The sequence below is a fragment of the Phycodurus eques genome, chromosome 9 (genome assembly GCF_024500275.1).
Source record: "Phycodurus eques isolate BA_2022a chromosome 9, UOR_Pequ_1.1, whole genome shotgun sequence".
NCBI classification, from domain to species: domain Eukaryota; kingdom Metazoa; phylum Chordata; class Actinopteri; order Syngnathiformes; family Syngnathidae; genus Phycodurus; species Phycodurus eques.
The window spans coordinates 24,085,280-24,206,191 of record NC_084533.1 but is presented as its reverse complement, the minus strand read 5'-3'; the positions used below and the strand labels follow the sequence as shown (position 1 = coordinate 24,206,191).

Sequence of the window (120,912 nt, the reverse complement as noted above, 5' to 3'; positions counted from 1 at the left end):
AAATATGTAATATTAGTCAACTCTGCCCGCAATGTCACTTTTAATGCATCCATTTGTATCTCTTGTACATAACGACATCATCACAATACTTTTAAAGGCTCCTTCGACATCTACAAGCCCTTTAAAAAAAAAAAAAATCACATTTTGACATGAATACAAACAAGTTTACAATGATTAACACAACTATAATAGTGTAAAAGTGTGTTTGATTGAATAGTTTTGCTTGTGTTTTGAGAGCAGTATTGTGGCACATTGCTATTATTATTTCTGTTACTGGATGGTACGTTTTGCGCTTACATTAGAATAGCAACAATATAGTTGCAATGGGACATCAATTAATATGAAATGGGTTTTTTTCTAGCTTTAAAAAAATAATAAAAATAAAAAAAAAATATATATATATATATAAAAATATATATTTTATTTATAAAATATAAAATATATAGCCATATATATATATATATAGGGCTATATATTTTATATATATTTATATTTTTTATATATATATTTTTTTATATTTTTTATATATATATATATATATATTGTGGTCACTAATTACAAAATGTTTTCACCTCGATGTGCAACATTTGATCATTTAAATGTTTTTTTTCCCTCCATGGCACCGTTTGGCCGCTAGATGGCACTCCGTACCCAAATTTAAAAGGGTCCCATCGCCATGTAAACTGAAGTTTAATTTTGGTTTTTTAAGTGCGGACAATGACTTTTGTCAAATTTACGTTTAATAAAGCACCCTTCGATAAACAAATACATATAAGTTAAATCATTTATTTTTCAGTGAATGATATTGCAGCTTTTACACATAATATACATGAGCCAACCATTTTTTTTTGTTTTTTCATAGGACATCATTTGTCCTATGAAAAAAAAAAAAAATTTTTAATTCCAATGATTGATTACATGATTTTAACAGTTCGATTCCCCCCCTTCTCCCTCCCCAACTTTTGGTCATGTAAAATGTTATTGTTTTACTCTCTTTTTAGGGCCGTTTTCAACACTTACACTTACTGACATATTAAACTTAACGAGTTGTATGAGGGGTATAATTACCTGCGTGCAACATGGCCGACGGCTCCTGTAGCAGCGGCAACAATGTGCGCGCGCGCGCGCGTGACAATGGAAAGTGACGGAGGCGGTGCGAGCGCGCTCGGCGCCGTCCAATGGGATCGCCGCTGGGAGGGAGTTTGCCCCGGCTGCAGCTTTGTTCTAACTTTTTTTTTTTTTTTTGGTGGAACTTTGCCAAGTAGCGGCGCAATGTTGAGTGCGAGTGCGAGAGGACCGTTATTCTTCTCCCTCCACGGTTGCGCGCTGCTCGGAGCACTTTTTACGCACGGATACTTTGAGTGACATTTGGACGAGCCCTTTTTGGAATAAAAGTGAGGGGGAGGGAAGACACACACACACTCACACACACACACACACACACACACACACACCCCCCCCCCCCCCCCAAGGTTTCTTGTATGTTGCAGGAATGCTTTTCACCTTCCCGTGGATGTTTCATTGATGAGGAGCGCGCGTCGCTGCCGGAGTGAAGCGAGCAAAGGAAGATCACCGTTGCAAAGTGAAGTTTCCAAGTTCCTCCGGGTTTGGATTATGATGCTGTAGCGCGGATGCATCAAGCTGCACCGACCATGGCGCGGCTTCACTCGCTCCTGCTGCTGCTGCTGCTGTGGACCCTGTCGCGCTACTCGGAGTCCACGCAAGTCCGCCAAGAGTTCCGCGTGCTGGAGGAGCAGCCTGCGGGGACCTACGTGGGTCAGATAGAGACCCGCGCCGGCTTCACGTACCGCTTCAGCGAGAGCCACAGACTTTTCGCCATCAACGGGAGCACGGGGGTGATCTCCACCTCCACCGTGGTGGACAGGGAGCTGCTGCAGAGCGATGTCATCAACGTGGTGGTGCTGTCCAGCCAGCCCACCTACCCCACGGAGGTCAGGATCATCGTCTTGGATATTAACGACAATGCGCCGGTGTTCCCGGACGCGTCCATCGTGGTGTCTTTCAAGGAGGACGCCAGCAGCGGCCGGCAGGTCATCCTGGACACGGCCACCGATTCTGACATCGGGAGCAACGGCGTTGACCACACCACCTACAGAATCGTCAAGGGCGACCGGCAGAGGAAGTTCCGCTTGGATATTACTGTCAATCCCAGCGGTGAGGGCGCATTCCTGCATCTGGTCTCAACAGGGGGCCTGGACCGGGAGTTTACGCCCTTTTACCAGCTCCTGGTGGAAGTGGAGGACAAGGGGGACCCGAAAAAGTTTGGCTACATGCAGGTGAACGTCACCATCCAGGACATCAACGACAACCCGCCCGTGTTCGAGGGCGAACAGTACCGGGCGAGCGTGTTTGAGGACGCCGCAGTGGGCTCCAGCGTCCTCCAGATCACGGCGTCCGATCAGGACGATGGGACCAACGCCGAGATCAGGTATTTCCTAGACGAGGGCACCCCCTTCCAAATCGATCCTAAAGACGGTACTGTTATCATAAAGCAAAGTTTGGATTATGAAAGTAAGAAGGAGTACTCGCTGACGATCCACGCGGTGGACAACGGGGCACCGTCATTGTCCGGTAGGACAGAGGCGACCGTCAAACTGTTGGATGTAAACGACAACGACCCCGTGGTGAAGTTCAGGTACTTCCCCACCACGTCCAAGTTTGCATCCGTCGACGAAAATGCACAAATTGGCACCGTGGTGGCCCTGCTCACAGTCTCCGATTCTGACTCCCCCACTGCTAACGGTAACATCTCAGTGTCCATTTTAGGCGGTAATGAGCAAAGACATTTTGAGGTGCACACGTCCCCGGTGCCCAATTTGAGTTTGATTAAAGTGGCCAGCGTATTGGACAGGGAGCGAATTTCCTCGTACAACCTAACGGTGTCGGTGTCGGACAACGGCAAGCCAGTGGCACGCTCGTCTTACGCTAGTCTTGTAATATTCGTAAACGACATCAATGACCACCCCCCAGTATTCCAGGAGGCGCTGTACAGGGTCGATATCAGCGAAGATGTCCCTAAAGGCAGCTACATAAAAGGGGTTTCTGCAACAGATGGCGACTCCGGGCAGAACGCCAACCTGCGCTACTCGCTGGTGTCTGGAAACGCTTTGGGCTGGTTCTCCATCAGCGAAAACAGCGGCCTGGTTACCAGCGCTGCTTTGTTGGACAGGGAGGTGGCATCCCAAGTTGTGCTCAACATTAGCGCTAAAGACCAGGGGCTGCAGCCCAAGATTTCTTACACTAAACTCATCGTGAGCATCACTGATGTGAATGACCAAGTGCCCACGTTTACACAGAGCACGTATCACGTTTCCCCGGTGGAGCACGGCCCTGCCGGCTCCGAGCTGCTTGTGCTTACGGCCTCTGATGACGACCTGGGCGAGAACGGGACGGTCCGTTTCTCGTTTGATGCCGAGACGGCGCCCGGTGTCCGAGAGCTGTTCCGCCTGGACGCAGCGTCGGGGCGATTGAGCACAGCTGGTGAGCTTGACAGAGAGCATCAGGCATCTTACTTGCTCCACATCCAGGCGAGAGACACAGGCACGCCCCCGTTGCACTCTGTTGGAAAAGTCAACATCACCCTGAGGGATATCAATGACAACAGGCCCATCTTTTATCCCGTGCAGTATTTTGCAAACGTGAAAGAGAACGAGCCCCCGGGCACTTACGCCGCCAGCGTTTCCGCCACAGACCCCGACTTGGGTCGCAACGGCACAGTTAAATACATCATCACGGCGGGCGACACTTCTAAATTTCACGTTAACAGCAACACAGGTAAAATCACCACCTTGGCATCATTGGACAGAGAAGTGAAAACCACTTATCAGCTGCAGGTGACAGCTGCAGATGGCGGCGGCCTGCGCTCGCACACCCACGCCATTGTCACTGTGACTGTAATAGACACACAAGATAACCCCCCCATCTTCAGCCAGAGAGTTTACAGCTTTGTCATGTTTGAGAACGTGGGCACGGGAACGGTCATCGGGACAGTTTTGGCCACCACTGTGGATTTGAACTCCAATATTTCCTATCTGATCACCTCAGGGGACCAGAGGGGGCTTTTTGCGGTCAATGCAGCAGGTCAGATCACGGCGTCCAGTCAGATAGATCGAGAAGAGCAGGGCTTCTATCACCTGAAGGTTGTGGCCAGAGCAGGCGAAATCACAGGAGAGGCCTTTGTCAACATCACAGTGAAGGACTTGAACGATAATGCGCCACACTTTATTCACCCTGTGGCACACGTGAGCGCTGTAGAGAACTGGAGCACGGGTCACGTGATCTTCCAAGCCAAGGCCTCGGATCCCGACGAGGGCGCCAACGGCGTAGTAGTCTACAGCCTCAAGCAAAACCCCAGGGGTCTGTTTCACGTTCACGAGAAGCGCGGCCTCATCACACTGACTGGGCCTCTGGAGGTCACCACTACATCATATGAGATCGAAGTCTTGGCCTCAGACACCGGGGTCCCCCGACATAGCTCAAGCTTGGTCCTCATCGTCAGCGTTTATGACGTCAACGACAACTCGCCCGTGTTCGGCCAGCTCTCCTACGAGGTCGCCATCCTGGAGTCAGAGCCAGTCAACAGCCGCTTTTTCATGGTGGAGGCCACCGACAAAGACTCTGGCCTCAACGGAGAGATCATGTACGACATCGTTGGCGGCAACACAGGGGACATCTTTGGAATTTTCCCAGATGGTCAACTGTACATTAAAGCAGAGCTGGACCGGGAGCTGCAGGACAGGTATAACTTAGTGGTGGTGGCTACCGACCGCGCCGTGGAACCGCTAAGTGCCACCGTCAATGTCAGTGTGATTCTTGACGACGTCAACGACAACCGTCCCCTGTTTAACAGCACCAATTACGTCTTTCACTTTGAGGAGGAGCAGACGAGGGGCTCGCCGGTCGGCTTGGTCCACGCTGAGGATAAGGACTTTGGGCCAAACAGCGACGTCAGATACTCGTTTGAGACTCCGCAGTCCAACTTTGAGCTGAACGCCATCACGGGGGAGTTGACGAGCACGCAGCGATTGGACCGCGAGTCGCTCGTGAGACAAAGAGGCACCGCTGCCTTCAGCTTTGTTGTCATCTCAGCCGACCAGGGACTCCTTAAACCCCTAAGAGACCAGGCCAAAGTGCAAGTTTACATACAAGACATCAATGACAATGCGCCCAAGTTCACCAAAGACATTTACCAGGCCTCCATCTTTGAGTCCGCGCAGAATATGACCCAGCTGCTGCGCGTCTCCGCCTCCGATGTCGACGAAAACAACAATGGACTGGTTCATTATCACATCACTAAGGGCAATGAGGAGGGACAGTTCGCCATCGACGGCGGCTCTGGACAAGTCACGTTGGTTGGCAAACTGGATTATGAATCGACAGCCTCCTATTCTCTGAAAATAATCGCCGTTGATGCAGGCGTCGTGCCCTTATCCTCCTCGTGTGTGCTTAGCATTACCGTACTGGACGAGAATGACAACTCCCCGACCTTCCCCAAATCTTCACTGTCTGTGGACGTGCAGGAAAACATGAGGATAGGCGAGCTGGTGGCCTCCGTGACAGCGAGTGACGCCGACTCGGGCACGAATGCCGACATAACGTACAGCATCACCGCCGCAAACAGCCATGGCACGTTCAGCATCAGTCCCAACACGGGCAGTATCTTCTTATTCAAGAAGTTGGACTACGAAACGCAGTCGTTTTACAAGCTCAACGTCACCGCGAGGGACAACGGGCGACCCCAGCGCTCCTCGTCCGTTCCCGTGATCATACACGTGAGGGATTTCAACGACAACCCCCCCATCTTCACCCCCGGGGACATCTTCAAATCCATCCCGGAGAATCTGCCTATCTCGGCCTCGGTCATGACCATCACGGCTCACGACACGGACGCGGATATCAATGGGCAGCTGGAGTACTCCATTGTTCAGCAGGTCCCTAGAGGAGGCCACTTCAGCATTGACCCGAGCTCCGGCCTCATCTACACCACCAAGGAGGTGGACAGGGAGTTTTCCAACCTGTTTGAATTGACGGTGAAGGCCACTGACCAGGCTGTGCCGTTTGAATTCCGACGTTTTGCCCTTAAAAACGTCACAATATGGGTCACGGACGTCAATGACAACGTCCCCGCTTTTGTGTCACAGAATGCCCTCGTGGCTGAGCCCAACATTGTCATCGGCTCCATCCTGACAACGGTGGTGGCGTCCGACCCCGACGAGGGAGAAAACGGGGAAGTGGAGTACGAGCTTGTGGAAGGCGACTCTGACACGTTCATCATGGATCGCTACAGCGGCGACATCCGCCTCGCCTCACAGCTGGTGCCCTCCCGCCTCGTGTACACGCTCACCGTGTCGGCCACCGACCACGGCAGCGAGCGGAAGACCTCCAGGACGGACATGACCATCATCCTACGGGGCTTGGACGGCCCTGTATTTACGCAGCCAAAGTACATCACCATCCTCAAGGAGGGCCAGCCGCCGGGTACCAACGTCATCTCCCTGGATGCCTCCAGCCCACGAGGCTCCGGCGGGAAAGTGGAGTACTTCATCGTGGCAGTGCGTAGCGGTGGGAAAGCCGCCGGGCGCCTCTTTACCATCGGACGCCACACCGGAGTCTTACAGACAGCGGCGGAGCTAGACAGGGAGAAGGGCTCCGACCTCTACCTGGTGGACGTGTACGCCATCGAGACGGATGCCAGCCATCCCAGGACGCAGCGTGCCGAGGTGAGTACACTGCAGGCTTTTTTTTATTCCAGTAATGCACTTTTTTGGCTCGTTTTGGCATTGGCTCTGTTTATTTTGGGAGTTCATGAACTCATGCGCTGGCATTTGTCTGAGATATTAATGAGATCAAGATCCACGCTAGAATCGGAGGAGGGTGACACGCACAGTCCAAGTCACACACACAATAGAGCCACTTCATGCATTTGTCCGCTCACTATTTCAGTTTTACGCACAGCTCTGCGTTTTATTAAACCATCATTTTGTTAAACCCTGAGGAAGAAAGCCTCATTCTAAGGCATTATTACTTCCAGTATCATCTTATCTATAATGTGAATATGACAGATTAAAAACAGATCCCTGTAGAAGAGGGGTGGGCAAGGTTTTTTCAAGGGCCATATTTGATCCTTTAAAAAGGGTCAGATGGGCCAGGTCATTCGTAGATGAGGTAAAAAGCAAAAATGTGTATGTAATAATAATAACAATATTTAATCATAATAAATATTAAATAGATCAAATGTGTATGTAAAATGTGTAAAATAAAATAGTATAATAACAAAATGATTCATTGTCTAAATTGTATTATTTACAGTATAATAATTTGTTATAATAAAATAAATAAAGAATAGTAACATGAATATTAATATATATGTACGTGTGTGTGCGTAGTATATGTTATACATACGTTGTGTGTAATTGTTATATTTTACAAATTATATTTAAATTCTACTACTTCCTAAGCATACATTTATCAATTATATATTATATATGTATATATATATATATATATATATATATATATATAAAAATGTAAACTAGTTACATTTTATTATTTAAAAAAATATTTATAATATATATAAATAGATATGATACCGTACAATATAGCCATTTACCAATTGTTTAATGAGATAGATATTTTAATTGTATTATTCATGAATTATTGAATTACGATAAAGTGTAATGAACTTTAATAACAAATTATTTAACAAAATAATTTTTTTTTAAAATGAAATGTTTGTAGATGTATTTGTAAAATGTTACATTTTACAAATTATATTTAAATTCTACTAATTCCTAAGCATACATTTATCAATTATATATATATATATATTTTAAAAATTATATATATATATATATATATAAATGTAAATTCGTTTCATTTTATTATTTAATAAAATATTTATAATATATATAAATATATACAATACCGTACAATATAGCCATTTACGGCATAGATGTTTTAACTGTATTATTTCTATTTAACTACAATTAACCAGTCATTGAAATGAATTGATGAAATAAATATACAACAAAATGAAATCTATATTTTAAATGTATTTGTCTGATCATCACATTTTACTAATATTTTTTCATATGAATATTTACAATAAATTCACAAATACTAAATAAATAAATAAATAAATAAATAAATAAATAGGCAACCAATGTTACAGAAAATGGCCAAATTGGCAACATTTTTATTAAAGGACTGTTGAAAATGTAAATGTCTAGTGGGCCAGATTTTGTCACTGGATCATACTTTGTCCAACCCTGCTGGAGAAAGGTCAATGCACTGCATAGCTTTCCAAAGTGTCTAAGATTAAGTCAGTTATGTGTGTGTGTGTGTGTGTGTGTGTGTGTGTGGTGCGGGGGGGGGGGGGGTATATGTGTGTGCCAGTACTACTTTTGGGCCCAGGGGCTGTTTTTGCACCAGCGGTGGTCCCAGCCGGTTCCATTATATGACGGAGAAGTTCTCCACAGGCAATAAGTGACCATTAAAATGGGACGACTCTTAAGCCTCGCTGAGACACGACGATGCTGAGGGCAAAAGAGGTTGAAATCGAAGCTTTGAGCCGCTGTTTGTGTTGGTGACGCACCGTTCCGAGGCTATTGTTTAATCCTCCCGTCGAATGAAAAGCAAATGTGTGCGCAAAATTAGGTAGACCTACATGATCTAATCAGAGGCGATATGAGAATTCTCACTTTCCTGTTGTTGTAATGCTCTGGTTTGAATCATTTGTGATCAATATAACAATGTGTTTATTATTGCGGTTGCAGTGTGACAGCCGGTTCTAATATTTAATGTATTTAGTGATATGAAGGGAGTCAAAATATTAGACACAGCTGTGGGTTAATGCAGACCTATTGTTAATCAAGAATTGCACAGTGGTAGACGACCACTATGTACCTCACCGGGCATACTAACACTTGTATGGCGTACCGTAATATCTTTAAACATTACACATTGAAGAGGGCTATAACATTTTTGGCCCATGTTGCGATCCCAATGGCATATAAAAATGACCACAACAATAAGTGCTGCAACAATAAAAATATAGTTATACTATACTTTTTTCACCATTAACATGACTTTTAACCTGTTTTCTTTTAATCTGTTTGAGAGTGGAAGTAAAAATAACTAAAATAATGTAGTTGCACATGTGTACACATCCTCTTATAACTGGGACGTGGCTGTGGTCAGAATTAACCAATCACATATTTTTTTTTCCAATTTAGATGTACAGGTTATAGGTCACATTAATGGTGAAAAAGTGTTTAAATGATTTACTTTGCTCTCCTTTTTTTACATAAAACAAAAACCTTGCTGTGTAACCTTTAACCCTTTGTGCTATGCTGGCCATTTGTGTGCACCTTTCGTCCCCTTTTTTTTTTGGAACCATTTTCGCTGTGTTCATGCAAATGAAATGAAATGAAACTTTATTGTTTTTACCAAATAATCATCACCACTAAGTGTTTTCAGGGTTCCTTCCCCCTGCCCCCCACAAAAAAAGAAAAAAAATCGGACAAAAATGGTAAGGAAATTGAAACAAAATAATTGCGAGTATGCACGGGGTCCACTGTACTACTGATGAGCTTTATGTGAAGATGGTTTGTGTGTCACTTGAAATGCACAATCGGTATCGATATCGTCGGATATAAGTATTTCTTTGGAATTAGGCACTGGGACCTGAAGTGTAAATCAGGCCTAATTTTGCTGAATATTTTGCTCCGGTCAGTTCAGAATATCAGCTGTTCCTTCCTTCCCACTTCGCACACTATCACTGCCTTAATGAGACTTCATTCCCAGACTTTCAAACTGGAGATGCTTGAACTTTGTCACCCCCCGAGATGACTTTACCTTACCCCCGGCTCATCTGACCGCATTACGAGAAGCGTGAGATCCAATAAAAACTCAGAGCAGTTCACATGTGGAAATGCGCTTCAAACTTTTATTTATTTTTTTGATCGCAATTTTGATTTTTTTCGCAATGTAAACCTTTCGGACTTAGACTAATGTTTTTCCAGCGCAGTGTTTATACGCCAGATACCCGGTAGCAACTCGAGAGAGCGGTGGAGGTGAGTGGAATAGTATTGGAATATTATCATCCTCTGGGGGTTACGACCCTGTCGCATTTCCCTCCATTGATGGTTCGCACGAGGGGAAGTTGGCTTCTTTGTTTTCTTATTGTGTGTGTGTGTGTGTGTGTGCGTTAGAATTTGTCCTTGCAGATCGAGTACATGACGTGCTGTATGGATTGAAAGAAAGTTGGATGTAATAAGCACTTGATTTACTTCGGCCGTTTTTCCGAAGAATGGGATCCCTTGTTGAATCTGAGTCTTTGTGCTGCTTCCTGGCAGGGATGATGCATCCTTGGCTGCAAATTTGCCCATTGTCGTGGAATGCATTGTCATAGTGTTACTGAGGATGTTTTTATTTATTTATTTATTTATTTATGTAACATTTCGATCCGAGTCGACATTCATTACATCCTGAAACGTTGGGGTGGAAGGAATCTTGTTCCCTTGATTTATTTGGATTTTGAAACACATTTAGCCATTCGAATGAATGCAAATCATTCATGCCAGTTGCAATCTTAAAAAACATTATTTAAATGCACAGGCAGTGTTTTGAAGGGGACATATTAACTTTTAAATGGCATTGAGTGTGAAATTAAACAACCAAGTAATTCTTTTGTTTGCTACCTCCTTTTGAAAATGGTTACATTAGTCAGCAGTGGCGGTGTTTGATTGACGAAGAAGGCAAAGAAGAAGAAAGTGAAATAACGTTTTGGGTAGAATTTCGAATTAGCGTTGCAACAAGAAACAAGTGGAATAACCCTAACTTGAAATTCTCCCCAAACTTTGGGGCAAAAAAATGGCCCTGCGAAGTCGCATGAAGCGTTTGGACTACTGTCATCATACATGATGTTTGCTGAGAACTCCAGTCCAGTAGAAAGAAGGATTACGAATAACAGTAAGTATTTGACTTTCTTCTGCTTCTTCTTCTTTCTCTTTTGGCGTAAAGAAGAAACAGAAGTGAGTGAAGTCTTTGAAATTCTACCCCGAATTTGGGGGAAATTCAACTTTTAGCGTTGCACAAGGCCAAAGATAAAGCAAAACACCCACAGCTAATCGTTTGTGGTGGCTGAACTGAGGTGTCGTTTGGTGAATTGGACTCGGTGGACAAGTGTTCAAACTGCCCTTAAAAATGTGTGTAACTGTAAATCTGACTGTTTCTGCTGTTGATGATTGGGGAGTATACTTTCATATCATTGCATTCAGGTCTTCCTGACGTCACTGCTACTTTTTTATTTTTTTATTTTATTGCCCCCAAACTGAATCCCAATCAAGCAGCACATCAGCTCGTGTCCCTCTTGCTCTGTAAGTCATTGTTCGCCTCCAAAGTAAACACAGCCAGCCTTTCCTTTTTTTTTTTTTTTTTTTGCACTACGCCTGTAGATAAACAATCCAGCAGCAGCAGAAACTTTTTTTTTTTTTGTTATGTTTTGGTCCGTGCCAGCGGTGTCTTGACTTGGCAGATTTACGAGTTAAAAGAACATAGATGGACGAGGACCTTTTGGATGGACGCTCGGGCCCGGGCTGGAGCTGTCAGAATGAAGAGGCAAAGAAAAGACAATTAGAGTTATGGGTATGAAGGGAAAAGGGTGTGTGGGGGAAATAAGAGGGGGGGGGGGGGGGCATGGAAACATTTTAGTGCCAGATGCAAGCTGTGTTGCAAGGAATTAAGGGAAAGAAAAAAACAAGGAAGCCTGCCCTTTTTGTTACATGATGGTTATTCTGTGGCTCTTGCATTAGCTTTGTTGCTACAAGTCAAGTGTAAAGGGAAAAGAAATTTGACGCAGTACAGGGAAGAATGTTAACATGAGTGAACATAAAGTGAATGAAACATCACCACGCATATAAAATGAGGCTTCAAATTCATGAAAAATGAAGCCGATGTCGCCGCTTTCGAACGCTGTGGGTGTGCCCGCTAAATTCGTGAAATCATGCCCAGCTGAAACATTTTAAAACTGTATATCGTTATTACTAATCCCGAAAGAGTTGGCGGGTCCAGTGAACGCAACTTAAAAAACCAAACGAAAAAAAACCAACTTGTTTCGTCCCGCAAAACCGAAAATTGTCATAAGTCATATTTCAACATTTTTTGGAAAACAAGAAAAACATTTTTTTTAGCAAGTACATTGCTATTTTTTTACTGATACTGTAACAGTAAGTATGCATGCACATAAGTTCAAAATTTTACCTAAGTAAACGTTTGAAAACAGTTTGAAAAGGTGGAATGTGGTTCTACTGTACTTAAAAGTTAAATGCAACTGAAGTGTATTTAACAGATATACAGTACTGGATTGAAAAGAGCACGAGTTGTACTTCTACCACACTTTGAGAATCACGAACTAAGATATTATGTTATGAGATTAACGAAATGATAATGAAACGTCACATCAACGCTTTATTACAGAAGAGCACTTTATCAGAGAAATGTCATCATACTCTTGACACTGATTTATGCGCATCATCCAAAATCCTACCTGCACGTTCCCATTCCTGACTTCTCTTAATCAAGCCGGCCGCGCTCGAGTGAAAGCGAAGCTCGTAAACGTAAGATCACTCTTCTCATTCTGATTGCACAAAAGAAATAAATAAATGGCGCCGTTTTTTGTCCACAGTGCAGACCACAAAAGAACGAAAGAAAAAAAAAACAGGATTCCCAGCGGAGGCAGAAACTTGCAGACTCCTTTACGGCCACTAAATGACGCGTGACAATCAAGTCACACAGGGAGAAAAATACAGTGCAGAGCTTGCGTGTGTGTTATTTTAACCCCAGTTTGCCTCACGTCGACTTTGCATTTGGAGCAGAGAGGCAAGGAATTCAGCGTCACCTCTAATTCCACTCGAGGATTGCTAGCCGTGTGATTGTTAGCTTAGCGTAGGTTAGCGCAGCCAAACTTGACAATTAAGTTATGTTTCTGTCTGACGAAAAGTCTCCATTTTTTTTGTTTTAATCCAAAAAAAGATAAAAAGAGACAAAGATTTTTTGTTTCGATAAAAAGGTTCTAAAAATTATGTGTTTTCAGAAAGATGAATAAACAAAAAAGAAAAAAAAAATATATATATATATTTTGCATAGCTTTTTAATTCATGTGTACAAAATAAAACAATGAGTGAGAGTTTTTTATTTTAAATTTAAAAATGAAATCCTTATCTAAAAAAAATAATAAATTCCCTTTTTGGGGGGTTATAGCTTTTTTGTAAGTTAAGTTTAATTTTAGTTTTAAGGATTTAAAAAACTGTCATAAATACATTTTCGTCAAGATTTTAGTGAGAACCATGAAAGTGGACACAAATGATTCGCTTTTGCAGGCCGCATAAAATGATGTGGCGGGCCGCATTTGGCCCCCGGGCATTGAGTTTGACACCAGTGCTCTAAATTGTCCGTAGCTGTGAATGTGAGTGTGAATGCTCGTTTGTCTTCATGTGCCCTGCGATTGGCTGGTGACGAGTCCAGGGTGGGATAGGCTCCAGCTCACCTGTGGCTACAGAAAACGCACAAATGTTTATTTTCACACTTGATGGGTGGGCAGCCCCTCCAAAGACCCAACTATTTGTATACAAGCCATTAAAAAGTAATTTTGCCATAATAAGTTCTCTTTCATATCAAGAAGTCATGTACTTGTTTTTGCACGAGTTCAACTGGTGGTCAAACGTGAGTGTCTCCCTGGCAGCGGACGAGCGCGTGTTTATCCACATTTTACAGCCATTGTCTCATAAAATGGACGACGAGCGCCACTCCCTTTTACCACGTTCATCCAACGCGACCACCTACGGGGACGCCACATGCTTCACCTCGGCTGGTGGCGACATCCGCGTCCAGATTAACACGTGAATTACATTCTGCACACCCACGCAAAAAGGACACTCCCAATACTGCAATGAGACCCTGAATTACAGCACGGGCCTGCACAGTTTGTTCTGCATCAGTCCTCCTTATACGAGCCTTCTGAGGGACAGTTTAAATTTAAACTGCACTTCCATTGGACAAAGAACACAAAAACGCTCCACTTAGTTTGCCGTCAGCACTTTCCACGGAGAAAGGTCAAACAGTCATTTTTGAAGTCGTAAAAATAAGTTATCCACAAACCTATCATCAATAACTTTACTTGACATGCTTTTTATTGCCCACCCCCCGCGTCATCTGACGCTGGTTGATTGATACTATCGTGACATTTGGACCAAAGAAATGCAGTAAAAATAAATAAATAAATAAATAACACGCCAATGCTGCGTTCCAAACAGCAGGGAAATCGGACATCGCCAGGTCTGACGTCAAAGCGCTTCGGTCAAACTCCCAAATGTCGAACCCAATTCGTTCCGTGATGTCGGTTGACTTGAGTTGTTCGAATTACAAAATAGGAAATCTAGTCAAATTATGACTCTGCAGGTAATATTTTATTTTTTAAATATTATATTATATGATATTAATATGAATGTATTTTAATAACAGTTTTAAATTCAATTATTTAGATTTAAATTAATTTAAAATATAATATCAAATTATTATTCTTTTTCTGTTTTGTTTTTAAATTAACACCAAATTAATTGCATTTCCCATATTGTTTCAAGGAGCCAGAACTAGAGTTCTAAGTTGTTAGAAATTATATATTTTTAATTGATTTTATTTTTTACATTTATTTACTTAAAACATAATACATTATCTAAATAAACAAAGAAATACAACAAATACTGTAGCTATTGTTTCAATTTTATTTTTTAATAGATTCTGAATGAATTGCCCATATTGTACCAATTATTTTTAAATAATTGAATATATAAAAATATACAAAAATTGATATAAAAAAAACAAGGCCTAAAAACAATTAAAGGTAGAATATACTGCAAAGGAATAAACTGTTTAAAATGGTTATTGTTCTTTAAATTAATACTAAATAAAATGAATTTCCGCTAATGCAATGTGTAGTCAGAGTTCAATGAAGTTTTCAATGAAGTATTCTTCAACATTTCCATTTTTTTTGGTTTTTTTTTTGTTTTTAACACTTGTGTAGCTCATCTCCTCAGGCGGGGAAGGAATGATGGGGGGAGGGAGGGCGGGGCTTATGAGGGGGGCTCTCCTGCAGCCTGGACGGATTATTTAGCAGCCAGTAGGGAGATGGAAGGCCACATAGCACGGGAGAAGATAGACTGGCACCACGAGAGTGAGAGTCCATGTTATTGTATCGCCCTCCCTCCCACCCATGCTCTTATTTTATGAGTTCTCCAAGAGGAGCCCCCCAAAAAGCCCCCCTCACGAGCAAAACTCTCGCTGTCTTATGATTTAGCATGCATATGTAACTTGTGCTTTGTTTTCTCCTCTGTTGTTGTCATGGTTTTCCTCCCCCCCCCCCCCTCCTCTTCTCCCAGCTGTTTTCAATTTAAAAAAAAATGGGGAGTACAACTGTACAGACAAAAGTATTGGGACACCTACAGCAAGGAGAGAGATCGCGAGGCGAACTAGCGTTTGTTCAGAGTAAGGAGCTACGATAGATACGTGTGGCTATGAGACGTATACATTATCTTACCATAACACACTTTTCCACATGCGTTTGGGAGATTTTATTAAGGTCTGATGAAACCAAGGTTGATTTTTTTTGCCCATGAGTCCACTGCATGAAAATGATTCCATGAAAAGCCTACTTGAACATCTGAACTTTATTTGGAGTTAATCATAACTGGGATGTGGCTGTATTGAGAATTAATACACACATTCAATCTCCTGTTAAATGGGAGTCAGCGCACACCTGCCAACATTTTAAAGTGCTTTTGATTAATTTCATTTTTTGGTGAACAAAAGGTGCATTTTTTTTCAAGAATATCTTAATTTTTAGGGAATAAAGTTGTCTTTGTCAGAATAAAAGGACGAATATTATGACACTAAAGGTGTATTTTTGAAAGTCATAAATAAAAATTCAATATCTATCTATCTATCTATCTATCTATCTATCTATCTATCTATCTATCTATCTATCTATCTATCTATCTATCTGTCTGTCTGCCTGTCTACATAGCTATGGTAGCCACAGTAGCTAGCTACAGTATCTCTCTCTCTCTCTCTCTCTCTCTCTCTCTCTCTCTCTCTCTCTCTCTCTGTCTGTCTCTCTGTCTGTCTCTCTGTCTGTCAAGATCGCTATGAGGTAGCAACGGTATCTATCTATCGAGCCGTCTAGTCCGTTGATTCATTCCAAAAATTAAATGGTAAGTCATATTTGGAAAAGTAAAAAGAGAATCTGTGAAATTTGAACAAACGTCACAGGTTGTCTTTAGGCTATAAGCAGTTTACATTGGTCATGATATAGCGGAACATTTGCGTGGGCCTGCCAGTGTGGAAACTGTAGAACCATTTAAGCTGAAATCAAAGAAGCTGCTTTGTGTTATGTTTTTATTAAAATTTTTTTTTTTAATGTGGCTTCCAAGTCGGCCGCATTGAGATCAATCAGTACAATCAGACGTGTGTGAAATTTGAGCTCCCCCTCCTTGAACTTTTCCACGCGACACCCGCCGTCCACTTTGCACGAGGAGGCGGCCGCGATGCGCCTCAGGCTTCAGCCGTGCCAGCTGCGCTCATATGGAACCGGTTTCATTTCACCCCAGCCCTCGAACCCCCCCTGTCTGTCAAAAGTCCCGTCTGCCTCCCCCCCCCCAGCCCCGCGCTATCTTGCGGTCTCGCAGCACACTTTGGATTGTCGATCTCCCTGCTCGTTGCCCCCGTGAGGCGCGGGTGATTAAGGGGGCAAGCGTTGAAATATGAAGTGGGGCTGACGCTCCTAAAGCTCAGCGCACATCTGCAAATGTTTGGTGGCTTCGGCGCAACAATCCCAAGAATTTACACGCAATCGTTGACACTTTGTTGGAAATACTTGCAATGTGCTCCTCTTCGCAGGGCAGGGGGTAACGGTAGCCGTCTTTCACGGTGCCTGTCAAAGGGTTTTCCGACTTAAGGCCACAATGAAATAATAATAATTTAAAAAAAAAATTACACAAGATTGAAGTTGGATATTTTGCTAGATATCCACCTTTTGTATTTTCAAGTAAAAAAAAAAAAAGTCTCATTATTACATAAATTTCCAGGACAAAGGTTGTTAGATGAGAAGTCATATTTTAGAGAATAAAAAGGTAATATTACCAGAATAAAGTTGTATAATTTTCAAGAGAATTGTTGTAATCTGACAAAAATGAAGCTGTATATTTTCAAGAAAAAAAGTTCACTGCGTTCGAAATCATCTCGAATTATTATCTTATAGAATTTTGTTTTTGTAAGTATATTCATGGGAAACAAAGTCATATTTTCTGCCTAAATTAAGTCATATATTTTCAAGAAAAAAAATCAGCTTTTTGAGAATAAATAATAAAATGTGTATGTTTGATGAAAAGGTTTTAAGAGAAAAATAATTGTATATCCGAACAATATTTTTTGGAGAAATTCTTTTACACATTTGTACGCAATGGTTTCCATAAAAACCTAAAAACTGCACTTAAAAATGTTAAAATTAACAAAACATTTTTCGAGAAAAGTGTAGATTTATGTATTGCTGTATATGTTCGAGATGAAAACAGTAGTTTTTCGAGCAAAACAAATTTGGGTATAAAAAGTTGTATATAAGGGCAAAAGTTAAGTACAAATGTGTATCTAAGGTGTAAGGGTGATAATATTAAAGCATTTGAAAAATATTTTCTCGATAAAAAGGTGCATACTATTGAGAAGAAAATATATATATATATATATATATATATATATATATATATATATTTATGAGACGGAAAGTTGCCAAGGGAAAAATGTTAATGATTTAGTTGACAAGAGAGGACAAGCACTTTCAGAATAACGAGATAATTTAATGAAAACTTGCCTGCAAAAGTGGCTGATGGCTCTAAGAAGCGTCTGCCTATTTCTCCTGGGACGAGGTCATAAATACATGAACAGGCAGTTATCATCCAGCCTCCCACCACCGACATCTTGCTTTGTCTCACAGCAAAGTGATAATACAATATCAGAGCGAGAGAGAGAGAAACGATTATCGGAGGTTATAATTAATATAGAATACAAGTGCAAAGGTATATTTTCCGACAGGTGTGCATTTTTTCAAAATTTTTCAGCATCCATTCATCATTGAGGACAGATGAAATGATGTCATAGTTCATATTGGCTGCTTTTTCATTTTGTTTTATTTCAAAGACCGTCTTAAAGGAAAATATTATGAGAAAATAACAATATTAGAAACATGCCAAGAGGATGAAATGAGTTCCTGGGGTACCACTTAACGATCATAAAAATAAATAACCTCTCCTCTTCCACATCATATATTTGCTTCCCCTCATTAATGTTGCTTATTTGGCTCAATCAGATTCATATCACGAGGACTCATTCATTAGGCCATTGTTGATATTGGTGTTTGTTTGTTGTTGCTTTGCATTTATCACTTTGAGCCGCCTTTGATTCATTCTCGCAGCCGAATTAGCAGATTGGGCAATTCCCGGGATGCTTCATTTGGGATGTGTATGATTAGGACCCGCCTGGAAGATCAGAGGCTGTGTGGCCCACCCCCTCCTCCAACCTCACTTGCCCTCCTTCTCCCATCTTTTTTTTTTTTTGCTTTTTGACTGTTATTATTTCCCATCATAAGACCCACCCCCTTCGTGGACTTTGTGGAAATGAGGTCTCTCCGAGTCTTTAGGGACAGACGGGGCAGAGAGAGGTGTTGGACACCCCCTTCTCCGGGACTCAATTTATCAGAGATTACATCGTTGGTGGGTTGGCGGCTGTAAAATTCTCCGCGGAGGGCTCAAAAGGGGTCTTTTCAAACCTCGCCATTGTGTGCCAGGGATTATTCCTTGGGTTGTTATCCCATTATGCCGGAATGGTGGCGATTTTCTGCTGGAGAACCGCATGCCAGAATGATTTGGAAAGGCTAGTTAGTTAGCGACAAGCTAACGTAGCAGGATGCGTCTTCACTCAGTTGCGGCTTCTTGTTCAACAAAATGTTGATGCGCATCGCCTGCCACGGAATATCCTTGGTCAATACTGGCTCAGGCTGTTCAAGAAAAAAAAAAGGCATATTTTCAAGATAAAAAGTTGTGTATTTTCCTGAAAACGGCAGTATATTTTCCAGATAACAGTTGTGTCATTTAAAGAAAAAGAGTGCCAAACCTGCTGAAAAAGGCACATATTTTATTTTATTAAGATAAAAAGTAGTACGTGTTCAAGGAAAAAAGTTTTATATTTTTTAGACAAAAGTAGGATATTTTGAAGAGTAAAATCATAACCCTGCTAGATTAAAGTCACATTTTCAAGAAAAACATTCCATACTTTTATAAGAAATTGTTGTATATTCTCAAGAAAAATGACAAAGTTGCAACAATGAAGCTGTATAGTTTCGAGAAACAAGTAGTTTCTTTAAAAGATACGGTATTGCATACTTATTAGATGAAAAGTCATATTTTAAAAAAGAAACAATGTCATATTCTGAGAAAAAGTTTCTATATATTTTAAGAAAAAAGTTGAGTATTTTCCACAAAAGGTCTTTATCTAAAGAGAATAATGTCATATTTTTCAAAAGAAAAAAGTAGTATGTTTAATAAGGAAAGTCAAATATTTTTGTGAAAAGTTGTAATCTTACAAGAATAAAGACATCTTTTTTTGTATAGTTTCAAGAAAAAGTCCAATATTTTCGTGAAAAAGTTGTTGTTTTATGAAAAAAAAAACAAAGTTCATTTTACAAGAATAAAGTTGCATTTGTTTGAGGAAAAAGTCGTATATTTTCAAGAAGAAAATTCTGTCTGATGAGAATAAAGCCTTATATTTTGGCATGAAGAAGGGAATTATTATTATTTTTATTTTTTGGTGCTTTTAAACTGCAGCCAGGAATTCAAGCATTACTGTATTATGAGATATTGCCACAGTGCAATGTAAAATTCTCGGAATATTTCTGGTATTAATTTCTTTCCCGACGTCTCGCTCCTTTCTCATTGTGCAACGGTGGACATCAACAAGGCTTTTCAAAGTAATGCTCTTAACAGGTCATGTAGTGGTTTTTTTTTCTTTTTTCTTTTTCTTCCCTGTGCATTTTGCCCAAACACTAAGACCTTGTGTCTTTCACTTCTGATTAGTGACACTTTAATAAAGTCGTTTAAAGTTCAGTCAAGTGAATTTTCTACCTTTTGGAGTGTTTCTATGGACACGGGGGGGGAAACGACCTGCATTCAGGCCTGCGCGCTATCTTTTAAATGCAAATGCTTTAAAAGTAACTGTGTAATTCCGTCTATGGGGGGCTCTCCCGATTTGGCGTGGCGAGAGAGTGTTTTCCTTTTTAAATATAAAAGGCGAGCGCGGCTGTTTTTCTTTTCTTGCCGTCTTGATCTGACAGCAATTGACTGAGGCAGTCCTCGAGGTGTGACAAAAGCTTGGCAAAATCTTTACATTGCCTTTCCCGTTCCCGGACTTTTTCTTTCGATGGGCCAAGATGGACAAAGCCTGTCTTTTCTTCCACTTGATTTGGTCAGAAGGCTGGAGTTAAATGTTTAGTCCCAGCATTCCCAGCGTCATGTTTTTTTTCTTTTTGTTTCACCACCCCCACTCCACCCCTCACGCTGTCTCCTCTTCGTGCCGTTCAGGAGAGCCCGGAAAAGCTACGTCGAACTGACCACAATCGAATCATTGGCGATGGAATTTTAGACGAGGATGTGGCGAACTGAGTTCTCCATTACCTTCCTTCCCATAGTTGACGTCATGTTGGGCTTTTCGCGACAGTCAACTCAATGAAACGGAGCCTCTGCTAGCTGCAATCAAGTAGTACAAATCATTCCAATCTATTACGCGCAATTGACAGAATTTTTAACGCTCGGTTACCTGATTATTATGCCATGCCAGAAAAAATGCCAGAAAAATTTTAAATGAAGCAAATCCGGTCGAGTTCCCACTAGGCCTAGGCTGGTATCAGATTTTGACTCTATGATAACTGTCAACGAAAATATTGCGGTTTCATGGAATCAAGGTATTGCAATTACAGCTCCAAAATGTATTATTTTCAAATGTTTGGGTAGAAAACAACAGCTTTTTTTTCTATTGAATGCGCTCCGTAGGTACATTAGCAAACGTAAAAGGAAAATAAGCAATTGAATTTTTCTAAATAAAGTCTAAATTTAGTCCAACAATAAAAGTACTTATTTCCAAGAAAATGAGTAGCTACTTCTCTGATCTTGTCCGCTTTGTGAAGTAATGTCAGAGGAGAAATGAACTGACTGAACTGAACATCTAAGTCACGGTAATCAGCAAAGGTTGACTCGCGGCAACTGGACTCTTCTTGGTTAATAAGACGTTTTTGGTTCACCTTGAGCTAAAATGCTTCTTCAGTTCGAAATTTTGATTTGGCCTACAACAACCAAGAAGAGTCCAGTTGGCTCGATGCAACTTTTGCAGGTCTCGTTTCTCCCCTTCATACTAAAGGCTATGGCAAATTGGCCACAAATACAGTACTGTGATGGAATTGATGCGTTTCATGTCTATTAGAGGATGTGGTAGAAATGATGTTTCCGAGTTTCAGGACCCACTTTCCATGTTCAGTGATTTGATGTTCCTGGGAAGACTGATTGGCCCATTCAGGGTCTTGATAGGTGTTGTAATGACAGGAGGGGAGGAAGGGTGGGCTGTGGGGGGTTGCACGCCGCCTTCATTGTACCCTGCAGTAAAAAAACAAGCGCGCTCCTGGGAAACAAAGAAGTGAATGGGAACAGTAGCCCCTGTGTGTCCCCCCCCCACCCCCTGCCCCCTTTACCACCACCCTGGCCACTGACTGCTGCTGCTGGGAGGCTTGCGTCCTCCATTGGAGACTCAAGTGCAGTTCCCACCCCCTTTCAAACACCCCACAATTCTCTTGCTGCTTTTTCATTCTGTCAAGTGGCGACAGAGGTGTTGCCGTTTCGTTCTCTGACCCCTCAAACAACAACCCCCCGCTTCTCTGCGGCCCATCGCCCCCGAGTGTGGCACTTGTGTTTGTCGTCTTCATTTGAGGACGAGTGCTCTTCACTTGTGCGTCAACACAAAGAGACTCGCGAGTGACTACTAGTGGCTTTCGACTGTTCTGCCGTGGACAGTTTCCAACGATCCCACTTTTGTTGATCCACTGTTTTACTAACTGCACCATAGATCATCACAGTTATACAGCTTACCAGCAATTTGCATCTGCTAAATATCTTTAGCATTTCATGACAATGTCATTACTACTTGACAAAGACTAAAAATGGGTTGAAGGGATGAGGAAAAGAAGTAACGTGCAATCAATCACAGTTTTTCCCCATGATTGTTCTGAACGCCCCCTTTCCATATATGTATCTGGTTGAGCTTACATTTTTAAATTTTTAGATTTTTCCATTTAGCCTCAGTTGCTTTCGTTGCTTTCGGAGACTGCAAATCAGTTCCACACAAAGGACAACATTTTTAAAGATTGCTTAATCAATCGGTACGCCCATCCCTCGGTAATCTTGTTAAAACAAGTAAATTCTTTTCATTAAAATATCTCTGGCTCTGAATAACGTCAGTACTACTTGATTAACGGGAAGGGGATATTTTAGGGATGGGAGGGGTGTTTGCTCAAATTTTATTTTATTGATGATTAAAATCAGAACCAGAATTGTCCTTATTGTCCAAATACTGTATGTTAAAACACACTGGGAATTTGTCTGTGGTAGTTGGAGTCACTCTTGTATGACAACAAACAAGCCACCTTGACGAAACAGAGAAAAGAGTACCTACTCTTGACAAAAAGAGTACCAGTAATGTGGTAATGCTGATACAATGACAATTGTGCAAATGATGCAGCGTCATCAAACAATTTGACACATAATGTATTCGGGGCAGCACGGTAGGCTAGTGGCTAACAATTCTGAGGTTCTGTGTTCGAATGTCTGCTATCCATGTCGCTATGATTTTGGCCTGGGTTCTCCTGCTTCCTCCCTTATTCCAAATACATGCATTGAGGACTCAAAATTGTCCACTGATGTGGACGTGAGCGAGAATGCCTTATTGTCTGTATGTGCCCAGTCCAGGGTGTACCCTGCCTCTCGCCCAAAATCAACAGGAGCCCAATGAGATAAATCGCTATTGTTAATGGATGGATAATGTAATCTGGTGGGAAAGATAACGTTCACTGTGCATGTATCCCATGAACTAAACATGATGCTCATGCTTTTAGTTATCTATGCTATCCGACATCTTGTCTCTCTCAAAAGGTTATCGAGCCGCCTTATCGAGGCCCTTTCTTTGATGGGGGTGGGGCGGGGGCTGGGGGGGGGGGGGGTACTGGGTCTGTTTGCCTCCTGATAAATACTGTACGTGGGCTGGTTTTGGGTAGACATCCAAGATGTTTAAGGGGCCCTTTCTGGTCGTGTGCCATAAACAGTGACTTGTACATTGATAAGGATTGCCAAAAATACATCAAAACCATGATTCAGTGCCCCGAAAAGCAAAAGTGCGGAACAGCCAGTCAGTCAAGCAAATAATCCCAGAGTATGAAGTCAATCTATGGTCCTGAAGACAGATTAACTAGAAATAGAAATGAGTTAGTGGAAAATTGTGTTGAAAGGCAGTCCTTCCAATTGGGGTCAAGCCCTGTAGGTTTTACCAAAGTTAGGTGGCTAGTCAACCAAATATCGTCAAAGAGTCACTGTCACTCGAATAGATTCCCCATACCCCAATTTGTCGATAACCACAATACAAAAAAGCGCCTCCCTCAAAGAGACGCCTCCCTTTTAGGTTTTACAAGAGTCGGTATGCTCTATTTCCTCAAATAGTGGCTATCTCATTGATGCTATGCCCCCAATTAATCGTCTTCAAATAAGATGTCTTCCTTTTAGGTTTTCACAAAAGCTGAGTGTTTAGTGGACGACTAATCATATTTCTTAAAATATCCCTCCCTCTAATCGACGGCACTCCCCCATTTAGTTGGCCGGTGCATTGTCTGCAAGACAAATAAACACCTCCCTCAAATGAGGTGCCTTACTTTTAGCAATACGGAAAAAGAGGGTAGTAATTGTAATTATTTCATTCCACACGCATGATTATGTTACATGGAGGCCGTCTTTAGGCGGCACGGTGGCCGACTGGTTAGAGCGTCAGCCTCACAGTTCTGAGGACCCGGGTTCACTCCCCGGCCCCGCCTGTGTGGAGTTTGCATGTTCTCCCCGTGCCTGCGTGGGTTTTCTCCGGGCACTCCGGTTTCCTCCCACATCCCAAAACATGCATGAATTGGAGACTCTAAATTGCCCGTAAGTGTGAATGTGAGTGTGAATGGTTGTTTGTTTGTATGTGCCCTGCGATTGGCTGGCAACCAGTTCAGGGTGTACCCCGCCTCCTGCCTGATGACAGCTGGGATAGGCTCCAGCACCCCCGCGACCCTAGTGAGGAGAAGCGGCTCAGAAAATGGATGGATGGATGGATGGAGACCGTCTTTAATGGCGATGAGCCTCCTAGTAGACTCTTAACAGGCGGTCGCTCCGCACTCTTGTGCTGCAAACCAAAACAGCAACACTCCAGGCACGTAACTAGTCTTGGTCAGAGTCTTACCACTTGTTGGAAACAAGTTCATTGTGCAGTATTAAAGACAATCTTACGTTATGTGGAGTCTTTAACGACGATTGGGGTTCCCATGCATAGACCCTGACGTGGTGGCTCCACTATGTCATACACATCCCCGTTATTTTTTCTCCACAGTGTCCCTCTCTTCTTGGCCATAAGTTTGCTTTTTATTTTGTTTCAAACTGGCTCAGAAGACGCAGGGGGGCTCAAACCTTGTCGGTTTTATGACCAGCAAGAAGAATTACAACTTCTGCACTTCAACCCCCAGCGACTCGCTGTCTAACCTTTTGAGAGCACTTTTTTGACCCCTAACCTTTGGGCTCTTCGCTCTAACCCAGGAAATTGCTACCTCAACTTGTGGCTTCCCGGCATTTGGCTCATCATGAGAACATAATGGAGAATCAAAACACAATGAAGAATCAAACACTCTTAGATCAAGCTTGTGAATCCCATTTTGATGATTTTTTGGTTTTCAACATACTGGTTACCATTAAGAATCTCTTCAAAGTGGTTTGGTTTGGGTCGCGGTTCCCCCTCGCATTCTTTCTCTTGGTGACCGCAGTAACTTGACTTACTTTGCAGAGGGACTCCATCCTCGTACTGCAAACCCACCCCCCATCCTGCCTTTCAGTTTAATGCCGCGTTCTTTTGAAGTGTGGATTTTCTGGAGAAGAAGTTCTGCTTTTCCCCTCCCCGGCGGCCCACACCAAAATCTTCTCAAGGCCCTCCGCTTTCATACCAAGGGGGGATGCGGACCCTCGAATTTGGGCCGTGAGCTCTTTATCGTAATATACTGTATCAGGGAGTGCTTTCCTCCTGGTATGCAGGGATTGAAAGGCATGGTCATGTGCTGAACTGATTAAGAAGTTGGTGGTGACCCAAGGTTAAACCCCACCAGAGAGAGCGAGAGAGAGAGAGAGAGAGTGAGAAAGCGAGAGGAAGGAGGTAGGGTAAAAATACAAAAGAAAGATGGTTAAAAGGGGGTCACGTGAGCATTTGAGAATATAACCTCTCGTCCCAGTTTGAGAAGAGAAAGTTCCCAGAAAGCCAGGCCAAGGCTCAAGCTCAGCTGCTCCTGCCAAGGAAAGCGTCCGCCCTGAGAAAGTCAAGATAACCCTATTAAAGAGAAACTCCTCTCAATTGTCACCCGGACCGACTGGAGTAAAGACACTTAACTTTTTATCAAGTTCCATTCATCACACATGACCTCACGCTTGTCTCCGGACATTGAGGCAATGCTCTGTTTTTATAGGCGGTTGATAAAAAAAAAAAAAAAAAAAAAAAAAAAAAAAAAAAAAACTCAACAGTTGCCATGCAACAATAGAAGGGGGTCTGATGCAAGTTAGTGTACTGTGTTTGGTGGATTCACTGTATTTCTTCAAATAGTTGTTGCCCACCAAATAAACTCCAACCTTATCCCATCAGGAAAGAAACAGGCAGTAAATGTAGTTACCTCTGTTCAACAGATGCATTTGTTCCCTACAGAGACATTACATAGTTACTGTTACTACAAAGCCCATTTGAACTTGCTGACCAAAACAGCAGCACCTATCAAAGCAGGTAGAATGTGTGGCGTATATGTATTGTTAAAGGAGTTCTTAAAGATGATGTTACATCATGCAGAGATGCCGTCTTTAGTGACGCGGCCTTCCAGGAGACTGTGACATGTCGTGTGCCTGACCACAACAGCAGCACCTACGATAAAAACAAAACAATATTGGATGCAGTCAATGCATGTTATGAACACGTTCACTACGTAGTATTCAATAGAATCTCTCGTTAAATGGAGACACTGTCTTCATTATCCATCTAGTAGACTCTCGGCAGTTGTTCCACAATGTTGTGCTGCTAACCAAAACAGCAGCACCTGATGAGGCAGTGGGAGCTTTTGACCCAGTCAATGGGGCACCTGCTGTGTTTTTTCCCATTGATTGAAGGTTTCAGTTTAAAAAAAAAAAACCTTGGATGTAATGGCACATTGCATTCAATTGGGAGGAAAAGTCTGTTAAACAGCCTTTGAGAGTCTTGAGATGTCTTGATAAGAGGTAGATGGGAAACCTCCCTCCTGCCAATGTGGCGGCCGCAGTTGCGGTGCCTTATGTGCTGATCAAACATTTCGCCACACATGCGAAGATGTCTCAATGCTGCCTTTGTTTGGATACTTTTGTCAGTTAGCGCTTCCTGAACAAAAAACAAAAAAAAGCATGCAAAATTGAGCTAAGTCGAATTAATGAGCAAATTCTTACCCCCGGGGTGCTTTCCCCATTTGTTTGCTGAAGGGAGTGTTTCCACTGGAGCCCTTTTGGCCTGGCACGGGGCTTGCCAAGGTCTCTCGGGCCCCACCAGGTAATTCCAAGGCATTTCCACTTGTTTAGTTAAGGGGGAAAAAGTAGAGGCCACCCATTCTACCCATCCGCATATGTTAAAGTCATCAGACGGTTGAAAAGAAAATAATGGAGGTGGTTGCTAGCAATCGTCCAGTGCAAATTTGGATAGAATATCTATATGTTGGTATACACAGTGTGTCTCTTTCAGCTGGAATGGTAGACACGACACTGTGACTGGGAGCGACAGTTTACCTCCACTTCCATTGAGTTTCAGCTTTAGTTCGCGTTCCTGTCGCAGTCTTGCGACTAGTGACACGGTACATTAAGCTTTATAATGGGCATGTCTTCTTCTTTGGATCCCACGAAGGATATCCCAATAGCTAGTACTGTACTGGGTTAGGGTTAGGCTTAGTGCCTTTGACTGAAAACAGATAGTTTTTGACATTTGTTTTGGAGTCGGAAAACAAAAATATTTTAAAACAGTGACGGTGCAACAGTACCCCAAAAACCACGGTTCGTAACATGCCTTGGGTTTAAGGTTCAGTCCACATTGTGTAAAATAAGGTAGTGTTTCCCAAATGTTTTGGAAAATGCTACAAAAGTCATTTGTCTTCTTTTTAGGAAATGAAGGAAATAATATTCACGTTACAGCATAATGCCATTTAAATGTGTTAGCAAGATTTGCTAGCGGTGATGCTGAGCTGCGCTGTGTTTGTTTAACGGGTAGACATACACTTCCTGTACTTTACCTAATACAGTATGTTCTGTGAGGGAACTCTGTGCACCTCTGTACCGTTCCAAATGTTTTGTCCTGATAAATCTGAATCTGAATACATGTGCTATTACAACCCTTCTTCATATGGATTCTATATAAGTGTGAGTGTGTGTGTTTGAGCTTTGTCTTTTGTGGGACTTAGTCGGGATCTTCTAAACAGCCTTGTGTGACCCTGAATCCAGGCCTTTTGAGGATTTCTCGAGACCCTGAAAAGCAACTGTGATCATTCGGTGGGGGGGGGGGGACGACACTACTCCGGTGGTCTCCCTCATTGCCATCCCGAAATAACTATATAAGTGATTAACACACAAATTGCCCTTGCTTCATTCAACGACAAGACTTTGTCACACTTAATGGGCTGTGAGAAGACATTTGTTAAAGCTGCATTCATTAAAGTAGTGGTTCTTAAATTGGGATCCACGAGTTGTAGCTTGGGGGTCTGCGAAATAATTTGCAATAAATAATTTTACCGTATCATTATAAAAGTACATACCAACATAGGGGGGCTGGCGTGGAAATTAAACAAACATAACAAAGCAATTACTCCTCCCTACCTTGGCTTTGGCTAACTGGCTAACCCATTAGCCAGTTAGCAGCTAGCCATCTTTACACTCTCATTTGCTGACACCCACATCACTCATCAGGCCACGCCCTGCCTTTTTAAAGCCATACACACTCAAAGTCAGAGATACTACTGTAGTACGCGAGGATGGAAATTATTAGATCGCTTCAGCCCAACCTTCATGAATAAGTCTTTTTTTTTTTTAAACTAAAAGGCGTGTTGATACAGGAATTAAGTTCTATTACTTTAAAAAAACAAAACAGTTGAAATCGACTTGTTAAAATATTGTTACACTTTGACTACCTTATTCTCATACTTCTCTATGACTTTTTTCTCGACAAAATGTCTTGTTAAGATTCCAACTTTTATCCTAAAAAATAGGCAACCTTTGAATTCCCGTGACATTTATGGCTACATGGGGAAGTTATGTTTAATTGGCTTTTGGATTATGAGGAGGTCCTTGGAAAAATCTGATGATAATCTTGTAAGATTACGTTTTTTTTATCTAGACAAAATACATCTTTGTTTTTGTAAAGATAACTTTTTTTTCTTGAAAAAATATGACTTTATTCTCAGTTTTTTTCTAAAAAGGATATGAACTTTCTATTTCCTATGGCATTTAGGGGTACACATGGAAGTTATGTTTTGTTGGCGTTAGTATTCGGAGGAGGCCCTTGGAGAAAATTCTCCAATGTAAGGGGTCCCTGGACCCAAAAAGTTTTAGAAGCATTAAAGCAGATAACCAAGCGGAGATAATATCACTCGACAATATGACACCATGTGTTTATTTTCCAGTCGTGCAAGATAATAAACTTGCAGCTGAAGCTTGAGGTTTGCAGCTGGAGGTTGAAGTTTTCAGATATAGCAATTTACATTTCAACACCTCCGGACACGCTGAGTGATGCGTGAGGCCCCCGGAATCTGCCGTGCGATTCCGCATAGCCTTTTCTCAGACGGGGCATTAATGCCATTTTAACTTGGACTAATTCGACGAGAGGATAACGCGGCTTTGCTTCCAAAATCATAGCAAAGCATCGCACGTGCACGCGCGTCTCGGAGCCTCGCTGATCTGTGAGCTTCTGTCCTTATTAGGCTCCCCCGGTGAGCTCCTATGCACGTCTGACCTAAAGCCGTTATTGAACAAAATACATATTTGGACAATATTGTCTCCACGACCATAGTTGGACGGTGCGTTTTTCACTTGAATCTGTTTTTTTTATTTTTTGGAACAACTTCCAACAGCAAAACCTCTGGTGTTTTTAGCAACGTCACCAATTTAAGATGAAAAATTTAGACAAAAATCCAGAGTTTGAACCTGCATGACATCAAATATTGCAAGACTTCATCTCAGTGAAGTTTCTTTGCTTTTTGTGTTTGTTTTGGTGTTTGACCACAGAAGGGTACCAAAGGGAAGGGTGATGATAACCTGGACACCTAACATAGAACTTCTTGTCCACTGTAGTTATCGCATAGCGATAGCGAAAGCCCATTTCTAGCCCAGCTGCTCAGTACAGCATGGCTAAATGAAATGGTGTATTTATTTACATTTTGTATGTATTGTATACTAAGTATGATCCATGGGGGAAGAATGCAATTTTTAATTTAATATTTCACATATTTAATCTGAATAAGTTATACATTCTGTCCTGGCGGTGGAGTACAAATTTTAATTTATTTATTCAATTTGTAGTTTAATATAATAATTATGATGCTTAAAAAAATAATATTTTATTTTAGTAAGATAATAAATACAAGTAAGATTCATAATAAAAAAAATACAAGTGTCAAAGCAATAATAATACAAAATATATAAATTCACAAATAAATATAAATCATTTAAAAGTAATTATATTTCAAAATAAATTTAGAATAAATTAACAAAACTAACAGCACAAATAAAACACATAAAATTAAATTTCAATAATCATTTAAAAATATTAAGTAAGTAGAAGTATTTTTTTTTAAATAAATAAATAATCAAGTGAAACTACAGCTTTATTCAGAGTACTTGCATAATACACCTGAGCATTTTACAATACAGTGTTTTAACACTGAAGTTTGACCCTCGCTGCCACCAAATCAATTTGTAAATTCAAACACATCAGGGGTCAACTAGTACCCTGAAATAATTCTTATGAAGTTCCCGACTTCCCACCCTCTTTCCAGCGTCTAACAAACCCTCCCAACTTGGGGAAAAAAAGTTGAGGATGTGCATACTGATGCATGTGATGAGCACCCGCCCCTCCTTCCCTTCCTTTTCTATTCATCTCTAATAGGAAATGGGCGAGATTCCTTCCCAGAGGCCCGTGATCGGGAATGTGTATGGTGGGCAGGAACCACGGCCGACAAATAAAGGCCGAACCCGTGAATGGCGAGGTTCTGCTTCCCGTGGCTCTGTTTGCAGCGCCGACCCCGGAGGCCGCAGCCCCTCCGCCCAGGGGGTTGTCAGTTACTGATGGCGCTGTTGTTGTTGCGGCGTGAAGGGCGGGGGTGCGGGCACACCGAAGCGAAGAAGGCCCACTGCAACTTGTTAAATACCGTGAATTAATGAAGTGGCGGAGCTGGGAACTTCCTAAAAAAAAAAAAAAAAAAGAAGCCATTTCCTTTGCATTTCTATGCCCCCCCCCAACTTCTTTTTATCCTGTCGCCATCTTCCCCATCCCTCCTCCTTGCCACCCTTCAATCCCGCCAATCGCCCAGACACTAAAAAAAAAGAAAAAAGGGAAAAAAAGGCCTTTAATCCCTGGGATTTGTGCCGAGTAGGGAACAGCGACTGATAAACGGCCTGAATAGGGGGAGAAAAAAAGTGGGATATGTAAATGTGAGCCGCAATCATGGAAAATTAAGATGAAAGAACGTCCAAATGTTAAGAGTTCCCCTTGCTGACAATTCTGCCCAGTGCAGAGGGGTGTCCAAAGTACGGCCCGCAAGTCCTCTTTTGGCCCATGTCACATTCTACAAATAGACTCAAATAAAGGCTCCACATACACTGAAAAAAAGTCCTTTGAATTTACATGATTACAATGTATAGCAAAAATCTGAGAACTTAAATTTACTGTCGAACTAAACATAAACCAAAGAGAGTTGCGTGTGTATTTAAAACAGCCATAAAAGTGCTAGTGCAAGTGCTAACACACAATGCAAAATGCCACAGATGGGCTAACGACTAGCATCGATCATCGCAGTGTTATAATACACAAATGAATACAACTGCGTGGAGCAACGCATGTAGACAGACAATATAACAATACTCACAGGCATATGCAGTGCAGTATTCTTTATCCTCTGTGAAAAAGGATAATATTACTGCAGTTTACTGAGTCTCACTTACGCTTTGTGTGTCTCTATGTCTGTATTATAATGCCCCCTGGTGGCCAAAACACACACACCAGAAAGAAGCCAATGTGGGCCTGAAACAAATTAATGGCATTTCCATTTACTTCAATGGGGAAAGAGGATTTTTTTTAGTTGCAAACAAAACAAAAAAAATCTGCCTTTTTGTGCTCTTTCTGTTACGACTACAAAAAGGCGGCAAAGCGCAGGCTCATAGGAAAGTCGTCACTGGTATCATGGAATTATGCTGAAGTGAAAAAAAAATTGAGAACCCCTATCTTAGCATATTTTACATATTGTTCGTGTTTTAGCATGTTTAAGAAACAAAAAGGTGGTGAATATCAACAAATCTTTCATTTTTTTCTCAGAAAACGCCACCCCGGTCATCGTGTTTCGTTGTGTATCCTCGTCTTTAAAATAGCTTTTTTCATTTTGTCCGAGTCGACAAAACTGCCTGATCAGCAGGACGGCATACCCCCACGGTGCGCCAGGCTCCATTTTTACTGCCTCTCCATATTTATGAAAGCTTCTCAGATTTAGCTGCCGGCTTATTAGTTTTACGTTACTTACAGCGTCTTGTCTGTCTGCGCGTCGCTGATTTAGAGACGCGGGTCGAAGACGCGCTAACACTTTTATAGGAGCGTAAAGCGGCGCGGTGATGCTGATGGATGGCAGTGGGAGCGCCTTACGTCTGGCATTGCACGCTGGGGGTCAATCCCGGACCCTCCATCAGCCAGTGAGTTTATCCTCCCTCGGGTGAACTTTAAAAAATGTTCTCTGGCTTGCTTTTTTTTTTTTTTTTTTTTTAATAACTAGTGTGTTGGACTCTTAAAGCTGGTTTTCTCAAACTTTCTGGGACCCCTTACAGGGGAGACATGTTTCCAAGGAATCCCTCGTAATCCTAATGCCAATTAACCAATGACCATGTGTACCCCTGTAGGCCATACAACATAGGTGTCAAACTCAAAGCCCGGGTTCCAGATCCGGCCCGCCACATCATTTTATGTGGCCTGCGAAAGCAAATCTTGAGTGTCAGTTTCTACGGTTCTTGCTCAAATCTGTACCAAGATTTCAAATTCTCATATGTAATAATTAATAAACAATAATGTTGAGATACTGCGCATTTTTTTTTGTTACCAAACCCCTTTTTAAAGTAACTTGGACAATAGTTGAGCAAACTGTTATCTTTGTCTTCGGAGTTCAAAATGTATGCTTCAATTTGTTGTGTTTATGTAATGTCATAATCGCCCTCTGAGGGAAATTGTAACCGTGACAAAAATGAATTTGACACCCCTGCCATTTTCGGGAAAATAAGTTATAAAGTGATCATAACATATATATTCATATTTCTTTTGCAGAAAAAAAGCTTGACATCTTTGGATGGATGCATGAATTTATAGAGAGATAATTTGTGAATTTTGTGAATTTCAAAAATACCGCTTTATTCTCATAATATTCTTAATTTTTTTCCTGACAAAGACACATTTAGTCTCTTAAAAAGAAGAAGAAGAAGATATTCTTGTAAAAAAATACACCTTTTGTGCAAGACAAAATAGGACTTGTAATAATATGCCATTTGTTCTAAAAATATATATATTTACTTATGCTGGGATGTCAGATTTATGTGATGATACATCGCAATCATATCAGTGCTTTCAATCGGTCTGGTTTATTATGTTTTTTTTTTTTTTTTTTAAATAACACACAGACATCATTTACTGCAAATTATTCAGTTCACAGACTGGGGACCGCAGTTTGAGAACCACTCTCTCAAAGGCCACATTGGACCCGTACCCTTGATTTAGTGCTTGTATGTGTTGATGTCATCCCCCCCCGCCCCCGCACCCCCCCCCCCCCCCCCCCCCCGCCCCTCCTTGTGAGAAGATTCTCATAGGATCCAAGCATGCTGACCCTCCAGCTTCATTTTGGGGTGAGTGCGTCATTTTTATGGAGACAGATTGGCCTTTAGGTTGGAGGGGGGGAATCACCTCAACTCACCTAGACCAGGCTCGTCTCAAAGCCTCGCGCCGCCTCGCTCCCCACACCTGCTGTCAGTCACTCAGACGCGGGCCGCTTTGCAGATAACGCATACTTTGCTTTTGAGCTGAAAACATGAATGGTAGCGTGTTTATACTCGGCTTCTAATCGGTCCTGAAAATCACAAGAGTTGGGATCGGAAGGAGTATGTACGCACGTGCTGATAATCCAGTCAAATTTCCCTTTTCGATCAAAGTCAAAGAAGCGATTATCAGACGTGCTGTATCTGAATGTTAACCCTAATTCAAACCTGAACCCTTTCTCTACTCCTAATCCGAACAAACCCAAATTGAACCAAAACCTCAGTCTACTCCTAAACCTTAACCTGAATCCTAAAGCAGGCTACACACATGCAGTAGACACTTTCAGGCCTAATTTGAGCCTGATTGTCCCCTTCCGATCACAGTCAGCAAAGGCCCGATTGTCGGATGTCTCTAAGAGATTATCCTGAGATAAGAGTGACTTTTCCTACCCGATCTGCGAGGTAAACAGTCAGGGCTGACGATCGTAAATATTTGTTGTCCCTTTAGGGCTACCATGTGGTATGTGACCGGCTGGGCACTTTTTGTGTTGATGTATTATTAGCTTTCATCCATGTAATTCATTTAAGTGATCTTTCAAAACAAACTCTCTCCATTGGTACGGATGAAGCCTCTACCAGAAAATCTTTCATCAGTTTTGTGCTTTCTATGCCAGTGGGCCATTATTCATATTTCTTCAATATGAAATGGAAGCTCACTTGGAATAACTTTCGCAATAAAATGCTCGATCCAGAATGTGCCTTTCCCAAGTTTCCATGAGATATTTTTCCATATGGAGCTCCACGAGGGCGGAGCGCTACTTCTTCCTTTTAGAGAGGGCTCAGGATGACAAGCTCCAACAAATTAAGTGTTAAAAAAAAACAGGTTCTCTTAAAGTGGCAAGTGTATATTCCAGTATGTTGTCACCCATGGCCCATTAACCTATCCATGCCAATTGCAGCCCTTTTCAGATGAGCATACTCTTCTTCCGGTGGGAGATGAAAATGTGTGGAACACAACAGAGGCGTCTTGACCATGTAGCCATTCATTTTCTATACCCCTAATGGTTTGGTGAGCAGGAGCCAATCCCATCTGATTTTTGTGGCAGAGCCAGACGTGGCAGAGCCAGCCAATTACAGGGTACTTAGAGACAAACAACCATTCACAATCACATGCATGCCTAAGGGCAGTGATGCCAGTAACGTGTTATTTCGTACTTGGTAACGCATTCTAACAAACAACGACAACAAATAACGTCACTTCCTGTTTACAGAAGACTCGTTTGTTAGATTTTTTGGCAAGCGAATGTTGCGGGTGCTTTTTCGTGGGTTCTCCATAACTCCAGTGACGTCACGATAGTTAGCGGGAAAAAGAAAGTGGTTGGAGAGCAATAAGTTACGATATTGAGAGTGACACAGTTATTTGAGCTAGCAGTACTTCAAGTATTAACAAATTATAGTTATCTTCTCCCGGAGTGTGGGTACATGAGAAATAACTTCACGCCGCCATGATCTGTTATGTGCTAAGTTAGCATGCGATGCAACGTTTGATGCTACGTTAGGTGAGTGAGTTCCACAATTATGAGTTACTGTCAACCTTTAAATTGTGTTTGACAACTCGTACGATTTACGCAGCTGCTGAAGTAATTTGTACTCTAATTTCGTTACTTTAAATATCAAGTAATCAGTAAGGTAGTTTACTTTTTAAAGGCGTCATCAGTAATCACATTACCTTTTCATAGTAACTCTGGCAACAATTCCAGCAATTGAGAGACTTCAATTAACCTAAAGTGCATGTTCCGTGGATGTAGGAGGATCCAAATTCCACACAGGAGTTACATTACAGACTCATCCGCAATATAGCAATACATTTGTTTCGAAGCCTTAAAATACCCATCCCACACACTATCGTCACATTGAAATGTATTTAAACACACTTTAAAAAAGAAAACATTTTAAACAACAGTAGAACTGTGGATAAAGCTGCGATATAGCTGGGGGACAGTGTATTTGAAATAAGAAGTCAACCAGCGTCACAGAACGGATTGTGTTCCACCTTGGAGGTTAGCACTTAGCACGGCCACTAAGTCCAAATGTAATCACTCCATCATCATCGGCATTACATGGCTGCTTTTAAATTGGTGCAGCCAGACATTACAAAAAAAAAAAAAAAAAAGTCTCCATCAGTTAGTGAGGACCAAAGGAGTCGCCACATAAAATGTTCCATGGCGAGATGGAAACTTCTCTATCAGCTTAAGATCAGAGCTTTTCTTGTGTTTCCCACTCAAAGCAGGACCGGGTTTACCGCTCTCCCACAGAAAAGTGGACCTGCTACGTCCGTCCGATAGTATCGATGCGGTGGAATGGCGACGACTGCATCCGCTAAACCGTCGGCAACGGTATCCCAGCAGTATTACGGCAGATTTATCGTCTTATGTCCATTTAGGTCCACCGTAGGTTCCCTTGTTTACGACCAATGCAGTCCCAGTGAGCTAAAACAGAGTGCATGTAATTTATAGCCACATTATTTTCATCATTGTAACATTTTAGCATACGCAGCTAGAAATTATACTGTATTGGTATCAGTATCAATACTTTCACCCGCCCACAAAAGCCCATTTCAGTCAGGCACATGGAAACATTTTATGTTAACTTTTATTCAAACACTGTTGAATATTTGTTTAATGGAAATGATTAATATTTAGCTATGAATACAAAAGACATGCCTTGTTTGCGACTGGTGACTATTAGGGGTGGGAATCGCGATACGGTAGAATAACTTCACGATACCGTGATTAAAAGATATATAAAAAAAGAATGACAACAATATCTACAGTATGTGGGTGAAGAAGGGAACATTTGTAGAAACGGTCTTCAACAGCAACCGTATCGATCTATGAGTTTGGTTTATTAATACAGTATCTACAGTACATATGATGCTATCGATATTTTGTCCCGTGCAAACTATTGTAAGTTAATGCTAAATTTCATGAAACCATTGTTGAAGGTTGGTTTAGGGACTCAATAGTTCGATACAAATACTAAAGAGCTGTTAGGGGTGGAAATCATGATACAGTACGACAATATCATGATACAGTGATTATGTGATATTGAGAAAATAAAATGTATGTATGTTTCAGTTCTTCAAGTTTTCCCTTCTTCACTTACATACATTTTATTTCAGAATCAGAATGAAGAAGGGAAAACTTGAAAAACTGAAATCGAATTCAGGTATTGGCTTACCAATGCTGTATCTTTGCAGAGTGATATTGATATGTGGTATTGACACATTGTCCCAGTCCTTTATGCCACAGCAGTAAACCTTTTTTAAAAAAATCTACTTTTTTTTACATGAAATGACAAGTTACTGCTATGATATCGCTCCAGCCTCCCTGGAATGAAATGACGGCGAGGTCAAAAACTGACCCGATGCGAACAAAACCCCGTGAAAAGACCAGTTCCCAGAACCGAGTCCATTATCTGGAACAAAGACGTGGGAATCTGCAGGTAGCGATACTACTAAAGCGGGTTGCTTGGAGATGCGGGGGGTGCAGGGTGGGCCAACGCTAGCACCCCTTTATAAAATTAAGCAATTAGGGCTGCCAGGCTCGTGAGATAGAGACAAGAAAGAGCCTTCTCATTTTTCTCACTCCTGTTTTCCATACAGGCGCACACTGCCTGCGCTCCCAAAGCCCAGCATGGATTAATCACGACGTCTGGCCGAATGAATGGCTGCCTCACATGGCCGAGGCCTGTTAGTCACTATTAACTAGTAAGACAATAAAACTCACGCCGCACAGTCTACTCGCTCCCCCTCGGCCTGCCCTTGACATTTTGTCCTTTGGCTATTTTTGTTCTTTGTTTTAACTTATTTAAAATAGTTTTTCCTACTCGTCTCGAGGAGTCTAAGTCGGAGTTTGGTCGCAAAACACGCCACAAACGCGATCTAATATGCTTTTTTTTCTTGGCATTTCTTGTGTTAAAGAATGCTGATGCCACTTTTCCACGGCACAGCACAGTTTGTGTCGCACAACGGAAACTGCGACGACCGCAACACATTGAAAGAGTCAGTCGGAACTAGACATGCTAACAGAAAATCATCATGAGGAAGCATACGAGGTGAAAAAGGAGGGACATATTATTTATTTATTTATGATTATTTATTTCTTATTTCACTTTCAAGTTCATCCTGCGGGCTTGAAGGCTTGCCAAATCCGGCTCCCGGGCCTTATGTTTGCCACCACTGCGCCAACGTTTAACAATGCAAAACAAAATTGATTTAAATCTAAAGAAATCAATCTAAGAATCAACCGAATAAAAGCTCATTTGCAGTTCGAATCAGACATAGTATTTTTACAAACTCACTTTATAGCTTTCCCACGACGTTATTCCTCTCTCCATACTTATTGAATATGCAAATGCGGCTATGACATCATCTTGCAACCTTTAACGACTTTTCGGACAGCCAATAGCTACTTTCCTTAATGAGGAGGTGGCAACCCACGAAATAGTACCTTGCAAAAAACGTCAAGAGTCGGAGTGAGGCACACTAACAACAATGGTGGAGAACGTCTTCTACTTCGGCTAAGGCTAAGCAATTAGCATGTGTGTCTAGTTTTTGTCATTTCGAGCCATGTAAAAAAAAGAAATAATGCTTTTGCAAGCCAATGAAGACTCCACTGTCCAAAGTATCAATAGAAATAGTAGAAGTAGTAGAAATAGTACCTAATTCTGCCAATGGCAATGTGTTTTCTTTCTTCTGACTTTTCACTGTCGCTATTTAGTGCGTCCACTTGAGCTGCAGAAGCAGATAATGAGCACAAGCCCAAGAAAGGGTCGAGGGCCATTGAAGCCCAATTGCTCACTTGTTGTTTTTGGAGTTGCTTAAGTCCAAAAAGTTTTTTTTGCCGGTAAACTCAATCTGTTGCAGACAGGGGAAAAGAGAGAGAGAGAGAGAGAGAGAGAGAGAAAAAACAATGCATGTAAATGCAGAGTTGGCGTTTAAGAGCATTTTATACCACTCGTGTCTCGCTCCTCCAGACGTTTGGGTTCCAGCTGAAGCCTGAAGTCCAGCAAATAGTTTCTATATGGCCAGCGAAAGAACATTTGTCTCTGTGGCAACAACACAAACAACGGATATAAGGTGATAAAGCTTCATTTTGATGTTGGGCGCTTCACATGGAGCTCTCTTCTCCAAAAAGGTGCAGGAGAAGTGAAGTAGCTCAAGTCTTGAATGGCCTTTAAAATACTAACGATTTACGCACCAGGACTTATTATGCTTTTAACGCGATTGTCAGAGTAGTTTTAACCTCATTTCATCATGAATCAAGAAAATATATATGCGTTTACCACACAGAAATTAAATGTTCCCATAGGAAGTGATGGAAATAGATCTGCCCAGACGTTTTAAGTAAGTTGAATGGACTTGACTAACAGCAATAAAATAGTTCTGTATTTTTTTTAAACAGACAGTTCCCAGCTGTCTTAATAACATTTCTTATTACTTCATCACACTTGTCCATTAGTGGAGCAGATTAGTGCTGTAAAAGAAAATCTGTTAGCTAAATATGATCAGCGAATCCAACAAAAGACTGCTAAACTTTTAGCTCCAACAAAATAGCGTTTCAGTCTGGCCATCGCTTGAAAGTGGCAAACCTTTCATCCAGCCTGGCTGCCAAGTCACAAGCAAAAGGGCTAAAGCTGATTCTCTGAGGTGTTGCATCTTATAATGACGTCTTGCACGATGTTGGATCAAATTTCCAACGTTTTGTGAGAATTTAGAAGCAGATTTTATCCAAAGGTTGCGGTTGTACAACCGCAAGGCCGTCGCAGTTGAGCGCTTCCGCATTAAATGCATCTCTGCTCAGTGTTTCAGCCTCAGCTGGTCTTTGTCTTTGGCCTGATGTGCTGTTTATTCTTACTGCGGTGAACTTTCATACGGTGCCATCGCAGCGGTTCCTCGCTTTTACACACATCATGTGTTTTCTCCTTCCCTTCCAAGTACTTTTCGCTCAAAGCCGGTCCACGTCCGTTGAGCGAATCCTGTTTTGAAATGGAGAAATTTAAAATCTGTGTTGGCCCCCGCTGGCTCCTGACATCATGCTACGCTGATGAGCAAGCGGCTTAATTCGTCAGGTTAAAAACAGTCCTTTGAAAGAAAAAAAAAGAAAAAATCAGCCAGATGTCTTTTTCTCAAGAAGAGCAGTTCAGTTCATCACACATCCATCACAGCACAGAACTGGCTTTTCCGCCTATACTGTGAATATCATGAAATAAAAGCTAGAATTCTGAACTTTTGTCTCATATTCAACTTTTAATCTGAAACGCAAACATCTTCTTCATACAACAAAACCAAAGGAATTGACCTGAGCCGTTCCAATACTTTTAGAGGGGACTGTAAGTCTGACATTGTCCCGGTGGTGCTATGACACATTTTACCCCCCCCCCCCCCCCCAAAAGGTTTCTGATATATATTTGCGCTTTTAAAAGTTAGGCTAACTCCCTCTTCCAACATTTGTTTAGGTCTATTTCTTTTTTCTCCTTTTCTTTTACACGAACACTGTTGCTCCGCCACGCCGTGGTTGGCTTTTGCTCAGCGATCCGTGTCCGTTGGCTTCTTTGTTAGCGCTCTTAGCTAAATGCAGTATTCTTCATGAAGCTTTGATGCGTTCAACACATTCAGGAGACTATAGCTCCCAGTGTTGTGCAATGCCAGCGAGGGTGTAAATCCCGTCGACGCGCGGTCATAAAAGCTGATGGCTGCAGTCACTCACTTCTAAATTTGGACACCATTAACAGTTTTAATTAGTGTCAGTGGAGGTTTAATAGTGTCGCTCATTCATTTCCCGACACTGCATGTATTCAGCAAATATAGTGACAGTAGGATCAGTTATTTGCTCAACGTAAAGGCTCGAGGAAGAAACACTGGAGATTACTGTTTAAAATTGACACCTCCCTTGTTTGCCTCAGTCTGCGTTGTTGAATGCATTTCACCATATAATTCCTTTGTATTTGTTTTTTGACACCACTTTCACTTGACATATAGTGTTATTTACCGCTAGTATGCACTTGTAAAAAATAAACGCCTCCCTTCAAATAGATGCCTCCCTTGATTGCCTTGGGTTTTCTGCAATACTCAATAATAGACCTTTTTATTTCTTTTTAAATGTCACTTGACATACAATGTAGTATCCTACTAATATATTATATATATATATATATTTGTAAAAATGAATGCCTCCCCTCAAATACTGTAGATACTTCCAATTTTTGTCTTGATTTTTTTTTTTGCTGTTTCTCTGCATTTGTCCGTCAAAATCCTTTTTATTTTGTTTTGATCTCCACTTTCGCTTGACTTTAAAATGCTACATGACAGTAACAATAATAAATGAATAAAGACACATACATATATATACATTTACCTCAGTGGCCGTAGAGGTCTTTTGTCTTTTGACTGTATACAGTATTTCCCTTTATAACCTGAAACAAATACACTTCTCCTTAAGAGTTCCATCAATCCTTTTTGTCCTGTTTTCGCCGCCCTAAAATACACATTGTGCCCCTCCAGACGTTCCCCTTCTCACTGACAGCCTCCCTTCATTAACATCCAATATTTGTCAGCTGTAGCAACAACACTCAGGAGCGTCTAATGGCCTCCCCAGCTGTTGATGCATTAATTGCAGCAGGTATTGGAGCGTTCGATGCTCATAGATTATTGGTAACGGAGAAACATATATCAGCCTTGTTCTGTGATGAATGGGTTCTCTTTCCAAACACAGCTGTACTGGTGAAAGTGGGATTGGCTTTTTCGGCTTGTTGTCGCTCTCAATTAGTGTATGCCTACAAGGGCAATTAATGATTAACCAACCGTCATAAAAAAGAGAAATCCAGCATCATGAATTGCTTTAATTCAATGGTCTACCGTTGTGAACAGGGATGAGCAATTTCAAACTGAAGTCACCTTGAAACATATGACTTAGCCATAAACCTGTCGTTAAAAAAAACAGGAGGAAGAGACCCCTCTGATTCAAATCACCATCTGTGGTTGCCGATTCGATTCAAGGATGCTATTGGTTCATTTAGAACGATACGATCTGAAACGATTCAGTGGTTTGAAATCGAGTCAGTAACTTCTTAGCCAGAAATTCAACCAGTGTGACTGTGAAATAAATAACTGGATATCGGACAGTGCAGTTGAAATGTTTCCTATCGCTTCCTGTTGTTTTTAGGTAAAATTAATTACGGTCATTAAATATAAAGCTTTTCCTGTTGTACTTGTATTAGCTTTTTTATTGGGAAACCAGAAACTTAGTGTTATTTATAATATTTCAGCTGTTATTTTACTGGTTTGGCTGTTTAATTGGCGTTAGAATTATGAGGGATTCTTGGAAAAAATGTCTCCAGGATTGGGGATCCCTGGACCCAAAAGGCTTGTGAATCCCTGCTCTAAACACTCAAACACTATTGGCTAGAACTGAAACACCGCAAGTTTTTCACACCAAAAAAACGCTTTTAGGAATAGTGTTAATAATACATAATGAGCTACTAAACAACTAACAAACCTGCTCTTTATAAAACAACAAAGTGAGGTTTGAAAACAGCATCCAGTAGTTGGCATTGTTGCTTGTTCTCCTCTTTTGTCCGACAAAGTTCCCCCTCGTACTCGGCTATTGTTCTTTCAAGAGTTCCAAATACACCGTGCCTTCGACGGCCGTACTCGGTCGTTCGTTTAGCAGCATTTTCACACAATAATCACATTCACAACACTTTATACTCACACTTTATCTCTGTTGAGCGATGTGTTTATCACACTCTGTTGACGAATGCATTTTTTTTATTTTTATTTTTTTTAAATGTGGCAAGTAAAAATTCCGAGTGGCCTGTAACTCTGGGAAACCAGTAGCCCCAGTGGCTGGTGAACAAAAACGTGAATGTGAAGCTCTGATAATAACTATTGTAACAAAATGGCTGAGAAAGAAGGCTTTTAGGTTAACTGCTACCGAAGTTAAAATGCACAATAAGAACTAAAGTATACGCGCTTGTGCTTTGCAGTCACCTCCTCTATGTACTTGAGCGCTATAATTATCAGTCCTCTGTGGTATGCGCTAATAGCAAGAGGAATTTGCCACAGCTTTTGATGCCATTTGTTTGCGAGACTAATCCACAAAAAAGCGCCTCGCGTTGGAATCTCGTGCGTGATTTATGAGCTGAACTGCAATAAAGCCCGAGTTATTCATGTGTAAATGCTTTAATTCGAAGGCGATTCAGTAATTTACCTCCTTACGTGATAAATACATAACATTCTATTTGCTTTTCTTTCCTGGAGTAAAATTCCCTATTTATAAACTGCTTATTCGCTCTTTTATGCACTTTATCAGCATTCAGGTGGAGTAAGACGCAGCAAAAAAATGTCCCGCTGTTGCATTGATGCCGTGAACATAAATGACAAAAATCTTTTCTCGGGGCAGGATTGTCACCACGGCAACGTATGTACAGATTTTGAATAGGATGGCGTTTTTTGGACTTTCCTAATCATTATCTTTCTTGTTCAAATTCCCCCTGTGGATCATACCCGTCGTTTCACACAAACAAACAGTCAGAGGAATGTGATTATGACAGAAATCGGGAGAAAAAATGGTGTCCACCATGCCTGACGAAGCGTGTTTGACCACTCCATTCTGTTTTTGTTTGACCTTAATCTGGATTAGTTTTTTGTTTTTTGTTCTCTCCCCTGGATTAACAGACCGTGCTTCAATTAAATATCAGGCAGAGCAATTGGTTTGAATCACGCATGCGTAATAATAATAATTTAAAAAAAAGAAACCAGAGGACTTTGTTTCGTCCGTGAAAAGCCAAACAAATAATTTTACTGTGCTTAACACATCCAACAAACCATCATTAAGTGCTTTGATGCGTACTTTTTAAATTTCAATGAACTTTCCTATTTTGAACGAGAATGAACAATTTCAAACTGAGTTCACATTCACTGTAAAAAACGAGAGAGACCGTCCAGCATCGCGAACAGCGTTAATGCAGATTCTTTCGATTTGACTTGCGCTCTCTCACCGTTATACCATTTTGAACAGGAATGTGGAATTGCATTTGGTTGTTTACTAAATACAAAATGCGCACCCTTTCAACCTCATTGACATTTAGCCATTTTGAGCAGGGATGTAAAAATTCAAACTGAATTAACCTTCAATCGTTTGGTTTGTGACCACTTGGAAGAGCTTTAATGCAGACTCTTTCATTTGAAGCTCTTGACCTTCGACAATTTTGAACATGAGTGAACAATTTCAAACAGTTTTCATCTTTAAGCATATGACTTATGACTAGCCCTCGTAAAAAAAAAAAAAAAAAAAGAAGAAGAGAGGAGTCCATCCAGCATCACAAAGAGCTTTAATGTGCACTCTTTCATTTTCAGATGAACTCTGGATACTGGACAATTTCGAAAGAGGAATTTCAAACTGAATACATTGTTTTATAGCCCAATTTAACAATCACATTAAACCACTAAAACTGTTTTCTGTTCAGGAATGGCACGTAAATAACAATAATTTGAAGTCTTAATCAAGTAATAATACTGTGAGTTACTATTTTATTTGTTTTTTTTTTTTTGTAACGGTGACTGTGGAACTTCATGGATAACAATGATATTTTAGCATTTAAAAAATTGGGTTAAATAGATTTTACACAATGGTATACAGTATTAACCATTACAGAAACAATAACAACATTATATGTATGCATTTGTACATTTGTTAAGCACTGCATATGTTGAGCATTTGTGGGTGAAATGATTTTGGCCGATTTATAACATTTTTTTTCTTTGTTTTTTTTCCTGCTTCCGTCCGGAAGAAACAACGGCCAAAAGGTTACACTCCAACGCAGTCGAATGGCCGAGAGACAATTCGTCATGATTGTCCATTGAGGAGGCCAATGAATTGTCGACTCACGAAGGCCCCACAGCGGCTTCCGTGAGCAAAGGGGTTAGCAGCTCTCGGACTTCGCACTCTCCTCCCTCCCTTCCTTCTTCCTTTGGTTCTTTCTTTGCGTCTGTCTCCACGCTCATCCATAACACCTTAAAGCCTGCCTCCCTCCAGTGTTAGGAGGGTCACCACGTCAGGTCAAAAGGGTCACATAGTGGGACGCCCTTAGTCTCCCTGAGGGTGGAAAGCCCGGTTTAACACAAGAGTGTCATTTGTTAGCTGACCTCTGCAGGGGCTCTGACATATATTTTATGGATCAGGAGAGGGAAATGAAGGGGCATGGGGAGTGGGTGTTGCAGACTTCTGCTCTTCATTACTATCACTTTGCCTCAAAATAAATACATCTTTAAAAAGAGACAAAAAAGAGAGGCCTTGCGGGAATTAAAGAATTCAATGGAAAACAAATGAGAATTGTTTGAAATTATTGTTTCGTCTAGACAAAGAAAAAAAAAAGAGCAATACTCAGCTCAAGGATAGTCCACTTTGAACACTGTTAGCAAGAAATAGCAAATGAAGTATTTGGCCAAAACTTGAGGCACACCTGCAATCATCAACAAAACATTTCAATTCCCTTGTTGCCCCTACAAAAGTAAAACTTCATTGGCGTACATAGTAAAAAAAAAAAAAAAAAAAAAAAAAAAAAAAAAAAATGAATTCTTGAGCACAAAAATACAATTAATGCGGAATTCCATGTTTTAGTGATGGTAAAACAATTAGCCGTACAAATAAAAGTTCTATTAGATCCAAATCCGGTGAGGGAAGCACAGTGTTCTAGCACTGACCATATCTGCCTCGGACCTTCCTTTGTGTAATTTGCAGTACGAATGGATTGATACCACTTTTTTTCCCCAGGCCGAGTATGAGTACAAGTACTTAGATATGAGCACTTGCCAATACCACGCACTGATACTTGCTAATGCCATTACATATTGCAATTGTGATGAAAATGTCTTTTGTTTTATTCAAATATTGTTGAACAAAAACACAAAACAAACTTTTATTGAACGTGACAAAGGTTTAACTCAAGTATAACACCCCTATACAATTCCAAACTTTTAAACCGTGTGCTAAAGTGCAAACCTGGCTTGCTGGTTATCTTCGAACTGTCAGAGAGAGGCCTCATTGTGTCGTGTTCCTGCTCCCACTTCCTGTTTGAACAGGAAATTCATCGCATTGAGGAAGTAATCAGTCCTCCTGTGACCCTCTAAGGAGCACCAGCACTTATTCTTCTTCACTCGGTTTTAGCGTGAACGCTGCAAAGTGTTCGGTGAAATCGGACGTTTTATGAACTCCTTCGCCTTTGTGCCTGCTTTTATTTTTATTTTGTTTCAAAAATTCTACTACTACTCGCACACAGAGGCGGTCTGCAGGTGCTTTATTTCAGCAATTTGTGGCCAGACTGGGAGCTTAAGTGCTTTTCACCGGGGTGCCTCAGTATTATTTATTGAGGAGGAGGTGTTGCCCGTCTGTTTTCCCAGCCGGATTGAAGTTCAAATCATGGATTTAAACGTGCAGAAAGAGTACTGCACGTGCATGTTTTTTTTTCTTTTTTGTAATTTTTTTTTATATACATATACACTGTACTTTATTGTGGAAGAACCACAATAATTTTCATTTGAACCGATAGGCTAATAATTTACATTAAGGCCACCTTTATTCAGGCACAATACATTGTTTGTACATTGGTTATTAATACTTTGTTTATAGTCTTGATAAAAAGCAACACGTTATTAGTAACAGGTATCAACTGTTTATAAACCCCTTATAAGCATACTCCTGTGAATGGTTCATAAATGGTTAATACATGGCTTATTAATGAGTTTATTATGCATGAATAAACTGTGACAAGTCCTTATTACAGTACAATAATTGAAACAGTTTCTAAAGCATACACTTGTTAATGCTTCCTACATGGTTGATGGCTTGTTAATGAGTTTTAGGGATGATTAAAAATCTGTTCAATCGTCAGTAAACACAGTTGCTGTATATTTGCTTTCGATCCTTTGACTTTCTGAATTGTACGACCTCGAATTTCGAGTCCAGTTTTTCAGAAACCGTACCTATAATAATAGCACACCTATCCAGACTAAACTGCACCTTTGGTATTTGAATACCTTGATGGATGCCAATTTTATTATGTGCAACAGAGAGAAAGACGATAACATTTTTAGCCGTTCACTGTAGGGAGTGAAATCAAAACGTTACCAAACTTGAAACATTATCCAGTGTATTGGACCTAACCTCTCCGCCTCAATTCTGAAGAGACGATACCAAAGTTGACATCAAAGTCAGGAATCATAACCGACTCATTTCAGTAGCCGATGTCACGGCTCGGCAGTAAATCTCCAAGAGGCTGCCCTAAATTATGTGGAACTCCGAAGGAATGTAAAGCAAGTAAGCTCCGGCTCCATTTTGGATCTTTAAAACGCGAACTGGGAATGAACAGTGATAGATAATGAAATGTGTAGGCGACATGGGGAGCCCATTGAAGTGCTTTTTCTTTTTTTTAATCCGCTAATGAAGTCTCGGAGGCCCGAGATCGCGTCTTTGGCCGCGACGTTCCTTCCCATGCGGCGTTGAAGGCCATACAAATGGGCCGTTAATTAAGATGGATGCCTCTTCCAAAAAGGTCCCTCGTCATGATAATGCCCTGCGTTGAACATGCTAAGCCTTGTAAGGCCTTCTTGTAGCGTGGAAGGAAGTGCGTACAAAAGGATGCGTGAGGTTGACGGAGGCGCGGGCGGGGTCGGCTTATTTGTCGCGCACTTATGAATGAGCAATGAGTGATGGGTGCACCGCTTTTGATTGATTGGGAAACAAAAACAGGCGGAAACTCAATAGGAAGTCATTTGGCACAGGTTGCTTTTTTTTTTCTTTTTTCTTCGTGTTCAAATTGGACATGTCGACATTGTAGCTTAAGCTGGTCAATCTTACCCAAAATGGTATACAGTAAGCCCACAGAAAAAAAAGGCCACTTTTAAAGCACTCCATGAAGGTCCTCAATTCACTTCGACACAGTTATTTGGCACCAAGATGGCGCCAAAGGAAGACTTTTACCTTACACCGCGCTTTGGCCTGAGCACAAAAACAGTGAATAAGTGACTGTTTCAGTGAATGACGAAGGTTTAGTTTAAAAAAAAAATACAATCAGCGAATTAATATGAGTTAGTATTAACTGTGAATGTATTACTATTTAAGTACAGTATCTACTTTGTGTGAGGTTTTTGCTCAGTAGTGTGCTGTGAGAATTTTGAATGTAAAATATATGCGTTGGCTCAATAAAGGTTGGGGAACACTGGTTTAACATGTTTTAGTTATGTCCTTCAAACCTAAACAAATAAACATACACATACTTTACATCGTTTTTTCCAAAAGTCTAAAAGCACAGTATTAAGTGTTTCTAAGATTAGATACAATATTTTTGAGCTATTTTCTCCTTTTTTACGAGCTCTAACTCGAGGTAATTGCGTACAAAGTTCAGCGATAAGGGCCCCCAAAAGATGGCTGACTTCAGTCAACAAAGACAGTTGAAAACCCATAAGTGTTTTCCACGCATCTCCCAAAGCCTTCTTAAGTGCAAATTGGCTAATTATTTTTTTGCCGTTCTTACCTTTCATCTCACCTTTCATCTCTCAAGCGATAGCGCTTGTGTTTGCATCTGTCTGACCTCGTAATGCAAAGACGCGGAATGCGGCCCATTTTTGTGATTTCAATGATACTTTTGAACAGTGCTCCAGTTTCAAAGAACTCTAAATCGTCCCCTGCTTCCATTAGCGCCAGTCCGACTTTGGGTTAATTACACTTTCCATCTAGACCACAAACGTGGAGCAAATGGAGAAGGACTTACAGGATGTGGCTTTTTTTTTTTGTGCTTTCTGCAGGGGTGCTCAATTAAAAGATCAAGAAAACTCTTGAAGCAGAGTTGTGGAACCTCATCATATATGTAGCCTGCCTTGCAATTCAGTTCCAGTTATTTGCTCATCTTCGAAAATTAAACATTTCTGCTGCTTCAAACCAAAATGGCTAACTTCTTGTTCAATTTCGGCTGTGGATCCTTGAGACTTCTTTACATTTTTGCTACGATGCACATGTCCACCAAATTTCTCGGCCATTGGAGAAACTGGTGTTGGGGGGCTAATTTTTTTTCAAACTTTGCGGGGGCCCTCGCACCCTCTTTTTAATGGTGAATCCTCCAAAAGCAAACGTTGATGTTCACATTAGATGGCGTAGGCAAAAAAAGCATCACCAATCAGCAATTAGGCCTCACTATCAGTCTTGGACACCTACTTCTGATTGGGGCTCAGTTGGGCGAATTCTCCAGTAGGAGTTTGTCAAAGTACAAACCTGGAATTGGTGCAAAATGGCAGCTTTGAACGAAAAACATCTACTTTCTGTTGAATTTTGGGTATGTGTCTTTGATGCTGTTACGATAGACATGCTCACCCAATTTGTTGCTGAATGGTGAAACTCCTGTCAGCACCCCGTTTTGCTTGGCGAATCTTTGAAATATATTTTATAATAATATAAAAAAAGAACAAATTTCATCAATTTAGCAAATTCCCTAGAATGAGTTTGTCAAAGTACTGTAGTAGCCCTGATGGAATTCAGTCAAAAATAGCGGATTTAATGAAAAATAGCCGACTTCCTATTCAATTTCAGCCATGGTTGCTTGAGACTTTTTCACGCATACTTTTACGATAACAGTGGACCAATGCATACTCCGCACCTGCGGCTTGCCTATTCGCTGATTTTGTTTTTTTAATTTTCTTTTTTCTTTTTTGGGGTTATAACCAACCACGATAATGCTTATTTGGAAGCCTGTTGAGGCGATTACTTCACACCACACCACCTAATAATTGAAAACTAGGGTCGATGTTGAAGGGTGTCTGGGTCTAGATCAGGGCTGCAATCTACCTCTTGAGGACCCCTTGTAGCCTAGTTTCTTTTCTTTTCTGCATGTAATCCATTGGGATCTGAATCCAGAACCTCCATCAATCAACGTCTGCATAGGCTAGTAGGTGATTTCTTATGTCGGATTATGAATCCGTCTCAAAATGCTCAGCTTGGCACTGGTTTTCAGGGGACTCTGAGGGGGTCCTGCTGTAGGTAAACAATCTTTTTACAGGTGGTGAAGTGGTCCACCGAGAGGACAGTGATCCTCTTTATTAGAACCACTTGTCTGACATTGTCTGGAGTCCCTTCAACAACTCCCACCCCTATTCTTCCTTCTCGTTGGTTACATAAGGCTAAGGTGCTTTGTGATCCAATGCAGACTCTCTGACTTTGTTTGTCGCTCTGCTGTTTTTTTTTCTGCCGAAAATTTCAGAGGGACTTGAGGGGAAGGCGATCGTATATCCTTACTTTTCGGGAGTTGAGGTTTGGCCAGCGTCCAGTTTTTTTTCTGCGTACACATTCCCATCTCCGGCGCGCTCAAATCCCCCCCACTCTCGCCAGAGCTTGTGCACTTTATCCCGAAGCCCTGATGACTGCGGTCGGAAGATGAATTATACCGCCGGCTTTCGTTTGACAGTGAGAGCTGATTTGCGATTAAATGCGGCAAAGACGTTTTACGGAAGAGATCCCTTTGACCTGTCTTGGACAATTTGTCAAGATGGCACTCTTGCAAGGGTATTTGCCCCTTTCTGGTGCCAATGATGAACCAGACAAATAATATAAATGACATTAAACGGGGCCTTATACCACTTTAATTTCTGTTACGCAGGATGGTATGCTGCGGGTTCTTTGCCATACGGCGTTTCGATTTAGGAACGCAGACAACGGGGCCTGGGCTTTGTCGAGACGAGCGCTTGTCTATTTCCAAAGTAAAGCACAGGACATATTGTATCAGACAGAAGGGACTTTTTGAGGAAGGAATAGTTCCAACCTAAATTAGTTTTTTAAGCTCTGGTAGGTTTGATGTATTGGTAAAGAAGTTGTGGGAATCAGTTTTTAAAGTCTTTGCTGATGATGTCTGGGTGCGGTCCTTAAACCGTTGATGGTTTGCAGTCGGTGCTAAGGATTAGACATTACTGGAATATGAGAAGGCTTTGTGATATGTCGTTTTAGATTCTTTTTAAGATGACGACATTGGTTTGATTCTCGAGCTAAGGGACCCAGAATTGTTTTAATTTACATTGCTTCTAAATGGAGCAGAAAGAGAACTTGGTCCTGCTTGAAAGGAGCTTGCAATGTGAACGCAATAACTTTTCTTCCTAGTGTTTTACTTTTTGTTACTTTGTCTAAAGGGAACATAAAATTGACTATTTAAGAGTTTTTATACAAATAGTTGGGTCTTTGGAGTGCCTGCCCAACCATCAAGTGTGAAGTTAAACAACCAAGTAGGGCTGTCAGTATCGAATCTTTTTAGAATCGATACTCCTATTGATTAATAATTGAATAATAATCACCCCCCCCAACTATTACTAAAAAAAATATATATACTTTTTTTTACTTCTAACATGTATTTTATTCTTATTTATCAGGGGACGAACTTTGATCCTTAAAATGCATATGTAGGTACTGAGTATATGGTATAAATTTGGTCTACAGAATTTGAGACAGCCAAATGCTAAATGCTAAATGGTTAGGAATCGGGATTAGCATTAGCATGCTAGCAATAACCATATTAGGTAAAACAAAACGCTAACTACTATTCAGCTCACTCATACTTAACGTGTTATTTGTACAGTACACATCTAACAGTGTCTTAAAAATCAGGTACAGATGCCCCTTTGTTGTTTCTGGTAAAGTTTATCATTGGCCCAACACCGAGTCCGTCTGCAATAAATGTCCGTGTGAAACATGGGTTCTGGTGGCGCAAACATTGTTCCGGGCGGAACTTTGTTTTTTTTTGTCCCTGCGGAGCTTCGAGGCAGAAATTTTGTGTCAACCTATTTTTGAAGTTGACTTAGCCAAGTTACTCGATTTTTTAATTTTTTATTATTATTTTTTTTTTCTTCTCAGCTTTCCAACCAAGTAAATTTTTTTGGGAGCTGCCTATTTCCAAAAATGGATCCGTAAGAGAACCCTTCTGAATTTTTAAATTATTTGACAGTATACTGTCCCGACACCGGATATACACCACAATATATAACATGCAAAACAACTAACTTAAGAGTAACTGTAATATTTTCTTAAATCCTTAAATATTACAGTATAAAGACGCTAAATACGAAACAATCTATGGGGCCAATACCGGTTGACAGGGTTACCATAACTTGGCTCACTCAAAAAGGCTTAATGTTGGACCATGGTAACGAAGAGCTGCCTCAGTGAGTGAAAATTCAATCAGTGAATCCTTGATGCACTCCAATAATTTCCTCGTGTTGTTTGAAGGGAACATTTTGGTCAAACTCGTTATTCATTTAATGACAGTGGCCTAGTTTTTGACGCCCTCAGTAGAAAAAGTAATTGTCGTCAGTGGACACTAACATCGAAATTCTGACCGAAAAGGAGTCTGACAGGGTCGGAAGTTGGGAGTGATGAAATAAGACAGCTGGATGTGCGGGGATTCCCAGAAGCAGGTGAACGATAAGATTTACAATCCAAGCGTCGAATCCAAGCTTCTTGCTTGATAATGAAGTGTTATGTCTGGATTTCCACCTGCATTTGAAAGATGAGGTCCCAGCAATGCAAATTACTATTCACAAAGTCAGCCCTTCAATGTTATGAGGCCAAGTGGAATGAGAACTTCCCACAATTCTTGACCTTGACTTGTCAACTGCTTCTTACAAGAACTTTAATCTTCCTGAAATCATCCCTGCTTTATAGAGAACGTTGTTACCATTGATATTTTCTTTGAAAGCCGCCTTTTATGAGGAATTGGAATTTACAAAACTTGTCACATGGAGATTTGTCCTTCTGAAGTGAAGCATGCATTGGAATCACAACCTCGATCCGTTATTAAAAGCCATCGTTTTAATATGTGGATGCTCTCAAATAGTATAGCTCCTTCCTGCTTAGCCAATGGGGAACCTATCCGACACATCCAGGTATCACATTTTTAGCCACATTTCAAAGAGGCCTCATTCCAACTGAGAATCATATGACAGCCTTCACTGTTTTGCAGCTTTGATGGGGAAAATAGCTCCAAGTTACTTTTTTTTTTTTTTTTTTTTGGGCCTCTAGCTGGAGCCAAGATTCCCAAAACGTTCCTCTCGTGTGGCAGTGGTAAGACGGAATATTAATTTTGGTATATTCCGTGTTCTGCCGTTTTAAACTCGGTGGAATGTCGTCCGTCAGCATTGGAAACTCCCAACATATTGGCAACCAAAAGGAACTTTGAGTTATTGAGGTCGAAGTGGTCAAAACTCTCTATATTACATTATTATTCCAATCTATTTTTGGACTTTCTGGGATTACTACGTGTCAGAGCAAGAAAACTCGATATCCGTAGATTCATAGTGGTGTGGAATTCAGTAATCCCCCCTCCATTGCTGGGGTTACGTTCCAAACTACTCCTGCAAGAAGTGAAATCCGCAAAATAGAAATATACCACTTAAATACTCCCTGGGCATGTTTTTTTTAATGGCATTTACGACATTTAAACATTTTAAGGTCTTCAAACACACTTTTAAAACAATACAGACACATTTAAACGTATAAAATATTTACTGTGACCAAGAGCAATGAATAACACAAAAATATTATACATTCTAAAAAAGTAGAGTAACAACTGCAATAAACATTTGCCCCCCAAAAAAAAAAATTGTGATATAGCGCGACGGCAAAGTGTGAACCACAATATAGCGGGGGTTACTTATTAATGTAAGCAAGAAAGACACATTTAATTGACTTTAAATCTCAATGCTAGACAAAATTGTGTTAATGAAACACCCCCCAAGGGCTAACAATTTGGGGGGGGGGTGAACAATGGGTGTTCAGAAAAGATGTAACGTTAGCAGACGAAATAAGTAAGCTGAATTTTCCATCCATCCATCCATTTCCTTGACCGCTTATCCTCACTCGGGTCACGGGTGTGCCGGAGCCTATCCCAGCTATCTTCGGGCGGGAGGCGGGGTACACCCTGAACCGGTCGCCAGCCAATTGCAGGGCACACAAAACAAACAACCATTCGCACTCACAATCACACCTACGCGTCATTTAGTCAAGGACTTTGAGGCATTTTAGGGTGTTTCAGAAAGAGCACAAAAACAAAAACAAAATTTCAGTTAATACATTCCACAGGGAAATAAAAGTGGATTTCTTTTTGTGAATTCAACTCAACTCAATTTTATTTAAAAAACACTTGAAAAAGAACGACATCGTAAAGCAAATGCTGCAAATACTGTAAATAAAAATCAAACAGTTGAACAAAAACGATTGAGCATAAAAAAAATAGACATAAAATAAGGGCTCAAATTTCGTGCTGTGTTGAACGCCAAGGAACAAAAATTGGTTTTAAAGTGGGTTTGAAAAACAGACAGCAAAGGGAAATGTAGTGAACCGCGAATATGTGGGTCATCGCAGTACTTTTGACAGGTTATAATGTTACTGCCTGTCCACTTAATACAGGATTTATGGTGGCCAGAGTTTTTTTTTCAATATTTCCAAGGGGGAAAAAGTGCTTAAACATTTGAACAAATTGCAAAAACTGCATTTCATTTACCATTCCTTTGTGTGCTAGATGCCCACTTTATCACCTTTTGGGAAATGCATAAGACATAATGGAGAGTGTAAGGGAACCGCTTGACCCGTGAATCATTCATACTAACGCATCAATAATACAAGTCTGCAATTTGAAACAGGGGTTGCATGAAACACAATCATTAAGCCTGTAAACTAAAGGCTTTTACCTGCCCTAATACTACGCTACGCTACGAGCTACAATACACCTCCTTACGCTTGGCCTTTCTTTTTATCTCACAAATCAACAAATGTTCCCCCGAGAGTGCTTTGAAATATTCCCCCTCTCCCCGGCGTGGGTAATGCAAACTGCCCCAAAAAAAAAAAAAGGAAAAAAAACGAAGCTGTAATTATTTCCCAAAAATAGTGCTTCTAACCTAATTAGTTGAGTCCTCACGAGTGGGCCTTGCATTATTTACACATCAAGGGGACACACACACGCACGCACATACACTGATACACCGAGTGGGAAATAAATATTCATTGTTTGTTGACTTATCCCCCGTTCCCTCAGCTCGAGTTGAGCGGAGAGTCGCTGTCATAGTGGCGCGTTTGCCCGACTTCTGGGCCAAGAGGCCTCTCATTCTTCTGCAATTATTACGACACTGCGGAGCCAAGAGTCTGTGTAATAAGTGGACAGCAGCCTCGGCGAGACACGGGCGGGGTTGACATTTCGCCAGTCAATCGGAGGGCAAACAAACGTTCACAATCACATTCATGTCGTCGTCAATGAACCTGAATAAATAGGATGCGGAAGGAGGCCAGAGTACCCGGAAAACATAAACTCCACAAATGAAGGCTGAAGCCGGGATTCGAACCCAGACCCTCAGAATTGTGTGGCTGACCTGCTAGGACACTATGCTGCCCAAAATGAGGAATACTGGATACTTTGAGAATGAATTTTGTTTCGCCGTAGTTTTGACTTTGCGTGTAATCTTTACTGCTCATTCCCAAAAGGCAGATTGGGACAGCTGTTCAGAATGGATCACTTGCTATTGTTGTTGCGTGAGTGTGTCAAAGAATGCAGAATGAAGTGCAGCATTCCTGGCCACAAATCATATGCAACCACGTCCTTGAGACTCTTTGTGTCTTCGCCGCATTCAGCAGGAAACTCTTGACAAAAAACAAAGCCATTGTTGTTGACATCGGATGACCTCTCTATCCCCCCCCATTTCCCATTTGTATTCCGACTCAAACATAGTTTTGCCTGTGTGTATTTTTTTTGGTGGTAGGGGGTTAGTCATGAAGTAAGAATCCCTAATCATAATCATTCTCCATAGTCGTCGAGGCAAATAAACTGGGAACGCCAAGAAAAAATGTCGGTTACGATTCAAAAGCGTGTTTACTGACTTTAAAATACATATTGGGGTTAGTGTGCGAGGCGGCGGGGGGAATCGGAGTTTGAGTTGTGGAAATGTAATCCGGCCACAAACATCTGAAACCATAAACGTCTCACTCACGCCGTCTCTGAGTTTTTTTTTTAAGACATTAGCTTAGCTTGTGTAGGAACTCGTCCGTGCACAACTATCGGCTGTGTTTAGTAACAAATGATATGCACGTACACACAGTACAATAAGCCTTTATCATTCCCGAAATGGGGAAATTGAAGTTTTGCAGCAGCAAAGTGAATAGTAGTCATCAAATGAGGCACATTGCATCATTTCCATAAACAATGAGCAAACGGTTCATTAAATTTCGATTAGTGTAACAAATCTCTGCACATGGCTCAAAGTTTATCCACGGGGGGGGGGGGGCTGCGGTCTCCCGTGATGTGTGTTTATTTTGGTTTCTCAGACACTGAAGTGAAGCAACTCTTTACTTTGGTAGTAGCGTAATGCATGTTTTCTATGCAGCCCCGTGGGGTGCAGGAGGTCGTGCTGAAACCCACATTGTTTCACTTTGAGACTGGTCGACTAGTGTTTTGCACCAGGAATAGTATGCGCGATAATATCGCTTACAGAGGCAGAAAACGTCGCGATTCATGTGGTATCAGGAGTCGATTTTCTGTAGCGGAAGGAAACATAGCAATGTTCGCAAATGATCCAGAGCTACGGCTTTATTTTCGGTAACCGCTTAACAGTGTGCAATGCGTTTACTCCTATCTACATCAGGTCCATTTTAGCTTGGCTTTAACTGCAACCTTGGTGGTCCTTCCCCCGCCACAGGTGGAGATCACACTGCAGGACGTCAACGACAATCCGCCTGTTTTCCCCAACGACATCCTGGATGTAACCATCGAAGAGAACGTGGGGGACGGCTTCAGGATAATGCAGCTAACAGCCACGGATGCAGACGAGGTAACGGCTCCCCAAGTTTCTGTTAGGCCTCGCAGTGTTTTTGCACCTGTTTAGCACACCACTGCGCCCAGATTTGGATCCGGAACAGAGTCTGAATTTTTGTCTCATACTGTAGCAACGGCAATACACGGGATGCTAATAAGTTTTTTTAACCAAATTGAGTTCCGATGAAATTCTCTAATTTTCCAACAAGCTTTGATAGCTACATATTTGGCTATCGTGACAGGGGACAGATCAGGGAAAAAGTGACTTTTTAATTGCCTGTATACCTGTATACAAATAACTATTTGTATACAGATACTGGTAAAGCCACTAGACCCCTGGTCGCTGGGTTAAATTGCTTCCGTTCGGACTGTGGCTAATTTAGCTTTTGCATACCATCAGACGAGCTAACACAGGCGTGATTTTATGAAGGGGTATTAGAGTACAGGTGACTGAATATTTTTGCACACCACATTTTTTTCAGATTTGTATGGATAAAAAACCCCACCAATCTCCAGTCGTATACATGTACGTCTGTGGTTGTAATAAACATTTTCTCACGTTACAACCTCATGTGTGAAATTGACTTTTCTCAAACTTTTCCCTGCTCCTAGTTAAGTAATGCACACGTATTATTTGTAAAATAATGCTATGCTCTTGTTAGCTCGCTAACCAAAATCCCGATGTAAGAGCTACCAGAATTGTGTCACTTGAACCATGCGGCGCAAATCCAGCCTTAGTGTATCGACATGAGTGGCTTCTTCACACCTAAGCGATCCACTCGTGTCGTGCCACTCTCGCTAAACAAAGCGGGATTACCGGTCGCGACAGACGCTAGCTCGGCACGGCTAAAATTAGCCCATGACCTTTGTTACGCCTGACCGAGGCAGATTACCAACTTTCGTTTGTTCAAGCATACCAACACATTGACCCACTCGCGCATAATCCCCTAAAACACAGCACCGACATCTGCACTTGGAAATTGTTCTGATGTCTCGCACGTTTGTTTTTTTTTTTAACGTTATCTGAGAGGTCCCGCAGGAATGTGTCCCGCCCTACAGCTAATCCCCCCTGCATTACATCACTGGTGTGCCCTTAAAAGAAAAAAAGAAGAAACCCCCCCCCCCCCCTCCCTCCCCCACAATATTATTTAAACTGTGTGTTCCTTATAGGCTTTTTAAACATTTAAAGACCAATTTTAAATCAGCCGTACTAAAAAAAAAAATTTTTTTTAAATGAAACTACTGTTTTGAACTCATAACAAGGAAACTTCAAAGTAGATAATTTTAGTCTGAGAACAAAATAAAAAATAAAAATAAAAAAAACACCATTGTGGGCCTTTTTTTTTACATTTAAAGGTACATTTCAACAATTGTCAGAATATAGTGGTTATCTGTTAAAATCTCTGCATAGTTAATATCTAACCTCTGTGCGCTAAAGACACTATTATTGTCAACAAACTCATTTTCTGGAGCCTCGATGTTGGGTAAGCAGCTTTAACAACTAAATGTTTTTCTGTATTTTTCTCAGGCAGCAGAACCTCCCCAGGTGCCCTCAGAGCTCAAATATTTTATTCAGAATTTAATCGCTAAACTAGCCATTTATCAAAATCTCTCTATAGTTAAATCAATCACGAGTAGCCTGACTAAATTAACAATTTTGACAGCAATTTCAAACCCATTAACAGTGTCAGATAATTTTTTATAACTTGAGCCTGACAGTAAAGTAATTCTTCAACCTTCGTTAATAAACACATTTTCTGGAGCCTCAAATGTTTAAAACCAAGATGTTTTTCTCAAACTGCCGTGCCTCCCGAGAAGAGAAGTAATTGGTTTTGGATTACATCACCGGTCTCCCCTTTAAGTGAGGGACTGGTTTCCCGTCATTAGCTGCTTAGTCACAATATGAACATTAAATCCAGCGGGTCATTGATATCACAAAGACCCGAAGTGGTCTCGACTTTAAATGACGAGGCCGTACAACTTTGATCGCAGCTGTTGGCCTCGCCCCCGCGTCATGTGAGGAAAGTCATAAAGTCGCACTTATGGGCATTTTTTTTTTGGGAGACTACATACCGTTGTAAATTTTAGAGCCTGTGGCATGTTCGAGGGCAGGGGGGAATGCTGGATTTTAGGGACATCATTTGGGCTTTAATCTCGAAAGGCATATGGAATTGGAATTATGCTCACTTTTTCCTTTTGAGGATTTTAGGGGATGGCAGTCTGAGCTGTGGCCCACGAGCTATTTTTTGTCATTTGTTAAAAAAAAAAAAAAAATTTAAAAAAACATTTACCAAGCGCTGAATTGAAAATGAAAGCCTACACACTGTATACTGGAGATGTTTTGTAAAAAGGTTGCTAAGAAGTAAAAGTTGCTGTATACACCAGCCAAGTTCTTTGCCCACATCCTTGCGCAGGAAACCTAAGTTGCACTGACACTGGGAACAGATCGGAAGATTCCCCTTTGAGGCCAAGCTGTTGACCAGCTGACAAGCTGCACGCAGACATCACATCCCGGACCTAACGGTGTAGTAAAATTCTGTCTGGCTGGGCTTGTTTTCACCCCAAAAAGGTTGAATTTAAATCAGTGTTTAAGCCCTTGGACCATTACAGGTTAAAGCTCTTTTGAAAACCTTTGTCACCTCATTTGACTGACACTTTTTATTAGATTTCTTAACTCCCGTGGAAAATTTCACATGTGCATTTTTAATGAGGACAAATTACAACAGCAGGTGCTCCAGGACGGGTTGCTGCCACGGTGCGTCAAAATGAACATCACCGACTGGGAGCTTATGAAGCCTTCTTGTAGCTGACGTGAAGGCATTACAAAGCCAACAGCTGGTTTGTCCATTGATACTTTTCAAGGGTTCTCTTGACTGCCTGCCCAAGGAAGTGTGCCACAACTATTACGCAAATGCCAGGAGTTGGTCAATGCAGATGAGCAGTAGGGAGCTTCGGTTAAGGAAATTAAAAATTTCCGATGAAGAAAAGTGCACTGAAAGTCCGAATGTTGTGTGTGAGACTTTTAGCTTGATTGCACTCGATAAAACCAGTTAATATCTTTACATTCTGTACTATATTCTATACTATTCTGGACTTTAAAATATACTGTTACTTTTCTTTATATAAAAAAAAAAAACTTGTTACAAAAATGATAGATACTTATTGTATAACCCTGTAAGAAAATGTTCCTCTTATTTCTAATTTGCAGTATGTCAAGGAGGGGGACCGTGGTTATGCCAGCCCACACTGCCAGGCTTGCACAGGGCGCTAACACTGCCCCTGACTTGCAGTATGGGGCCGCCTTTTGCCATAAGATGGCACCAAATCCCAGGCTAATAGTAAAGTAGTAGGTTTCAAGGAAATATGTTGAATCGATTCATCTCGACTGTTGGGGTGAGCTAAGTTTAGCCTGCGTTGTTAGCAGAAGCTACAGAGTCTGCCACATGCACACGTACTGGTGCACTTCTAGTGCATTAAAAAATAAGAATAATAATGATCTGTAAGCCATTTCTTTTCAAGGTTAATGTCGTAAGATGAGTTTGAAATGATATTAAGGTGTTTTGGGGTCATAGTATGTGGTATATTTATGGTTAATATAGGGAATTCGAAATATTATTACAGGGGGCTTTAATTGCTTGCGGTGGTTTAGTGTACTGTCTCCTTCCTCCCAGTTTTCCAGAATGCATCGTTCCCTTTCCCCTCTCTGGCACGTCAACATCGCCGCCATCTTGGCTGAATTACGGAAGCCCTGGAAACCAATTCAAGACAAGGCTACGGCTACCTCTTTTTTCCTGGATAGCCACCCCGTCAAATAGAAACAGGGGACGGGTGTCAGCACGTAGTTTTTCAAACGTCTTCGTTGCCTAGTTTTTCCCGAAGCCTTCGGTCTGCTAAATGAGTTTCCTTCTGCGCGTCCTGGAAGCCTGCTGTTTAATTGGTTAACCCCTCCCTCCCTCGCCTCCCCTTCCCAATGATGTGTCTATCGAGGGCTGTAAAGTAGGCTTGAGTCAAGGTCAAGAATAAGAGCGCTGTTAGTGTGTAAGATCTTAATCACATACTTTGCTAAAAAGATTACTTAGAAGAATTGATGATATTTTTTTTCCAGGTCATTTTCGCAAAATGTCGTGGCCCGCCTGCCGTGAAAATTAATTGGCAAACCAATGAGCTTTAGTTTCCGGACTGCAGCCCAGGTTGCTGATGGGATTGCCAGAGTGAGAGTCACTGATTGATGACAGCGGGGGTTTTAGATGAGTACAGCCTCGCGCCGGCTGCCTTCTTACTTTTTGGTTTTACTGCACCTAGACCTCTGAAGGAGTCTCTGCTAATGCAATGAGACAAGGTCAAGCATTCAATAAAAATTCAAGATAAGAACTTGTCGTGAATTGTGACCGACTGCAGTAACTTGCAAAACTGGCTGGCATGTTTGAACTCGTCAGCCTAGTTTGACTTTAAGGGTTTATTGTTACGTCAAAGGGCGGCAAGATGAAGTCTCCACTTACTTGGAGCGCTCTGTTTTCTTGCCGCTCTCAGTCCGTTAAAATTGGTTTCCTTATTGTAGCCAACAGAACTTGTGCTAAACTTTCAAAACACTTGCTGCCCCCTACTCTTGCTCTTCTACACTAACACCCACTAGTACACATACCAATAGAACAGCATAGCTACAATACATTCAGAGGCCACAGACTTGTGTGAATACCATTGCCATCAGGCAACAGCTTGTAAATATGTTAATACAATTATTTCAACATAAGCCTTCCCATTGTGCGGGCAGGATCAAAAAGCACCCCACAAACCTCCCCAGACACAACTGAAAGAGACTTCTCGCTTGGCTTTTAAGCAGTGTAACCAGAGCCCTCGCCTCATCCGCTGAATGACAGCCGCTTTTTGATGTCGCTTTTTTATTTAACGCATAAAAAAAACTCAAGGGGAGACAGTCGTCTGATCTCCTATTGTCGCCGGTACAAACCTGAACATCAGGCCTCTGTCATCGCGCTCTTTCACGCTTCGTATTGCATTCAGGGCCTCCTCTCCGGTTCCAAAGCCTCGCGCCATGACTGCAATAGTGGCTGGCACGTGCTGTGCTACTTGTACTAGTAAAGCTATTAGCTGCTTTATAGGAGGAACTTAGCGAACCTTCAAACATAGAAAGTCCTTCCTGAAAGGATGGATTTTGCTGCGGTTTAAATATTACAAAGCGGTGTACAAGAAGTTCGCTCAAATCTCTATCATAGCCTATCCATGACTCTACGGGTACACAAGTCAACAGTCGCACTTTGACCTAGACCTGCCCCACGTTAACATGAGTACCAAAGTAATAGATTTCCTGCAAGATAGAGACCCTTTGATCACCAATCAATCAATCATTTTAGTAGTTGTCACGTTTTACCTCTCTGTGGCCATAGAAGTCACACTTGAGACCAAGTTCAACAAAGTCCAATGCTGTAAAAGCCGAGATTAAAAACTTGTTTCATTTAGTTCTTCCTCCTGATTCAGAAAGATGCACTGACATAACCTAACTAACTAACCTCAACAGTTTTTGTTCTATGTACGCTCTGCGACTGGCAACCAATTTGTGGTGCAATCTGCCTTACGCCTAGTCAACTAGGATACCCTCCAGGTTTCTGACAACTCTGAACTGAATAAGAAATAGAAAATTTACAATAACTGTGAACTCATCACTTGTTATTTCTCTCTACCTCAAGGGCCCAAACGCTCTGGTGACATACACCATCATCAGCGGTGCCGATGACAGTTTCCGGATCGACCCCGAGTCCGGCGACCTGATCGCCACCAAGAAGCTTGACCGGGAACGCCGCTCCAGTTACTCTCTGCTGGTGCGCGCCGACGACGGGAAGCAGTCGTCCGACATGAGGCTCAACATCACCGTCGAGGACGTCAACGACCACACGCCCAAGTTCTCGCGGCCTACGTACTCGTTCGACATCCCCGAAGATACGTCACCAGGTAGGGACTTTTTCTGGTGTCTCATACTTGGGGCGGTAGAGTGTTTGACTCTGAACACAAATGTTGCCATTTCAATTGTCAGACCAAGTATAATTGCGCAAGATACTGAACCCACAGTTGCCCCTTATCCTGCGTTATCAATAGATGAATGGTAGAGTGGTTGTCTACCAACTGAAGGTTGCAGGTTTGATCCTTATTACCCCTGTGACCAAGTATCCTTGAGCAAGATACTAAACCCCTAGTTATGTTATCTCCCAAATAAAGGTTGCAGGCTTGATACTTAGTACTCGTGACCAAGTATCCTAGATAAAGATACTTGATGGTAGAACACAAGTGAAAGCCATAGCAGCACAGGGGACTAGTGCTTAGCACATCTGCCTAGTAGTTCTGAGGTCAGTGGTTGGAATCTCAGCTACTGGAGTTTTTATGACTCACATGCTTGCATGGGTTTTTTTCTGGTACTTGAGCTTCCTCCCACCTCCCCCAAACATGCATGTTAGGGTCATTGACGACTCCTCATAGTGGACGTTGGTTTGTCTATATGTGCCCTGCGATTGACTGCCGACCAGTCCAGGGTGTACTCAAACTCTTGCCCCAAAGTCAGGCTCCAGCTCACCCGCTATCCTATGAAGACAAGCTGTCCAGAAAATGAATGATATACAGTCAGTGAAAGCGATTTTCCATGATCATAGTATTGAACAGCCAGCCTAGTATTGTACTATTATAAATGGTAAATTGTATTTATCAATATCACAAATTACGAGGAGTCTTTCAAGGTGTTTTAGTGAAAAAACTGTCCATTTCTTTTTGAGCCACGAGTGACTCATCGATAGTCAGAGAGAACCTTGCAGAGATAACCTCCCGCTGGCTTTTCATTTAATCGCATTGACAGTGAAAAGCGAATCCTCAAAGGATTTTTTTGTGTCACCTACTGTCTCGCAGGCTCCATTGTGGCGGCGATCCTGGCCAGCGACTCTGACTCAGGGGTGAACGGCGAGGTCACATACTCACTGGAGGACGACGATGACGATGAGACGTTCCTGCTGAACCCGGTCACCGGTGTTTTCAACGTGACACGGCCGCTGGACTACGAGAATCAGCATTACTACATCCTGACAGCCAAAGCGTTGGATGGCGGGGGGCAGGCCAGCACCGTTCGGGTGTATTTCAATGTCCTGGACGTGAACGACAACGCGCCCATGTTTAACACCACAGCGTACAGCACATCGGTTTTGGAAAGCCTGCCGCCTGGATCCAGCATTGTTACTGTCAGTGCCAGTGATGCAGATGATGGTATGTACATGGACAAGAATTAACACACATACATTAAACATACAAGACATACTGACACAACACATCCCTAATTTACATACATACAGTATTAAACACTTACAGCTACTGAATAGTAACACACTCTCTCTACACAACATTAGGTATGTGTCCTGCTACTTGATGATATAGTCATGATCATAGTATTTCATAGCGAGAGGTGATTTTTTTGTTTGTTATATATATATATATATATATATATATATATATATATATATATATATACACTGTATATATATCTCCACCCATCTATTTTCCGTACTGCATATATTGGAATGTGTGATTAGTATTTTGGTATGGGCCAAATAGCCTTCCCTGCCTTCCACAAGCTCTTTATCTGGCCTATTCGAAGTTGACCTGCGGTTTAGACCATGTGTCTTCGGGAGGGATGACGGGATCCAGGAATCTCGATGTTCGCGGTATTTAAAAAAAAAAAAAAAAAAAAAGAAAAAGCATACTTGGTGCCCAAACAAACACCGCAGGACATCCAGCCATTCTTTGGTAATGGCAGACATGTGGTATTCTTAACAAATGTTCCAATGGGAAATTGAAAGTATGACTGATATGACAAATATTAATGTGTCCAAATCTGATCAACAACTAAGCTCATATTGTAAACTTTGTCTTGCTGAACTAATAACCATCAACCCTCCCACTATAGTCATCTTCTGGCTGTATACAACCTCATATTCCATCTCATGCATGCATCATATATCATGGCAGTCTAACCTCAAGTCACGCATCAAATAACTTCTAAAATACAACGTGCTCACCATGTGATTAAGAGTGAGATCAGGTAGTAGCTTTTGCCAAGCCCGCTGTAATTACCGCTACATGCGAGCCTTTTAATGCACTGGTTGTGACCTAAATTCCCAGGGAATACGCCGTCCAGTCCTCCTCCCAGCCTCCTCGCCGCAATCTCATAAACGTATAGCTGCCCGTTCCCACTGTCCAAATAAAACACCGCCATTGTTAGCACTTCCTAAGCCCTGCCCTTTGACACGGCCCCCCTTTGTCTGTGGACAGCGTGGCCTGAACTCAGATGGAAGTGCCACTCATGCCTTTGATGAGGGATTAGTTGTGTACTGTAAATACGTTCTCCCCGAGTGTGGGAAGGTGCAGATGCTTTCCATGCTCAATTTAAGATCATTTCAATCCCTCCAGTTCTACAAAAGCTCTCTGATGTCAAGTTTCGATCGGGGCTTCTCAAACTTTTTGGATTCTTGGACTCATTATGGGGCAAATTTTTTCCAAGGACCCCCTCGTAAACCAAAGGGCAATTAAACATGATTGCCATGTGGAAATTCCATAAAAAAAGAGCCTATTTCTTAAATTGTAAAGTTACGATCACAAATTTTATTTTTCTTTGAGAAGCAAGTTGTAATCTTAATGAAAATAAAGTTGTAGATTTTCAGAAAAAAAGTAATGTTTACAAGGACAAAGACAAAGTTTGTCGTGATATATCGTATATCTTTCTAAGATTAAGGCGTAAAATTATGATATAAAATAAAACAGAAGAGAAAGTCCTATTATAGCACGTGAATTTCAAAAATATATTATTCGCATAGTATTGTGTCTTTATTCTCTTGTATACAACTATTTAAAAAAATATTTTGTTCTTGAAAAAATTAGGACTTTATGCAAATACTTTCTTTTTCTAAAAAAAAACATCTTCATGGGAGCAGGGATGTCAGACTTCCGGTTCTCATATATACAGTAGGTATGCACTTCAAAAACAAAACAAAAAAGATACAACATAATAATTTATTGTAAATTATGTTACGACCCCCAAGCTATGGCTCGCCGAATAAATTTGGTCAAGTATTGTGCGGGCGAATAACTAATGTTTCTATTGTGAAAACTGCATTCAGAAGCACTTTGACGTGTTTGTCTTTCGATAGTGGCCTGCCGTGCGCCCAAGATTGCATCTTCCACTTTTCAGAGACAAGAGCGGCGGGTTCATACAACAATTTGTGGAAATGGATTCCAGATAATCCATTTACGCAGGTTTAGCATATCTAAGAATGTCATCTGAAACAATGGACGCCGGGGAAAATGTTCAATCTTCCACAATCGTGAACAATGTATTTATCGAGCTCATTTGTAATTCAAGGTCTTCTTGCTCCTCCGTTGGTTTCCTCCAATTTAAATCTCGTGACCAGATTTAGTTGATCCTCCAAATTTAGGCCTTGGAGCTATGTACAAACTCAATTAAACATAACAGGCAGAAAGCATTTAAGACCAGATGTTACATGTCCATCCAAGTCAGGTATTCTTTGGTAGCATATCTGTTACACTGGACCATTATGTACTGTACTGTAGGTTTTACAGTCAGAACTTATATATTTTCCTGTAGTGTAGTATTACCTAGCTTGGCTCAGTAAGAAACAGTTGAATGACAAAGCATTGACCTAAGAGTAGTAGGTCTTTGGAACCGTTGTCGAAAAAGTGAATTTTTTGTTTGCAAACAGGAAAAAACAGCATGTCAAAAACAACCTTGTCTCACGTCTGCAGACTGAAAACAATCAGTGGTTTCCTGGTCTTCGCTATTTTTTCAGGACACAGACATTCACTTCCCTTCCAAGCTTCGCAAGCTATTTTTTTGTCATGTATGCTCTTTGTGTGAGATTTGGAAGTTGCCATGTCAACATAATTTACTAGAAAATGACCCAAGAATGTTTGCATGTACATTATGGGGCTTTTTATGAGACACTTAACTTTTATTGGAGTTTTAACTTTCAGCGCTAGGGTGTTGTAACTAGCGAGCGGCTGCGACTTAGCCCGGAGTCTGAAGAAAAAAGTGAGCCCCAATAAAGACAGTGAAAGCATCATCTGTATTTTCACTCGCGAAGGCACCACTTCATCACCAATAGGTCTGACCATCACCAACGACATAGTCTTTTCAGACAGCATAGTCCGGTCATCATTAGAAAGTGGCGGATCTTGGCCCAGCCAAGCTGCCAAGTCATGGGCAAGTCAAGGGCAAGTAAAATAACGATGATAATCATAGTAATGTGTTCATTCAATTGATTTCTACAATGATTCAGAGAGTTTAATGCTCGCTGTTCACATATTAGGAATGGAATACATCTGACATCCACCACACATGTCGGTTGAACTCAGAATCTGTCTGCCTGTGCCCCGATGAAATGAACCAAAATTGCATTAGACCAGCGGTCCAGCGTGCGCAGAAAGTTAGACATGGTCCTTGTTCAGACCAGCTTTCTGTCACCAAATTGTCAGTGTGGTGGGCGCATGTCAAAGGACACACCCTCGTTGGGCCGAAGCGCCCAGCTTGTTGCAGACCGGTATGCCAAATTGGCAAACACGCGCAGCGAGCCTTGCGTTTGCGTGAAAATTAGGTTACGCCCCTTTTTGAGCTCCTCTGCAGATGCGCCGTCTACGAAAATAGAGCTCATACAGTCGGACAAGAGTTCATTTCATCTGTAAAATATCTACTGTATCTGTATCTCTTCACAGAATCCCTTCTAAGGCTAGTGGGTAAAATTGTGCATACTTGCACAACATTGGACAGCAATGATCGATATTTTTAATTACCTTACCATACAGTATATGATACATTGCCATACATTTTTTGTCCCGCCTGATCTTCTAATTGGTCGACCCATGACGTGTCTTACAGGTCCCAATGCAGAACTCCTCTACAAAATCGCATCAGGCGATCCACAGGACCACTTTGTCCTAACCAAAGAGGGGGTCCTGCAAACCAGGAAGTCCTTGGACAGGGAGTCGCAGTCCTTCTACAACCTGGTGATCACGGTCAACGACCTGGCTCCGTTTCCGATGACCCGCTTCACCAGCACCGCCCAGGTGTCTGTCATCCTCTTAGATGTCAACGACTGCCCGCCGACGTTTACCTCACAGATGATGACGTACATCCAGGAGAACACACCAGTAGATACGGCAGTGTTCACCGCCCAGGCTACGGATGCTGACAGCGGGCCCAACAGCTATGTTGAATATTCTCTCAAGGGACCCTTTAGTAACAAGTTCAGAATTGATACCATAGACGGGGATGTCCGGTTGATTGGAGAACTGGACCGAGAGGAGCTCGCCAACTACACTCTGACGGTTGTCGCCACCGATAAAGGCGAGCCGCCGCTGTCCTCCAGCATGGATGTGACCATGTTGGTTCTGGACGTCAATGACAACACGCCAAGCTTCTCCCAAAATATCTATGACATTGAGATTGAGGAGAACACATTGACTGGGACAGACATCATCCAGGTGTTTGCCACTGACGCAGATGAAGGCACCAACGGGCAAATTCGCTTCTCTATCTCAGGGGGAAATACCAATGGAGATTTCAGAATGGATTTGGTTACAGGGATGGTCTCGGTGGCCAAGCAGCTGGACCGCGAAGTCCAGTCGTCTTACTCGCTGGTTGTCCAAGCGTCTGACCGTGGAAGCAGTCCCAGGGTTGACCGCTCGACGGTCAATATCGTGTTGCTTGACATCAATGACTGCTCGCCTGTGTTTGAGCTCTCTCCTTACACAGTCAATGTTCAGGAGAACCTTGAGGAGCTACCGAGAAACATCCTGCAGGTAACTTATTTTGTTCTTTTGTCAAGTGGTTGACTTATTTAAGATGTTCGAACATCAATAACATTCACAAACAGGTTGTCTGAGTGAGTAGATTGCTGTATTTCTGAATGACAGTCCTGAGACCTCAAATGAGATAATGCCCTAAACTGATTTCTTGTAACAAACTCAATAAGTGCAGGTATGTAAGCGGTGTCGCTTCCACTGACATGATGGTGTTTCTTCTAACCACGTCATGAGAAAAAAATGACTAAACCGATGATTTAATGATGGAAGACTACAATTTGTCCTGCACAATTTGGGCTCCGCGGGATTCCACCAAAATATGCGGCTTGGCTTGAATGCACCACAGAAGTCATTACATTCATGACCACCATGGTGATTTAAATGAGCCGTATATAAAAATGGAGGAGAACGACTAATTTCCAGAGTTCATTCCCTCTCGACTCAGTTGGGAATCAGCAAGTATGTTTTTTTCCCCCTTTTTGCTGATTCCCATAGAAAATCGACTTGGGCAAATGGAATAAGTAATGAACTTCCTGCCCTCAACAATTACCTTCATAGTACCACTGTGATGAAATTAACCTTTTTGGCAGTTGTTGCTCACAGCTAACTCTATCACGTCAGTGTGATGACTGTAGATTCACAATAAGTACAGTAGGTAGTGGTTAGCATTTCTGCCTCAAAGTCAAGAGGTCCTGGGTTTGAAACTCGGCTCAGGCTTCGCTCTGTGCTTGTGTGGGTTTTCCTTGGGTACGTCTACATTTCAAAAACATGCATGTTAGGTTGACTGAAGACTCAAAATTGTAGGTGTGAATGGCTGTTTGGACTTTACACGACCTCTCACCTCAAGTCAGATGGAATAGACTGAAAATCACCCTTTTCTTTTCCATTACGGGTGAGACTCAGACTCAACCCTATTGAGGACTAGAGGTATAGAAAATAGCTTGATGGCTGGACAATTCACTAACACTCTCTCACGCTGCTTTTATCATGGAGCGCTTTTAAAAACACCATCTACGACTCATATGTCATATACTCTTTTATGCTGTTATAGTTCTCTGTTGTTGTTGTTTTTATGCCCTCAGACCAAGTGCTGTCCAGCCCTAGCTCAATATCCACCACAATTACAAATAACCACAGTGTGAATACAATCTCCCTATGCCCCGCGAAGAGTGGGGGGCCACTCAATATCAAACTTCTCTTTTGCACAGAAAAACTGTTCTGGTATACAAAGGCATACAGATATGGAAGTTACAGCTTTCCCCATTTGTTTCAGGTTGTCGCCAAGGACGACGACGAAGGCACCCACGGTCAGCTCAGCTACATGCTCAGTGGCGGCAACGACGGAGGCGCCTTCAGCTTGTCATCCAGCGGTCAACTGAGTCTGACTCAGACTCTGGACCGCGAGGCTCAAGGGAAATATGTCCTGCTGATCACAGCCACCGACTCGGGTAAGGCAGAATTCTGAGGTTCTTAGCTACGAGGCCTGGCGTAAAGGGTGATTTTCTTTCACAAGATGGTATTTCAGTTCCAGAATAGAGTACTCATTTCTGCAACTGCACCACATTTTTATTTACTTTTTTTTTTAAATGTATTTTTTTCCACCTGACTGGGTTTATCTGGTTAGCTGTCCCTAAATGGTTGCTGTTGGAGTTTAATAACATATTTCCAGCTCACCCAAGAAAAAACAAACTGGGAAATATAATACATATAATAAACTTTTGTGCAGTCAACAAATATTTTGATTCCATGGTGTGCGCAGTGCTTGTTTTGTGTGGCCCGATAAGCTAAACATTGGGGAGTTTTTAGCTTGCAAACTCGTGGGTGTTTTTTACGATCTGGTCCCTTGAAATCCATTGAGTGGGTTTGACTGAATAGCATCTCGGGTTTATTTGGATACGGCGGTAGGGCTTGTTTTATTCAGATAAAAGCTTAAGTTGTTATTGCTCGGAGGGCAGTTAATGTGCAGTTAAATGAGTACATGTGTTGCCTTGTTGCACCCAAATCACACGGTGTCCCGGCTAAGTATATGTTTACCCACCCCCAGCCACTCCAGCATAGTTGTGATGATCTATGGGTGGTTCTGTATCATTCCTGGACATACGCTGTATTTTGGACTATGCAGAGGCTGTCTGGGACAGTTGAATGAGTTTGGCTTATGAACAAAGTCTTTGCTGAGGCTGTTGATGGACAGTTGCTGGGGTCTAAATTTGAACGACCTTGCTACGACACCATAAATTGGAAAGGACAAAAGATAAACTTTTATTTTTGCTCTTTGAAATGGCTGTTTTTAATCATGTCTTTATGTTAGTGAAACCCATTTTATCACATTCCTTCTCTCCGTAAGATGCTTCAAATTGGTGACAACCCATAAATAGAAGATATCGTGAAGGGAAATGGAAAAAACCTGGGGCACAACTGCCGCTATCATAAAACCCTTATTAACACTTCAAGCAATGTTTTTAATTCACATTTTATTCACAGCCATACAAGAGTGACAACTTGTTATTAATAAGACGTAAAAACAATAAACCAGTGCTGCTATCTTTAAAGGAGACATTATGCATTTTGTTTTCCACTTTTCAATTTTTTTTCACATTTTACAACATTCCGAAGGTGTCTTTCGTTGCCACGATGACCAGGGGCGGAGCCAGTGCGCTGAGCAGCACAAATATTCCCAGCTTCCATATCAGTAACTTGTATATACCAGTTATCAGAAGCTCTGCTTTCCTTCTGGCTTTGACATGAGATTGCGTCTTGTGTCGGACTACAACCGTCGCTTGAAAATGACGGTTCTTCCGCCAACCCGGCTTTCAAGTCATGGCCCGAAATGGGAGCCGTATTATGTAAATTAGCCACACTCGTACATCACTTTCCGGCAAAATACAGACCTGTCTACTTTAACTTGATGCTGAACTCACAGTCCGCTTACTTCACATATGTTCATCTCCTGTTGAGGTTGGTCCTTTTGGAATATGTTTTGTATTTAAAAAAAAAAAAAAAACGCTCAAGAAAAAAACTAAACACTAATTGATGCTTTGCAGAACTGATGTGTCTTGGCCAAATTTCAGATTGTATGACATCTGAGACATGACATGAGACATCTGATAATCAATTGACCCAACTCAGTTTATCGAGCATCAATGGATTGGTTCTGCATGTGGGTATAGCTTTTTCTTTGGCTTTTTGGGGATGTTGTAGAAAGTGACAGAAAACCAATACAGAAAGTCCTGGACAAAGCTACATTCTGACAAGGCAGCAGTGCAAGGGCTGCTGCCCAGTACAATGCGATTTATACTTTTGTCTATCCATAATTAATATTGTTTCTGCACCTTTTTATCGATTTTTCTCATGATACACAGACTTATGTGGAAGTCTGTGCCCCCACGGGTTCTTCATGTTATATTTAGGCGTTCACTCGCTAGAAAATTGTGTTTAGAAGTTTGTGCCACATGGACAGAGCTGCCCGACGAGTGAACATACTAATTTAGTGCTGGACGGCTTTTTTGTACTGTTCACATGGATTCCATATATAGAGCCCTTGACAGCGCTTCCAAAATATTTTGACAAGACATTTTCAGTACAATGTTGGTGAGAGGCAGAGAGAGAAAGAGAGAGAGAGAGAGAGAGAAAGGATTTGGGTTAGAATATCAAAATATCAAAAAAACCCATAATCAAGAGCCCAGTCTAAATTATCCAGCAATGTTTTCTCACATTTTTGAGGCCTGGGGCCCCGAGACGACGGAGGGAAATGCTTCTCCCAGGCACGATTTGACGCAACGGGCTGAAAAGGTGGACGCTGCAGACGTGTCTTCGCGTCTCATTCACAACCGCATTTGACATTTCAAAGGCCGCCGTTATCTTCTACTCAGTGGTACGAGAGAAAGACAAACGAGCGTGTCAGACAACATATCTGCGCCTACGACTACGACTAGATGGAAATTTCAGTCCCAAGTTGTGCTATAACCTCTCCTGAAATATGTTTCTGCTTTTTTTTTTCTGTGTCCCTTCAAGTCATCATGGTACTATTCCATCTTCTGATTTAAACTTCTGTGTGTTTGACATTTCAATCTAATTTGCCCAGGGCCTTCAGAATCATTGCTGGCTAATGTAACTTCAAATATATTTGCAATGGGAATGTTTCTTTCACTGATCAAATTTTGAAATTCAACCTCACAGGGCCAGTGCACTGGCTCTCGATGATGTTAGCATTTCTCCGGAATCACGGGGAAAAACAGGCATGCGGCCTGTTGTGAAGTTGAACATCTGACGTCCACTTTTCCCAAAATTGAGTTGTCCCATTGCGGGATGCCACAATCGGCCCATCATTGTGTGAAATCACGCACATTTGCTGCAATATAACCATTTTGCAGGATCTCTGCGTAAAATAACCAAATATCATCAATGAGCAAGTGAGACGTGGCCGTCACTCAGTCTCTTTTAAAGGGAGTCCTTCTCCAACCATTTGGGTCCACGGACCTTTTTAAGTGAAAGAACATCATTTGTTGCTATTTATTTTGAGGACCCCAAGCTATGGCTTGCGGAATCCTGAGTATCAGGTTTTGAACCTCTAGTGTAGAGAGATCACAAGCGGAGTATTTGTCATTCTTTGTTTAAGGCACAGGTTTCAAACTCAAGGGCCGGGGGCCAGATCTGGCCCGCCACGTCTTTTTTTTGTGGCCCGCTAAAGAAAATCATGTGGGTGCCTCCTTCATTTTTCTTGCTAAAATCTGTTCCCAAATTGCAAATGCTCTTCACTTTTAATAACACGTTGCAAGCATTTGTAAATGTAATAAAATGATTTGGTGATTTACATTTACATTTGTGGTTTCAGTCAGAACGGCCCTCTGAGGAAAATCATAACTACAATGAGGCCCGCAACGAAAATGAGTTTGACATCCCTAGTTTAAGGGAAAAGCTGTTTGCCACATTCCTAAGTAAACGACTACATTTTATTGCCCAGATCTGGCATCAGCTGAGGACAAAATGCAAAAATACTGGAAAATTAATGATATACCTGAATCCTACTGCTACAAAAATAACATTACTGTACACATAAACTACACGGATTAGGTTAAAGCCATAAAAAGGTTTGGAAAGGAGTTAAATGATGTTGTTTTCTGAGTTCCTTGAGAGATTTTTTTGTCAGTCTGTGTGTGGTGGTGAGAACGTCCTCTGGACACACTGACATGCCCTGACCACATTCAGGCACATTTATTAAAGAGAAGCTCGAGTAAATCTTTAAACCCATGGCCATTATGGTGGATATGGTCATGCAGAAAGCTCATGTTTTTATATTCTCAGTCTTTGTTTACGTGCGTTGTGTTTTCTTTAAGCTGTGGCTGAAATATTCGGACCTCTCTCTGGGGCGACAGAAGATGTGTTAAACAAAAACAGACTGACAAGTTTTAGGACTTTCCTTGATCTTTCTTGGTCAATCAATTTTCTTCCCAGAAACAAGTCAATGTCTTACGTCCGTGATAAATGAGAACAAGGAAATACGACCACAAACTCATTAGCTAACCAACCAACCTTACAATGGCATAAATTGTCTCTTCGTCCATTACTAAGCTAAATAATTATTGTATTTGTCTATAACATCTCAATTGCGGACACCACTAATTACAGCTTCCAAAAACCACTCAAACCCATCCAACAACTTAAAATGCATTCTAATCATCATGAAAGCATGTCTTTTCTTTTAATGTCATTTTCTTTCTGTCACAATTACTCTACTTTCTTTTGCTAGCCGCCATGCTAGCAAAGAAGCTAACTAGTGCGTATGAACACGTTTGCAAGTCATTCCTAATCAGATATATGTGGTTACTCCTCGGTACGTGTTCGGTTTTTATGAAAACAGCTTTGGGCAATGTACGAAAAAGGTTTTAAAAGGTGGTTTGCGTGTGTCAACCTTGGCTGGGTGCACCTTTTATGATGTTTTCTCTCCCGGCCAGCACGTCACGTTCTTGCTATGCTAATTTCATCACAACTCGTACTTACTGTTATCCACGAATGACTTTTGATAGCTAGCCAAAAGTTACAAAACGCGTTTATTTGTATGGTAATGGGTATTTTGAACAGTTTCGCTACGGCCTATGTGATCTTGTGGTGCTACTGTGCTTTGAAATGCTAAAAAGGGACTGACTAAATGATCAGTATTTCTACTTCCCAGATATTCTACAACACCGTGAATAACAGCGCCTTTGTCATAACACAAAAGTAAAATCACTTCATTAAATTTTACCACAAGCCTTAAAATCTTGGGATTTTGATACTCTTTCCTTGCTAGCATCCAAACCACTAAATCTCCACAGCATCTGGAGAAGTTCAGGCAAAAGCAATCACTCAATCAATTAAATACCAAGTCTAATTTAATTTGATTGATGTTGCCTATTAGAAATATTATCTCTCAACGTTTGCAGATATGTGTTTTTTTTTTTTCTTTGCTGAGCTTGTGAGAAAGCTTGTGTTTACTCTGTTTGTGGTGTTTGGCAGTGGGGACATCTCAGCCTGAACCCAGCTGAGGCCATTCACCGAGGGTTGCTGTGGACGAGGTCACATTAAAAGAAGCTTTGTCGCAAGGCAACAGGTTCTCAGAAGCGGAAAAATGTCAATTTTGCCTCGTCAATGTTCTCTCGAGTCATTTTATTTACGCCGGCCCTTAAGAGCACAATCGGGCCGCAGTCCATAAAGCGTAATTAACCGTTTAGCCTTAAACTTCAACCCCCAGATGGGCCATCTTGTAAAATTTACACGAGCATCCATCTCTCCTGAGTCAGCCTTTTAATGAATCCGGTTGTTTGAACATCTCAGCCTTCCTGTTTGCATCTTGGCTCAACTTTTTTTTCCTCGCGGAAAACATCAGTCGGTCGCATATTTAAGGGACAGATTATCTCTTGTACCAGCAGAGACACCCAAACCTCCTTATTAGCGCAGCTTAGGCTGGCCAAGTCAGGGCAACTCGCAGCCTTTCCCAGGAGTTGGTAGCCTCCGTTTCTTCCGAATCAACACTCTGCACCCCTCTGCGTGCCCCCCCCCCCCCCCACCCCCCGGCACCGTTTGCTGTCATAGCAGCTGCAGCCATCAGAAAACAGATCGCTTAATTGCCATTAACACGTGTATTTGTACCCCCTCCTGTTCGCAAAGTATGGCAATTGCACCTTCTTGGTGGTTAATGTGATTTGTCCAGTGGAAATGTACACTAATAAGGTGCTTAGATCCTGCCATATGTTTACGCGAGACAATGCTTTGTGAGCTGAGAGGCTTATATGGGGGGGAAACCTGTCTGTGGGTAGAAGGAAGTAACAGATGGTCACATGGTCTCATTTAGTCTCATAGCCCCGAAAGATTATTTTAGACACAGAGTGCTTCTTGGAGTTGCTCTGGGTTTCTCCATATGAGGCTGCTCATGTATGGTTCCGCAATTAGCGGACCACAAGAAGTTAAGCAAACAGCCTAAATGGTTCTGGATTATTTTTGAAATATCCAGCAGAATTTGGAGTTTTGGATGTCTTTGCTCCTGAACATAATGAAAAAAAAAAAAAAAAAAAAATATATATATATATATATATATATATATATATATATATATATATATATGCGTTTTCTTATCGACAAAGGTTTTGGGAATGGATTAGAAATGTGTCTGAATGGAAAGCAATTGGTTGATGAAGACAAATTTTACCTTAAATCCAAAACATCCCAACTAAAGAATCCTTTTGGATTAGGGTAAAAATGTTGTCAAGTTTATTTGTATAACCCTTAAAGAGGAAGTAAACCCACAATTTTATTTGCAAGTGTATGTTGTATGTGCCACCACTAATCAAAACACGGTATTCTGGTTAATATTGCGTTCGTAGATTAAGAATTAAACATAATTCATCAATCTCAAGGGGCTGCCATTTTTGGCAATATCACCCACTTTACTACCCTCACGAACATTGCATACGTCACCAAACCAAACGTAGAAAACAAGTTAGCAGACTCCCTGTGTATGCTGCGGGTTGATGACATGAACAACATCAGCTCATCCAGGTCATGAATCATTTAACTGCAAGACGTGGACCACTGAGCGTCTACACAGGCACATTTTCGTGACTTGTTTTTACTGAAGTTACAAAGAGCGGAATGATTTATTTGCATATATCAAAAAGAGTGAGCAAATTCAAATAGTTTTCTCATTAACGCATGCTCTACTTTGTCCTCATCTTTTGTAATACCTGTTGCATTTACAACTGAGATACCACAGGCAAACCTACTTATGGAAACGTGGACGAATCGAAGGCAACTGGACATCTTTTTAGTGACTGATGACCTTTCACCCTTGACTCATACAAATAGAACTACAGAAGCCTTATGGATTAAAGGAGGAAATGTCTGCAACAACTAAGAAGTCCAGTTGTTTTCCATTCAAACTTGGGTTGTCTGATGAACAAAATTGTGACAGGTCATGGCGGTTTGCTTTCCTAGATGACCCCCAGATTAACCCCGCTAAAATAAGGTCATGCTTATGGACCAACAGAGGTGAGCTAGTGTGTTGATTGCCTTATCGCTTGTCCGATGGGCAATCTATAAATTAGACTAAGGATGACGGGAATGAATTTCTGAGCATACTGTTTATAATTCTCTGATGTTTTGTCTGGGATTGTTTTATACTGAGATTCGATTCAAACGTCATTTGATACGCTGATGCTGGTGTCACTAGTTAGTGAGGGTCCAAGGAATGAGGGGAGGAGGCAACGGATGGTTGGATCGAACTGAAAAAGGCGGGTTTTGCAACATGAGCAAATGTTGGATCCCTGTTTCCAGACATGATTCCAAACTCTTCTGTTTGTTGTTAGGCCCTCAAAACCACAACTTTTCATTTTCAAACAGCGAGCCTAGAGTGTAATTTCAAGACCACCACAGTAATAACAAATTTAACCCGAACCATGCTCTTTCCTTCAACCTATATCCGCCGTCTTGTGCCTTAACTGAACAGTTGAAATACCCCAAAGGCGTCAATCATTGCATCCTATCACAAAGATGCTTCGAATTCACGTAATTGGTGATTAAAAAAATGACAATATAACCAGGTTTATGTTTGGAATCCAGCTGACTTGTGTGGGAATGTGATTCCTCTTGGTGACAGGCTTGAATTAGCGCACTGGGGCCACATTAAAGTGTCGATTTAACATAACCACTGCACAAAGAAGAAGAACAAAGGGCTCGGGGGGTGCTGGGAATTGCAGCGGAAAAATAGTTTTGTAACCACCGAGACAGCTGGCATTCCTGCTGCAAAATTTCCAACAGCCCTCTTTCCGTGACAAAAAAAAAAAATGATGTCATTTGCTCGATGCCGGACTCGGGCCGGCGAGCTGGCACCTTCCTGGGCTGCAGTCTTAACGATCAATGACCCTGGCAGTCTTCGGCAGATTCCAGCAAAGACTGGATGTGATGCTGGCTCATTCCACTCCTGTCCAGTCATTCCCTTGTGGAATAAGAGGAGGTGATTGCGGTTTGAAAAAGCATCTGAGGATTGTGTTGCTTACTATAACATGGATGGGCAAAGTATGGCTGGCGGGCCACATGCTGCTGTACTCTGTTTTTTAATCCAGCCCATTTACAGTACTTCTCGACACTCCTGCAATAGTTGGTGCTTTAATTTAGCTTTTTTCCCCACTAAAATGTATGTATTAATTTGTATTTATTATTAACTGCTAGTTTTCAAAGCAGAGTTCTCCATATTGGCATCCGTTTTAGATCATTTTGACTTTCATGACCCACAGTATATTGTATTCTGTGAAAATGTAAGCATTAAACCTAGCAAAGGAAAGAGTAGACTCCTCTTTCACCAGAAAAAAAATGCTTATAGTCTTTTACATTCTGTAATAATCAGCAGTAAAACATGGGTTGATTTCGCCCAAAAAACAGGTTTCTTTTTTTGTAACAAAACGTACAGTGACTTTGACGTTCCTATTTTTTGCTCTCGTGGCACTTCAAACTATAAAACAACAAAAACAAGAATGAGAAAGCGCTTTTGTTGGCAAACACCTCGCCCATCTGTCCGATTCAAAAATTAAGTGTGGACCCTTGTGCACAAACGTTTGCCCACCTCTGTACAGTATTATTACATGCTTGATAGTGGGTGAGTAATTTAAGAATCGGAAACGGATCACATACTGTGACTGAGGTGTTGATGTTGATTTATCAGCCATGTTTAGAGTGTAACAATCGTAACGCCCATTAACACGCATTTGCATACGTGCCAAGGTATCGAGTTCCTAGTCGGCTAATTCTGTCGGCCCACGCGATGTAACAAGATCGATGTGAACTATTCGTACGTTGGACAGCAGGCCTGGCGGAGACAGCTGCCGGGGGGTTATGTGATATCGGAGGACTCCGAGGGGCTAAGACGGCACGTCTCGAGGCTTTGGCCAAGCGGCGAGAAGCGATACGGCCGAGAGAGATGTGAGAAATGCTTCCCGTCTGATCCCCGCGCCTGTCGACAACGCGGAGGTCGGTGCGAGGTCAGGGCCGCTCGGAGGGAGCGTTTGAGTGCACTTTTAGGCGGGGGCGAGTTTGCGCGGCGCTTACGGAGGATTAGCCTCAGCGACGTCCCCGTGCTTGCGGTGGACGAGGCATTTGCGGGTCAAAGGTGGCGCAAGTGCTTGGCGGAGGAGGCTGACTCTGTGTTCTCCCCAGACCGTAAACAGGTTGTGACATCACGTCCTGTGCCCGAGGGAGTCATAAGCATTGAGAGTGTACACACACATACACACACAGCTTGTGTGTGTTTCCGATCCAAACGGGGAAACAATGCTAGCTATTTTGAGGCCTGCAGTTTTTATATCCATCCATTTTCTACACTGCTGATCCCATTCTACGTAAAAAGCTTTGTGTTCAACTCAACAGGCCCACATTTCACACTAAGTACATTTGTGAGTTAAATAAGACGAGAACATTATTATTTTCAAAAGACGGTAGTTCCTAGGTTATCACGGGAGTTACGTTCCAGAACCCCCCGTGGTAGACCAAAATCTGACGAGTGGCTACCATATAGTCATGAATTAATTTAGATATATTTTAAAGCTTTATACCTAATAGCAGTCCAAAATATGCATGTGAGGTGTATTTGTCCACTTGGGGGTAAACATCCTCATGTTCTACGCTGTAGTATCTGTGAATTTGAATGTGTGTGGCTTTAAAAGGCGGGGCCTGGCCTGTTGAGTGACCATGTTGGACATGTGCCTTTAAGCGGCGTGCTGTCAGGAGCTGGGTTCGGTTAGCCTGCGTGTGAGGATCTAGGCGTGAGTCGTGGCCTACAACAGCTCCTTACGAGTGGTCTCGTTTGGTATTTGTGTCTTCGACTGTTTGTCCCGGCTTAAAGTGCATTGGCAACTGTGGCTTTCCTTGTGCACATGCGACGAGGGCATTACAGCAGGCTACCTTCATTTTTCAATGTTTTTTTTTTTTTTTTTTTTTTCTTCACTCGAGCGGCAGTGGAGGAAAAAGGCAAAAATACTGACCAAACGACAGCTTGTAATGTTTTCCTTTTGTACAGAAGTTGAATCAGTACTCAACTCTTTTTCCCTACAAATATCTGTACTTCTACTAAAGTACAGAGTGTGCGTACTTTTGCCACCTTGATACGCAAAAACAATGTAAACTCTGTGCTTCCTCAGTTTCTTGGTAGACGCTGCTGTTTTCTTGATAGCCGCTGAGCCCCTGTGAGCACTAAGCAGCTCATCTTTGATCAACAACAGCCTGACTGCCAAACACACTTTGGCAACCAGTAGCGCTGCTAAAGTGATACCAGACACTGGGATCAATTAAAGAGGATCAGCTCTAATCTGTTGCCAGGACAACCAAATGAATGATTGAACGTAAGACACAAGCTAGGCGAATTGACTATTTGGCATAAAGTGCAATTCTATAATAACATCATGGCCGTGCCGAACATTTTTTGTACTACATTTGTCAGCGGATTTCTGTGTATAAATCTGTAATCATTTTGGTACTACACGTCTTCCTGTATTCTTATAAATATTTGTGAAGGTGGCAACAAGCCATCACCTAAAAGTCAACATTGTCCATATTTAGTTGGAAACGGAGATCCTGAAGTGGAACTGCAAGGGACGTGACTCATTTTTTTGGTAGCTCGTCAATAAAAGATGCCTTCTATGTTTTCAGGGCTTTTTTGGACAAGCAGATCAAAATGTTTACCGTTACCTTTATTTTCCCCTCTGGGACTCAGCTCTCTCTGTATATTCTAATCACCGGTCCCACTTATGTTCTGAGCAGAAAAGCCAGGTAGATTTAAGGCGAAATATCTGTTTATTAAATCTAGCGGTGTAGTTATGTTTTAAGTAGAGCAAAGTCCAATAATACCCAATAATGTTGCATTTGATTACTCAAATTGCCTTTTAGACCTCAACATCCACAACCAATAGCATTATTTTTTTGTCTTTTGGAGACTTAGTGTAACCAAACTGTTGATTGTTTGGTTGGTTTTCTCATCCATTTTCTGGGACTCCATCGTCAGGTGTATGAAATTGTGCTATACTCTACATATTCAAAAGATGTAATGTACCTTAATTGCCGTAAATATTGCCCCGGGACACAAACTCAACCACAAATTGCTACTTGTAGAAAACTTTGATATCACTTGAAAATAAAATAAAAGTGACTATTATGCAGAAATGGCAAGGAACGAGGCGAACAGCGTGGAATAATTAAAGTCGTGTAGCTTCCGTGAACATAAATATGGACACAACATTGTGGAGCGGCCAAATAGGCGACCGCCGAGTCTAAAGGAACGCTAAGCATCATCTCCAAGTAACGTATGTTTATTTTAATATAAAACTCTGGTCTTTATACACATTATAATTCATCGGAGAGTCTGTTTCTATGCTTCAGTGCTGCTAACAAGTGCCTCAAATGGGTTCATTATTTAATGTCAGTGTGTAAACAATATTCTATGGCCTACGAATCGCAGTTAAATCCATTACTTTTCTTGGAGGGACAACTTTATTTGAGGAAATACGGTATGTCTGTTGTGAATATTTTAAATCTCTGCTTTTAGAGAGCTATCCAAGAAAAGCAAGCGAGAGCAAAGTTGGGTCGAAAGCAGCTAGTATTCCGTTTATATCCTCAGGAAAATCAGTGAGGGAATCGCTAATGAAGAATTGGCACATTATAAAAACAAATAAAGGGAATGAATGCATGCTTCTTTTGGCCAAATAAGCTTCGCTGAGATTCCTGATATCTCTTTAACTCCAAACCACCAGTACATTTGATTTCAAGGATGTACACACAAAAAGCCAAGCTCAGAATTGCGAATGCTTTTATTCCGTAGTCCTGTAATGGACTCACTGACGTGAATTCCAGAAGATAGCGCTCCGTTTTTAGAACTAAATTACTGGAAAACGTATAACATTCATAGCCTTTATCTATAAATATATAATGTGCTGGACAAATTTATTTCACCAACACTAAAACAAAGTATAAAGTACCTTATTATTTCTTGATTAATATGTCAAATTATACTTATTCACTTGCGTTTCTGAACGGAAAAGGTAGTATTAGTGATTTAGTTGTGCTAATGTAGTAGTCTGACAATACTCAGCTCAAATGTAGTTATAAAATCAAAATTATAAAATTAAAAGTCATATGGTTGAAGGTGGATAAATTGCCCTTCCAATTCAAAATGGTCAAAAGATGACAGCTGACTGAAATTGAAAGTTGTTGTTCAATGTTCATATGAATACTTTATAATAGAATACAGCGTGGCACCTGTTAAGTGGTGTTAAAGTCTTAAAGCTAAACTGTTTAGACTATGAATTAGTGTATGGGCACCTTCATCGAGATCCTGCAGGTTTTTGTGTAGTCTTGCTAACTGTATGCATTCTACTTTTTGTACCGCAATGTCTCATTGCATCTGACTATTGCTACTCTCAAAGCTATTTGAAACAGATCTGCTGAGTGTTCCATTTCAGGAAGGATTAGAAAGTTCAAGCAATGCAGACGTCTGAATCTTTTTTTCCCAAATTGTTTCTGCATTTTTAAGTAAAATTTCATCTGCTTTTCATTTCAAATCCATCCTCTCAATACCCAGACGGGCACTGTTTTCAGTCACCCTCGCTGGTTTTTCGCCTAAAATAGCCCTTCTCCCGACTCACATTGCACAGATGACTCACTTCTTAGCACGCACCTTAACATAAGAAACCCCGTGAAAGACATCTGAAAGATTTTATGATTGAAACTTTTTTTGTTTTTGTTTTTTCTTACTCCATCCTCAGGCTCTCTGTCGCTGAGTGGAACGGGAACGGTCACGGTTCTGGTGGATGACGTCAATGACAACATGCCCGTTTTCCCCTCATCTGCCTTCCACACAACCATCACGGAGGACGCCCCCACCGGGACCGACGTGCTGATGGTGAACAGTTCTGATGCAGACGTGGGCCTCAATGGTGTCATAAGGTAGACTTTTGCATTATTATTTTACCTTTGTGCCTTTATACAATGCAATTGCTAAACTAGAAAGTTATTAGAAACCAGGAATTCCTGACTACATTAGTGCGCAGTGAGAGATCATCAGGTCAGCCATTCTCAGGGAACATATGCAGGTAGATAAACAACCATTCACACTCACATTCACACTAATGGAAATTTAGAGTCTTGGAATGTGGGGGGAAAGCCCGGGGAGAAGATGCAAAGCCGAGCTGGGATTTGAACCCAGAACTTTGAGGCAGACATGCAAACAATTTCATTTTCCCTGGTGCTTGTCCCTCCAAACCAAAGTTTCGTCAGTCTTTAAGAGCCCAACGTGGAGTTTTAGTCTCCCCGAAATCCTTGTTTTGGTCTTTCTCAGTTTTTCCGCACTCACATCTCTGCGTGGGGAGCTGCTAAGAGGCCCCTCCCCCACCCCCAAACCCCGCCACCGTCCCCCTCAAGCCGGACGTTGACTCAAGTCCGTTCCCTCCTTTCTCTCGCCGAACCCTATTGGGTACGCACTGGGGGGTACCGCAGTGTGCTCCTGTTTCCCAAAACATGATAATGAGGATGTTAATCGTCTATGACAGTACGAGGTGTACCCATCGGGGGTTCTAGGGACCTTTAATGAAGACCAGAGCCGGTTACCGTCAGTTATTAGTTGGGATTCTCACAGCTCATTAAGATGGATTTAAGGTTTGGGACTTTTAAAGGTCCTTTGAACAGAGCTGAGCTTCCAGCTTGCCTTCATACTTTGCTTTAGTTTTTTGGGGAGACAAAAGAGTAGGGGCTGCTTTCTCAAGAAACATTTCAAAGTAGATGACGTTGCGTACATTTATGCATGGGTTTATATTTGTGTCTGGGTCTGGTCTGGGCTTGAGGCAATTCGCAGCCTCTCTGACTTGCTGATAAGTTTTTAGAAAAGGAAGATGCATCTGCACATGTTTGTACTGTGTGCTATTCAGTAATCAGTCAGCAGTGTTTTAATGACACATTTATAGGTTTGGGTGTTTATACAGTGGACATCATTAAAGGCTGTTAGTGACTATTAAATAGACAAAAGAGATGAGGTTGTTTTTTATTTCTAGCTGCAGTTAGACAGTGGGAACGGCAAATCATAAATATAAATAAATCTAGTGTGTGTCAAATTAAGTCATTTTGTGAGCAAAATAATTGAAGATTTACTAGAACAATCATAATTGTATAAATTCACATCTTTTTTTCTTGAACTACATCTACGTTACGTTAAGTTTAAAATGGTGCCCTCTACAGACCACATGGAGGCAAGGCCAAAATAGACTCATAAGTGCCACACGCTCAAACACACGCACACACACACACTTTACAGTGTCAGTAACAGATTTAACAGGTCTAATGTACTGTAACATAGGCACAGCTCTCATGAAAATTATGGAGCAAAATTATCATAGGCTTCAGTTGCATTTAAAATTTGAAATAAATATAAAACAAAAATGATTAAAAAAGAAAAGAAGTCAGTTGGGAAGATATCATCCAATTTATATTTTATTTAACTACTTGTATTTATATATTTATGTATTTATTTTTTTATTTGTGTATTTTAATTATTGATTTTAATTCATGTTTGCTTATTTGTTTGAATTAATTAATTTATAATTTATTTAGATATGTAAATTTAGTTATTTTTATGCATTTATTTAAGCAATTCATTGATTCATAATTCATTTCGTTCATTCATTTTCTAATTTAATTTACTGATGTTTTAATTAATTAATATTTAATGGATTCATTCATTTATTTATGCATTTATTTTTACCAACTAACCAGACATACCACAATATTCATGTGACAATGTTTCTAGATGGGCCGTGGACACCAAGTGAAAGAAAAAGGGAAATAATAAATGCAAATGCAAACCAAAAAAATACTTACTGGACATCAGATGACTGTTAATTTGAAAATAATGTTATTTGAGAAGGCATGCGACTAAAAGATGCAGCACTGAAAGGGACACAAACCCCAGTATGTTATAAGTGTACCTGTATGTAGAGACGTGTGGACCTCTATCAGTAATCAAAGTTTTTGCATTTTACACACTTTAAATTCATTATCACGTTCCTCAGTTTGTGCTCAATGGAAAGTCCTCCTCTCAACTCCTTTTTTCCCACACCTTCCAAACAGCTACAGTTTGACCGGAGGACACGGACAGTTTCTCGATCAACCCGGCGACCGGACAGATTATCACCAGCTCCCTGCTGGACCGAGAAGAGCGAGCCAATTACCAGCTGCTGGTGGTTGCAACAGATGGAGGGCAGCCGCAGGGCCTGTCCAGCTCGGCCACCGTGTCCGTGACGGTCGCCGACATCAACGACAACCCGCCGCGCTTCCACCACCACCCTTATGTTACTCACATACCCGCTTCCACTGCAGCAGGTAAACTTAAATCTTTTGGGTGCAGAGACCCATCCATCCATTGTCTGTACCGCTTTATCCTCACAAGTGTCGCGGCCGTGATGAAGCCTATCCCAGCTATCTTCGGGCGAGAGGCGGAATACACCCCGAACTGGTCGCCAGCCAATCGCAGGGCACATATAAACAAACAACCATTCACGCACACATTCACACCTATGAGCAATTTAGAGAAATCAACCTACCACGCATGTTTTTGGGATGTGGGAGGAAACCGCAGTGCCCGGAGAAAACCCACGCAGTCACGGGAAGAAGATGCAAAATCCACACAGGCGGGGCCGGGATTTGAACTCCGGTCCTCAGAACTGTGAGGTAGATGTGCTAACCAGTTGGTGACCGTGCCACCGGGTGCAGACTTTAAAGAAAGAAAAAAAAGAGTTAAAAACAGGTCATTTTTATGCAAACAGTCATTTTTCCAAGAAAAAAAAATGTTCGGGTAAAATCTTATGTATCTTATGCGAATAAAGTGGTAATTTTCCATTATAAAATTACAATATGACATTAATGTCAAAGTTTCACGAGGGGAAAAAAGTAATCAACATACATTTTACGACAATCATTTATTGGGATAGGCTCAAGTTCCCCATGACCCCTGAACAAGACAAGCAGTGTAGATGATGGATAATTAATGGATGGATGGATGGATGGATGCATTAATTGATGAATGGACATAAATATAAAAAGTACAGTGAGGTAGTAAGAAATAAAGTGTGCAGTCGTGCAGTAATAAGGGTCAACCACAGAAGTGTGCAAGTGATTCAGTCATAATGGCTCTATAGAGACTGCAAAATGAGGGCAAGGTATCAATGATACAACGAGGAATGGAGTAACCATGATAAAACAGTGTCACTATGAACCTATCATTCAACTGTTTAAAGAGTTAATGCCAAGGGGAAACACTTTGGGACTATGGTCCAGAGCCAATGGATTGAAATTCCTAATAACCACAAATGTAACAATTCTGGGAAATGTAAATGAATTCATTGGTTACTATCTTGATTTTCCATCTGTGTCTCCAGGGTCCCTGGTCTTTGCCGTTACCGTCACTGACGAAGACTCTGGATCCAACGCCCAGCTGCACTACTCCCTGTTGGGACGCAACTCGGACAAATTCAAGATCGACCCTGTCCGAGGTGCCATCACTGCCAACGAGAAGCTGACGGGGACTTCGGAGGTTACCCTCACAGTTCGGGTCAAAGACGGCGGAGCCAACCCCAAAACTGACACGAGCACTGTGACAGTACGCTTTGTCAACGGAGGCAACTTCCCTGTCATCAAGCTGAAGGAGCATGCCTTCACCTTCCCCGAGAGCCAGCCGATGAACCACCTTGTCACCACCGTGACGGGGTCTTCCAGGAGGGGCGGGCCTCTGTCGTACTACATCGCCAGTGGCAACCTGGACAATGCCTTTCACATTGACCAGCTTTCCGGTGACTTAATCATCAGGCATCCATTGGATTATGAACACATTCAGAAATACGTTCTTTGGATTGAGGCCAGAGATCAAGGCTTTCCGCCGTATTCCTCATATGAAAATGTGGACATCACTGTGTTGGATGTTAACGACAATCACCCAGTGTTTGACAAGGACCCCTTCCATGCTGAGATACTGGAGAATCTGTCACCTCAGCGGGTGCTAATAGTCTCTGCCGTTGATCTAGATAATGGACCGAACGGGCAGCTGGAATATGCCATCATTGACGGAAACAAGGAGAACAGCTTCAGCATCAGTCGAGCCACCGGTGAGATACGAACCACCAGGCCGCTTGACCGCGAGAAGATGGCCCAGTACACATTGAAAGTCAAAGCCACGGACCGAGGGCTGCCGCCTATAAACTCTGCTGTCCAAGTACAAATCAGTGTGCTGGATGTAAATGACAACGCCCCCCGGTTTTCTAAGATCTTTAGCGCTACTGTGGCTGAGAATGCGCCTGTAGGTTACACGGTCACCAGAGTTACCACCACAGATGAGGATGCTGGTGCTAACGCCATCAGTCGCTACTCAATTACAGACACCAGCCTTCCATTTAGTATTAATTCAAACACAGGGGACATAACAATTAGTAGGCCACTCAACAGGGAGGATACAGACCATTACTTTGTCAAAGTGTCTGCCCACGACTCTGGCTGGACAGTTAGCACTGATGTCACCATATTTATCACAGATATCAACGACAACGCCCCAAGATTTAGTCGTCCGTCATACTACATTGACTACCCTGAACTGACAGAGGTGGGTTCTTTGGTGACACAGGTATCAGCCACTGATCCGGATGAGGGTTTCAATGGCAAAATATTTTATTTTATTCGGTCCCAGTCAGAGTTTTTCAGAATTAATGCCAGCTCTGGAGAGATATTTGTGAAGCAGCAGTTGAGATATCGTAATTCAACAGGCGCCAGCAGCTTGAACATTAATCGTCACAGTTTCATTGTCACAGCCTCAGATCGTGGGCTCAAGCCTTTGATGAGCGAGACGACAGTCATTGTGAACATAGTCGACAGTAACGATAATCCTCCCGAGTTCGATTCACTAAGCTACTTTACTCCTGTCACGAAGAGTGTCAAAGTTGGTACCAGACTAATAAGGATTGTAGCTCACGACAAAAAAGACTTTGGCCTCAACTCTGAAGTTGAGTACTTGATTACAGGAGGTAATAGCTCAAGTAAATTCAAATTAGATAAAATGAGTGGGTGGGTCACTGTTGCGTCACCCCTCACATCTGACATAAATAAGCTTTTCCTCATGGACGTCACTGCCAGCGACAGAGGAAATCCGCCTTTGTCTGCACAGACAGCGGTGCGAATCGCCGTCACGGAGGAAAACCACCACACACCTGAGTTCTCACAAAGCCAAATCTCAGCTACAGTGCCTGAAAGCCTTGTTGTGGGAACAGCAATAAGGACCCTGTCAGCCAGAGACAAAGATAAAGAAATGAATGGCCTTGTCAAATATAATATTACATCAGGCAATGGCAAGGGGTTGTTTGCACTAAATAGTAAAACAGGGGTGTTATCCCTAGCGCAGCCTCTAGATTTTGAAGAAAATCAACAACACGAGCTAAAGGTTTCAGCCACAGATGGTGGATGGATTGCAAAGTCCAGCTTTGTTACAGTCACAATTCATGTCACAGATGTGAATGACAACCCTCCAGTGTTTGATCCAGATGAGTTCTACCCTATTGTACAGGAGAATGTTCCAAGTGGCACTACAGTGGTGAAAATGAATGCAGTTGACCTCGATTCAGGAGTAAACGCAGTCATGGCCTATGTAATACAATCATCAGACAGTGACCTCTTTGTTATTGATCCCAACACGGGCACCATCACCACTCAGGGATTTTTGGATTACGAGGCTAAGCAGGTCTACCATTTGACAGTGAAAGCATTCGACGTCCCAGACGAGGAGCGCTGCAGCTTCGCCAATGTCAACATTCAGCTAAAGGGAGCCAATGAATATGTACCCCGCTTTGTCTCTAAAGAGTACTACTTTGAAATCTCTGAAGCTGCTCCAAAAGGCAGTGTGGTTGGGGAAGTTTTTGCAAGTGATCGTGACCAAGGTGATGATGGAGTGGTCTACTACCTCATTTTTGGGAAAAGCAGGAGGAAAGGCTTTGGCATCAACAAGAGAACCGGAAAGATTTATGTCACAGGTGCACTGGATCGCGAGAAAGAGGAAAAGATTTCACTTAGAGTGTTGGCCAAAAATGCTGGGCCTATCCGTGGAGCAGATATTGATGAGGTTTTTGTGAACGTCACAATACTCGATGCCAATGATCCTCCTGTATTTTCTCAAGAGTTGTATGATGTGCAAATTAGTGAAGGTCTCTCACCTGGTGGTCTGGTTACATTTGTGAGTGCCGAGGACTCAGACTCTGTCCCAAGCTGGAGCCGATTTTCCTACTCCATTGCACCAGACTTTGATAAAAAGGTTTTCACAATTAACCCCAAAACTGGCCAAGTGTCTGTTGCAGCAGAGCTAGACAGAGAAACAACACCTGTGTATAATTTAACCATTCTCGCTGTGGATACTGGCACACCTCCTTCTACTGGAAGCACCACGCTGATTGTGAACCTGGAAGATATCAATGATAATGGTCCAAGTTTGACAACCGCGTATGCTGAAGCGATGGAGAACCAGAAATCTGGCACTGCGGTCACTACGTTAACAGCTTCTGACCCAGACTTACCACCCAATCAAGGACCTTACATATACAGCCTTCTCAGTTCTGGCTCTGCCAACAGCTATTTCAATCTAAGTCCAGCTGGAAAGCTAACCACAAGTCGAGAGATTGACAGAGAACAGATTAGTGACTTCTATCTCTCCATCGTGATCAAGGACTCTGGTGTACCTCAAATGTCCTCCACAGGAACCATACACATAAAAATAAATGATCAAAATGACAACCCTTCGGACCCGAGGTCAATGGAAATCTTTGTTCACTACTTTGGAAACATATTTCCTGGAGGTTCTTTGGGAGATGTAAAACCCCAAGACCCTGACATTCAAGACAGGTTCCACTGCTCCCTCATTCCACCTTCCTCCGCGCTGTTTAATATTCCTACTGGAACATGCAAACTAAACTCAAAAGCACGTTCGACAGATGGAAACTTTGAATTAACCATCCGAAGCAGTGATGGTGTCCACGGTCCTGTCAGCAACACAGCCCGAGTCCTTTTCATGGGCTTTACAAATGCCACAGTAGATAACAGCATTCTAATCCGACTCCAGTCTCACGGAGTCAGAAACTTCCTCACCGACCACTACCTCAGCTTCTTACGCATTGCCAACTCTCAACTAGCAGGACTAGGCACCGGGGTCTTGCTTTATGGTGTATTTGAGCTCAACAACCAGACTTTCATAATGGCAGCTATCAAACGAGGCCATGGACAATATGTGAACCCCAGTGGTGTGGCCACATTCTTTCAGAGTATCAAAGACATTTTGAATAGACAGAGTGGTGTGCAAATAGATGCAGTGGACCATGATCCATGCACGCGTAACCCGTGCCAGAATGGCGGCAGCTGCAAGAGGCGTCTCACTGTTGGGCCTGATATGAAGACAGAGGAAAGCGTCCCAGTGATCCTCGTATCCAACCACCCCCTGCAGCCTTACGCCTGCAGCTGCAGGCCGGGATACACCGGAGCTGTCTGTGAGACCGACGTCGACGAGTGCCAGCCTTCGCCTTGTCACAATGGCGGCACCTGCCACAATCTGGTGGGGGGTTTCTCCTGCACCTGCCCTGAAGGTTTCACCGGCATGGCCTGTGAGAGAGACGTCAACGAATGCCGTTCCAATCCCTGCAAGAATGGGGCACTTTGCCAGAACTTCCCCGGCGGCTTCAACTGCCTCTGCAAATCCGGATTTGCAGGTACTACACATACACACACGCGTACGTGCACGTACACAGCAGTCACTTTGTCTGAACACGCCATCACTGAGACTGGTAAAAGGACAGCCGGGACACGTACAATAAATTACCAGCCGACAGCTCACAGTCCAAAGACAATATTTGCTTTTGAGTCTGAAGTGTCGCAGTCATAGTTGCCAGAAACACTTTTAGATTACTCATTGGGGGTGGGGGTATCAACTGAATATCAGGCAGCCATGTTTGCTTTAATAAAATGGATGCTGTGAAGCTGACCCTGCTCCAGAGTGGAGGCTTTGAGTCTGTATCACATTGCATCATGTGCCTACACAGAGCTGACCACACACACAGACGCAATTATTCTACTGTAATCCAACTATGTACTGTAGGATCTACTAATCACGGATCCAGGCACTTGACAAATTGGCAGCTTTATAAAAGATCCAATCAGGCCTTTATGTTGGGAAATTAATGACCACTCAGACTTGTTAGCCTCGATAAAAAGGGGAGTTGATTTTAATTGGAGCTACTTAGGACACTCATTTCGATAGGTGCTCATTGTCCAGTCGCCACATCTGAAAGACATTTTCAAAGCAAGGCAATTTTCCCCCCAGTCTAGTCATTACTGTCCATTTTTATTATGACAATAAAAAATGAGCACGTCTTTAGGTTTCATCAAGATAAATGACCCTCCTGGGGAAATGCACCTATTGACTTACAGTAGTTTGCATGCCCGCGCCGTGAACTTTCGTTTTCCTGTTTTCCCGGGATGGTTTTTGGCAGCTGAGTCGCTCTCCATTAAATTTTTCGTCAGGATTTATCGCCGTAAGCGTACTCACAACACTTTATCGACTGCCGTCTGCCTTGCACCATTCCTGCATGTGCCTTGTCCATTGCAATGATTATAAATGTCTCATGTCTTGAGTCCCATGTTTTTATCAGTGTCAAAAGTCCTCATATTTTGATGTACATTACACTGCCCGGGCCCGGTTAATTTCAGCAACTCATGTTCATTTTAGATGTTTGTCTTTCAGCACTACAACAAATTATTCAAGAGTAATTTTAGCTAGCATTGGGCCTTAAAATATGTTTAAGAGTTTGCCAATTACGTAGACATTTCTTCCTATGAATATTTCAAGATGCTTTGGACCAAATTGTACGTAAAATCTTGTTTTTAAAGGCAAAAATACACAAAAGAAGATAGGATTTCACTTTTCTGTCACGTACTGTATATAAAGGGAATTTAAGAAATGCAAGATTATTTGTTTGACTCCAAATCAGGCGATGAAAGCTTTGTGCAACTCGGCATGTGGGGAATGTGTTCGCCCTCGTTGTTTTCCGTTATTTTCCACCACTCCATCCATGTTAATGTGTGTTGTCTTGTGAACCCAGGCAAAACATGTGATTCCATCATCAATCACTGTGCGTGTAATCCATGTTTTAATGGCGGCTCCTGTCAGAACCGGGTGGATGGATATTACTGTCATTGCCCATTCGGTGAGTAACACTGTAGGCACCTATTTTAAGTGTAATAGCAACCCCATTCCATTCATTTCATTTTTCATAGATCAAAGATTCTGTTTTGACAACAGAATTTAAAGTCATTCGTCATTTTCTTATATGGTCTGTTTTTGTCCGCAGGGGTTTTTGGTAAACACTGCGAATTGAACAGCTATGGCTTCGAGGAGCTCTCCTACATGGAGTTCCCATCGCTGGATCCCAACAACAACTACATTTACATGAAGTTTGCCACCCTGAAAAACAACGCGTTGCTCATGTACAACCACGATAACCAGACTGGAGACAAGGCAGAGTTCCTGGCCCTGGAGATCTTCGAGGGACAGATGCGCTTCTCCTTCAACTTGGGAAGCGGAACATACAAACTGATGACCATGATAAAAGTGTCCGACGGGCAGTTCCACACAGTCATTGCCAGGCGGGCTGGGATGGTAAGAGTGGCCACATTTACGAGACATATTTGAGGTTTAAAGCAACAGCTTAATTGCGTAAATGGAAGAGGAATGCAGAATAAAACACAGTTTATGTCCTGAAGGTTTCCTGGCTAAACAGCAGCCATCTTGTTGTTTGCACCATCAGATAATTACAGCCTTGACCACTGGTAGCTCAGTTTACAGCATCCATGGTTTGTAATTATGATTCTATTGCTCGTTTGTGATTTACCATACAAGGATCTAAAATGGCCTAAAAGATTGAAATTGTGTCTCTTGAATGAGAGGCTTCACCTTGTCAGACATGTAGCGGCAAGGAAACAGGGAGAAGAATCCATCCAAGCCCTGTCAAAGCTTTTATAAAATAGGCATCCCGCTGGACTACAAATCTCTCACACAGAGCATTGGGAGTTTCACAGGGGGACCCGGTAGAACAGTTAATTTATTTTGTAGGTGGTGCGGAGTGATAGCTTGTAAAGTAATATAGGGACGGAAAGAATGGGATCCTTCAGTGGTCAGATTAAAAGTGACAGGTATATGGCAGCGAGCCAGTCCCCGATTAGCATGAGAAGCTAACGCACCACTCTATATCGTGATTTTGGGCTCCCGCTTCACAAACAGCTTCAAATGCACGACACAACACTTTTACAAAAAAATCTGGGAGTCCTTTCAAGGAAGTAAAAACCTTTCAAAATAAAACAATAAGCAGTGGTTAAACATAGCCTCTGCTCAGTCATTCACATTCACATGACTACAGTACGGGTGATCATTTCCAACTATCTATCCAACTATATTATGACTCCCAAACATTCGCTGGATGAAAGAACTTGGACGCCACCGAAGTCTTTTCTTCTTAAAATATAAGTCTGCTTCCTTCACCGTGACTACGCGCGGACATTTTAACACCACCATTGTCCTTTCAGAAGTACAGGGTACAATCCTTGGTTTACGACGTGAGCTAGCGGAATTAACTAGTTTGTGTAGTCCATTGCCGATGAAGGAATGGAACTCTGTTGTAAACCAAGGAACCCTTGTAGTAAAACCTGTGATGCTGGCTGAAATTAGGTCTTGTGAGGTTTGCTGACATCTTGCCAGATGTGATTACGAGATGCAAACTCCAGAAATGTTTGATTTGCATGAATTTGCGTTGCCCAATTACCCTTCTTATCACAAATGCAGGTGCAATCAACGACCTTATTTTGAGACGCAACAAAACAAACCGGTCCAAAACTCAGGCAACTTCTGAATGAACACCACTAAGTCCAATAAATCAGTATTAACAAAAAAAACCCTGAGTGAGCAAGTCGCTTAAAAAAATAGTTTGACAAATGAGCCCCCGGTGTGGTTGATTAAGACCAACAGCTCAGCACCGACCTCTTGATTGGTTGCACTATTAGATCCAGGTTAAAATAAATAAGACCCAGCACGTACTGCACCTCCACCACAATAGAGACTAGTTCCACGGGTTCTTCCGTAAACAATGGCGTGGACTGGTGCGCTCCTCATGTTCTCTCAGCCACACACAAAACCACTGCAGACGAACTTTCAAAGGCTTTGCTGAAAGAGAAAAAACAAATCTCCCAGACCGCAGCAAGACACTGAATAGTGAGCAGCGTTTCTAAGGCTTTACACAGCCTTTGATTGCTCAAAGTTCATAAAATGTAAATTTTTTATCGCATTTTAAAAGAGTCATGTTGTTGTATGTGCGCCTCGTGTTGCGTGGAGAGAAACGCGTTGCTGCTGTGGATGATTTGTGTTCTGAGATCTCAGCCCGTGTGGTCCATGTTTACTCACCATGGTGACCTCAATTTTTCGGCAGTTTCTGCATTTTCACACAATTTTGGGGGCTAATTTTTTTGAAGCAATCATCAAGTAATTTACTCACCAAAGCACCGAGCCACGACCGTGACAGTTTGACGGCCGAAGAAAGGTTTACTGTAATATAGACCATTTGAACGGCACTCTCCTGCATGTTTTTGCTGGGGAATCAATTAACACCTCTATAAACCATCGGTCCATCATAGGCGGTCCGAGAATGTGATTATTTTGCTTATAATTAAAGCAGTTTATCTATTTCTGGTCAGTACGGTCGTAAATAGAAAATACAGTGTGCATTGTAGCTAATAAAATTTCTGGGCAGCTTTGCAAGTGGAGCGAGAGGAGTTGTGTGAGCCAGTGCTGAGGATGAAAGTTCAGGATAAACCGAAGATGGTTTGCTTTAAAACAAGAAAACTGCATTTGGGAAAACTTTGGGACTAGATGACAATCCCACAGATGGATTTGAATGTTTTTGAGTGTATAATGTTTTGTTTGATGTGTGTAACAGAATGCCACAAGTCAGGGTAATAGTAATTGCTTTGGCTCCGTCTGAAGAGCCTGAGAGAGCCTATCAAATACTTCAAACAAGTGGTATTTGCATTGCGCTATGGTTGTTGTGCTGCACTGATTTTCACGTTGGCAAGATGTAGTTTTAAACAAGTTAACAGGATTGACATACCGCCAAAAGCATGTAGCTAGCATGCCATTCGCTAGATAAGAGGCTTAGGCGTGGGAACTTGGTACACCCATGTACCGTAACCGAAAAGTGTAAATAGGAATATATAATATGAATGCATTTCTATTACGCACTAACATGCTACAAGAAAAAAGTCAGAGACCTGACTAATCTGAACGTAATAATTTGTTTCAAGGAAATATGTTGAAGACTTTTGTTCTAAGATTTGTATGTTGGGGAGGAGTTAAGCCTTGGTTAGTAGCAGAAGTTAATGAGAGTCTTCTATGCATGTGTATGTTTTTGCTGTGCTGAGTAGCTTTTTTTTTTAAGGGTAATGTAAGATGAGGGTCACGGGTGGTGGTACACTTGACTGACTTCAGGTTCAGTTCCCACTCAGTGACGGTGTGAATGTGAGTTTGTAAGGTTCTAAATCTACAAAGTGTAACTACGAATACCGCTACACCGCTTATCATTGTATCATAATATTACTTGTCGAAATTGTGTTTCAAGCTCAAAAAGTTCTCAAGCTTGTCACCTTCGTTAGTCGAGATGTACTCCTGCTCCACATAAATATTCATGGATCCAAACTCAAGATCAACTGAACTACATGTGGAATGCGGCAAAAGTGCTGCCTGACCCTAATTATCGCCAGTGAGAAACCTGCTGACAGGCTGTTTGTACTTGTGACGGTGCAACAACTGCTGCACACAAGGCCTGATTGTGCGATCTGGACTCTTTGTAACTTCCGAGACTCTTGGCACATGTACAAAGAGGACACTTTGGTTTATTGGATTTGTCTGGGAAGAATCCCCCTGCCCCCCACGTGACTCGCAGTGTGCTGTTCTGCAGGCCGCCTCATTGACCGTGGACCTGTGCGGCGACGACCAAGAACCAGGCTACTGTGCCGTGAGCAACGTGGCAGTTCACACCGACTGGTAAGACAAAATCGCACATGCATGCCAGCAGTGTTTTTTCCACCCTCTCTCCAGTTCAACTGTATATGCTAAAATTGGGATGACACATCCAATTCCTAAGGCCTGGAAAACTCCACAATTAATTATGACGGAATCCAAATGTTTGCTTCCACCTGTTATGTTTCTTTTGCTGTGTAGCATAGTAACTCACCCCAAAAAATAATTCAAGGCACATTTCCCACCAGTGCAAGCTAGCCGAGCTTTTGCCAAAGTTTTGTCAGGAGTTGCGTGTCTGCTGGTCGTCACCGTTTAAACCAAAAACGTTTTTGGCCTTTATTAGAGGGGCGTAAGGAAAGGAAAAGGCAGGAAAATTGCCGAGTACTCAAGGAAAGACTTAGCAGTGTAATTTTGGTGTGGTGTTAATGAGTTTTCCTTCATCCTGGCCCGGCTATTGTCTCGCAACAGCTCGTAGCCGTCGTGCCGAGCGCCACGTTGGGAACAAGTGAGGTAACTTTAGAAGCTCACTTGGCCGAGTTCACTGGAGCTGTCCAGGACCAAGTTGTCCTCAGATAAAATTATGAAAACGTTTTTTGTTTTTTTTCCTTCTCAACAATATGTTTGTTCCAAGTTGAACATGAGATCATTTGTCATTCTGAAGGAACCTAACTCCTGAGAAATGTCAGTAGGAACTTTCTTTAAGATGGCAAGTTTGTGATTAAAATCATTAAAATCACAAACTTCTTTCATCTTTATTCATGTAAGTTGTGATTTCACACTGATAAACTATAAATTTTTAATGCACAGCTTGTATTGGCTCAAGCAATAGCATGTACGTGTTGTTTGAAGGTAAATGTACATGTTTCTGCAAAACTAACAAGTAGGAGACAGACTTTGCCCTTTGAGGGTAACCAAGGCTTTGAGGAGATAAGACTTAATCAAGACCAAGATTTAGAGGAGGTAAGACTAAGTCAGACCCAAGACTTTGAGGGGTTAAGACTACGTCATGGCCAAGACTTTGAAGATTTCAAACCAAAGCAAGACCTAGACTTCGAGGAGTTAAGAAAAGGTCAAAGACCAATTGTTTTGAGGGGTTAAGACCAAGACTTTGAGGAGTTGATAAACATTGTCATTATAATTACAAAAAATGAATGAATATATTGTTAGCCTAATTGCATAATTGCTGAAGTCATTTTTTAGCATTTTCGAGAAACAGGAAAAAAACACAACAAATTTAACAAACAAGAAGAGTCCAGTTGCCGCGATTCAACCTTGGCGGATTACCATGACCACGATGACTGAGAATCTAAACTGACACAGAGAAAGAAAAAAAAAAACATATTTTTTTTAGCAAACAAATTGATATTTTTATTGACATTGTGACAGCAAGTTAAAAATGACTTATGAATTATGCCATTAGGCTAACGATATTGTGAATGTATGCAAAGAATTCTATAAATTTTGACAAAGCTAACCATATCATCAAAGTATCAGGTTGATATTTTACATTAAAATGAACATAATTCATAGTTTAAGGGTTAATTTAGCCACCTGCTTTTGACATGAATGCATAAATCAGTAAATATACCTTCACTGTCAGTCATATGCTAGAAACATTACGTTTTAACCAAGGTTGCTGACATTTGGTTAATTAAAAAGTCTGCCTTTCTGTCTTTGCTTTTTTCCTAAACAAAGCAAATGGGGAAGATGTGGTTTGAATTTTTGCAGGACAGGTCTGGGGCTACTCATAAAGTGGAGTTTCAAGTTTTCTTCTTCTTGCACAGCGACTATATTCTGACATTTGATTGTGGATTTGTGTGTGTGTGCGTGTGTGTGTGTGTGTGTGCAGGCTCCTGGATGTGGAGCCCAACCGGCTCTCGGTAGGGGGCGTCAGGTCAATTGAGTCCGTCCTTCACCGAAGTGGTCAGGTCGTCACCCACGACTTTGTGGGCTGCATCATGGAGTTGGCCGTCAACGGCCGCCCACTGGAGCCCAGTCAGGCGCTGGCATCGCACGGCATCCTTGACAGGTCGGAAACCCCCCTAACCCGACACCCCGAGCCCCTTCAGTGCCGCTTTCACCCTCTCGCCATCTTGTCCGTCTCACTCCCATCTGTCCATCTTCCCTCTTGCTGTGGGACATCTGCTAAGCCTTTACAGACATTCTTAAAAGCTAAGCGATACCAGAAACTGGTTGCAAACATTTTCTGTTGACGTGCGGACAGATCTTTTAATATGCTAATCATCCAGGACTTCTTTTCGAGAGAGCCCATCTGCCTCTTTTCCTGGAGATTCTGTTCGGCCTGTCAAAGTGACAAATCTGATTGTCCCTTTTTTTTTTCTTATTTTCTTTAGATGTCCAAGACTGGAGGCAGCCTGCACCGCCAGCCCCTGCAGACATGGGGGCACCTGTTTGGACCACTGGTCTTGGCAGCAGTGCCAGTGCATGGACGGCTTCACTGGCATATACTGTGAGAAATGTAAGTCAATGTGCCTTTGAGGTGTCTGCAGCGCACACTTAATTATGCTTTCAAGATTATTAATGATCCCCCCTGCATGAGTCATCGTATCAGTCTTAATGCCAGCTGCCTCGGACTCAGCTTTTTGTCTTTAATTATAAAAAGTGACAACTCTCTATTGTAATGCCAGTGACTTTTTCCAGTGTCGCTGTTTTGTGTCAACCTGGCAATTTTCCTGCTTCGGTGGTGGTAGCAGAAGCGGGACAGGGATGTGACATTTCTAACTGGAAACGTACTTTTTCCACAATGTTACTTTTAAAGCATTGGTCACATATAGTTGAAAACAAAAAAATGAATGCGATTTTGCAGGATGATGGTGTAAATGAGGATAGGGATTATATCTCTATGTGAAAGCAAGAAGAACCTTACTTGTTTTGAAGGATGGCCGAGATAGCAAGGATCATCCAAGACATTTCTTCAAACTTTCCGAGACTGTTTCTGGGCACGAAAGCAGGGAACCTACGCGGGTGAATAACTCGTTGTCCATCCAACAATACTGCGTCCTTGTATACGATCAACCCAAAACATATGTTGTCAAGAGTAAAGTGTACTATGTGATCAAAATGCATTTTGCCTTCTGTTCCAGGAAATGTTAAAACCACAAACCAAAACGTTTTGACATGGTTTAAATAAACAAACAATTGGGGCTATGATTGGCCTCATTTTAATAGTGCCCAGTGGAATAGTGTATAGCTATGACTTTGTGATTAAATTTGAGATTAATATAAGATTTAGAGGTATAGGCAGCAAAACCACCCTCAGCACCCGCTCAAATTTCAAAGGTTTCAGAAAGGACCCTGCTGATTTTCAGTATTCCTCGTACGCAACTCACATGGAGACGACAGAGACTAGGTTTATTAAACCGGGTGTTTCACAGCTGTTTGTCTTCCTTCTTCATAAAAATACCCAGAAGAAAAATGTGCGGCACAGCTGTACATCTTTCAGCGCTTTCGAAGGCGAAGACAGAGTAATGGTGTTGACACAGCTGGTGGGAGCTAGCCTACCTGGCATTGCTGTGAAGACAGCGTTATCACAGTGTCGTCGGTCTCGATGTTACTGTCTTTGTTGGCAAACATGGCAGGTTTGATCTCAACGTACACTACATTTGAGAGTGACATCGAGTCATAGATTTATTTCTTCCCAAATGATCTGTTCCAGGAAGATTTTTAATAGACTGCATGCTAAGAGTGTAAAATGAAATGAACCGCTATAACGCAAACACAATTAAATCGTAACTTTGATCAGGAGCGACTGATGCAGTGAAGGTCTTTTTTACAAAAAGATGATATGCAGCTCACTTCCTGGTGTATCGTCCATTATTGTCATTTTATTCCCGCATTAGTCATATTGTACTGAACTGCCGGGACGGAGACTTTCGCCACATTTCTTCCACAATAAGTACCAGAAATAAAGGCCGAATTTGTAATTCTGGCTAAGTCAAGACCAAGCCTGGTTTAGGAGTTAAGTCTAAAACTTTGGGGAATCAAGACTTGATCACAATTAAACGTTGAATTCAAATTTAGATTGAATCCCAAAAATTACAACATTCGATGTTCTACTGTAGACATGCACCACTTTCAGGAACTTTGGTTACAAGTATACTGTACTAATATTCTGCTCAGTGACAGACGGGACGCCTACATTCTTCAGTTTGGCTATGGTATCTAGTTACGAGTGCGAAATGAAGGCGCAATTTTTGGTTCTGTCTGTTGAATAAGGAAAATAACTGACATGAGTGTGCAGCAGCTGCACAGTAAAGATTCAAAGCCACCGGAGAACTTTGAAGAATAAGACAGATGATGAAGATTCTCTGTCATTGTCCTGTCTGTTGCGCAGACATCACAGCTGATACGGCGCTCTCCTTGGACGGCACCGGTCGCCTAGACTACGCCCTCAAGCAGGGCCCCAAGCGTGACATCCTGCTGAGGCGGTCGCTGCAGGGCGGGACCCCTGACCCCATCATTCGCAGCAGTCTGGAGGTCAAGTTCAGGACGCGTGGCAAGAGTGGGACGTTGCTGCACATGCAAGAGAGCAGTAACTACACCACTGTTAAGGTAGGAGCGCAGACATTGGATCATTTCAGCAAATAAACTCTACTCCCACTTGTCCGTACTGTTCATGGATCACCCATCATTTCTACGCATGACTTCCATGAAAGCAGCGAACAGGCTGGTGCTTTGGTTAAACAGCATAAGATTGATCCAACTTATAAATAATGAAAAGCAACAGCTCTGGAATCAAATGTTTTCCAAGGGAAGTCAATGCCCCTGAAGTATTGAAAATGATCACAGGCGGAAGTCTGGAGTTTGACTTATCAACGCCAAGGAACAAAAGCGGTTATTATGAGGCGGGCCCAGTCGACAATATGTGAAAATACACATCTTGAATATTATATTGGCCTTTTTCAGAAGGATGAAGTCAAAAGACAAATAGAATGCCCACTTTACACTTAAGCAGTTAGGACTACGTCAAGACCAAGACTGAGATATTAAGACCAAGACTTTTTTAGGAGTTAAAACTAGACCAAGACTTTGGCAAGTTAAGACTGACTTTGAGGAGTGAATACTTTGTCAAGACCAAGACTTTAGGGTGTTAAGTCTACAACAACACAACAGTTTCCTGGATATAAGACCTAGATTTCGAGGAGCTAAAATGAAGATATTGATAAGTTAAGACCAAGTTAAGTTAAGTTCAAGTCTGTGTGTGGGTACAACCAAGGCCAATACAGCCATACCAAGATTTTGAAGAGACCAATTCAAGACCAAAGGCTCTATTTTCATGACTAGCGCAAGTCCAGCGCTGCGCTTGGTGTATCTCTGCGAGGAGGCGGGCTTTTAATTTTGTAGACTAGCACAGCCAGCATATTTGAAAAAGGCTCTCTCTGGGCCTCATGGGCGTGAACACAGACGACTTTATTCGCCACCAATCAAAGCGGCTTCTTTCATTCATTCCCTATAGTGAGGCGCAATGGCGATCTCGCATGACGAGAACTATCCCTGCATGACTGATGTATTGTCACTTGGCCGGTGAGGCAAAAGACAACGTGATTAAAATACAGTATGAGCTGGTGATAATTGCAAGTGACTTCAATATGTCAGTGGACCTGAAGAATTTATCCCCACCCATGCACGATCATTTCTGACAGATGTACCAACTCTGTCGGGATGTTGAATGACAAGTGTGAGTTTGGGAAATACCGGATTAAATAAATGATGAAAAATAAATGACCAAAACTCTGTCACCCTCCCTCAGCTGAGGAACGGCAACATCCACTACATCTCAGACGCAGGCGTGGGCGGCAAAGTGGAGCGGACCATGGGGGACGTGGTGCTGTCCGACGGTCTGTGGCACACACTCCTGCTGGTTAAGAACGGCTCCACCACCTTGATGCAAGTGGACAACAGCCACTCTCGTGTCATCCAGCATCCCACCCAGGACTTTGGAGGTCTTGGTGTCCTCACCCTTTCCCTCGGAGGGATCCCACGTGGTCCCGCACAGCAGAAAACTACGACAGGTGAGGTTCTCCAGAGTTTGTTTGACTGAAATTACAGTGCATGTGACACAATTAAGATTTGTTTGCTATCGAGTGGCATAATTGGGATATGCGTCATGTAGGGCTGTCACAATCGTATCTTTTTAGAATCGATTATCCTATAGATAGTTCGTCGAGTACTCGAGTAATCGCTGCGCCCCGTACTACTAACATGCATTTTATTCTCAGTTATGAGGGCTGGACTTCTATCCTAAAACTGCGTATGTTGGTACTGAGTGGATAGTTGTAAACTCTGTACAGAATTTGAGACACCAAAATCAGCCTTTGCCAAACGGTTAGCATTGTCGATTTACCATTTTAGGTAAAAAAGAAAATGCTAACTACCATGGAGCTCACTCATACATCATGTTATTGTTGTATGTTATTATTGCATATCTACTAGTGTCTTAACAGTCACTTACAGATGCTCCTCTGTGATTTTTAGTAAAGTTTATCAGTGGCCCAACACTGTGTCTGTCTGGAATAAAATGCCCGTGTGAAACATTGGTTCCGGCGGCGGCGCTAATATAGCTGGGTGGAACAAATTTTTTTTTGTGGGAGGGGGGGGGGGGGGGTCCCGGCGGCAACCTATGTTTGAAGTAAACGTAGCAGTCATTGGATTTTCTCCTCTCCCCCCCAGCCCATGGCGTCATGGCAGTGTAGATTTACAAAAAAAAAAATGCATGAAATCGGATATCTTATGATCGGAATCAGGCCGCTTCCAAATGTAGATAAAAATACAGTACATATAAAATATCTGCCAGCACGAGTGCAGCGTAAATGCACAGATTGGATATTGGATACCCCATCAATGCCAATTTGATGTCATCGAAACACACACACTTCGTCACTTCGTCTGCCCAACCAACTCAAATAAACCCTGCTGTAAGTCTAAACTACAATGAACGCATGGATGATTACATATGGACCAATAATGCAACATTAGAGGTTTTCAAAAAATCCGATATAGACATTAAATCAGAATTGGGCACTGCAGTGTAAATCCAGCCTTTTGGGGGTGTTTTGGATTACCGATGGAGTAGTAAAGTGGAACTTGATGCCTCGATGCATGAGTACACGTAAGAACATCCAGTTCTTGCATGTTAGGTATCACTTTGGTTCACCCCAAAGAAATGAATTAATCATCTGTTTTTCCATCTAACAAGTTTATTTCAGTTTGACACGGCTGAGATTTACCTGCTTTGAATTTACAGTAGTTGAACAAATGTTGCTTAGTCTGAATATCAATCACAGACAGGTGGCAAAAAAAGACCAAATAATAATTTAATCTGACTTCACCTTGGAGCGCTTTGCCTTTGAGGACTTTTAGTGTTTTTGTCTTTTGTTTCCTGTGTTTTTGAAATGAATCACAGATCAGATATCCTTGAGGCTGTGCTGAGGACAGTTAGGAAAAGGTGAAACAGAGTGTTTCCAGACAGACGGAATGCAGCATCGTAAATTTCCCATTTTTCGGGGGATGGAACACAAATTTAATGCCACAGACTAATATGGTAAAAATCATGAATTGTTGAAGGAGGGCATATTTCCGAGCACGCAGACTCCCTACCAACAAACTCTGATCTCAGCGGTGCCGTGCATCTTCTGTGTTTAACGATCAAACAAAATGGCCTGACTGTGCACTGCAATGAATTCAATTAAACAAAAAAAACTATATATATATATATATATATATATATATATATATTAACATTACTGAAGTTGTGCTGTTCGACAATACACTAAACCAGAGATTACATACAGACACACTCATCAAACACAGATGTATGTCTGGAAGCTGCAACAGCTCAGACTATGGACTCTCTGTTTTGGATGGAATGCTTTCCATTTTTCTTTATGTAAATCAGCATGTATTTGTTTTCTACCAATTAGCTGTCCAAACAGTATTCCTTTTGTTGTAATTAGAGCTCCCAGTTCCTGTTTGTTTGAGAGGAAATGAGCAAGCACCAGCTCTAGCAAATCAATCAGCGCTGATCTCGCTTCAGGAAACTGTTGTGTCCTCCTCGCTTCTAATGGCTGTTTGTTTTCTCCCACTTTTTTTGTCCGCAGGTTTCGATGGCTGCCTGGCCTATGTGAAATACAATGGCGAGAACCTGCCTTTCACCGGAGAACACAGCCTCGTCGCGTTAATGAAGACCAGTCCGTCTGTCAAGATCGGCTGCAGAGGTCCGAATTTGTGCGAGAGCAGCCCATGCTGGGATGGCCTGATGTGCATCAACCTGTGGTACACGTACCAGTGCGTCCCACCCGGCGACTGTGCCTCCAGTCCCTGTCAGAACCACGGAAGCTGTGTGCCAGAACCCCGTTTGGGTTTCACCTGCGTCTGCTCCGAGTTCTACACCGGAAAGACGTGCGAGACCCAGGTGGCCTGCCTGGGTGTCCAGTGTCCTCAAGGGACCACTTGCAAGACAGCCAACAACGGCGGCTTTGTCTGTAGTCCAAACCCAGCAACGGAAGCAATGGTTCTCCCTATTTGGGCGGTCCCCGCTATCGTCGGCAGCTGTGCCGCGGTGCTCGCCTTGGTGGTACTCAGTCTCATCTTGTGCAACCACTGCAAGGACCGCAACAAAACCAAAATGCCAAAGGATTCTACGGAGAAGAAACCCAAGGAGAAGAAGAAGAAGAAAAAGAAGGGCAGCGAGAACGTGGCGTTTGATGACCCTGATAACATCCCGCCATACGGAGATGACATGACGGTCCGCAAGCAACCAGAAGGGAATCCCAAGCCGGATATTATCGAGAGGGAGAATCCATATCTGATCTACGATGAATCCGACATCCCCCACAACAATGAGGCTGTCCCGAGTGCACCCTGTGCCCCCTGTAATGGCCCGGAGGCCGATATCGAGCACTATGACATCGATAACGCCAGCAGCATTGCGCCATCCGACGCGGACATCATTCAGCACTACAAGCAGTTCCGAAGTCACACTCCCAAATTCTCCATCCAGAGGCACAGCCCGCTGGGCTTTGCAAGGCAGTCCCCGTTACCCTTGGGTGCCACCAGTTACACCTACCAGCCTCAGTACACGCAGGCACTTCGATCCACCCCGCTCAGCCACGCCCACTCAGCATGCCCCACACCGAACCATCTTTCTAGACACTCCCCAGCCCCGTTTACCAAGCCCTCCACCTTTTACAGAAATACTCCGACCAGGGAGCTTAACCTGGCTCGTCGTGAGGGCAGCCCCCTAGACCTGCACAATGACATGTGCCAGCCGCCGCCCATGTTCAACTACGCCACCCGGCTGGGGAGGCGCAGCAAGAGTCCACAGACCATGGCCAGCCACGGCCACACGTCCCGCCCGGGGAGTCGGCTCAAGCAACCCATTGAGCAGATCCCCCTGGAGACGGGGCCCCCCGTGGGGCTTTCAATCGAAGAAGTGGAGCGGCTGAACAATCCGCGTCCTCGCAACCCAAGCATCTGCAGTGCCGACCACGGGCGCTCCAGCTCAGAAGAGGACTGCCGCCGGCCTCTCTCACGGGTCCGCAACCCCGCTGACGGCATTCCCGCCCCAGAGTCCTCTTCAGAGAGTGACTCGCATGATTCCTTCACCTGCTCGGAGATGGAGTATGACCGTGAAAAACCCGTATCTTACAGCTCCCGGGTCCCCAAGCTCTCGCAAGTCAATGAGTCCGACGCGGACGACGAGGATTACGGCGGGAGGCTGAAACAGAGGCGGTACTCGAGCCGGCGGGCGGAAGGGGGACCTGGTATGGCCCAGTTGGCCCCCAATGAGCAGCACAACACCCTGCCTCACAAACTGGGCCCACCAGCCGGGGCCTTCAACTGGGACAATCTTTTGAGCTGGGGCCCCGGTTTTGGACATTACGTCGACGTGTTTAAGGACTTAGCCATGCTTCCGGAAAACGCATCGGCGAAGGACATTGAAATGAACAGTGGGGACGGCTCTGTCACCATTCTAAATGAAGGAGAAGCAGAACAATACGTATGAGACTATTTATTGTATGTTGTAGCTTATTGCGACATTCGCCGCAAAAAGAACGTCGGACTGTGTCGGTGTTTTTGAATCGAAAAATAATGACGACTTTCAATGCAGTAAGGCAGAACCGACGGCACCTGAATTCACCTTGGAAAGGTTTTAGCAGTCACCGTCCACCTGATCCATCATGCGTTGTTTGCACCCTTTGAAGAAGACCGTGTCTGAATTCAATTGACCTCCATACGTGTTATCTTGATGAAACGTTTCTGTTCCTTATTACCGATATTGCCTCTCCCTCGCAACCCGAAAGATAAGACGGAAGATTAAATTAACACTCCCAGCTGTAAAACGAAACAAAACTCCTGTTCATTCGTTGTCGGTCGAGCTTTAATTCCCCCACAAAGGAAGCATGTGCGTTTTGACGGCGTCGCACCTTCGGACTCTGCGTGAAAGTAAGCACTCCGATGTAAATCACACCCATTCTCTGCCGGTTATCGCCTCAAGTTTTGTTTTCTCACAGAAGGCTGGCTAATTGCTCCAAGAGTGACAATGAATCAAGTCGCCTGCCTTACACACATTTGAGGATTGCAGCATGGGGAGAAATATGGTGGTTATTTTTGTTTTGAGTGGTATCGTTTGCATTTCAACTTTTCCGACATTTTGTTTTTCAATCAACATGATGACAACTTTTGGATATTTTTTGAAATGACCCAAACAAACAAACAAACAAAGACTGTGTAAATTGTTCACAACATTCAAACGTGGACTCATTTGTCATTGGTGTATTCGTCCATTATGTTGATATTATGTTGTATGGTTGCTATGTTTTTGTACTGTTTATTAACTTAAATTACTTAAGCTGTGTTTTTATGGATATTTTTTCATAAACCGAAATGTATGTTCTTACTTTCGGGGAAAGTAAGGGTTAAAGACCTATTTTTTACATCTGTTACATATGTAACGTCAGTATTTTCCACTTTTTATGAAACTATAACATGCTGTATGCTTTGTACTTGTAAAAAAGCCAATAACAGAATAAAAAAAAATATTTATTTAAGCTGTTTGGTGATCGTACTGCAAAGCATTTGGACAAAGTCAGGGCAGACAGTCAGTAGTAATTCCAAAGTGTAAATTCACACATTTTCCCTCTTTGTAGATTTTTGGGGAAAGGTTTTTTCAAACCTAATATTTTCCCGTTGTTTAAAAAACAAAGCACAGAAATATTCTAAGTTCCAGACTATGTAATATATAATAATATTACAAGAAAAACAGGCTATCAGTTTTCAGGTATGAAGCCATATTATTAGGAAAAAATACAATTTCTAGCATTTCAAGAGTCATAGTTTTTGCGAAAATATGAAGAGAATACCACTAATATTCTGAAGTGGCGTTATATGAGACAAAAAAGTCATTATACGATGATAAACTCAATATAGGAATTAAAATAGCTGAAATATTACAAAAAGACATTCTAATAATGTTATGAGATTGGTTGCAATGTTGTGGAAAAAAAGTTCATTTGACATTAGTAACAATATTCAGAAAAAAAATGATCACGAGAATAGTCGCAATATAACAAGGGGAAAAGTCTTCACTTTATGGAATTTGTTGCATATTGCGAAAATAGTCTAAATGTTATGGAATAACGCCATAATATTATGACAGAAAAGTAGTACTATTACAAAGAAAATGTCCTGATTTACGAGAATAGATTTGTAATTTTATGAGGAAAAAAGTCGTACTTTTTATGGAAATAGTTAAAAATTGTGAAAACAAGTATAAATATTATGATTAAAAAAAAACGGAATTTCTGTGAATAATGGCAGCGTACGTATTAGGAGAAGTGAGAATTTTATGAGAAAGTTTTTAATATGAAAAATAAAGAATATCAGAAATCTCAACATTTTATGTGAAAAAAAAAGCAATGTTACAAAAAAAGTCTCACTATATTGTGGCATATTCTTGTAAAATTACTGCTATAATTTACTTGCCACGTCAAAAATGACAAATTATCCCTGGAAATTTAGATTTGTATGTGATTGTTGAATAACATTGAATCTATGCAAATGATCAAAACTGAAGCTACAGCTACCAATTTTGCCCCACATTGAGATTTCAGCTCCCGTTGTAAATGCGCAAAATTTGAACATGATCCGGAAAACAGCATGATCTGTGTTCTGAACGCAAAAAAAAACCCCAAAAGAATCGCTCTTGCCGAAATCCACGGAGATGCTGACGTTTCCCACGATATTTGACGATGCTGCGAGATTTTGCAACCTGTGTGATTGAAGGTGCGAACGAGGCGCCGTTCAACTTCCCAAAGAGCTCCCGCGGCGTTTCCCCCGACAACCCGCAAAATGTCATCAAACGTCTAATCCCCGTTCAAATGATTTCCATGTTGACCTTAGAAGTATTTATGAAAGCATGTGGCACGGAGCTGCTGCTATTGGCCCCTCGGAACAAATAGTTCCACCGCCACCGCCCGCCCTCCCTCCAAAGAAATTTTTATGATGATTGATGATTATGAGCAACAGCCGTAGCGCCTCCTTTAGTCTGCATTCATTCATCACTTCCCTTAATGTAAGAGAAGCAATGTGCCGCGTTTGACTACGTATGTGCAAAATAGTGCGTAAACAAAACCTTGACTTAAAGTCTCCGTAGGAATGAGGAGTAAATCAAAAGCCGTCCGAGTTTGTCTGCTGCTCTAATTGCCTCCAAAACTGAATATCCTTAGTACATTAAGTACAGTTCTTTTCATCCTTTGTACTCTATCTGTCCAATTACTGCGATAACAAATACAAAATTGACACATTCATCCAACTAATAATCAATAAATGTATAGTAGCAATTGCTATTAGCAGATTGTGCTCATGTATATGTATGTATATAAAAATCATTAGTATTTGTTATTTATCGAGTCATTATTCTTTTATTGTTTCTATTATTCCATATCTATTAATTTATACATTTTATTGAGTAAATAGATAAACTGACACAATCAAAAAATAGTCATAAACTAAAGGCCTGAGTGGCAGATACTCGCTATGCAGTTGAATAAATGACCAATACATAAAACTATTGAATATTACGACTGTATTACTAGTGTTACTGTTGTTATAAAATAGCATAATAAATAAATGATTAAACTGACATAAGAAATAGACAATAGTCATCATGACTATTTATTTATTGTGTCAGTTGATCTATTCATTATGCTATTTTATGTTGTGTTTCATAGTTTTATTTATTTGCTATTCAAGCGCCAAGCAGGCCTTTACCTTTTTTATAGCTCATGTATTTTAAAAATGCGCAATTATTATATCATAATATTAAAAACAATATACTTTTTCCGAGGCTTAAATGATAACAATAACAAAAATAAAAACAGATAATACACTGTATTGTCAACTTGATTGCAATTCGTCTACAAATAAATAATGATACTTCCTTTGAGAAAATATGATATTTATACTTGAAAGCCTTTTTATTATTACGATTTTTAAAAAGCTTACATAATCTTTAATAAGAGTTAGAATTGGATTACTGAATGTCATTGGGTTAGGGTTAAAGCCATCGTAATGTCCCCTGGAACAAAGACAAAGATGCATACGTATATATATCACCGCAAAGGTTTAAATACATTAGCTTTGTTTATTTTGCTGCTTCATTACGACTTTGTTGTACTTGAACGCATCGTCCGTGCCTGCGAGCCGAATGAACGACATCTGCCGCGTGCGTCGCCCTTTCCAAAAAGTTCTGGGAAAGAAATGCCGAACCAGCGATGGCTAATTTGACCTTGAAGATTGTTTAATGTTGAAATTATTGGACGAAATCAAATTAGGGCACGGCAGTGAGACACTCCGCTAATTGGTACCCTGGGGGAGCCCCTCCAAAGGACCAGCTAACTGGTCGCATGTTAATACACATGCTATCCATGTAGTACCTTTCATGAGTACTATGACTTTTTATGTGACTCAACATGTAAACAACAACACCGAATTGCTTCCTTGTACTTCTCACACACCGCTTGCCTCGCTCCACTCCCAAAACTGCGCCAAATAATATTTGATTAGCTGACTTATGTGCATGTGATTAACTATTACTGAGAAGAAAAACTGCCTCCAAATCCTGCAAAACGCCCCAAAATTGTACACGTTAAATTGTAAGAGTTTATCCAAAATAATCTCCTAATCTAAAACGGCGCTTGGGCTCAGATCCTCCTTGCTACATATAGCATGTACCCAATCATGAACCCATGTTACATAAATCGTAGTGTGACATTAGTAGTGAAACTATTCAACACAAACAAACAAAATTGGGCTCTACAGACCCCAATTTTTGCAAATTAGCATAGTTCTGCCGTGTCCTGAGTGCCTCTCAAGTTTTGATTCAAGTGGAAAATTCACATGCCATCAGTTTTTGATGTCCTTTTATCTGGTTTGCCTCACAGTCGAGACGGCTTTGCTCTGATTGGATCGCTCATCTTCCCCATTTTAACTATGGAAAAAAGCTTCACTCTGTTTGGTTTTTGGCAGCTTGCATTTGCATCTGACAGGACCGCCTCGTCAAAACAGGCTAATATCAGCAAAGCTTAAATAAATAGGCTGTACATAGTGTATTTCTAATTCTTGATCCTAGGGGCATTTTGGCATGTTATTAAAACACTAAAAGATGCATAATATCGCTCCATTAAAGCCCCTTATTTATTGGCATTGCGCACTTTCTTATTACAGTATAATCAACCGAGATCGGTGTACTTAGAGCATCAATCCTGACGGTACTGTGTGTTCAATGAACAGTTCTATTATCTAAATCCACCCCCCCCCCCAAAAAAAACCAGCACATTCCCATTGTGCGACATCGAGGCGGCGTCCTCGAACGTCAGCGCGAGAGGCGGCGCATGCCAGTGTAAACCCACTTCGCGTCCACACAGGATGCACTCAAGCTTGAGCAGGCTCCAAAAGCAGCTGCGCACGGTCCTTGTGTAAACGTTCCAGCCTCGCACATGCACCGGTTGACTTCGGAGGCTTTCGATCAAAACGCTATAAGTCAGCCTGTAGACACCGACTGGAGAAATATGACTGCTTTCAGACTAAATGACCGCTGCGACGATGGCCGTTTGCAAAAACAAAGCAAGTAGCGGACAATTTAGTATGATGTTTACGAAGGGCGAGGCCTATATTTTTCGACAAATCTATTGTAGCAGTTTGTTTTCCCACAAATCAATAATAAGGTTTGATTAAAATAATGGACAGTAAACAACAAATGCGTTGGACTAGCACCCAATATAAGATTTATGACAAAAGCTCCTATAAGTACATTTTCAAGTGAATAAAATTGCGAAAATACTGTCAGAAAATGCTCTTATTCTTGTAGTTACTTACAGCATTCCTGAAAAAATAATAATCATGTTTTTGTGGTGGAACGTTTAATACAAAAAAAAAAAAAGTTGGATTATTACAAGATGAAGTGCAGATATTTTTATATGATGTGAATAGATGTATATGTTTTCAAGAAAAAAATATTTATGTGAGGAAAAATCTTGGGGAGAATTTAGTTGTTTCTTTTGGTGAAATAAATCCTTATGTTATGGGAATAATTTCAAGGAAAATAATGGAGTAAATTTCCAAGGAAATGGGCCAGATTTCTGTCTCTAAAAAAAATTGAATATTACAAAGTTGTCAGTAATACAGTACATGAATACATTCACATTTTTTTCAAGACAAAAAGCGTAATTTACCAGGAACAAATACATTTGTGAAAAAAACATGATAACGTTGGTTTGTTCTGAGAAAAAAGTCTATATTATGGAAAAACATTTCAAAGAGAAAAAATGGGCTAAACTTACAAAGAAGACAAGTCAGATTTCTGTTGATTAAAATTAAGTTGGAATATTGCAAGATTAAATACACATATTTTTTAAAAATACATGAATAAAGTCATTTATGAGATTAAAGTTGTTATTCTGTGAAAAGGTCTTTATACTGTATTTATTAGAAAATTATTTCAAGGGGGAAAAAAGAATATTACAAGAAAGAAAGTCAGATTTCTGTCAATAACAAAAGTCGGAAATTAAAAACAAAAGTATTTTCTTAAGAAAAAACTCTTAAGTCTCTTATTGTTGTAAGGATAAAATTGCATTTTTTAGAAAACAATGTCACGATATCAAAATACGCTCATACATTTCAAATTTATTTAGCCAGCTAAGGCAACTGGGAACAGATTCCCATTCGCAATGACGACCTGGCTGCAGTCGGCGGAGTAAAGCAGATAAATAAATACAGATACAACAAACTGAACAATGTGATATGTTACATATTTACATAATACATTACATTCCATCATCGTATATGATGAACAAAAGGTTCCTAAGAGGCTCAAAAGTGGTGCAGGGCTCATGTACACAGTGTCCCTCGCTCTGTAATCTCCACTAACAACCCATAAACTTCCACCCCTACATACAAAGATGTTAGTCTCTCAGCCGAGAAGTACGTTGTAAGTTGTGCGCTACTTGACCACAAGAGGCAGTATCATACAGGCGTGAAGACAAACGAAGAAGACTTTCACAACTACCGTAAGTGACTCAGTAAACGGCAGTAACATTGGTTATTTTTCAGAGGGTAAACAATATATGCTTGTATTTCAATATTGTCCGTCTACGTGTTGCTGCACTGTTTTGTGTTCAAATATCCGTTCGTTAAAGCGTTATAACACCGCCACACAGATGCTCTTTGTTATCCCGTCTACATTCTTTCCCATTAATTGCTTGCATTAAGCTAGCAGAGTTGTGTACAATGCCGCACAGCGTGTCATTCTCTTTGTTGTATGTTTAGTTTTACAGTAAACGTGAACTGTGAAGCGTCTTTTTGGCAAATTGCTCACTATCTGTCAAACTGTGACGTGAGGTGACTTCACAGTTTTGCTCTCAAGTTAAGGCAGAGAATTGTCAGAAAGACAGCTTTTATCGCGGATAGAAATAAAGAATAAATGGCACGGCGGCTCAATGGACTCACAATTTTTGCGGGACCGCGGCCGATGAAGCGCGATATAGCGGCGGTTGACTATACAAGTTTGGACATCTTTGCAGCGGAGTTAAAACAAGTGGCTAAAACATGTTGGCGTGCTAAATTGCACGCTGGCGCAGCAGTTTTCGCCACGCTTGTCGAACATCATTAAACGATGTTCTGGTGCGGGAGCGAGCGGTCGCAGACGATGAATGATCGCTTGTCGGCCGTGCGGTCCGGCGCGGGCTAAAAGCGGCGCTGCCAACGTCAGCAACGCTAGCAGTAGCGGATTTTTCAAAAGCGAGACTGCAGCGAACAGACGCGTCAGGCTGACCGGCGCAAACACTAAATCAGCAGCTTCTAATTAGGGCGTCAAATATCGCTGAAGTCGCAGAGTGTCACGGGGGCATCACAAACACACGGCGAGGCGCGGCGAGTCTGCGGCGTGAGCTCGTGACGACAATGTTTGCGACTTCCTGGCCTCCGAATGCAAAACCTCAATGATTGAAAGTTACGACTGCAAGCGGGTCCAAATAAGACGGGACGGTCGACGCTCAACGTTCTTCCGACAGCTCTCTAGCGAGATCGCTTTCATGTGTGTTGAAAGGCTTTAAGCTGGCCGCATTACACACACACACGCAAATGCACACAAAACTACACGGCTTCAAAACACATTAGCAAGGAAAGAGAGGCTGCTGATCACATGTGGAACATTTAAGTGTCTTTACAATATTAGACGGCTTCAGAGGACGAACACATGCAGGCCATGTGAACGCAATATAATGTAGTCATTGACGCGACAGTACATTCATTAATTTGAACTGAAAACAATGAAAATGGAAAAAAAAATATCATAAAAGAAAAAAAACATTTTCGGAAAAAAGTATTATAACAAAGACTGTTTTTCAAGGAAAAGAAAACTCTTAATGTTATGAGATACGCCAAAAAAAAGGTAATCTTCCAACAATGTCAGATTTATTGCTAGAATAAAGTTAGCAGTAAGAACAAAGTTTAATTTTTTTTTTTAGCAGAAAAAAAAACTTAATTTTGCGATTACAAAGTACGAGTTTGTTTTAGCAAAAAAAAAAATTAATGATGAGAAAAAAGAACCCCTAAACCAAGAAGAATTTTTTTTTTTTTTTTTTTTCTAAGGAAAACTGTCTTAATTTTGTAAGAATACAATTGTAATTTTTTTTAGCAATTAATTGTTGATGTTGATAGTTTTTTTTGTCTAGAAAAAAAAAGGTTTAATGTCACAAGAACGATGCATTTTTTTTTCAAGAAGTATTTTGAAAACGATTAAAACAGAAATCAGTGACTCAAAGATTTTTGTCTCGAATTGAAAAATATATACATTGGATCAAATTCGTATTTTTTCAAGAAAAACGTTTTTGTGAATTGAGAATTCTGAGAATAAAGTCATTTTGTTGGGCAGCAAAAGTGAACTGTTGAAAATATTTTCTTGATGCAGCCAGATGCATTTGACAAAATACGCAACCTACTTCCGCATTCGGCGAAACGGGTTGAAGCCGGTTCCGAAGGGGCCTGACAAAGCAACCGTAGGGACTTTAAACATCTACAATGTTGTTGTTTTTTTGTGTTTTTTGTTAATATTTACAATCCGTACTGTAGCGTTGGGAGGAGTGGACGAACACTTCCCGGCATGCTTCGCGGCATGTTGTACACGCGATAATCAGGTGTCAATGTTAGTTACAACAACTTCCGCGTCGCTTTCAATGTTTCGAGGAGCGAGGAAATTTGCAATTCAAAGACTCGAGATGAGCCCACCCTCTCAACGTAACAGCCATTTCAAGCCAATCCCGGAGCTCCTTTTCTTTTTTGTTTTTTTCTCATTGGTCTACTTGAGTGGTGGACTTTCCCATGCCCTGCTATCTGTTCTCAAGTCTTAATCTTTTCACTCTGTCTTTTCAAAGGGGTCTGGGCTTCATGCTAATTGTCTCTCAATGGCCCGGTTACCCCCTACTTACATAGTGCACCTTGTTGCTGTCGCTTTGCTCTTTGCCTCATTCACATGCGGCGGAGGGCTAAGCGGGATTGTAAACGCCTCGGGTGTGGGCGACACAAACTAAACTGAAATCAAAACGGAAGGTTTTCAATGAGAGTGGGGGGAAAAAATAAACAAATAAATCAATCATTGCGGTGCTTTTGAAGTCTAAATGCAGCAAAAAAAATTTGATCAACATTATTTTACTTGAAAATTTGTTTTTAATGTCCATTTACAGAGTTGGAATTGCGTGATGTCATTTTAGACAGTATCAGAGAATAAAGTCACATTTTTGCACAAAGTCTGGATGTTGTGAAAATGAAGTCATAAATTGACATTTTTCCAACATAAACGTCAAAATAGCAGTTCCAAGTGGCATGTTTGCACGCGCAAATGTGCTTGTTGTGCTTCCATTGTGTCTTAGGTAGGGAAATGTTGTGTTTTTCTTGTGTGCAGTTCAAGCCCTCATTCCTGAAACAACAGCGGCCATGCGCCATTAACATCAAGGCGATGCTTTGATCGTCTCTGGCGGAAAATATAGAAACAACAATTCAAATTGGAGCGCAAATAGAAGCCTAATTAGCAGAAATTGCTTCCACGTTGAAGCTATTTTAAATGCTTTGAGCGCCGACGCTTCATTTTAGTGCTAAGTCGCTGTTCTAATAAAAAAAAAGGAAAAAAAAGTGGGTCAATATTTGCTTTTCGCCCCATACAAGTCTTTATCGGAGACAGCGCCAATGTCATGTACTAGTTTTGTGTGTTTTCTCCAGTAATGAGGTTTGTTTGATCGAGTTTGACCTCTTACATACATTTTCAAATACAATTGTTATCTCGCGATATTAAGAATTTTTTTTCTTCTCAGAAAATACAACTTTAATCCTTTGATGTTCAGTATTTATTTATTTTTTTAAACTACAGCTTTATTCTCATTACATGAAAAAAAAAATCTCAGAAAAGAGATCTTGTGATATTGCAGTTTATTCCTCTAAAAATATGACTGTAATTCTGCAACATCTATTTTTCTAAAAAGCTAAAACTATCAACGGGATTTTTTTTTTTTCCCAAAATATTTTGAACTCGCTGTTTTTTAATTGAAAACAAATCTGACTTCAGCCTTGTAATGACGTTTTCCTCCAATAATACCACTTTAACCTAACATTATATTTCTTTCTCATCAGTAAGACTTCATTCTTATCACGTTAAGACTTTTTTCTCTCTCAATAAATCGCTTTAATATGGAAAATCAAGACTTCTTCAAATACTATGTCAATCTAATAGTATTAAGACCTTTCCACCACTCAAAAACTATGAATTTATTCTTTATGTTTCATAAATAGTTGAATATTTCCACACCAACTCAGGCTGGTCTGTCCTAACTAAGCCTTGTTGCATGAACCGATGAAGCCTCCTCAGATGAGAGGTGACAGTTCTTCTAAGACAACCAGAAAAGTCCGGTTGGGATCGATTCAATGCCCAGAGTATGAAATGACCTGATGAATGAGAATATTCACAGGCAAGTATAGTACTACCATGTAGTTTTAAAATATGTAATAACACTTACAGAAGGTATACCAAAAAAAAAAGAAAAGAAAAGTCTACACACCCCTGTTCAAATGCTATATTTTTGTGATAGAAAAACATGAGACCAAGGTAAAGCATTTCAAAACTTTATACAACATGTCCATTGCATATCCAATACTCTGACGGGAACTATAAAACTGTACAAACTTGCATTGTTAGCGATAATTTATTTCTAGTCTGGGTGTCATTTTAAAAGCTCTTTCCACTTCAAGAATTTAGCCTGTTGAGCATTCCCAGCTGGAGATACGACATTCCAAGATCCAAGAGGAGCTGCATTAATTGGCCCAAAGCTGCAGGTGGCAAAAATTGTGTGGGATCAGGACGCTGCCTTGCAAAAACCTGGGTGGTTTCTCCATGAATGAGGAGGAGAGCTCTGCTTTTTTAGCGCAAATTCCATTTGGTGTTGACTCTTCAGTATCCCTTGCAGCCTAGCATTAAGCTCTAATGCATAAATAAGAGACTGACAGCGAGGCATCTGCTTACGTTGGCCGCCAGTGCGAATTCTCCAAGTTCAGCCGAGGGTCAGTCGTTGATGGGACCTTTGAAAAAACAAAAACAAAAACAAAAAAAAGCTTCGACTCCGCTGTCTCTTTGAGCTGTGTTTTTCCCCGTCATCGTTGAGGCCTTGTTTGGTGGTTATTGCGGGACTTAAGTGAGGTGGTCTTCATGATACTGACCTTGACACGCCTCCTTACAGACTCCACCATGACACAGACGAGATAAAGATAAAGAGGACTGTTTGACCCCCACTCCCCACACGAAAGAAACGCTTTAGATCTTCTTCTTTCACATATTTTTAGATATTAAACAATGACAGTTTGATGCCTTCCATACACTAAAGACTTGAGTTTCGTACTGGAAGGTTGCAGATTCAGCATTAGCAGAATATCAATATATAGTCGCTGTCCAATGAAAATCATGTATCTCCATGGTTTTCCCCTCAAAGACATCCCGAACCCTAACCCTGGCTCATAATTCGGATAGACTGCGGAATCTAACCCTAACTCCAATTTCAACGCTATTTTTACAAACCCATTTTTAGACACAGTATTACGTAATGACAGTTTGACGCCTTCCTTGCACTACAGACTTGAGTTACATACTGGAAGGTTGCAGGTTCAACATTATTCAAAGATCAAAATATAGTCGTGTCCAATGAAAACCACAAATATCGCCAGGGTTTTCCCCTCAAAAGAAACCCTCATGGGTCTTTCACAACACACTTAGCGACCCAGCTCAAGCTTGCCATATTTGTCGCTGGTTGCTAAGCAACAGAACAGGACCAGTTTGTTTGGACCTTAAGTACACTGCAGTTTGGCAATATGGATTTTGTTTAAGCTTCCTTTATTTATTTCAATTACTGTATTTAAAATTTTAGATCTTTGCTTATCCATTCTTTTGCCTTTGAATATCATTGTCCAATGTATCGCAAAAACAACAAACATGGTAGTTTCCACATACAGTAGAATCTCTTAAATCAGACAACCCTGAAGTAAGGTAAAAATAAAAATAAAATAATTGTTGATCTCTGGTTGGTCTCATATTCATCCATCCATCCATTTTCTGTACCGCTTTTTTATTTAATTTTTTTTTTTTTTTTAATGTCAAACCCAAATGGGTTCAGGCAGAAATAACAGAACTGGACTCACCGTTCCAATAATTTTGGAGGGGAGAGCACATGATTCTGTATTTATTCTGTTTGATTGTGGTTATTTTTTCGTTTATACTTGAATGATTTGTTAAGACATGGTAAAATATCTGCTGTGTGAGGGCCTCATCGAATTCATATGGTAAAAATTGGGTCTTCTACCTCGACTACTATGAGAACAAGTGTTTTCAAATCTGAACACATTTTATTTCTATGTAAAAAAAAAAAATATATATATATAGATATTTTCTTCCACGTTTTGGAAGCATATTTAATTAAAAACACTCACAACTTAAACGTGGCGTGCATATTCATGCAGAAAAAAAATATTATAGTATTTTTAATGTATCAATCACAAATGGTCCAGCTTCTACAATTGGAACAAAATCTTAGAACATGGTTGTGGTTAAAAGAAAATCCTTAACTGTATTTGCATCATGGCAAATACAGTATGACTGCAAAGTGGCGTTAATTGACAACCTTGTCACAAAGAATTGCCAACAAAAGCATCACAATAATGGACGTTTCACCACATGCACGCCTCAGTAATGTCCACTCATAGGTGGAGATGACCATGAAGTCATTTCTGGACACGTTGGCGAGCGAGTGACATCGGCAGTGACCAACGAAAACAGGCAAAGTGGAGGCTCTTATTATTCTAACCTTCTTCGCCCAGGACTGACAACAATATATTGGAAGGGGATGAATCCATGTAAAAAAGAAACCGCGGGAGAACAAAAGATGCCTTGAGTCAGACGGAAGACTGGATCTCAGAGTGTGGGAAAAGCCTAGCAGTCCACGGAGTATGTAGACCTCACAAATCGATTATTTCGCTCCCAACTGGCACGATTTGATTTTGCATCACGGCAGCGTGAAGAAAAAACACACAAACAAAAAAACATGCTTGTAATCGGATATTAGCAGATCGGAATCAGGCCTCTTCCTAATTCCTACTTGCTATATAACTTTCATCGATATTAGCTTCTGCACTGAAATTGTTATAACTGAAGCTCAATCTTCGTCGTAATGCCACACCCACCACATTTGATCAAAACCTACTGTATATGCAATTTTAAATCAGGAGTCTAATTAACAGTTATTCCCGACCAATGTGCCACGGGAAATAACCCATTTTACCGAACTTGTCTGATAATTATAATATACTATAAATAATTTGTCTACTTTGTTCATCTATGTATGCCAGTGACATATAGTGACAGACAGAACAATTTAAATGCTCTTCCACTAAATGGCAGGAGACACAATAAACGTGTACTCTAGCTACCTGTTGCCGTGCATACAACAGAATAATACTTTTGTGTTAACTAAACAGGCCCGGATTTGTGAGTACATTGAGATGAGATCATTATTATTTCAGTAATATGCATGTGTGATCATTTTTGGGGGTGGTGTGCCATGAGATTTTTCCACTTGAAAATATGTATTTTGGCTCCACAAAGGTTGGGAAACGCTGGCCTAATACAGCTTTTTCCATCCTATGACCCCAATTTATTTGAATGTACTCGCTTATTAGTCATGACATGCATAAAAAGTGAACAGGTCTGGCCAAATAAGTTTAGTTTTCTTGTTAGCATAGTAGTCTATTATTATGTTTTTTTATACAATACAGTGCTATTTTTTTTTATTAGTAAACGTGTGGTGATTGTTGCAGGTCTAGAAGGGATTAATGGCATTTCAATAAGAAGAATTGATTTGACATAAGATTAGAGTTACGAGCTTGGTCACGGAACGAATTAAACGTGTAAGTCAAGGTACCGCTGTATGTCGTCACCATCGTGAACGGAGAACCCCCTGGAACGGTTTCAAATGCGGTGGTGATCCTCGGAGGAGTTTGTTTAAGTATGACCCCATGAAATGTCAGAAGCTTTTTATTTAAAACAGCACGTTCAAACCCAAATGTCAATTATTGGTTCTTCCATTCACGGTATCGAGGTTATCTGAGATCGTCTGAGTTCTTGCAGTTTAGAGAAGTCGGCTTGGCCTGAATATTATATATATAATATGTGATCAAATCCAGTGGTCTTGGAAAGTCTTGTGAAGACCCTCCAAACGCTGCACCTGGTTCGTATTCCACCCTCGCAAACTGCTTTCTTTGGACCTCGCATCTTCCTCTTCTTGGGTTTCACCTTCTCGAGATCTCAAATACACTCCGATATTTGGGGGGGTTGGCTTGCCTTTGGAGGGAGGGGTGGCGAGGTGAACCGCCAGTGCATTTGGAAAAGAGATTTATTTGGATTTGGCAGCGGGTTCTGTCCTGTCACGAAGAGGTTCAGCAGCTGTGAAGGAAAAGGAAAGCAGCAGTCTATAAAGAAGCAATTATGGGACCTATTAATGCTTTTGTTGTACCCACCACTTGAACAAGTCAATCTTGGATCGCTTTCAGGTATTTTTATGAGGCTTCTTCAAAGGAGGACCACGTTCTCTCCACGTCTTTACCGAACAGTGTCATCGAACACGTCGTCTGAACACGGGCGTACACTTCAATCCAAGGCTGCATTTAGTTTTACTACTTAGCAAAAAGAGGCGGCTTGGCTTCGAG

General features: G+C 41.6%; 1 protein-coding gene across 1 annotated transcript; it reads left to right on the top strand.

Annotated features, from left to right (window-relative positions):
- Positions 1-1,331: 1,331 nt before the first annotated feature.
- On the top strand, positions 1,332-107,140 carry fat4 (FAT atypical cadherin 4). The gene is given in 18 exon segments (XM_061685467.1): positions 1,332-6,740; positions 56,488-56,619; positions 62,306-62,567; positions 63,510-63,860; positions 67,540-68,462; positions 69,739-69,913; positions 82,742-82,922; positions 85,095-85,122; positions 85,124-85,346; positions 86,402-90,751; positions 92,141-92,245; positions 92,390-92,697; positions 96,041-96,126; positions 97,952-98,131; positions 98,457-98,581; positions 100,457-100,674; positions 101,873-102,134; positions 104,220-107,140. Coding segments are annotated over 18 exon segments (14,925 nt in total). The 5' UTR covers positions 1,332-1,631; the 3' UTR covers positions 106,127-107,140.
- The last annotated feature ends 13,772 nt before the right edge of the window (positions 107,141-120,912 follow it).